Below are 144,179 nucleotides of genomic sequence, written 5' to 3'. Positions count from 1 at the left end.
CTGAGTTTCAGGACGGGCTGGTCACAGACTGTTTTAATATAGCCTCAGCTTACATAGTGAAACCTTGTCTGAAAAAACAGAAAAAAAGTGCAACAATCTATCAATTGAATTATATGAAAATGATAGGTCAGCTGTGCCCACTAATTATAACTGTGCTATGAGACAAAAAGATTTAAAATATATTACCTGAAATTATGAATAATTTTAGCAATGATATTCCTCTAATTCTTCCTACAAAATGATTTCCAAAGTTTCTGTATGCCCATGTATAATATCTTCCTAGTTAGATTGGAGAATGTTTATGTTTCTTATACATTGTTAGAAGGGCAGGTGAGATATCTCAGCTGGTAAATGCTTGAAATGCAACCTTTAGTTCTTGAATTGAACAGCCAGTTTCCCTCCAAAAATCCCATATTTGGGGCCAGTGATATGGTTCAGTGGGTAACTGCAGTTCTTTCCACACCTGAACGCTTTAGTTGGATATTTGGATACCTAGTTTGAATGGAGAGAACCAACTCCTGTGACCTGTCCTGTATTTCACTCTGTGCAGTGTAGGAGGTCATATACTGCCCAACGCCACAGAAATGAAAAAATAAACAGTGAATGTAAGTAAAACGTTGAACATAGTGGTATACATTTGTAGTCTCATAGATGAGAAGGCAGATGACAGAGAATTCCTAAAACTCAGCCAAGCTGGTCTCATCAGTCATCCTCAGGCCGAATGAGAGACATGTCTCACATTGTTCATCTTCAGGGCTGACTTCAAGTCTCCCTGTGTGAGCACATCCACATTTAATCACAGCTCCACAAACGTACACACACACACACACACACACACACACACACACACACACAGAGAGAGAGAGAGAGAGAGAGAGAGAGAGAGAGAGAGAGAGAGAGAAAGAGAATATGAGTGTATGTTATCAGAAAAGGAAATGAAATTCTGTTAAGTATGCAGTATTTAATTCCTTAAATTGAAAATTAGATTGCTATGTAATAAATTGTGACAGTAAAAGGTTTTCTCGAGTACTTTTGTAAAGGGTACTTAATGGACTCTATTTGGGATACAGAAGTAGCATATAAAAAATTCAAAGCAAGAAAAAGCAAAGCAAACAGCCTGCCTGGTTTGGAGGCTCACAGCAGTAAATCGTGGCAGTAGAGGGCAGCAAAGGCAGATCAGGAAACTGAAGGCCAGTCTGGGCTATACAGCCAGACCCTGTCTAAAAACATAACAGTCAAAGATCTTAATATGTTCTAACGTGGAGAGGGCAACTAAAAAGATTATAGCCAGTCTGAGCATGTCAAATATGGCTCTGGCCAGCCTTTCCCTTTTCCCCCTCTGACTCTGGCTTGGTAAAAATCCACTAGATTACATTCATAAAGCTAGCCATCAAGGTCTATTCCCTTATATGACCACTTCCTCCTCCTGAGGCTGACTACCAACTTCCAGCCATCCAAGCATTGAAGTCCAGCCCCCTTTGGATCACCTAATTAACATGCTCCAGTCTAATGAAACACTTTATCCTAACACAGGGTTTCTCCTTTTACATTCATAAACTGCCATTTTTGGCTTGGCCACATCTGTCTCCTCTCTGTCCAGAGGCAGTCCTTTGTCCCACTCCAGAACAAACATTCCTGCCCCTCTCCCTTGATCCCTTCCCCTTCTAACCTGTCCTCTACCTTTACCTGATGTGGAATAATCCTTTTGCACACTGTGAAGATCTGTCATTGTGATTGGTTCAAGAAAGAAGCTGACTGGCCAAATGCCAAAGAGGATAAATTTAGGTGGGAAAGCCAAACTGAGAATACTGGGAAGGAGAAGAGTGGATCCTGGAGATACCAGCCAGCTCTGGAGCAAGCAGGACATGTAGAAATTGAGATAACCAGCCACGAGCGATGTAGCAGAGCATAACTAGAAATATAGGTTAATTTAAATGTAAGAGTTAGCTAATAACAAGCCTTAGCCACTGGCTGAGCATTTGTATTAAATATAACCCTCTGAGTGGTTATTTGAGAGCATCTCCATGACAGAAAAACTCCAATATTTGTCTCTTATGTCCTGACCTCTGTCACTCTGGGGAAAATTAATCTCCTTTGTGCTAAAAACTTGGTCTTCGGGTATCCTGAGCTGATACCATTTCCTTTCAATATTCATCTCCCTTTCTGAGAAATCCTGCTATACACATTTTCAGAAACCTTAGAAGGATGTAAATTGCACATATTTACTCAGAGGTCATTTCATCTCTATCACCATGCTTTTATTAGGGGGCAATCCCTATGGATATGGTTCTGGTTGCTCCCTTTTCCACAGCGTCACTGATGCTTCTGTTGATCCTCTCTTCCTGTTCCTAAGCTCTCTTCTCACCTGCTCATCCACCCTTATCCTTACCACAAGGGTTTGCTGTCCTCCCAAGCTGCCTTCAAACACCTAGGGTCAAGCACTGTGCCTGCCTCAGCATCTCAGTATCTGAGAATGCTATTAAGCCTACTGTGTCCCTTCTAAATTCCCTTCCTTTTTCCACCCCTAGGCAATCTCTAATATCTGACCCAATCCCCCACCTCATTTCATGGGTCCTCTCCATCTAACTAAGTCCAGCCCCTTGTCCAGCTATGTACTCTCATTTTGCTCCTCCCTTCACAACTCTGTGGCTCCACCCATTTTGTAGAACCTGCCTTCCTTGCTCCTATTATTTCCTATTTTGGTACTCTCATTTCTAACCTCTCCACCTGGTCTCTGATTTATACGGTTCCTGGATATCTTACGAGTCCTACATTGTACAGGTTCTAGGTTTAGAGAATAGGGATGGTATGTTGGATGGTAAGGGGGATGTGGACAAAGGAATAATAGGGGGCAACGGTGGGGAGCCATGACAAGGGAGCAAAATAGGCAATGACATGGTCAACAGTTTGTCACTATCACTACAAACATCCACAGAAATCCAACAACCAAATGCCCATTTCCATCTTTCCATTCCAAGATCCCCAGAAAGCTATTTCTGCATTTTAACCCAAAGATCACATGGGTTGAGATTCAGCAAGAGGCTGGATGTTATTTGAAAATAACTGCAGAGCCTGGCCGTGGTGCTGCAGGCCTTTAATCCCACCACTCGGGAGGCAGAGGCAGGAGGATCTCTCTGAGTTCCTGGCCAGCCTGGTCTACAGAGTAAGTTCCAGGAAAGCCAGCACAGTTTCACAGAGAATCCTTGTCTCAAAAAAGCAAAAAGAAAAGCGAAACAAAAAACAAAAAACAAAACAAAACAAACAAAAACCTGCCGTTAAGTCCCTGCCCCTTTCAAAAGTCGTTAATCCTCCCGCCATTTTTAATTTTCCCTTCCGGAAAACAGGAGTGGATGAAGCACAATGGGCCCAAGGACAGACAGGGTGGAAGGATGGTCAGCGGGGAAGAAGATAGGAGAACCGGAGCGCAAAGCCTTTCCCAATGGTCCACACCACCAGGCGCCATTTTACGAAGCCTGTGTGATGCTGAGGCTCCTCCGTCAAGATTCTTCCCGACTAGCGGGGTCCCTGAGGACGGAGAGGGGCCCAGCTGCTACAGGCACAGAGACGTGACTACAAAGAACTGTTAGCCTCACGGTTTGTCGTCATATTGCCACCAGGAGCTGGATTTCAAGCCATCTCAAAGAGGAGGGCGCCCCATACAGACTCTCTTCCTGGACTATCCTGCTGCTCTCAACAGTTGGCTAGTGGAGCCCGCCAATCACTGCCCTTTCCCGCGCTGTTGCCAAGGCTCAAAGGGCAGAGTTTAGTGCGTGCCAATCGGCACCAGGCCTCCAATCAGGAGGGAGGGGAGGGGATTTTTCGAGACAGGGTTTCTCTGAGTAGTCTGCTGTCTGGAAACTCAGAAGGCTGGCCTTCAATTCAGAGGCCTGCCTTTCTCTGCCCAGTGAGTGCCTGCATTAAAGGTGTGTGCCACCACTGCAGGGCCACATATTTTATTTTTTATTTTAATAATTTTTTTTTTAATTTTTACCCAGGCTGTAGTGGCGCAGGATTTTAAACCCAGGACTTGGGAAGCAGAGGCAGGCTGTTCTCTGGGAGTTCCAGTTCCGACTATTCTACAAAACGAGTTCCAGGAAAACTAGGAATTTTTTTTTTTCCAGGCAGAGCTCTCATAGTACTGGCTCTTCAGCAACTCACCATCTATAACAGGCTGGCCTAATACACAGTTATGTGATTGCCTCTGCCTCTGGAATTCACTAGCCAGATTCTGAGAAAGTCAGATGTGCCACATTGAGGAGAGGTAAAGAGCCACATCACAGAACATAGATTAATATAAACAGGTTAATTTCAATTTTAAGGGCTAGTTGGGAACAAGCCTAAGGTAAAGCCAAGGTTTCATAATAAATAAGAAGTTTCTATGTTATTATTTGGGAGCTGGTGGTCCAAATTAATACTGGCTATACTTTTCATGTCTGCTTCTGTGTGGTTTTCAGTTATGTGGAAAGCTTTGTATAATATACCTCTTGAGATGCTAATTATCCAATATATGTCATTTTGATTTTCCAGTTATTTTAGCTGTGTGTTTGTGTAGAATGCTGTGGAGCCCACACATTCTCTTTTTACTACGTGGGGTCTCAGCTTTCAGACTTGTCTCCAGGTACATTGACCACTGGGGTGTCTCACCTGCCCCTCATACTGTTTTACTTTCTACTTGGCACAAAGATATGGCATCACCCTTAGAAAACTTCATATGATGTGGTACTTCTCTCAATAATATGGCGCCCAGACTTCAGTATTTAAAATGTAAACATTAATGAAAATTGAGTAGGAAATAGTAATCTTGAATATACTTCAGATTCAAAGGCGAAGGGAAAAATAGAGGGTGTAAAATGAATCTTTGAAAGATCTTATTAAAAAACACAAACTCCGCCGGGCAGTGGTGGCGCACGCCTTTAATCCCAGCACTCAGGAGGCAGACACAGGCAGATCTCTGTGAGTTCGAGGCCAGCCTGGGCTACCAAGTGAGTTCCAGGAAAGGCACAATGCTACACAGAAAAACCCTGTCTCGAAAAACCAAAATAAATAAATAAATAAACAAACACAAACTCTGAGCCAGGTATTGGGGTGAACCCTGAATGATCAGAAAAACAGAACAAGCCACAGCTATACTCACCTTAATAATTCCTCAACTGATCTTGTTTCCTCAAACTGGAAGCCTCTGAGTCCTCATTGGAATGGATCTCAGCTGAAATGCTGCTAAAACCTATAAGCTTAAAAAGGCCTCTATTTCCTGGTACTCATGTGTTATATACCTTTCTGCTTCCTGCCATCACTTCCTGGGATTAAAGGCATGTGTCACCATGCCTGACTGTTTTCAGTGTGGCTCTGATATCAGAGAGATCTGGATGGATGTCTACCTCCAGAATGCTAACATTAATTCTGTTTGTGCCACTATTTTCTGGTCTGTATGTTTATCTAGTGGCTGTTCTGTTCTCTGACCCCAGATAAGTTTATTAGGGTGCACAATTTATTGGGGGACAGTGGATCATCACAAGGGGGGAGTAAAATTTATATCTGAAGTCTATTTTTTTTTTTGTTTTATTCCAGGCTGTCTTTGAACTCACTGTATAGCTGAGGAGTCCCTGTTACTCTTAATCTTCCTATACCAGCCTCATTTTCTTCATGTGTCACTATGTCTAACTGTATATTAAGGTTTTAAATTTGTTATCTGGGGTTTAAATTCATTGCTTCATGCTTCACAAGCACGCACTGTATTCAGAGCTCAGATTAGCCCACATATATTTAATGTGACATCACGTTACCCTTTCTTTATAACCAAATCAAACAAATGAAAAAAAATGCATGGATGATTGTGGCATGATGAATCTCACTTATAACCTCAGCAGTTATTAGGTCGAAACAGAAGAGTGACTATGGAGACTAGCCCACTCTACATACCGAGTTTCAGGGCCGTCTGGATACATAATGTATAAAGATAGCCTCAGCTACATAGTGAGACCTTGCCTCAAACAGCATAAAATAATAAATGCAACAATCTTTAAATTGCATTATACAAAAATATAGGATAGCTGTGTCCACTAATTATAACTGTGCTATGAGACAAAAGATTTAAAATGTATTACCTAAAATTATGAATAGTTTTAGCAATGATATTCCTCTAATTCTTCCTACAAAAGAATTTCCAAAGTTTCTGTATGCCCATGTATAACATCTTCCTAGTCAGATTGGAGAATGTTTATATTTCTTATACAATGTTAGAAGGGCAGGTAAAATATCTCAGGTGGTAAATGCATCAAATGCAACCTTTAGTTCTTGAATTGAACAGTCAGTTTCCTCTAAAAATCCCATATTTGAGGGCCAGTGATATGGCTCAGTGGATAAATACATTGTTGCCACACCTGAATACTTTAGTTGGATCTTTGAATATCCGGTGTTGAATGAAGAGAACCAACTCCTGTAACTTGTCCTCTAGTACAACTCTGTGCAGTGTGGCAGTTCATATACTGCCCAACCCCACAGAAATGAAAAAATAAACACTGAATGTAAATAAAATTTTGAGCATAGTAGAATATATAAAATATACATACATAACATATACATATATATAATATATACATATACTGTAGTCTTATAGATGAGGAGGCAGATGACAGAGAATTCCTGGAACTCAGCCAACCTAGTCTAATCTGTCATCCTCAGGCCAAATGAGAGGCTTGTCTCTCATTGTTCATCTTCAGGGTTGACTTCCAGTCTCCCTGTGTAAACACAGCTCCACAAATGTGCAACACACACACACACACACACACACACACACACACACAGAGAGAGAGAGAGAGAGAGAGAGAGAGAGAGAGAGAGAGAATATGAGTGTATTTTATCAGAAAAAGAAATGAAATTCTGTTAGATATGCAGTATTTAATTCCTTAAATTGGAAATTAGATTGCTATGTAATAAATTGTGACAGTAAAAGGTTTTCTCAAGTACATTTGTAAAATGTACTTAATGGATTCTATTTGGAGTACAGAAGTAGCACAGAAAAAATTCAAAGCAAGAAAAAGCAAAGCAAACAGCCTGCCTGGTTTGGAGGCTCACAGCAGTAAATCGTGGCAGTAGAGGGCAGCAAAGGCAGATCAGGAAACTGAAGGCCAGTCTGGGCTATACAGCCAGACCCTGTCTAAAAACATAACAGTCAAAGATCTTAATATGTTCTAACGTGGAGAGGGCAACTAAAAAGATTATAGCCAGTCTGAGCATGTCAAATATGGCTCTGGCCAGCCTTTCCCTTTTCCCTCTCAGACTCTGGCTTGCTAAAAATCCACTAGATTACATTCATAAAGCTAGCCATCAAGGTCTATTCCCTTATATGACCACTTCCTCCTCCTGAGGCTGACTACCAACTTCCAGCCATCCAAGCATTGAAGTCCAGCCCCCTTTGGATCACCTAATTAACATGCTCCAGTCTAATGAAACACTTTATCCTAACACAGGGTTTCTCCTTTTACATTCATAAACTGCCATTTTTGGCTGGGCCACATCTGTCTCCTCTCTGTCCAGAGGCAGTCCTTTGTCCCACTCCAGAACAAACATTCCTGCCCCTCTCCCTTGATCCCTTCCCCTTCTAACCTGTCCTCTATCTGTCTTTACCTGATGTGGAATAATCCTTTTGCACACTGTGAAGATCTGTCATTGTGATTGGTTCAAGAAAGAAGCTGACTGGCCAAATTCCATAGAGGATAAATTTAGGGGGGAAAGCCAAACTGAGAATACTGGGAAGGAGAAGAGTGGATCCTGGAGATACCAGCCAGCTATGGAGCAAGCAGGACATGTAGAAATTGAGATAACCAGCCACGAGCGATGTAGCAGAGCATAACTAGAAATATAGGTTAATTTAAATGTAAGAGTTAGCTAATAACAAGCCTTAACCACTGGCTGAGCATTTGTATTAAATATAACCCTCTGAGTGGTTATTTGAGAGCATCTCCATGACAGAAAAACTCCAATATTTGTCTCTTATGTCTGGACCTCTGTCACTCTGGGGAAAATTAATCTCCTTTGTGCTAAAAACTTGGTCATGGGGTGTCCTGAGCCTATGCCATTTCCTTTCAATATTCATCTCCCTTTCTGAGAAATCCTGCTATACACATTTTCAGAAACCTTAGAAGGATGTAAATTGCACATATTTACTCAGAGGTCATTTCATCTCTATCACCATGCTTTTATCAGGAGGCAATCCTTATGGATATGGTTCTGGTTGCTCCCTTTTCCACAGCATCACTGATGCTTCTGTTGATCCTCTCTTCCTGTTCCTAAGCTCTCTTCTCACCTGCTCATCCACCCTTATCCTTACCACAAGGGTTTGCTGTCCTCCCAAGCTGCCTTCAAACACCTAGGGTCAAGCACTGTGCCTGCCTCAGCATCTCAGTATCTGAGAATGCTATTAAGCCTACTGTGTCCCTTCTAAATTCCCTTCCTTTTTCCACCCCTAGGCAATCTCTAATATCTGACCCAATCCCCCACCTCATTTCATGGGTCCTCTCCATCTAACTAAGTCCAGCCCCTTGTCCAGCTATGTACTCTCATTTTGCTCCTCCCTTCACAACTCTGTGGCTCCACCCATTTTGTAGAACCTGCCTTCCTTGCTCCTATTATTTCCTATTTTGGTACTCTCATTTCTAACCTCTCCACCTGGTCTCTGATTTATACGGTTCCTGGATATCTTACGAGTCCTACATTGTACAGGTTCTAGGTTTAGAGAATAGGGATGGTATGTTGGATGGTAAGGGGGATGTGGACAAAGGAATAATAGGGGGCAACGGTGCGGAGCCACGACGAGGGAGCAAAATAAGCAATGACATGGTCAACAGTTTGTCACTATCACTACAAACATCCACCGAAATCCACCAACCAAATGCCCATTTCCATCTTTCCATTCCAAGATCCCCAGAAAGCAATTTCTGCACTTTAACCCGAAGATCACATGGGTCGAGACTCAGCAAGAGGCTGGATGTTATTTGAAAGTAACTGCAGAGCCTGGCCGTGGTGCTGCAGGCCTTTAATCCCACCACTTGGGTGGCGGCAGAGGCAGGACGATCTCTGTGAGTTCCTGGCCAGCCTAGTCTACAGAGAGAGTTCCTGGACAGCCATGACAGTTTCACAGAGAAACCGTGTCTTGAAAAAGCACTAAGGAAAAATGAAAGAGAAAAAAATATCTGCTGGAATTTTTTTTTTTTTTTTTTTTTTTGAGACAGGGTGTCTCATTGTAGCTGGCGAGTTGGCTCAGCCTATAAAGGCTAGGCTCACAACCAAAAATAGCCGCCGTTTTAATACACTCCTTATTTTTAATTTTCCCTTCCGGAAAACAGGAGTGGATGAAGCACAACGGGCCCAAGGACAGACAGGGTGGAAGGATGGTCAGCGGGGAAGAAGATAGGAGAACCGGAGCGCAAAGCCTTTCCCAATGGTCCACACCACCAGGCGCCATTTTACGAAGCCTGTGTGATGCTGAGGCTCCTCCGTCAAGATTCTTCCCGACTAGCGGGGTCCCTGAGGACGGAGAGGGGCCCAGCTGCTACAGGCACAGAGACGTGACTACAAAGAACTGTTAGCCTCACGGTTTGTCGTCATATTGCCACCAGGAGCTGGATTTCAAGCCATCTCAAAGAGGAGGGCGCCCCATACAGACTCTCTTCCTGGACTATCCTGCTGCTCTCAACAGTTGGCTAGTGGAGCCCGCCAATCACTGCCCTTTCCCGCGCTGTTGCTAAGGCTCAAAGGGCAGAGTTTAGTGCGTGCCAATCAGCACCAGGCCTCCAATCAGGAGGGAGGGGAGGGGATTTTTCGAGACAGGGTTTCTCTGAGTAGTCTGCTGTCTGGAAACTCAGAAGGCTGGCCTTGAACTCAGAGATTGGCCTTACTCTGCCTCCCGAGTTCCTGTATTAAAGACATGAGCCATCACTTCAGGGCCACAAATCTTATTTTTTATTTTAATCAAAATAATTTTTTTTTTAGCCAGGTTGTTGTGGTGCAGGATTTTAATCCCAGGAATTGGGTCGCAGATGCAGGCTGATCTCTGGAAGTTTGAGGTCAGCCTGGTCTACAAAGTCAATTCCAGTACATCTAGGAATGTTACACAGAGAAACTCTTCGTGGGAAAAGAAATTTTTTTCAGGCAGATGTCTCATAGTACTGGCTCTTCAGGATCTCACCATGTATACCAGGCTGGCCTCTGATATAGTTATCTGACTGCCTCTGCCTCTGGAGTGCCTGTATTAATGTCATGTATCCCTCTTCCTAGCCAGTTTTCACAAATCTTGGTAGTTAGGACCCATGTAAGAATGAATACTCCCTCAAGAGTTTTTAATCAGTTTCTTAAAGTTTATACCCAGTATTTATGAGGAAAATTGTGATCACTTCCATTTGGGCTTAAATTCTATCCAGTTAAATCTTTCTTTTACTTTTTTTTAATTTGTAAATTTTAGTTCAAACATCTGGGCTTCTATGTATGTGTGTGAATGAAGTTTTTGCCTAGTGCCTGAAAAAAAAAAGTATCTAAAGAGATCACAGATGAAAGTGTGACCCAACTTTTATATTTTATATTGTGGGTCAGAATCATCTAGAGGACTTACTAAATCACAGCTTGCCTAGGCAGCATGGACCAAGCTTGAAATCCCAGGTAGGGCGATCAAATTTGAAGCCAGCCTAGTCTACAATAACATCAAAATAATTTTCTAACACCGGATGGCTATAATTTTTTTTATTATGTAGGCATATTAGTTAATGGAAGTAACCAGGGAAGTAAAAGCTACCATTGCTAGAGTGGGAGGGTTGGGAAGCTATGGAGAGGGGAATATCAGGATATAAATGATCTGATCATGGAAATGGAAAAGGAGTCGCATATTAGTGGGAAGGGGGTTAATAAATACAGAAAAATGAGGGTAAATATAACAAGAATTTTGGAAAAAGGTATGAGAAATTACTATTAACTATCCATGTAAAAATTACACACAAATATATATCAATTTCCCATCTGTGCTGAAAATGCTCCCTGTAAGAGCTAAAGGCTATCAAGCAAATAGCCCAACATCCTCCAAGAGACCCCCCTTTTTGAGTCCTTTGTCAGGGTTGTCCAAGAGAGTCCCAAAACATTATAGGCTTTTACTATTGCCCCTAGCTGTCACTCAGAGGTGGAAGATATGTCCATATTGCTAAGAGACCATGTAAACCTCAGTTGCTGTGCTCAAGAGACCTCTGAGCTGGGACTGACCTAAAAGCCTACTCCCTGAGGTGAGTTTTCATGGTACCATAACGACATGCAAGCTTCCAATGGAGGGAGGCAACCAACAGTCTTATCCAGGTATGATACCTATAAACTTCGCCAACCATCATGACATGGTAACACGAAGGGTAAAATTTTAGCACCTATTGCTTGGCAATAACCAACAACTCTCTAACTGGACTCAAGACTCATTCACCAAGTGGAAAATCATGCCTGGGTTCTCAAAACCTAGTCAGTTATCCAGGGCTAGTGATGTAAAAAGTTGTGAAGAGGAAACTGCAACTATATTATTACTTAAACAGACTAATCTCTAATTTATTTCTAACTGCTTATTTTTATAACTCCAGATAAATGTAGTCCTACGTTCTCATCTAGAAAATTTCTCCTTGTAACAGATGGAGATCATTACAAAATAACACAACCCATCAAAACGTGTAGTTTTGCATCTGTGCTGGTTAGTCTTATGTCAATTTGACTCAAGCTAGAGTCATCTAAAAGGAAGGAACTCAGTTGAAAATAAAAAATGTCTCCATACGATCCAGCTATAAGCATTTTCTTACTTAGTGATTGATGGGGAAGGGCCATGCCCACTATTGGTGGTGCCATTCCTGGGCTGGTGATCCTGTTTTCTATAAGAAAGCAGGCTGAGTAAGCCGTCAGGAGCAAGCCAGTAAGCAGCACCCTTCAATGGCCTTTGAATCAGCTCCTGCCTCCAGGTTCCTACTCTGTTTTAGTTCCTGTCCTGACTTATTCAATAATGAATAGCAATATGGAAATGTAAGCCAAATAAACCCTTCCCTCCCCAACATGCTTTTGCTCGTGGTGTTTTGTTGCAGTAATAAAAACCTTGACTAAGCCAGGATACCAGTCACAGTGGCTACACCAACAAACCTACTCTCACATCTAAATTTTATGGAACATTAGGGAAGAGAGGATAAAAGATTTTAAGAGCCAGAGGAATGGGGAATTTGCTATGAGATTGTGTATCCCTGTGATGTCAGAAGCTAAACACATAAATTCTCACCAACCGGACTGCCTTAAATGAGACCTGAACAAGGAAGTCATCATATACGTGTATGTATGTGTGTGACACACAGAGAGATATACATGCATGTATATATATGCACAGACCTACACCTGTGTACATAACAACTATTCCGGAGGGAAAAAAATGATATTTTTGAAAAGAGTAAGGAGAAGTATATGGGATGTTTTGGAGGGAGGAAAGGGAAGGGAAAATGGATCGATTATGTTATAGTGTCAAAAAATTAAAACAAAGGACTTGGAAGAAATATCAATCAAAAACAAATTTAAAAACTAAATTTATGGATGATTTTGGCATTATGGTTTTTATGTATAATCTCAGCACTCAGAAATGTGAGGCAGGTGGCCTGCCTTTTAAAGCCAGTGTGGGCTGCATAATGTGTCTCAGGTGAGTCTCAATTACATAATGAGAGGTCTACAAAAAACTAAAAGAAAGCCAGGTGCCAGTGGAGCACGCCTTTAATCCCAGCACTTTGGGGGCAGTGCCAGGCGGATCTCTGTGAGTTTGAGGCTAGTCTGGTCTACGGAGTGAGATCCAGGACAGGCACCAAAAGTACACGGAGAAACCCTGTCTCGAAAAACCACAGGGGAAAAAAAAATGAAAGAAAAATAAATGAATAAATCCATCAAGATTTAAATTGACATGTAATAAAATGTTATTAATAAAGGAAATCTATGCTCCCAAATTCGAAATATAGTGTGAGACTAAAGGAAAATATCAATAATTTTAACAGTGACATGTCTTTAAGTGTTTTAAAAAAATGGTTCCTTGAGTCTCTGTGTGCCAAGCAACATTGTAACATATATTGTTATAACTCTCATAACATTTGAAAAGTGAAGGGGAAATCTTTCTGTTTCTTAGCCACTCTGCTAGGACTGCTCGAGAGATATCATTGTAGGAAAATTCCTACTACACAAGCTTTAGGGCCTGAACTCTATCTTCAGGACCTACATAACAGTCTCTCATGTGCAGGCCAGCCAGATGGCTCAGTGGTTTCCGGCACTTGTTGTCATGCCTGACCACCTAAGTTGGATCCCTGGGACCACCATCGTGAGAGGGGAGGATCAACAACTGCAACTTGTTCCCTGACCTCCCAACGTACACTATAGCAGGTCACACAAGCCCCGAACCCACATAAATTCAATAAACAGTAAATTCAAAAATTGTTTGAGCCATAAGGGTATATACGTATTGTAATTGGTTGTTTTTGTTCTTTTGAGGGACCTGCCACCAAGCTCACAAATAAATCACTCACAGAGCCTTATTCTTAATTATAAGTGCCCAGCCTTAGCTTGGGTTGTTTCTAACCAGCTTTTCTGAACTTAAATTAACCCATCTATCTTTTGCCTCTGGGCTTTTTCCTTTTCTTACTTCTGTATATCTTACTTTCACTCTTAATCCATGGCTGGCTGGCTGGATGGGTGGCTTGGTGGCTGGCCCCCAGCATCCTCCTCTCTTTCTTCTCTTGCTCTTTCTTCGTTTCCTCCCAGATTTATCCTTCTATTTATTTTCTCTGCCTGCCAGCCCTTCCTATCCTTTCTCCTGCCTCACTATTGGGTTCAGCTCTTTATTAGACCATCAGGTGTTTTAGACAGACACAGCTTCTCAGAGTTAAACAAATGTAACATAAAATAATGCAACACAGCTTTGCATCATTAAACAAATGCTCCACAGCATAAACAAATGTAACATCTCTTAAAATGATATTCTAACACAACTATAACCCTAGTGTCAAGGATGATAAAAAGAATTCCTGGGACTCACTGACCAGCCCACCTAGCCTAATGATTAAAACCCAGGTCCTGGTGAGAGACTTGTTTTTAAAAAATGTGGATTGGTCCTGTGGAACTATACTCAAGGTTAGCCTCCAGGTTGTGCACAAACATGTACAAGAATGCTCACATGTATAAGTGCTACTGTGTACACACAAACATGCTCACCCACCTATACAGACAGACCTGTACTCACATAAATTCTCTTAGGACAAAAGTAAAAGAAAATGTCTCAGGTACACAGTGAGTATTTAATTACTACACTAAATTAAATTGCTATGTAATAATTTTCTTACAGTAAAAGGTTTTCTCAATTGTCTCCATGTGGCCTGTCACAAGCACTCGCTGGATTCTATTTGTGGCCCAGGAACAGCACTCAAACCATTTCATACAGGAAAACAAAGTAAAAGCATCAAGTAACCCTGCCAGGTTTGGAGGCTCACAATAATAAATCCTGGCACCAGAGGGCAGTAAAGGCAGACTAGGAAACTGAAGGGCTGCCTGTGCTATACAGCCAAACCCTGCCTAAAATCATGAGAACAGTCAAAGATCTACATTTGTAAAGAGTTGCTCGGAAGTGGGCAGGGCAAGTTAGTAGGCAGAATGCTTGACCAGAGTCCATGCATAAAGCCCCCAGTTTGATCCGCAGCACAGCAGTCCATTGGAAGAGAGAGCACTGCCTTGGATCCCAGTCATTCTGGCTGCATCACCCAATGGTGCACAGATTCGGGTTGGCGAGACGCTGTCTCCAAACCGTATCATGTTCACTTAAAAAAAATATTAAAAAGTTTTTGCATGTTGTTTTTGACACAAGGTTTCACCTTGTTGCTGATACTTCCCTCAAAAGAAATATAACCCTGCTGTACTTGTTCCTTCCTCTGGATACAGGTGTGAGCTACAATTCAGAGCCTCCTATGAAGAACCGAAGCAAAATTTGTCTGTTTATCTGAGTTATCAAACCCAGGATCTTATGAATACAAAACAGTTTCTGTTGCATTGGGGCATACATGCTCAGGTTCCAGTATTAGAAGGCAAGTTATACCACCTCATCCAGTTTATACGCTTCTGGGAATCAAAGCCAGGGCTTTATCTGTGGTAGGCAAGTAAACTATCAATTGAACTACAGTTTCAGTTCTGTGCTCTCTTTTTATAAAGGAAAAATCCAATACAAATTTTATCCAAGTCCCAAGAACAGAAATATTAGAAGGAGTAATTTATTTCCCATATACATTATGTTAATATTTTTATCTGAAAGCATTTCTTGTAATATTATTTTCTAGCTAAAAAATTAAGACAAGTTTTATACACACTGAATCACAACTCTAAAAGTATTTTAAATAGGAGACACCTCAAAGAATGTGAGTGGGAAGCCTTGGGTGTCATTACCGACAGTGGGTCAGTTAACTGACATGTTTTTCGCACTTTCTAGGAGATTCCAGCTATACACACTTACAGAAGCCATAAAACAATGGGAAATGTACACATTTGCTTCATGGCCTAATAAGCTAGATTATTGGAAATTTGAGAAGAGGCCATTGTTTATTTATTAGAGTACCAAATGCCACATTCTTAGTGCACACTCCCTCAATACTTGTGTGTCTACACTCGAGCACATCTGCCAGACTTTTTTTTTTTTTTAAAAAAAAAAAAAAACAACTGTCTTCCTTAGGGTTTCTATTACTGAAATGAAATAATCATGACCAAATTAATTTGGGGAGGAAAGGGTTTGTATGGTGCAGTTCCACAGCACTGTTTATCACTGGAGGAAGCTAGGGCAGGAATCCAAGCAGAGAAGAAACCTGGAGATAGGAGCTAATGCAGAGGCCATGGAGGGGTGCTGCTTACTGGCTTGCTCATCATGGCTTGCTCAGCCTGTTTTCTTATGGAATCCAGGACCACCAGCCCAGGGCAGGCATCACCTGCGATGGGCTGAGTCCTCCCTATCAATCACTAATTAAGAAAATACCCTACAGATTGATCTTAAGGAGGCATTTTCTCATTTGAGGATCCAGCTTCTCTGATGACTCTAACTTGTGTCAAGCTGATATAAAAACTAGCCAATACAACTGACCCCTTCAATCCTGGGCCTTCAACTGCCACTGAGGCTGTACCTTCACCAATGGCCTCTCCTGGTCTCTTACAGTGTCATGCCTCAGCTGCTCTCTGTGACCCCTTCATGATTTCAAAACCAGTACCACCTGGGTGACTCTTAAACTACCATGTTCAGCTGCTAGCACAAGGTACAATCTTGGCAACCACTAGAGCACAGCTTCTCTGTGCTCTCAGGAAACACTTCCCAGAAGATTGAATCTTAACAAAGTTGGTCTCATCTTAATCGCCGGTAATTTCTCAGCTGCAGCTGACCAGCATTGAATATCCCAGGAAAGCAAAGGTTTCACTTTAGTAGTTCTGGGATCTTGTTAATCACAGATGATTCTTCAGCTCCAGCTCACCAGAACCACAGAATCTAAATAACAAACGGCTCAGATAGTCTTTAAACTTCCCTCTGAAACTTCACATGCCTGGCCTTTATCTTCTGCATTGCCATCAACATTCTTATCTTCCAAACTCCCACAGAACAGCTCACTAAGCATTAAATAATCAATGGCTTTTCTTGCTCAGAGTTCCAAAGTCCTTCCATAATCCTCCCCCAAACAGCACTGGTCAGATCTCTCACAGCAACACCTCACAAGAGTCCAGGGATCAAGGGGTAAAAAAAAGGTGAATAGTTCCACTCATTATCACCCCTAGTGCTTTCTGTTCATGGGACTTTAAATTCTGCTGGCCTAGAAGTTCTGGTTCCAGAGAGGAGAGCACTCCGTCCAGGAGCTACAATAACTATTCCATTGAACTGGAAGCATTAGAAGCCGTTGTGGCTCAACAGCACAAAAGTATTCTTTGTAAACTTTTAAAACATAGTTTTAACCAATTGAGCATTTTTACTTGGATATCTGACAAATATTACAAAATTCACATATAACTCAAGAATCAGATAACTTTCACTGCCCTTCTCCTGTGCCTACCTTCTCTCCGGATTAGGTCCTGTCTCCTATCTTATGTAACATGGACTATTCAAGACGTCTCCTATGCCTCTGACTCTAGATTGTTCCCACTCCAAATCTTCAATTACATTCCTTTCAAAGCTTGTATTGAGTCACACAAAGCTGCCACTTTTCAGGTAAAAATTTACTATCAGGAATTAAATGTTGTTCAACACACACAAACATGCAAGTATACAACTTAAAAGAATACAACTATGAGAAATTCTGAGTTGGGCATGGTGGCACACTCCTGTGATCTCAGGATTCAGGAAGTATAAGGCAGGAGCAACAGATGTTCAAAGTTTGAAAGAATTCAGAAGGTGGTATATGAAATATAACAAGGGCTCAAGGAGAATGTGGGCAGACTTCTCTGGGTTTGTCTCCCAGGTCTGTAACTTCTAGATTATATCATTTTCTCCAATCTAAACATAAATAGTTTTTGTAGGGGCTTTGTTTTCTTATTTTTGAAGGCTCTTGACCCTTCTGTCCTTAAATCTGTCTACTAGAGGAGTGTGATGCTTCTGCTAGAGATCAACAGTATTGCAACTTTCTTCTACTATTTGACTGGGTCACTGGCCCTTTGCTGAGCCGAGTGGCTATGCTTCCTGTCATAGATCTCACACCCAGCATAGCTGTACTTTATTTTTTCCTCTAATCAAATCTAGTAATAACAAAATTCTAGAAATTTTGACAGTCTGCAAAAACATCTGCAAAAACAGTCTGCAAAAACATGTTTGACAGGGTAAAACATCTGTATTTCATTGTATAGAATGAAGGTTTTTGTCAAAATGAAAAATATAACAAATACCACATTCAAAATATTTATTACTTAGCAATTTCATTTATTCTCAAGGATTTTTTTTAACACACAGGAATTTCCATTTACTGTTTTCTTTGGTTAAATGTAAACATATATCTAAGTTTGACACAGAAAAACAGATTTTTGTTACAAATAATGTATGAGGAATTAAGATGATTTTAAGAAAATGAAGTTACAAAACAGTACTTGAATACAAGTTTACCAAATGTGATCTTTGTAGATCAGATATAATTTTGTCATGTAATACAATTATATTAGTACTGTTTGTGAAATATAATTTTCTTGGTCAACATATTTAACACCACTTTTTGGCCTTACTAAAATAATTTGTTAAATGGACCTGATGTTTTTCCTGTGTGCAGAATGGCTAATACAAGATTTATAGGTTATGATTTCTTTTACTTTGTTTAATCTGAGTTAAAAACCGTATATTTTAAAGCATAACTTTTAGATAATAATATTCCTTATGATAAGTCCGGAGATAAATTAAGTGCTGGGGAGATGGATAATTGAATGATTGGAAGTCATGATGACTGAATTCAGATTCCTAGCACCCATGAAAAGAGCTAGGCATGGCAGCACTTGACTACAAACTCAGGCCCAGGAAGTAGTAGAGACAGGATCAACCTGTGGGTTTCCTGGCCAGATTGTCTAGCAAACCTATGACCTCCATTTTCTATGTGAGGGTCTGTCTCAAAAACTAAAGTGGAGATATGGAAGAAATTAGTTATTCATTGTCAACTTCTGGCCTCCATACATGTACACATGTATAAACTTAACACACTAGTGATAAATTCAGTAACCAATAATGTGTCACTGTCACATTAAGGAAAGAAATCAAAGCAATTCGCCTTGATGTCATTTAACCAAGACTGAGCTGAGATTTGAATTACCTACTTCACATTCCCAGTACCCTCTTCTGTCCTGTGTCCATCTGTTGTCTGTGCCTGCCTGAAGGCTGTCTCATGAATCTGTCCCTGTGCTTTTATCTGTGTCTGTCTGTTTCATTTCCTGGCAAAGGGCTTTGCTCTGTCATTATTGAGTAACACAGAAAGCATCATTGGAGAAGGAATGAGGGATACTTTACAGAAACCTTTAACAGAGTTTCAACAAGGGATTAAGCCACTGACTCCAACTGACCCCAATTGACCAAATAACATACAGTATTGCAAACATCATTTATCAAGCAATATCCAAATGATGTGTTCAACAAATACAGTGGATATGCATGCTACAATATTGCTTTCAACCTCTGTATTTGCTGTTTTTAGCAAATGATACACACATGTAACTCCGAGTCAGAGGCACAGAAGAGTACATAACTTAAGATTACAGTTAAGCATTAGCTTAAATTGTAAAATTTGAATACATAGAAAATCAAAGGCAAATGAAATTAACTTACAGTGCTCTCTTAAAGACAGGTTTAAACAAACAGGCTGAATACATGGTAGGATAGCAGTCTGAAGTCTGAAGTGACTTTAAGATCACATGTGAGGTCTAGCAAAATTTCCATTCTCTTAGAAGGTAAAAATTTTTTTATATCATTGTAGCATATACACAAACACAAGAAATTCATTAGTCTCAAAGACAGTTTTGAAATCAGTTGTTAGTTTTCTTCTTTTATCTCTTCTTTTCCTTCCTTCCCTTCTCCTCCTCCTCCTTCTTCTCTCTCTCTCTCTCCTCCTCCTTCTCTCTCTCTCCCTCCCTCCCTCCCTCCTCCTCCTCCTCCTCCTCCTCTTCCTCCTCCTCCTCTTCCTCCTCCTCCTCCTCCTCCTCCTCCTCCTCCTCCTCCTCCTCCTTCTTCTTCTTCTTCTTCTTCTTCTCTCTCTCTCTCTCTCTCTCTCTCTCTCTCTCTCTCTCTCTCTCTCTCTCTCTCTCTCTTCTTTTAACAGGGGCTCATGTAGCCCAGAGAGGCTTCACTCACATTTGCTGCACAGGCAAATCTGGCTTTGAATTCCCAGTCTTCTGGCCTCTAGCTTCCAAATGCTGGTAATAGAAGTGTGAGCTACATTACCTTGTTTGTGCAGTGCTGAGGACAGAACCCAGGGCTTCATGCATGTTATGCAGATACTCTTCTAACTGAGCTATACCCCTAACCTGGCAATGAAGCATCAATTTCTAAAATGAAATTAAAATTAAAATGTTAGGCATAGTGGTACACACCTGTTCACCTAGAACTCAGGATACTAAGTGGGTTTGTTTGAAAGAAAATGATCCCCAAAGGGAATGGCACTACTAAAATGTGTGGCCTTGTTGGAGAAAGTGTGTCACTGTGGATGCAGGTTTTGAGATTTCATATATGCTCAAGCCACATCCAGTGTCTCAGTCCACTTCTTATTGCCTGTGAATCAAGATATAAGAACTCTCAGCTCCACCTCCAGCACCATGTCTGCCTGCATATTGCCTTGCTTCCTGCCATCATGATAATAGACTAAACCTCATAAGTGTAAGTGAGCCACCACAATTAAATGTTTTCCTTTATAAGAGTTGTTGTGGTCATGCTGTCTCTTTACAGCAATAGAAACTCTAAGATAGTGTAGAAACCCTAAGGTAGGAAGATAAGTAGCCTGAAGGTCAGTTTGGGTTATATAGCAATTTTTAGGATATATCCATCCCCATACTGTCTCAAACAAACAAAACTCCAAAGAAAGCAAATAGAAAGAAATAAACACATCAATACAATTGGATAATTTTTAAAAAGTCATCAATCTGGCTTTAGACATCATCTTGGAGGAGATAGGTCGGTGGTGGCACATGCCTTTAATCCCAGCACTCGGGAGGCAGAGGCAGGCAGATCTCTGTGAGTTCGAGGCCAGCCTGGTCTACAAAGTGAGTTCCAGGAAAGGCGCAATGCTACACAGAGAAACCCTGTCTCAAAAAAACCAAAAAAAAAAAAAAAAAGTCATCAATCTGGCTTTAGACATCATCTTGGATTTAACACTTGAGACACTGAAAAATATACAGTGCATTAATACATAAGCATCATAATTGAACAATACACACAACTTTAGGCCTTTGCTGGAAACCTGGAGTAGGAATTCTGCATTGAATATGGCTACAAATTAACATGCAGTTTGCCTTCTAAGTGAATTTGATTGTCTTTCTCTTTTGCATACGTGATAGGCAGTCCAAGGTCCTGTGGCTACATGTAGAAACATCTCAACATCCTAAGTATATTTAAATGTTGTTTTATTCTTTCAAAAGAAGTGAACTCTTAGAAAAATATTGTAATTTAAATTCCTTCCAAATAGAGTTGTACTGAATGTTGTTTTAATTACATTACAAAATAATAGAATTATACACAACAATGTGAGACTTAAGAAACTATGTCTTTAAATTTATGTGCATTTGGACAACTCAAGTCTACAAATTTGCATTGTTCACTAAAATTAATTTTGGTTTTTAAATCCCCCTTTCTTTCAATTCTATTTTGTTCTATGTGAAGTAGACTTTACTTATAAATAAAAATAATAATTATAAAATGGTACAAAATTTTACCATGGAAAAAGAACATAAACACAGTTCAATCCAACTCTGCCACTTTAGGAATACAAAATGTGACTCCAGATCTAAATTGGAAGTTTCTTTGCTATCTACATATTGGTAGAAAGGTCAGGAAGGCAGCTGGGCCTTTGCAGGCATGGTCCTCAAGGGGCTTTAGCTTCTACATTATCTATTGAGCTGAAACAATAACTTATACAGTTTTGGTTTTATACAGTTTTTCCTTGAGAGGAATGCAATAATTTCACGATATTTCAGACATAAATGGGAAAACACAAATTAGCTAGTATCCAAGAAATGTCTAAGAATGATATATACCCACATTATGATCGTGATTACCCCTAAGTCGAAAGGGAAGGATGTAATGAGAAAGGGATACACAGGTGCCTTTAAATGTGCTGATAACATTTAATTTCTTTAGTTTTGATTTGACGTTTCTTTATCTCCTCTTCCCCATCTCCTCTCCTCTCCTCTCTCTTTTTTTAAAAATCTTTTCCTTTTCCTTCCACTTCCTCTTCCTTTTCCCCTTTCCTTCTTATTACTTTCTGAATAGAGTTTTACTACCCCAAATAGGCTAGATTCAAAATTACTGTGTGAACCTAAAAATGAAATAAAAGGAGGAGGGCCTGACTATTCCTTGAGTATGGAGAAGATTTTTTATTGTAGATGTAAGGGAGAAAAGAGGTAGAGGTCCAGGCTGAACATGGCCAGGTGACTAAACAAAGCTATGAGAGGAGAGAGGGACAGGGAGACCAAGAGAGTAGCTGTTCCCCAAAACCGCCAGGGCCAAGAGATGAGCACAGCCAAAATGGCTGAGTTATATAGGCATCAGGCTGGGAGAAAGGAAGTACAAACCCAGCCCCTTGAAGGGAGAGGTTTAGGGTAGGGGGCAAGGTGAGGTGAGAAGTGCTGGGAGGAGCCACAAGCACAAACTGATGCTAGGAGTACTGGGAAGAGCCACTGGTACTGAGTCTGTGATGCTGAGAGAGCTGGCCTGCTCTTCTTTGATATGTTAGATAGTCATCTCAGCTATTTGCCTCTGCTTTCTGAGGCCTAACACTGTGTATTCCAGACTATCCTTGAAACTCCTATGATTCACCTGCCTCGGTTTTGCCAGCGCTGCGATTTACAAGCCACTCTTCCCTAGTTTACCCATTTTCCTTAACATGTTGTTCGTGTGCCTGGCTCAATACAAAGCAAATATTTTTTTTTCTTTTAAAAAAGTGAGCAAAGGAAAGTCAAAGAAACAATCCCAAATTAGATAGCCATTTGCCCTAAAACATTCAACTAGGAATGAGTAGAGTAAGACAAGAGAACTGATTTCCTGAGTCACATCAAATTACCTTTCAAAGAATCCTTGGGATTGATGATGGGATTGGCTATTTTAACTTTTTAATTTAATTAACATTTTAAAGCTTATTTCGAGCATCTTAAAATTTATAAAATATTATCTAAGGAGTTTCACATTGGAGTGAGAATTTCATGATGATTTTGGACTATGTACCCTGAAATAAGTGAGAGTGGACACAAGTGTATAAAAACATGAAATAGGGCAAACAGCCACTTACAATTTTTTATTACATTTTATGTTGATTCTGGACATGAAAATACACACATCTAAGACTTGGCCTAAAGTTATCATGGGCAACATGCTTTACATGTTCTTCTTCTTCTTCTTCTTCTTCTTCTTCTTCTTCTTCTTCTTATTATTATTATTATTATTATTATTATTATTATTATTCTCTCATATATTACATCCTGACCCGTTTCCCCTTCCTCCCCTCCCCCGAACCTCTACCCCTCACCTTCCCTGTGCCCTAGATCCACCCCTATCTGCCTCCTCTCAGAAAAGAGCAGGCCTCCCAGGGATATCAACCAAACACAGCATAGCAAACTACAAGACCAGGCACATACTATCACATCAAGGCTGGACAAGACAACCCAGTAGGAGGAAAAGGGTCACACAAGTAGGCAAAAGAGTCAGAGACAGCCCCGGCTCCCACTGTTAGGAGTCCCACAAGAACACCAAGCTACTCAGCCATAATATATATATATATATATATCACCTAGGTCAGAACCATGCAGGCTCCCTGATCTCTGCAAGCACCATGAGTCCCAGTCAGTTGATTCTGTGGGTCATGTTCTCTTGTTGTTCCTGACCCCTCAGGTTCCTCCGATCCTTCCTCCACATGACTCCTTGAGCTCAGTCTAATGTGTGGCTGCATCTGCTCTCATCAGTTGCTGGATGAAGTCTCTCTGGTCTTTAATGATGATTCTGTTAGGCTCTGGTCCCAGAACACTGTAGGCAGGACACGCTGTAGGCTGAAGGTTTGGTGGCTGGGTTGGTGTCCCAATCCCTCCACTTGAGGCCTTGCCTGGTTACAGAAAATGACTGGTTCAGGCTCCATGTCCCCCATTATTCTTTTGAGGGTCATCCTCTTAGATTCCATGGAGTTTTCATTGCACTAGGTCTCCATATCATCGCTGTAATGCCTCCAAATTCCAGTCGTTTCTCCCAGTATTCCCCTGGCTCCAATCCCTCCTCTTGCCAATCCCACACATGTTCTTATCAGTTTCCAGCTATTGTCTTTGAGTCTTTTCTGTTTCCACTACGTTGGACATAGTGCTCTGACACTTCACTGTCTCCCCCAACCCCTCAGGACTTTTCTTTTCCTTTTTTCTTTTTTCTCATTAGGGTTGCCAGTTTAATGCATTCCCTTACCTAAGCTTATACAGAGAAAACAGATATAATTGAGGTCCTTTTTAAAGAGTGGTCCTTCACCTTTTTCATGAAATGAGTAAGAACAGCTTGTGGCAGATCTCACTGTGTTCATACCCTCTCTGATACACAGCTGGTGAATTGTTTAGCTCTCAGCTTGTAGCCTGGCGTGCATAAACAGGTCTGCCATACAGGTTCTATTATAGCTGTGAACAGAAAACTCACACAGCTCAAAATGCTTTAATATGACATATGACATATCCTAATTTTTAGGAATTCCTTACTAGATTACTTTATTTGTGGGAAATATTACATTCCAATTATCTACTTAACTCCAACTGCTGTTTCATTAATCAGTTAGTGAATTCAATTTATCTACTTGGAAGAGAATGTAAAATATCACAGTAAACTTATTTTTGAACTTTTTAAAAACCTGCTGGCAACACTATCAAACATCTACATATTTTTTCATCTTCTATAAAAATGCTACTGGAGGGGTTTGTTGAACATGATACCATGTTCATATGTCAAGAAAGCTTAAATTTTGGTACACACATTAATCCAACAAAGAAGAATAATATTCTTTAAAATATTTTTATTTAATAAAAACTTGAGCAAAAGTAATTTAGCACAGTCTAAATTTAATCAGAAAATCTGTTTGGTTAAGCATCTTATTCCCTGAGTGTTTTGCAATATATTGTTTATCCTCAAATTCTCATTAGATGTGTTATCTAAACAATTTCATTTGTGTTAAATTGAAGAACCATTTTTGAATAGTAAAGTTAATGTTTAGTTTCATCATATTTTTCTATTGTGATATCAAGCACCCCGTGTTTAATGGGTTGAAAATAAGCACACATCCAGTTAGAGAACTACAGATCTCATAACTGTGACCACTCCATTATCTGGGTTGTCTATTTCTCTTATAGACAGATATTCAAGTAAATTTTCTACTTTCCCTCAACAAGGCCTTAACATCTGTATATTTAGACATATTCAGGAACTGACGTTTTCTTAACAATATATGAGCTCTAAACTTATTAAGACACTTCTGCAAAAAACCAAGAGGGAACACTTTGTGGTTTCTGTGCTATTGTATGAAGAATATAATAATAATAATAATAATAATAATAATAATAATAATAATAATAATATTTCCTTCTTTCATTAAACATCTCACTAAAAATCCATTCATGCTCAAGTGCTTTTGTTAAGTAACCATTTGTCCTGATTTTTGGTACAAGGGTTTTGCCAATAATTGCAGTCTTATATATTGAACTGATTTTTTTTCAATAGACACAGCATCTACTGATTATTTTATTTCAGAACCACAGAAAGAAGTAAAAATAAACAAAGCATGTTTGCATGTTTAAAATATAGCAAATACACGCCTTTACCTTTAGCTTTTGAATTTAATATTCAGGTCCCTTGGTTTTATCCTTTCCTTTTGAATGGACTGGTGCTTGCTCCCACATGTTGTCATCTCTCCAGGTTTGTGAGTCAGTAATTGTGTAGTATTGTGTGTATTGCTCTCCAGGTATAGACTTCAGTAATGTTACCTGGAAATTTTTATGCATGTTTCCCTTTCTCCCTAACCTGATAAAGTGTTTATATCTACCTCAGCTGATTTTGTCCAGAAGTTAGGGAGTATATTTAACTCTATATGAGTTTGATTTCTCTATGAATCATATGCTCAACTTGACATTGATTGTCCCTTTTGTGTGCAAATAAAATGTCTCTGCCATGTATACACATGCACCACCTCTATGTAATCAAGTTTTTCAGTGAAAATAAAATAGTGACAGAACTGTATACTGCATGAAAAGATGTTGGGCTTTCTGGTTGTTGGATTTTTCATCACAGTGTCAAAATACTCAATGTAAACTACTTCAGAGGATGAATTCTATAGTCACTTGGTCCACGGGCTTTGACAGATTATTATGTTGCTGGAAGGATGTAGTGGCGGATCTTCATCATCTCATGGTGGGAAAGATACAGAAAAAAGGGCAAGATACAGAAAAAAGGAGTTCCCTTTCTCTGGAGCTTTCCCCCTTTTCCCATAGGTACCCAGTTTGTGAGATGGTTCTACCCACATTCATGGTGAGTCCTACCCCTTAGTTAATCTTCCCTAGAAACGCCCTCATTGACACAATCAGAAGTATGCTTTATTAGCCTCCTAGAAATTCCTCAAACCAATCAGTGACAGTTAGGATTAAGCATCACAAGCTCTCAGTCATAACAATGACTTCATCATTACTCCAAATCATAGAGACAATAGAGGAAGGTTCTCAGATTGTGGACACTTAGGGATAAGAAAGTAGCATTGACCTACATTCTCCTGAAGGTTCAGGTGCAAATGTATAATTATACTTTTGCAAAAAATATAATTATGCAATTTATTTAATCTGTTATTACTATAGAAAGGTAAAATACATATTCATTTAGTTTAGCATAGATGAAAGCATGCAGATTTCCACCAGGAGCAAATGTATGAACTGAGTGACCACTGTATTTAGTGTCTAATTATAATTCCAATTTTTGTGCTGCAATTGTTGCAAATGTCTGGGTCATTTTCAGGGATATGTTTAAAAACAATGCTTGACTCCTAGTCAAGTGAGAAAGAAAGAAAGAGAGGGACATGAGGCCAGAATTTTTTTCTTTTATTTATTTTATTTTACAATACTATTCAGTTCTACAAAACAGCCACAGATTCCCTTGTTCTCCCCCTTCCTGTCCCCCTCCCCTTCCCCTCAGCCCAACCCCGATTCCCACCACCTCCAGATCAAGGCCACCCCCGAGGACTGAGATCGACCTGATAGACTCAGTCCAGGCAGGTCCGGTCCCCTTCTCCCAGATTGAGCCAAGCGTCCCTGTATAAGTCCCAGGTTTCAACACAGCTATCTCATGCAGCGAGCCCAGGACCTGGTACCACTGCCTAGATGCCTCCAAAACAGATCAAGCCAATCAACTGTCTCACCTATTCAAAGGGCCTGATCCAGTTGGGGGTCCCTCAGCCTTTGGTTCATAGTTCATGTGTTTCCATTCATTTGGCTATTTGTCCCTGTGCTTTATCCAACCTTGGTTTCAACAATTCTCGCTCATATAAACCCTCCTCTTTCTCTCTAATTAGACTCCCAGCGCTCCACCTGGGGGCTAGCCGTGGATGTCTGCATCCAGATTCCTCAGTACTTGGATGGGGTTTCTGGCACAACTATTAGGGTGTTTGGCCATCCCATCACCAGAGTAGGTCAGTCCCGGCTGTCTCTTGGCCATTGCCAGCAGTCTTTTGTGGGGGTATCTTTGTGGATTTCTGTGGGCCTCTTTAGCACTTTGTTTCTTCCTTTTCTCATGTGGTCTTCATTTACCATGGTCTCCTATTCCTTGTTCTCCCTCTCTGTTCTTGATCCAGCTGGGATCTCCTGCTCTCTTTCCCTCAACCCTCGCTGTTTATTGCTCTCACTCATGACCAGGCTGTTCATGTATATCTCATCCATTTCTCTGTCATTGGGTGATCCCCGTGTCTTTCTTGGGGTCCTGTTTTCCAGGTAGCCTCACTGGTGATGTGAATAGCAGTTCAGTCATCCTTGTTCCACATCTAGTATCCTCCTATGAGTGAGTACATACCATATTTGTCTTTCTGAGTCTGGGTTACCTCACTCAGGATGATTTTCTCTAGATCCATCCATTTGCCTGCAAACCTCATGATGTCATTGTTTTTCTCTGCTGAGTAGTACTCCATTGTGTATATGTGCCACAATTTATTTATCCATTTTTCAGTTGAAAGGCATCTAGGTTATTTCCAGGTTTTAGCTATTACAAACAATGCTGATATAAACATACCTGAGCAAGTGCTCTTGTGGTATGATTGAGCATTTCTTGGGTATATGCCCAAGAGTGGTATAGCTGGATCTTGGGGGAGACTGATTCCCAATTTTCTAAGAAAGTGCATGAGGCCAGAATTTTAAGCAGGAAAAGAAAAATATGTTGGGATTGTCATAAGGTTTAAAATATTTCAAAACTCTTTTTATTCATGAATTTATTCATTAATTCATTGTGTATAAGGAATGAGTGCTGTGGGTTGTTCTGTATGCTGTGAAGTATTGTTCTGATTGGTTGATAAATAAAACGCTGATTGGCCAGTAGCCAGGCAGAAGTATAGGTGGAACAAGCAGAGAAGAGAATTCTGGGAAGTGGAAGGCTGAGTTAGGAGACACTGTCAGCTGCTACCACCATGAGAAGCAACATGTAAGGTACCAATAAGCCACAAGCCATGTGGAAACTCATAGATTAATAGAAATGGGTTAATTTAAGATGTAAGAACTAGATAGCAAGAAGCCTGAGCCATTAGGCCAGTTTAGAGAATATAAGCATCAGTGTGTTTATTTGGGTCTGAGGGGCTGCGGATCTGAGCGGGACTGGAGAAAACTCCAACTACAAATGAATGCATGGAACAGCATGCCCGTGGAGGTTAGAGGATAACCTGTGGGAATCATTCTCTATTTCCAACATATGGGTCTTTGAGGATCAAACTCAAATTGTCAAGCTTGGTGGCAATACCATTACATGATGAGTCATCATGGCAGCCCCATCAAAAAGTACAAACAGAGAAGTGACACGATTTAACTTCTTTTGTTTAGTTAGTCATTTTCTGACACAGGATCTCAGTATCTTGCCCAGGCATGGACCACTGAGCTCACACTATCCATCTGCCACAGTTTCCTGTGTTGCTGAGGATACACATGAGTGGTACCACGCTTGACTTAGACTTGTGTTGTATTTTATTATTTAATTTAGCTTTACCATGCTGAGGGGAGAATCCAGGCCTTTGTGCATACTAGGAAGGCTCTCTATCATTGAGCCACACACTTAGCCTTATGTCTTAAGTGGTTATTCTGACAGAAGTGTTGAGAACAAAGTGTAGCAGGCAAAAGTAGACATACAATGGTCAGTTATGCACCATTTCAATCTGCAGGCAAGAGATGATGGTAATTTGGAAACAATGAGAAGTGGTTCGACATGGAATATTTTGAAGAAGCACATTGGATATAGAGCTTCACAAAAACACATCTCAGATGGAAGAATACTTAGAGAAGGCTCTGAAATTAACAGAGGCCTCTATCTAATCATTCTAGAACTGCTGAACGCACAGGAGTTTGTGTGTGTGTGTGTGTGTGTGTGTGTGTGTGTGTGTGTGTGTGTGTGTGTATTTGTGTACTCCGGGGATTACTTTGCCCAGTACTGTGAGAAGACATAAACAGTGACTCAGAGGCACAGTATGTAACAGTTATGGTGGTCAGCTCTGGGATGTAGGGGAAGCACGGGTTGGCATGTAGGGGAAGCCTTACAGGGCTCCATCGTTCAGCTCCAGCTCAGGTGAGCACAAGGTTTGGAGTGTTGCATCCTGTGTGTGTTTTGGGGTTCAGGGCCGAGCAGGTGCATGGTGGATGAGAGAATTGTGTAGGAACCATCGGGAAGGTGGCAAGACTGTCCTTTGAAGTGGCCTGCCAGGCAGGTCTAGGAGGTCAAGGCCTCCACCCCCAACCCAAGCACTAGGAAGCTCCCTTTTTAGCCTCAGCAAATGTCTCCAGGAAGCTTTGTAGAGAGGAAGATTTGGAAGAGCATAGACAGGCTTGTCTCCAGGTGGCAGGGAGAGTGATTTTTTTTGTAGGCTCCATATGGAAGATGTCAGCAGTGTGGAGGTGGGCCTTTGTAGGCTTTCAGTGCTCATTGAAGCAAGGCTTCCTGTTGGGGAGTGCAAAGCATTTCCCGACTGAACATGGCCTAGCTACCCTGGAGACCAGGATTAGAGTGTACATAGGAAGGAGGGATAGAGAAAGACAGAGATAGAGGTGGAATTGGAGGTAGAGGAGGATAGACAGATGGTTGGGGGGACAGGGAGACAGAGGGTAGCTGAGAAATTGAGAATCTGCATGTGGGATGTTGGGTGTTTTCGTGTTTGTTAGTGTTTTTCTATGCAGGCTGGTAGGCAGACCCATTCTGTCTATGGACACTTGTTTCTCTTCCATGGGTCTGGGCCACTGGAGGGAATTTTGTGTGAGGATGCCTGGAATAGGGGTGGTTGTGTGCTGCAGGAATCCTGGTGTTTGTGTTAAGAGTCCCTCAGCTTCTATGTTGCCTGTCCTAGGTCCACTTGAATGTCTTGAAGAGCTGAGTGAGTCCTGTGTGTGCCTAGGCCCTGCCACAGGTAGGTGGGTGTCCACAGAGGATACAGAGAGTTCCACGCCTTACAGGGTCTTGGGGATGTTAGAGAATGGAAAGAGACATTTCCCGATGGTGCCTGGTAATTGGTATAGGGTAGGGTCGGGTGGGAGGAGATGAGGGGTGGGAGATGGAGGACTTTCCAGAGGAGAGGGATTGTGACAGAGCTGGAGGTAGGTCAGAATGGTTGCCTGGTGTTGCCTAGGAGACGGGTAAGGTGGGGTCTGCGCCCAGGTGTTGGTAGACTAGAGGGCAGGTGGGTGCAATGTTTCTTCTTTTGATGTGTGCTTGTCTCTAGCTCAGGGACCTGGAGGGCCTGCCCTGAGGGGAGGTTGTGGATGTCCCCGGCCCCTAGTGATCCCTGCTTCGGGTGATATGGGGCAGCATCCACCTGAATGGACTTCACCAAGGAGGCCAAGGTTTTGGAAGGAAGCCCTTCTCCTCTCCCATCTCAATATCAGACCATCGGACCATGGAACATGGGGCTCAGGCCCCCGACGCTGGAGTCCTGACCAGTGCACACAGCTGCCTGCCCTTTTCCTTTGTGTCCATCCCAGAGCGGCCTTCTGCCAGGTGGGAAGCCCGTGCTGGGCCTAGGGTCACATTGAGATTAACAAATATGTTTTATATTTATCCATCCATCTGTCTACCTATATCTTATTTTTAATTGTGTGTATGTGTCTGTTTGTGGTTGTGTGAATGTGATTGTAGGTGCCCTAGGAGGCCAGAAGAGGGCGTCAGATTCCCTGGAGATGGATCTACAGGTCAGTGTAAGTTGTTCAATGAGTTGGTCCTGAGAGACAAACCTATGTCCTTTGCAAGAGAATTACACACTCTTAACTTCCGAACTGTGTCTCCAACTCATCCTGTTATAATTTTAAGGTTATTCTTTAAGGATTTGAAACATTTTAAAAAAACTTTTAACTGGTTCAAACTTAAAACTTACCAAAGTAATTTGTTATTTAAGAGAAACACAGTGAATCCATCCATACAAAGGTTTAAAAATAATGTGTCTACTCTCTGATTCCTGTGTTCTCTGTGTTAATTTTTATACATTACAGAGTTTTCTAAAGGAGAACATGTCTATTTTTGCATAAAATCTTCTCTATTTCTGCACTAATTTTTGTAAAGAAAAAAATCTCTTTTTTTTAGAGAGAGAGACTATCATTGTTGCCAGCTGTCTCAGACTGGCCTTGAATTCACAGTCCTCTTGCTTCAGGCTTTTGAATAGTTGGGATTATAGGTATACACAACACTGTGATACCAGGGTAGAAGCATTTTTGAGAATGGATTCATAGAAGTCTATAATTGGTAGTAGTGTAGCACTTAAAATATATTTATATTTTATGTAAAATGGCATTCTAAGAGCCTGGCTGGCTGTGTATGCTGAAACTTGTGGGAAATTAGTCACAAAACACACAAAGTGTATTCATCAGAGATTTTGGTATCAATGCTCACTGTAGATGTAACCAACCATCTTATTAAATATGAAACACAGAACCAATGCAAAAAAGAAGGCCAAGAGGTCAGAGCTAAGAGCTAAAACCGGTGGTCCTACCTCTCCGAACCAGAGCTACTTCCTGTGTGTCTGGTTTTTTTTTTTTTTATAGTGTTTCTGTTCTGCCTTCTCACTGGTTGTAAACCCAACCACATGATCGCCTTGTCACAGCCTGTCTGTATAGACCTCCAGGTTTCCTATGATTGGTACTGAGATTAAAGGCATGTTTATCCAATACTGGCTGTATCCCTGAACACACAGAGACTTACCTAGCTCTGCCTACCAAGTGCTGCCATTACAAGCTTATGCCACCACTGCCCTGCTTTCCTATGGCTTGCTAATAGCTCTGATCCCCAGGCAACTTTATTTATTAACATACAAATAACATTTTAATACAAATAAAATATCACCATATTTCCCCTTTTCTATTTTAATAAAAAGAAAAAAGGAAAAAGCTTATAACTAACATAAGAAAACTATATACAAAAGTACAATAACTATATACAATATATACAAGTAATAAATACCTAAACAATGTCTAGTTCATTTGTATTTGACAAATTCAGAGAAAATAATTCCATTATCTATCCTATTGTATCTAATTCACTTTCTATCCTAATTAATCTTCAACTATAACTAACTAATCTTCAACTCCCTCAGAGACACAAGAAGGAAATAATATTACCTAACAAAAATAAAAACAGGAAGCACATGCAAGCAACTTCCAAAAAATTGTGAGTTGACAGAAACAGCCAGTTGCTTGGACAGTCATCTGAGGTTTCTCCGCAGTGTTGGGGCATCATCTTTAGCCTATAGGCTTAGCGTATCTGACAGACTCATTTGTGAAGTAGGATGTACACAATGTCAACAGTTCAACCTCACATTGGGTGAGAGCAGTCTATATACCAGAAACACCTGAATTCCACTAGTGTCATGATTCAGGATTTTAAATTCTGGAAATTGTTGATGTTCTTTTAATTCAGCTGTCCATTCTTCTTGGCTATGTGTGTATGTGGCTTCATCCCAGCAGCTCACAGTGAAAAATATCACTGGTAGGGGAAAAAGCCTCCCTTACTATAGAGACAGGACAGTGAATTACATGATTTTAATGGGCTGGTGCAATCCATTTATAATTAGATGCATCCACTGCCTCTGATGGAGCTGCCAGGAACAGAATCCTTTCTTTTGCATGCCACTGGAGAAGATGGACAAATTGTTACTCTCAGTCTCTTTAAAACAGCTCTTAATCAGTCATCAAAACTAATTTTTCCATTTCAATTTCCATAATTTATGTTGATTATAGACCATTGATATAGTTAAAATTGATACATTCTTTTTAAGGCAGTGCTTCTGACCTAAGGAATCCATAGTTCAGTGACAGCCTACTTGGAAATCATGCCTTACATTGGCTGTTTTCCATGGAATATTTGGACAGAGGATTAATTTTCTTTGTCTTGTCTTTTTTTTTTTTTCATACAGAACCTCATGTATCTCAATCTGGCCTCGAGCTTGCTTTGAAGCTTGCTGAGTATCATCTTGAATTTCAGATCCTCCTACCTCTACCTTCTGGTATAGGCTTCATGTATGCTAGGCAAGCACTACACCAACAGAACTATTATATACTCCCAGCCCTCCATTTGTGTTTGGTTCTATTTTCAAGTTTAGACGGTGATATTTTCTGACTCCATTTAAACATTATGAGGATATATTGTATTTTGAGGCTATGGTTCTGACTGAGTAGAGTTTACATGGAGACATCTATTCTTTCAAAAATCTATGTAAAATTCATTTGAAACCACTAAAAGATTAAGAACTAAATGCATCTTGAATTTCTGCCAGGTCTCACTCACATGAAGGTATATTCAAAAGCTGTTCATCTGGGATTAGTCTCATCTCACTGACTCACTTACTGATTAACAAATGTGTAAGGGCTAGTTGCTTTCAGGCAACCAATCAGGTCTTTCCATGCATTTAACCCATTTCTCAAATCGTTAATATGAAATCTGCCAAAAAAGGATTATAAACAGGGACCAAGATAGATTTCTTTGCTTCCAATCTGCAAAATTAAATCTTATCATACCTCAGTCTAGCCAGTTTTTTAATGCTGGAAGGATAACCAAAAATATGTTGGCAAAATGCATGTAAAAATACAGCAATACTGTTACTCGAATACATCAGCAATTCTTTCCCCCTTTTCTTTATTCATATTTTTATGGTTACAATTTGAGATATACTGATATGTTTGTGAGCATTTTGCAAGTGCTTCCATGCTCTTCATTTTGTGCTATAATTACTTTGTAGTGCCTGAATAATTATATAGCTGTGGATTAACTTATTTTGGCTAGCTTATATGTATAAAAGTTCTCTGACAATATGTTGCTAAAGTGTAAATTGGTTTAAACTCGTTTAGCAGTTCAGAAACCTAGCATTGCCTAAGTACTGTGGCTGGTCCCCCATTATATTTTAATGTACAAGCCTTTTAATGGTGAATCTCCTAGCCACTCTATGGGAGTTACCATGGACACTAAGAGGCACTCTACAGCCAAATCAGGTGGAGAGAAAAACATGGTCCTTTTCATATATTTCAGGTATCTGCAGACTTTCAGAACTGATTCTATTACTAAATACATGGCATTTAGCTTTAATTTATCACAGATATTTCTGACGGTATTTCAGCTACAGGTTTTTATTTTATTCTCTTCTGTCCTCGACTGCATTTCATCTATGTGAAAGACCTTACAGGGCAGAAACCTGATAATTTTCTAGGTGTTAGTTAGCTCTGGCAGTAGAGCTTGTATTGGACTTATTGGCCTGGCACATAAGGAGAGATTTGTGTAGAATATCTTCTCCTCAGCAAGATCCGTTAAGTCTAGAGGACAAAGACTTATTTCTGTCTACACCTTTTCATTTGGTAAGTATAATCTTGCTTCTGTTTTTCTTGTTTTGTGGTGAAGCTCTACATACTTAAAACCAGTTATTGGGAGGATCTTCTTTTGTATGGATTTATTGTACTCCTGCTGATAGACTTGTGAGGGCTGTTTTTTTATGAGAAGTTTAATGTACTGGGGGACAGGATTATGTATTTCCTATAACATGTATTTTTATCCTCTAAAATCTGTTAATTAAAGGTTATTGTGAGTCCAGTTTTAAGGAGAGGGCAAAGTTAGGGCTAGTGCTTTATAATTATATAATAATTTCATATCTTCTTGTATTTCTCAAATATCTATGTAAATTTGTCCCTTGTATTATAATTTTGCATATTTAATAGACCTTTACAGTTGCTCTATGGCAGTACCTAATCAAGATATTGTAAAAAAATGAAAAAAATTAAAATACATCTTTTTGTAATTCTAGGCATATATATCTGTACCTTTGAGCGAATTAGAAATTTTGCCACCAGAAGGCTTACACACATTTAAGCCCCTTTCACACAACTTTCTCTATGTCTTTCTACAGTTTGTCATTAAATATACATAACCAGCAACATGTCGTATGATACTATCCTAGTCTTATTATATTAATTACCTTTATTAAAGCCAGTTGTTCATAATTCTACCGACATTGGCAAGATTATTATTTGTTTTCATCTCTAGAGCAAATGCCCAACAGATACATTAGGAAAATAGGTAGACAGCTGGTGAGCAGACTGGTTCTCTGCTGCAGGGCTTGCAAAGCAGTTCACCAAATCCATCTTTCCTTCATTCATTTCCTACCATTCGAATTTGTAAATCGGCTGCTTTTGACTTCTAAGTGCTTGAATGTCTCAAGTGTCGAAAAGAAGATGGATGAAACCGAATTTGCTCTTCATCAGCTTTGGCATTAGTTAACAGATTTTCTTTTACTGCGTTCTGTAGCACTAATTCTTTTTAAATTGTTGAATTGGAAAATTGTAACTGACAAAAGTTTTAAGTTTATGGAGTACAATATAATGATATTTTCATTTTATGTATATATTTTGGTATGTCTGAACCATGTTAATAGTATATCTATTACCTAATTCTTACATTTTTGTAGTGAGATCCCTGAAAAACCACTAAAATTTGATTGGTTTGCCTTTTACTTTTAATTTTAATGATATCATTTTGAAAGACTACTGTATTTGCTAGCATACTGAATTATTATTTTCAGTGTAATTTTGGAATTTTCGCAATGATTTTTCTGGGTCTTCCTCCATTGGATCCCTCCCATTTTTGGAGTTCATTCTCAATTTTCCATAATAAATCTATATTTATTCTTCTAAAATGATATTTCTATTATTATTATTATTATCATTATTATTATTACTGGTTTGGGATAAAACATAATCATAGTTATAGAAACACAGGCAGCGTTAAAAATGTTTTCAAATATTGAGTCAAAAGATAATTTCTTTATATAAAGGAGAAAGCCAGCCAGAGCCAGCCAGGGCAAGCCATGTCCATGCAGAACTGTAAACTAGAAAACTATTCATATTTGGAGATAAGGTGATATTCTTGAACCAAAAAATATAATACAAAATGATGATTAAGATGGCCACTGTTTGTTGGCCCTCATTGTGTTCTAGGCACTATATATGGGGAGTAAACTGGATTCCAAGGCACTGCTGGAATACATAGGTTTTAGAATTTGAAAATTTGATCATTATTTTTTTTTACAAACCTTCAGTGAAAGCCAGGCATGGTGTTACATGTGTACTATACCAGCACATGGGAGGTTGAGGTAGAAAGAACAGGAGCTTAAGACTGGCCTTTGTACATAGGGTTTTGGAGGTCGGAGACCCTGCCTCCAAAAAATCCAGTAAAACACCCCCAAAACATTTAGTGGAACCAAATGTGGTGACATACACATGTAATGCTAATATGTGGAAGGTTAAGGCAGGAGGATAGTGAGTTCCAGGGGCAGCCTGGCATAAATAATCTCTCTCTCTCTCTCTCTCTCTCTCTCTCTCTCTCTCTCTCTCTCTCTCTCTCTCTCTCTCTCTCACACACACACACACACACACACACACACACACACACACACACACACACACACACACACAAATAAATAAACCAAAACCCATTGATGGCTGGATATTTCCCTTGATAACACATTCAAAGTTTTTATTTTGGTGTCTGTGGCTAAGGGAGATTTTTCACACTGTTTATTTATTTTTTTATGATTTTGTACCTCCCAGCACTTTCCTTCTGGCTATTCATCATGAGCTTCATTCATTTATTTGAATGAGTGTGGTGGTCTGGAGCCTTTGCTCAAGTGCCTCATTCTTTTTGTCTTGCTAGCATTTGCTAATTCTCTAGTTCTCTGTATAGATAATTCCTTTCTCAAGAGCTTTCTCTGACTCCAAATCTAGTTAGGTTAGCTCCTCTCTGTATTCCCTTATATTTTTCTGAACAAATCCTGGCATTCTAAATTGTACTCAGCCCATTTCCCCCACTACAATATGAATTCTCTGATGCCAGGAACACTGTTGTTGCCTGCTGATCATTGCTTCTCGACGATTTTTCAGAGTTCAGCACACCCTAGTTGCTTACAAATGTGTGTGTCAATTCAAGGAAAGATTGAAGAGACAAGGATATAAGTTTTGCAAGTCATGGAATGATTTATCAATGTGAAATCTGAGGGATAAATTAGCCAGATATGGGGACTTCAAGAAGCCAGTTGGATCAGCCTCCCATATCATATTAGAATCCCTGGTGTATCTCTCCCCATGAAGCCCTTTATGTTCTCTTTATGAAAACTTCTAGGGGTTGGGTATTTAGCTCAGTGGTAGAGCGCTCTGGGTTCAGTCCTCAGCTCTGGAAAAAAAAAAAAAAAAAAGAAAACTTCCAGGGCACACTTTTGAAGACCTTTGGGATGTCTCAATATAATTACTATTTATTTATTTTTGTGCTGTAGTTAAATCTTGGATCTTGTGTTTGTTGAATCTGTGTTTGACCACTGGGTAGTATCTCATGCTGCTATACATAAATATATTAATATATCATATATATATATATATGAAAATGATTTCATTGCATTTGAACCAGTTACTTTTGTAACTTTCACCCACTTTTTTTTACTGTCTTTCATCCAAGCTTGGCCTTCTTGAGCAAGACAAAACCAATGCTTTCCCCTTTCCAGAAAAGCATACCCCCAAGGTGGAAGGGTATCATCAAGTACTTCCTAAATAGTGGTTCTGAAGTTTTAATATGCAACAGAAGGTTTTTTTGTTTTGTTTTTGATTTTTTTGTTTTGTTTTTCAAGATAGGGTTTCTCTGTGTAGCTTTGTGTCTTTCCTGGATCTCCTTCTGTAGACCAGGCTGGCCTCAAAGTCACAGAGATCCGCCTGGCTCTGCCTCCTGAGTGCTGGGATTAAAGGCCTGCGCTGCCGCCGCCGCCGCCGCCGCCGCCGCCGCCGCCACCACCCCCCCCATCCCCCTCACTCCCTACCCCCCCCCCCGACGCAACAGAAGTTTTTAAGGAATATGTACATGTAGACATCCTATTCTCATCCCCCAAGACTCTGATCCATAGTTGTGGGGTTGACTATATGGATCAGAATTGTTAACAGGAACCCCAGAGAATTTTGTTGCAATAATCCGTGGATTGCTTGTTAGAAAAAAAATGCTAGACAAAAATAGTGTTAAATTACTCAGTTAATGGTATTTATAAAATCTAACTCTCAGAGTTCAGAGTTCTGTGGTTTCTTTACTGTAGTCCTTGCAATGGAATGCAATATTCAGGGTTTTTCCGCTGTTACGGCTTGTTTTCTGAACAGTCTCATGCAGCCAATGCTGGCTTTGGATTCAGCTGAGCCTAGATTTGAACTCCTGATTCTTTTGTTTTTAATCTCCCAAGAGCTGGAATTACAGGTGTGTGTAACTAGAGTTTTCCTGCCTTGCCCACAGTCAGGACAAATCTCTGTGACCCACCAGTCCCACAGCTGCTCAGACCCAACCAAGTAAACACAGAGACTTTTATTGCTTACAAACTATATGGCCGTGGCAGGCTTCTTGCTAACTGTTCTTATAGCTTAAATTAATCCATTTCCACAAATCTGTACCTTGCCACGTGGCTTGTGGCTTACTGGCATCTTCACATGCTTCTTGTCATGGCGGCAGCTGGCAGTGACTCCTTCTGCCTTCCTGTTCTTTCTTTTCTCCTCTCTGTTAGTCCCGCCTATACTTCCTGCCTAGCCACTGGCTAATCAGTGTTTTATTTATTGACCAATCAGAGCAATTTGACATACAGACCATCCCACAGCAGGTGTGGGCCAACCTGTCTAGCTTCAGTAACATTTTCAATAATGTAAAGTAGAATTATGCTATGTCATTTAGCCTTATTTATGTTCCACTGACATTTTCCATAATTGTTTCTCCAGTTTTTAGGAGGCATAAAACATTACTGTCTCTCTCTCTCTCTCTCTCTCTCTCTCTCTCTCTCTCTCTCTCTCTCTCTCTCTCTGTGTGTGTGTGTGTGTGTGTGTGTGTGTGTGTGTGTGTGTGTGTGTGTGTGTTTTGGCATTCAGGATTGAACCCAGGGCTTCAGACAGCTATAACTCCAGCCCTTATGATTGTGTTTTTAAGTAAAACCTGTTAGAGCAAGTATAAATGATGGAGAAGCCATGAGCCCAAGCTTACAGATAAGCAAGCAAGTGGGATGAGATAACAGTACATGAAGGCATATTCTCAAATGGAGTAACAATGTGTCCCAGACCTACAATGCAACCTTTTCAATATCTTTTTCCCTGTCTCACAACCAAACAGTATTTCCCCACTATTACTCATTTGGGAGAACTGCAGCTCACTGTCACCTATTGATCTTCTCTCTGAAGTAGAAAAACTATCCACTTCATCCCTTATTAGGAACTTGTAGACCTGCTGTCTGTCCCCTTAACTCACAATAAAAATCAGCATTCTGTAACCAGCCTTCCCTACTTCAGCTGATGGAACCCTGGTATCCTTCTTTGAAAATGTTTTTGTTCTTCAACAGATAATTGAGGGTAATCTCAAACTCTGAAAATAGTTACTAGCACAGTCCTTCCACATGCATACAATTTGAATAGGTCTGGCAAGATGCATTTAAGCTCATAAAAGTGTCACTGAGTGTTATGAATTGGCTTTACATGCCTCAGTACAGCCAGTGTACAGATTAGCACTTTCTATTATGACACCCGGACTCTGTCCTTGACTACAAACAGCAGGAAAAATTTATGAGCCAGAAAACCTTTCTTAGATTTTGCCTTAGGGAAGGAAAGAATGAAATTAATTCTCTCATAGGATGGGAGTATGAACCTCTGAGGAATCAGGGGTGGGGAATGTGGCAGTCACACTGAGTGAAAATACAGTTGATGTAATTGGTTCTTAGTATCTTTAGATGAAATTACCAGTCTTAAGAAGAGAATCAACGTTGTAAATAAAACTTTGAAACAGAGCAGCTTTATATTCAATTAAAGGATGGAGGGATGGTCTCAGCTATGATATGAACAGGGGATAGTTTAGAATGTGGGACTAAGAAAGAAGGGATCATACTTTGGTTCACTGTAGAATTAAATGATTACAGTTCTTACATGTACACATATGTGAGTCAAACTCAATTCTAGGAAAAAAATACAGAAGGCAGCAACTCTGGGCCTTAGTCACCATTGCATTTCTGTTTAACAGAACTATGGTTGTCAGTATCTTATATGTACCAAAACATAAAAATAAATTTGCTGTTGTCTTTGCCTTTAATGGTTCCTACTCAAGTGAGAGCAAACAAAACAAAAAGAAGGTGGTAACAGCAGGGCCTGGGGGCACTCATTGTAAAGCTGGCACTTTGGAGGCAGAATCAAGAGAGTCACAAATTTGTGGGCAGGTATGCTACACAGCGTGACCATGTCTCAACAAAACTAAAAAGGATAGTGATAGAATCTGGTAGAGATAGGCATAGAGTATTTTTAAGAACTCACTGAGGGGAGCCAACTGATGAGAATTTCATGAAAGGCCATTTTTTTGGGATAATGACACATGACTTCAATCTTTTTTGTTTGTTTGTTTTTTGTTTTTGTTTTTCGAGACAGGGTTTCTCTGTGTAGCTTTGTGCCTTTTTCCTGGAACTCACTTGGTAGCCCAGGCTGGCCTCGAACTCCTGCCTCCACCTGCCTCTGCCTCCACCTGCCTCTGCCATGACTTCAGTCTTGAAGGACCCTAATGGAAAGAACCTAGGGAGGTCATTTGGATTGAGAGGAGTAGTAGGGCATGTCATTAGTGTGGTATGGTGCTACCTGGAAGGAGAAACAAAGCAGATGTGTAGTCGATGAGAAGTGGGAAATGGGCCTCAACAGCATAGTAAAAGGCCAACATGCCCTGTTAAGGTAGCCAGACTCTCTGAGCAGTAGGAGGGAGAATAAGTCACCATTTGTGTAAGTCACTTGGCAGCAGCATGGAGAGTGGAAGCAGATACTACCAAAAGGGACTAGTTAAAAGCTCTTTAAAAACTCGGGAGAGAGATTAAAAAGTTCTCAATGAAGGTAGTAGAAGGAACGTGGCAGCAGAGGATAGATTTGAGAATACAAAGGAACACTTCTTTTCATCATTACTTTGCATTGTTTTAACTCAAAGTTTATTTTCCCAGGAACTCTAAATGGTTAATATGATAGCATCTGAAATAGGGGAATGAAAAAAGCTTGGAATGGTTGTGTGCAACCTAATTCCTGCTCTTGGGGGACTAAAGAAAGAAACTGTAAGTGTGGAGTCAACTTGAGATACATAGTGAATTTTAGGCAAGAATGAGCTACACTGTGAGATTGTTTTTAAAGCATACACAGTAAAATTTCATTCAGTTATAAGGAGCAATGAAATTTGCACAAAAATGGATGGATCTAGAAATTACAATATTACATGAGGTAACCTAGACTTAGAAGGACAATACTGCAGGTTCTCAACCATAAGCAGATCCTAGTACGCATGTGTGTGTGAGAGACAGAGACAGAGGGAAAGAGAGATAACACATTGTGTACGTGTACTAGATATTGTTCCAGATGTGGTTCTTATATTAACTCATATAGATCTTCCCAATATTCCTCTAAGAAGAAATAATATTTATTTGTTCATGTATGTGAATGTATGCACACATGCATGTGTGTTTGCGTGTGTGTGTGTGTGTGTGTGTGTGTGTGTGTGTGTGTGTGTATGCAAAGGTCAGGAGAGGTCATGAGATGTCTTCCTCTGTCACACAGAGATTTTTCCTTTGAGGCCAGGCTTCTCCCTGAACCTGTGGTTCTTGTTTTGTTTTCTTGGTTGGTCTGGAAGACCAGCAATGTTCCCTTGCCTCCCCCCAAAAAATAAATGATAAGAAGTGTCTGAGAACACACAGGTCAAGCAGTATATGGTCATGTGACTTATTATATACTATATGTGGCTTTGATATCAGTAAAGTATATGTAACAATTAAGATGAGTATTCTTAGTATGCTATTGTAAAATAAGTATGAATATATTAAATGAAATTAATGAATAAATCAAAACTTCATGTCGCTTGGAAAACCTGAGAGTAACTATATAAAATATTACAGGCAAGTACTTGCCCGTGATTGTAACTGAGAAAAGATTATAGAGAAGTCTTCAACAAATGAAAAAAAATCTTTATAGACAGTAAGCTGTTGCTATGTATGAAGAGATCATGGGCCCTCAGCCTTTTTTTTTTAGCATCTATAGGCAGTTAATTGTTCCTAAACAAAGAGACGTTTTCTTCAGAGGTAGTCATTATTAATTTTATCCATGTTCTTTTTGAAAATTTTTGAGATTATAATTGTATCCTTTCCTGTTTTACATTCTTCTCCCCAAACCCTTCCATAGACCTTCTCCATACTCTTTCTACGTATCTAAAGTAAACCACATACCATGTTGCTAGTGGCCACCACATTATTTGGGCATAGCTTGGAGAGAGTTAGGTGAACAACTAAGGAAATTTGGATGGAGAAAAGCCAGTAATGTAGATAGGTCATGCCAAGAGTTATAGTGTTTAGAGACTGGGGTTAGGAGTTAGAAATGCTTCTGATTAAACTTTCTCTTTGCCATTTCTCAGCTGAGACCTTAGACATGTTACCTAACTTAGATGAAAGCTAATTTTTGGACTTTTAAAACTGTCTTACAAATAATATCCTCCTTACAGGTCTTTTATGAAATTATGAGATAATTTACCTTTTGATGTGGACTGTTTTTAGCAAGTAAATAATGACCGCAATACTAGATACCCTCCCAGATATTGTTCTTATATTAATTTGAATCTTCCCAATATTATGATTCATATTTTACAGATAAGGAAATAGAGGCACAGAGGAGATAGTAACTTGGTCAAGGCCACATAGTTATTACATGGCAGAGGAATAAAAGCAAAGGGGCCTAATATACGAGGATACTAAGGAAATTCTAAGAAAGCAGTCACTTGAACAAAGGTTGTGATAGTGGAGGAATTAGTGTGTAGAGCATTTATTTACATCCTTAGCTTCACAAACCTATGACAAGACTATCACTTTTGATCAGTAGACAGTAGCAGCTATTAAGACAAAAAAAAAAAACCCTTCTCTGTAAACTTGTATACATGTCACCAAATAATCTTTTTGCATCAACAAATAGCATTTAAGCCAACAGTTTCATTAAGGAGCATTTAAGAGAAACAGAAAAGAAATGGACGTGTGAGTGGAGCCTTTAATTGGCCTGAAAAAAATGTCTCAACAGCAAATATCATGTGAAACCCTAGGTTTAACCTAAGCATTCATTCAAGAAGGGCCGGGTGTCTAGTTGTAAGCCTAGTACTTCAGAATTATCTAATCCATTATTCAATCTCAGCATCAGCTCTTTTCATAGAGTCTTAACAAAATAAAAACCAGAACAGAGAGGAAAGTCTGCTGTTTTCCACATTAATTATACCTTTGAGAGTCTGGTAGTGTGAAACATGAGGTCATCACAACCAATCCTTATTCCCTTGCTTTGTGGATTCATGCCATAATTGTAGGCAAACTACTGAAGCTTAAATAAATGTCCTCATGATGTTTATCTTAGCCCATACCTTATGGTGTATTTGAGAGCTGAGATTTCCAACTGCCTAAGCAAAACAAACACTTCTAGAATATTCCAAAACACTGACTTCCAAACACTCTTGCTTAACAGCCAGACCTTTGATACTTCCTTTCTGATGCCCTACTAATAGGCTTAATATTGTGATCATAAATTCCATGATTACAAAATACAAGACTTGCAGCTATGAGATAAACTGTATTTTAAGGTCCTGTGCGGCCCTTTAGGTTCAAAGCTTTTAGATTTACATACTCAGTCTTTAAAAGAAGTTTCAGCACAAGGTACTCGGGAGGCTGAGGCAGAAGAATTACAGTTTCAAAGTTTGAAACAAGTTTTAAAGTAAAAATGCATTTAAATAAGTTTTAGTGCTGGATCAATCAGCATTAATTTCATATACTGATTTTTGTCTCAAATATTTATATATCTTGTTTTAGTTAATAAAATATAGACTCCAAACCCTTTTGGAACATGTATTTCTCCTAAGGTTTTAATATAGCTTGATATTATAATTCCTTTTATATGCTTTATTGAGATTCTACTAACCTCTTTTTTCTGTCTCACAGATATAACTTGTTTAGAGGTAACATAATAATTTTCTCTTAATTCCATACTATTAGGAATTAAGATTTTCCATGAAAGACTCGATTTTATCATTCAGTCTCTTATTGTAAGAGAGGAAAAATAAGAGTTAAACTTGTCCTAAAAGGCATTTTATAAAGATGAATCATTCCAAGGGAGTCTTAAAGAACACTAAAAATCTTCCTTACTCATCTATTTCCTAATCCACCCCTGCAGGTTAAGAATGGTTTTTCACAATATCTGTCTCTCTTTCTTTTTTTGAGAAAGCAAAATTGACAAAAATCAATGTGATATTTGGGGTATAGCTCAATTTAGGAGTACATGCCCAGCATTTTCAAAGCCCTGGCTTAGCTCCCCACCACATCTTTATACAGATTACAATAAAATAACCTTCCAGCAGCTGCCATCTCTCTCTCTCTCTCTTTTTCTCTCTCTCTCTTTTGTTCTTTTCATTTGGTCTCATATATCCCAGGTTGACCTCAAAGTCACTATAGCTATAAGATAACCTTAATTTCCTGATCCAACTGCCTCTACCTCCAAAATGTTGGGTCTACAGGCAATTATTACTTGTCCAATTTAATAATTTGCATGTTTTACTTACTACTTTGCTAAGAAACTTTTTCAGAATTTGTGACAGACTCACGTTAACTCACAGAAAAACAGACATTTCAGATGTATTTTTATGTGTTTCACATGTTATTCTGTATATAGTTATATAGACATACTTGTGTGTGAGATAGACTGAGAATCAAACCTAGAGTATCAAGTGTCAAAAAAGTGCACTATCTCTAAACTACATCTCTAGCCCAAGATATATGTGTATATTTATATTATGTATATGAATACTCTATCTGCATGTAAAAATTTATTTCTGAAGAGAGTATCAGATCCCAAAGAGGTGGTTGTGAGCCACCATGTGGCTGCTGAGAATTGAACTCAGGACTTCTGTAAGGGCTCCCAGTGCTCTTAACTGCTATACCATCTCTCCAACCCTGTCATTTTTTTTTTTTTTGAAAATGAATTTATAACCATGTTAAAAACTAATAAATGCATATAAAATTATTTAAAAACATGCCACCTAGAGTCTGATTACCATTAATAACATGTCTATCCTTTTTTTTGTTTGTTTTTTTAAAGGGTGAATTTGGAACAGATTTTTAAATGATTTTGTTTTTTTAATCTAATTAATTAATTTATTTTCATTATCTCCTTCCATTCCCTGTCCCCACCTCCCATTTTCCATCAATTTACTCCTCCTCTGTTTCTGTTCAGAAAGGGGCAGGCCTCCCATAGGTATCAACAAAGCATGGCATAGCAAGCTGCAGTAAGACTAAACTCCTCCTCTTGTGTTTAAATGATTTCTTGATATCAAATTAACATCCTAGAAAGTCAGAGATCAATATCTGGGATTGCACTGGAGGCAGAAAGCAGAAATTTATGTCAGGTTCCCTGTTGGTACAGAAAACATATTGAATAAAAAACAAAACAGAACAGAACAAAAACCAAAACAAAACAGGAGGAGGAACAACAAATGTGCTACCTCAACAGCGACATTGGGAATGGTGCTATGAGTACTGGGGACATAATAGTTCTTCCTTTTAGCTCAGTGTTCTTGTGGGCCAAATGTACCCAGGACAAATGATACAAATAATCGTAACAAATTAAGTAGTATCATTTCATTATCTTCACTACCATCATTTATAATATCTAATAATATTATGATCTCTGATTTATAGATGAGGAATGCGCCCTTTTGAGAGCTTAAAAGATTCAGCTAAGTTCTGACAGAAGACAGATTCTAACTCTAATCAAATGTAATAGTGCTGACTGATAGCAGCAATAAAGATGAGGAATGTAAAAGTTTCCTTCTGGTGGTCACTATTGATTCATTTCTCCAAATCACATTTGAGTCCACCAATGTTTACATCAGAATGAATGACTTTCCTGTTTATAGCAGTGTAAGTAAGGGCTTTAGCAAACGCAGAGCCAAAGAGGTGAATGACAATCAGGGATAGTGTGTATGGCATGCTACTAATAAACTAAAATAGATCAAAACAATTCTATGAGATCCTCATGCAGGAAAAGGGTGCCTTTTAATTTTCATCTATAAATATTTTGCTATGCATATTTATTAAAGAACCCTTAAAGACTGGGGCTATACCACAGTAATTGAGTGCTTGCTTAGCAACATGCAAGGCCCAGTTTTCAAACCCCAGCATTGCTAGAAATAAAAATCCCAGCTCCAAATTCACCCTTTGCTTCAGTATGGTAACTTATGTTTGTAACCCTTGTACTCAGAAGGCAGAAGTTTGAGGACTATCAAAGTTTACAATCAATCTGTGCTACATAGCGAAATCCTGTTTCAAAACCAAATACACACACACACACACACACACACACACACACACACACGCACACTTAAAATAACTGCATCAAACTAAACAAAACAATTCCTTAGCAACTATAATAAGCTCTATTTGATTGTCCATGCCTGTAATCCTAGGACTTTGGAGACTTGACACAGTTGGATTATGATTTTGAGACTAGCTCTTCTTCAGCAAGCCCTTCCCCCAAACAAGAGGAAAACAAGGGCTGGCAAGATGGCTCAGGGAATAAAGCTCTTGATATGCAAAGCTGACAACTTGAGTTTAATCCCTAGGACCAAAGTGACAGTGGAGGGAGAGCACAGACTTCACAAAGGTGTCCCTTGACCTCTGCATGCACAGTGTGTCATGCACATGGCCCATGCTTACCTCTGTCTCTTTCTTTTTCTCTCTCTTAACACACATGAAATTAAAAAAAGCAACAAAAATAAAAAAAAATTAGAAACACCAAAACCCAAAACAAATCTACTTCAACAAACCTATGATAGTATTAACACATCTGAAAAGTAGCTGATTAATAGCATCAAATCCACTTTTTTATCAATTGTCTGAAGGTCTGTGCCTGCTCAAATCCCATGAGTTCAAATATGAAGCATAGAAGTTCTGAGTGACATGTCTTTTATACTGTTATGTTAAAGTACACTACTATGGATGTATCTCAGGTTCTTCTTTGTCATCTTTAAATAACAAACATCTTTAGGATATTCTATAACTTCTTGGTCACTCTTTAGGAACAGGGCTACTTGGAGGAGACTGACATTCGAATTACTTTATCTAGGTGGACCATGTGAACTTCTTCCTCCCCCAAGTCTCTAATTATGCACTTCTCAGAGATTTCTCTAATTCTGGATTGGTACTGAGACTGGAGTGGTCAGAATTGTTCATAATGTTTCAGTTACTGGTGCAAAATATTTCAGTACAGGTTAATTAATATGTTCTTTTCAGTTCCTGATACATAACTTAATGATACCCAGCATTTCACTGGCTCAAACTCAGGGTCTCATATATTAGGCAAGTGCTCTACTACTGAGCTATACCCCTAGTTTTTTTCTCTTAATTTAGAATTTGTGCTGATGTTTTTGAGAAATAGACTAGTGATTTCTGTTTCTCTCCTTGAATATGATTAGGATTTTTAAATTTTTCATATTATGCTTTGAACTTTTAGTTTCTTGCTTTGTTCTACATCCTATATCAAAACTTACTTTTTTAAAAATTTACACATTAATAAGAAAATTCTATATTGTAGCTCACTTATCTTCATCTTTAATAGCAAATTTCTAGCTGTGGAGAAAAAATGTTTCTTTCCTCCTCTGTATTATTTATAACTGCTGAATAACTACTAATTTGGAAGAGTGATAAGTATAAAGTAGCCTGGTATTGCTAATGTCTTTTGAATAGAAATTGCATTTGCAGTCATCCAGTGCTTAAAGAGTATGTGTTTTCAAAATTCTCTTCTTGTTTTCCTTGCATTATCTTTGACATGTGCCATTCATTTCATAAGTCTGGCTTGAATAATTTTGAGTATTGGCCTTAACTATCCAGTTACCAATGTGTCCTTTCAGGGATAATATCAAACTGTTAAACATTATATTATATCCTATTAAAGACTTGAAATAAAAATTATGTAATGTATTATCATCTCTTTACTCACAATTATCTATGAATTAACTACATTTTCCCCTGATATTTCTACATTTTGTATATTTTGGTTTTCTCATGTCTTTTGAACATTCAGGGTATAGTGAAGACAGTAACATTTATTACATACCTTTAGAATATTTATTGCACAGAATGATTGCTCAATATATATTTATTGAATGAGTGAGTGAATGCTTGGTATTGTGCTTGCATATTTTACATATATGACTTGATTTATTCTGATAAAAAACTAAGCAAAACATGGACTGTTTTCTACAATGTATAAATTATGAGTCATATTATCAGTTTTCTGGGAATTCTAGGAAGATCAAATGATAATTTAGGCAGTTCCTGGATGCTGTGTGCATATTTCCTGGGAATAAATGTAACCCAGCACCTCATCTCAGAGAGGATACCAATGACAGACCAAACTAAGGATTCTATCCAACTATACCTTGGTGAACCAATGAGTTTATTGGGCTTCCTTACAGATCACAAATGAGGGGTTACTTGTTGGAGTGTGGGGCACCCCCCCAATAGCCACATAACTAAATGCCTCACCACAGAGTTGATGCCTTTCCCACAGTTATGTAGATGGTTTTTTCCCCTTTAATCAACCTTCGACCTTCTATACATAGTGGGCTAGCTCCTTTCTGAGACCATGTGCAGCTTGGGGAGAATTGCATACAACTAGAAACGAGACATGAGATAGAGTGGTAGGAATCTCAGTGAGGATCTGATGATGCTTCTCACCCCTTCCTTTATATGAGGGAACATCAACAGGCTGGGTCTTGGGGGTTTTTTGTGGGTAACTCTAGTTACTCTGATTAAAATGGTAATGGCTAGTATGATCAGAGAACAATATTCCATAACAGTGACAAATACTATTTAATTCTTGTTATAGGGTATTATTTTTATCTAATATTATGTGTAGACACTGAAGCACAGAGATTTCATTTTCCAAGTATACGGGAAGATTGGATCAATTTTCTGAACTTCATAATTGCTGTTCTAAATCTGTTAACTTCCTTTGAAACGTGGTGTTCTTGTCAAAAAGCTTTACAAACGTTATTGTACCTAGTATTCATGTATATTTAGAGAACTTTGAATGTTTCACATGTTTCTTACTTAGACTGTCTTTTTATTCTTTGGAAGATTATTTTCCTTCTTAAACTTGGTTGTTCACGGTCCTTTACAGTTAACAAGTATCCTTATCCTCCGGACATTTTTCTACTGGAGCCTAAGTACTGTTTTAAATAACTTCAAAAATTCTTATTGACTCAGTAACATCTATTTATTTTGTAGTGCTAAGGATTAAACCTGAGGTCTCCCATATGCTAGGGAAGCACTCTACCACTGAGTCAGCCCCTGGGTAATTCTTAAAATATTTCCTTTTCTAATTTTTTCTTACTAAGGAATTTAGTGTTTCTTTCTCCATCCTTCTTAATTATGGAAATCCTCAATTAATATTTGGTTTGATTTGAAATAGAAGGGATGAGATGTATAAGATGTAATATTTGTTTGTGATAGCAGTTCCATTTATTTATTTATTTATTTTGGAAGAAAACCGGTTTACTGAGTACACTTCTTGGGATGGCAGTCTGGGCAGTGACAAAATACAAATTGCAGTTTTAAAAGTGGAAGGGATAGTTTGGGGGTCTTTTTTGTCTAGTATTGGTGACCAATTCCAGGTCCTTACACTAGGCAAGTGCTCTATATTGAGTTAAATCTCCACCTTTTACCATTGTGTTTAATAAGTCATTTTTACTTGCTAATTTCTCAGTATAAAGTTCAGTTTAAGCCCTGATCTTTCTGCGATTCATGTACAGGATGAGTGTAATTTCTCTTAGCATAATCGTTTAAATTAACCCTCTATGGCCACACAGGCACCCCGAGGAACTGCATTTCTTCCCTGTGTTGTTTTTCAAAGTATAGCCTATGGCAGATCAATTTTCTGATGGCAGAGAATTCTCTGAGACTGTGTGGTACATTGTTCAAATTCACAAAGATGTGACTAATGCTCACAAAATGTTGAAAGTGATGATAAGGGGACATGCCAAAGCATTCTGGTTCATTTCTCCAGTAACTTCATTGAGTATTAGTAAAAGGATTCGAATGCCTCTTTGGGAGAGGAACAGATCGTGGAAATTGTAGCAGCAGTTTAAAGGGCTCACTACCTATCTGCCTAAATAGATTGGGTTAGATTATGGAGGCCCCAAGATACCTCGTAAATGACTTTCAGCTTTCCTTGGCCTCTACATTAAACATCTCTCTAAGTTGTAAGAAGAAATTCCTAAACTCCATGATTGACTGGCTTCAAATTCCCAGCATTAAATCGTCAGAATTCCATTTAAACCTAAACCTGTATTTCAAAAAATACTTTATAAGATTGTTTGATGATCAAAGCGTTTTTATCATCCAATACTGACGTGATGAGAAGAAACTGGACATATTTTGGAGTTCTTGGAACAACTTCAAAGAGTAATAGAACAGACTGTGGCGAGCTCTTCTTCCATGTTTGGAAGGCAGCACATTGGCTGAGATTTGCTGTAAGGAGAAGCTCCCTTGAAAACATCTAAGGTTTTTTCCTACTTTGGGATTCTAAAGGTTAGCAGAATTCATGTCTGCCTCACTCCCACTACTGTACTCATTTTCTCCCCAATGTTTCTATTAGTATACTAGCATGGAAAGATGATTCCGGAGGCATTTGTAGTAAGTTTCTCAGTCACTTGCCTTCTAATCCTCCCAAGAGCTGTTTCTGTTCATCTTGAAAGGAGCCCTTTCATCCCCATCTCACATTTTTTTGTTTGTTTTTGTTTTGCAGACCGAGAAGACGAAGCAATCTGAGAGATTTGGGGGCAGGGGGAGGAGGCACAGAGCCCAAGCAACCTCCAGTTAGCCTGATACCTCTTCGCTAAGATTTTGGTACCCAAAGCAGCGGACCCTGGATTTAGCATCCTTCCTTGGATCCTTGGTTTTCTTTAAACAAACGTTGAACACGTTCCAACGTCCTCTGTGTGCGCGCGACACCTCCTAGCCACTGGCCCGGGGTTCCTCCCCACCATCTCTCTCGGCCCCCCTCCCACCCCCAGCCTGCGCATGCGTCCTAAGAACCCCCTCCACTCGCGGCCCAGACTCCGAGTATTGTCGGGGGCTATTCTCTCTCCCAGGAACATGGCGGCGAGTCAGGGAGGCGGTGGGAACAGTGGGGGCGGCAGTTGTGGTGGAGGTGGAAGTGGCGGTGGCGGTGGCGCCGCTGGAGGAGGAGGTGGTGGTGGAGGAGGAGGTGGCGGGGCCGGGGCGGGAGGAGGTGGCGGCTGTGGCGGGACCGTGGCGGTGCCCATCCCGGTCCCGACTCTTTTCGGTCAGCCGTTCCCCAATGGGCCGCAGTGGCACCCGGGGAGCTTGCAGCCTCAGCACACGGTGAGGAGCCTGGACCGGGCCCTAGAGGAGGCGGGGAACTCTGGCATCTTGAGCCTCAGTGGCAGGAAACTCAGAGACTTCCCAGGCAGCGGCTACGACCTGACGGACACCACCCAAGCAGGTGACAGGCTGGGGGGAGGGGAAGCAGGGCCTGCAGGGAGGATGGGGAGTGGGTAGCTGCGTGGCTGCCTTGTTGGACTCTGCTGGGCCGGCGGCGCGCGGAGGCGGCGGGAGTCCCGGAATCCTATCAGCCTCCTCTGACTGTGAGGGGCAATGCAGGCAGCGGAAAAGAGGGGCGCCAGTAGCCCAGGGATGATGGAGAAGCTGGCTGGGATGTTAGGGGCATTATTGTTAAAGAGTGTTGCACCCAGGCAGAAGGGACTTATTGACACCTTTCTTAATGCACTTCTTTCAACTCTTGGTCCTAGCTTTCTCCACCTCAACCGAGAGTAGGTGGGAGGGGGTGAGGGGAGTTGGGAACAGACAATGCAGAAAATCATAATCTCTACGTATTCCTTGAAGGCATCCATGCCTGGAAGAATGGCATAGTCCTTTTTCAGAGTAAGGCTTGCTGTTTGTGTGTGTGTTCCTATGGTGGATTTGTTTAATCATCTTAGGATGTTTTTGTCTCCTTTTTTTTTTCTTGCCTATGCCTTACAGAGTGTGTTTTATTTTATTTTATTTTATTTTCATTTTCCTGGTGTTGAGAAGTGATGGTGGTTAGATTAGTGTTTGTTGCACTAGCAAATTAAAACATCAGTCACTTAAGTGTTTGTTTACTGCATGAAAGGTAGTCCATTTTGGGGTGATGTTAGTTTTGATTTTTATAGCAGAAAACTAAAAAAAAAATGAATGGGGATTTTTGAGAAAAAAATCCATTTCTTATGGAGTTGATGGTTAGTGGATTATCCTGTACTCGGTGTTAGTCTTTGTTGTGGCTGGGCATTTGCTTGTTGTTGCTGTGAATTCCCTCTCCTTCTAATGCAGTGCTGCTCATTTTTAGCTTTGTGAAGGTTTGCTGAAAGTTTTATTTTCTTTTCACAATCTTTTTTTTGTTGTTGATGTGTTCCATCTACTCTGCTGAAATAAATTATGCACCAAAAATATTTGAATCGATGTAGTGATTTTGAAGCAACATAGTAAATTCACACATAGTGAGAAGTAGTAAACAACCTTATTTATAAAGAAGACAATTTTAGTGCTTTTAGTTTCTAGACACCGAATCAAGATATGTGTACTGGCAAAGGATGGCAAAAAGAGGAAAAAATTAAAATTGAAGCTTCCTATTCAGTAGTTGTCTTAGGCAGTATCCAAAGAACTATGAATGCATAATCAATACCTGATTTTATATTGTGGGAAACAGGTTTGAATGTTTACACCTTTACTCAGAACAGATTTCCCAAACACTCTATTCACAGACTCCTGGCTAGATATTGGCAAGATATGCTCCTTGGTGTGTGCTTGAAAAGCTTCAAGAAAAAATGGCTTCAGGATGCATCATTGTAGGGATTTTTTTTTTCACGTACTGTTCTTTATAACCTGTACCTGCAAGACAAACTTTAAGGATCTTAGCTAGACATTTCAGACTGTTACTATCTGGCCCCAGGTTAATTATTGCAACCTTATCTCCACAAACGTTCCTACCTTCTCTTCCAATTAGGTCAGCTTCCAGCCCCTCAAATATATATTTTGTGTAATTCTGCCTCATCATTGTATGAGGCTATCTTCATGTCTGAGACTTTCCAAGAATCTTTTTCCATAATCCATAGCAGTCTTCAGTTTCTTTGAATTCCCAGGGTACTTATTGGCTTTACTACTTATGTGACAGTGCTGGCTTTATTTTCCTTTTATGTTTTGCCTGACTCTCCCTGAGGATATGAAGAGCAACTTTAAAGGCATATACTTGTTCACTGTTCCCGTTCTATATTGCTTTTTCTGTATAACGACGTTTATCACAAACATGACCATCATTTTTTGCAGGTATAGCCATTTGCTTTTAAGCCTTCCTTCAGTTGTTTTCCTGAGGCAAGCTTCAGCACAACACAGAGCCTTGTTTGTTCTTGGTAAATAGTTAACTCACCAAAATCTTTTTATTGGTGGTGGTGCAGTGTTTTGCACATGCGATTCAAGAACTCTAAATACCCAGATCCCTCCCATGTTAATCTTTACTAGTGTCTATATTGTTTATTGTTTGGAGTGTATACTTGTGTGTGTGCCACTGCACACATGTGTGAGGGTGCATATGTAAATGTATACATGAGTGTGGAGGCCAGAGGTCAACCTAAGGTGCAGTTCTTTTTTTTTTTCTCACTGCTCTGGAGTTGTTAAGTAGGCTAGGCTGGCCAGTTTGAGAACACTGAGAATTCATCTCCAGCACTGGGGTTACAAATAAACAACTGTGCCCAGCTTTTTACTTTTTTATGTGGATTCTGGGGATTAAACTTAAGATACTCATTCTTGCCTCACAAACACATTACCTACCAAGGAAGGTGTGTTTTTGTTTGTGTGTTTTCTTCCTTTTCTTTTTCATTCTCTCCCTGCTTTCTCCTTTGTGTGTGATACCCATTTGCACAAACATGCACATATGAATGCAAGCACATGGGTGCCATGGCCAGTGTGTGGTCATCTGAGAAGTACTTTGTGTATCAATTCTACCTTAAGATAGGCTCTCCTGGCCTCTGAGCTCCCAGGGACTCTGCTGTCTCTTTCTCCCACCTCCCTAAAGGAGTGCTGGGATTACAAATACCTGAGCTACTCTGTCTGTCCTTTACAAAGGTTCTGGGGGTCTGGACTCCAGTTGTCATGCTGTTGACAAGACTTTACCCACTGTCATTTCTCCTACTCTGTTTTGAGACATAGTCTGTATTTCGGCCTAGCACTCAATTCACTGTGAATCCCAGGTTGGCCTTGAACTTGAGATAATCCTCTTGACTCAATCTCACCTGATTACAGGCGTGAGCAACCACTTGATAGGATTTCTTAAAATAACTCAGCTTTACTATAAGCTAGGATAAACATATAAAGGAGAATACGCAGATTTTCTCTTCCTGAGATTGGGTTATTTTGCTTAATATTATCCTCTCCAAGCCTGTCCATTTGCGTGCAAATTTCATTTTTCTGAATAGCTGAATAACATTCTATTGTGTGTACCACATTTTCATTATCTATTCATTTGTAATTGGACATCTAGGTTAGTTCCTTTTCATTGCTATTGTAAATACAGCAGCTGTAAACATGGACGTGCAACTCCCTACGTGCTCCAGAGTCCTTTGAGTATATATGCGAGGAGTGGTATAGCTGGGTCATGTGGCTATTTGTTTGTTTTGTGTTAATTTTTGAGGAAATTCCAAGCTAATCTCCATGACTGCTATATTAATTTGAATTTTACCAGGAGTGAATAAGAATTACTCTTCCAACCCCCACAACCCTGTCCTCTCCAACATTTGTTGTTAGATTTCTGGATGATAGCCATTCTGACTAGGGTGAGGTGAAGTCTGAAAGTAGTTTTAATTTGCATTTGCCCAATGACTACAGATGTTAAACACTTTGAGAAATACATGTCATTTGTGTTTCTTCTTTTAAAAAAAGTGTCTGTTGATTTTCTTACCCCATATGTTGATTATCAGTTTTATTTCCCAGCCTATAATGTGTATGTGTATATATGTTAACTGATGTAAGTATGCATAGAGTTGTCACATTTAGAAAGGCGACAAAGGCTAGTATTAGGTGATGATGAAGGATGGAATGCAGGTAGAAGAACACATGAGTCGTGAAAGAGCATATAAACACATTTTCCTTTCCTGGCTTCAAGTCCGCCATGGTTTTGTAATTTTTTTTTTGTGGTGGTGGACAAGTGAATAAAAATGTAATTGATAGTAAAAGTATAAAACCCTAAGTGAAGCTCTGTCACATTAGAATGACCAGTTCAACTATATGGCAGTTCACGGAAATGGACAGGGTTTGGGACGGGGCAAATGTTTGAATGGCGTACTTTAACCAGTTGTGTTTATAAAGAATGTTTTTATTTGTGAGTTAATTAGAACAAAGTAGTTTTATTTAAAAGTAGATTTAATAAAATGACAAATTATAAAAGAAAAGGAAAACCAATCACTTATTATTTTTGTCATTCAAATGTATATTCTTTTTGAGACCATAACAAGATCAGGTAGAGTAAATAAATTTTGTGATATTCTCCTTTTCATTTAAATGAGATATCAGTACATGAGTCACTTGTCTTTTGTTTTGACAAAATGTATCCATGAAGTATTTAGAAGCAATATTTTTGAGTACAGATATCATGTTCATTTTATGTAAATGAAAGTGGGCACCTGAGATATGAAGAAAACTGAGCACATTTGGAGGTTATACCTGCTTACATACACATGAATATACATACAGGTACACACTATCTTCTTCAAGATAATTTTGTTTGATGGCATTGTTACACTGTATTTACAGTGAGTCTTAGTGGGTTAATGTTTCAGAACCAAATTGATTATTTAGACAAGCATGAGGTGGTTTATTGGATGGAGAAGAGATTTGAAGAAGGGAAAAAGCAGAGATGCTATTCTGCTAATTAAGCGGTGGTTGGAAAATGAGCTAAAAATAGCAGAGATGATATTCTGCTAATTAAGCGATGGTTGCAAAATGAGCTAAAACAACATTGACCTAAGGGAAATCGACGAGTTTCAAAAGAAGAAGGAAGGGAAGGCTTTCTACATCATTTTACCGTCCCTCCTACATACATAAGATGAAATAGACCAGTGTTTCCTGCCTTGGCTAGACATTTAAATCCCAAGGGAGGATTTTTTTTTTAATTTTTTTTTTTATGCCAAGAACTTACCCCAGACCAATTAAATCAGGGTCTCAGTGCCTAAGAGACTTAAACAAAATCTTCCCAGGTGATTCCAATGTACAGTCAAGGTCATATAAATGTAAATGCTTTCTGTTTGAGTGAATGAAAATACAGACAGAAATTTAGTGATTAACCTAAGGTTCAAAACCCAAACTAGGATGTGTTCAAGATCTAGTGCCGTGTTATTTTGTATCTATTTATCATAGTGTATATGATATGAGCTTACTGGGAACCTACAATTTTCTTGGCTATCCCTGGCTTAGAGCTCATCCAGTTTGTAAACTTTGCACAGTTTCTCCAAAATCTGTAGTCACAAAGCCTTGCTGTCTCTAATAGGTTTGCCAAGAGGGGAAAATGGAGAGAAGAAGACGGCTGTTGGCAGAGTGTATCTTTGGTGTCTTTTTACATTTTTCTGCATTTATGGTGTCTATTCTTTGCTTACCACCTCTGTCCCTTTTCTCAGTTCTCTTTTCAACTTCAGGTTCACTTTCCTCCTTCACTGGGATGGAGCTTAAAGCTATATGATTATGACCACCTCTTGAGAAGATTACCATTTAAGAGGAGTTTGCACCCTTACATGAAATCAGTTGGTTTATCCTGATGATCTTTTTGAGTATATCCACTTTCTCAACTTTTCTTCATAAAAATTCTCACCCACAAAAGGATATAAAAAGAGTGATCCAAAAGTTGTTATCCTGTTTTAGGAAGGCCACTCATTCTCTGTGGAAAGTCTTGTTTCAGGTTCCCTGCTTATAGACGTGATATGAGCTTTTTGGAGACTGTGATAATTTGTTGCCTTAAAATGAATTTCTTGAGCCAGGAAGTGGTGGCACATGCCTTTAAACCCGGCAGAGGCAGACATATTTCTGAGTTCGAGGCCAGCCTGGTCTACAGAGTGAGTTCCAGGACAGCCAGGGCTACACAGGCTCAAAACAAAACAAAACAAAAAAAGAATTTCTTGGTTATTTAAACAAATCTTATTGTTTTCACAGCTTCCTCTGTCACCAGTGCTACAACTGAGGGCATGTGTTTGAGCCTACTTGCAGCTAATTCATCTGATGCATTATACAGTAATTTTGATGTCCATGAGCAGTAGGTCTGTAAAACAGATTTAGGAATTCTTTTGCCAGATTGTGCTGTGTCCTGGATAATCACATGTTTTCCTGTAAACCAGGAATTGACTCTAGGATTTCCTACATGTGTTGGCTCACCTTTTCAACTGTAGGATATGGTACATTGTATTCAGTTGTAAAATGGAGTCGGATAAACACAACATCTGACTTGGTCTCATAGTTGTAGGTCCTGCTAGTGCATTTACTGGAACATGTTTGTGATTTAATTTTTTGACCTGAATCAAGTATCTGCCTTTCTTTATGGAGTGACTTCCTGAAAAATGGAATATGAAGCACATTTTTTAGAGCTGACTCATATTTTAATAGCTGTAGATTATATTTTTGAGTTGTTGGACCTTGAACTGATTTACTCTAGAAGCAATCCTCTAGTGATCCCTTAATTTCTTTCTTTTGCAAGTTTGCAATGTAAAATAAAAAAATTAGCTTGAATTGAAAGGTACAGTCGTTGTTAAAGTAATTCCATTTGTTTAGCTCTTCATATATAATTACTCTATTTTATCTTAGCAAATAATCCTTTGATATTGGTAGAGTACATTGTAGTTGGGTTTTTTTTTCTTAGCTTTACCCTTTACTCTTTGGGGGTCCTGCCACCCAGCTCCCAAATAAATGCACACAGAGAGGCTTATTCTTCTTTATGAATGCCCTGCCTTAGTTGGGCTTGTTTCTTGCCAGATTTTCTTAATTTAAATAATCCCATCTAGTTTTTGCCTCTGGGCTTTTATCTTTCTCTATTCTATATACCTTTCTTTACTTCTTATTCTCTGTCTGGATGTGTGGCTAGGGGGCTGGCTCCTCATGTCCTCCTTTTCTTGTTCCTTGATCTACTCTACCAAGATGTCTCCTATTTGTTCTCCCTGCCTGCCAGCCCTACCTGACCTTTCTGCTGCCTTGCTATTGGCTGATCAGCTCTTTATTTGACCAATCAGGTGTTTTAGATAGGTAAAGTAACTCAACTTCACAGGGTTAAACAAATGCAACATAAAAGAATGCAACACATCTTTGCATCATTAAACAGATGTTCCACTGTATAAACAAATGTAACACATCTTAAAATAATATTCTACAACAGTACATAATACTCCATCTGTTTGAGATGGGTTCAGTGATTGCCAGGAGTGTATAGCAAAGTATTGGTTAGGATACATCATTATTCTAATGTTGTATGCACTGTTAATGGTTTGTCCTTATCATATAATTGTTAATGCAAACATTAAATGAGTTACTTCCTGTGACAGTAAATACTTAATTTCATAGATATCATTGTCTATATCATGCCATGTTTTATTTGCTTGCATAGCTTTTCATGACTTTATATTTGAAAACTTTAGAACAGAATAAAGAAACATTCTTAGAACTCTATCTTTGAAAATATGGCCACTAAACTAGAAAGAGACAAGGCTAGTATGTATGTAGATATACATCTGTAATCCTGTCCTTCTGAAGACTAAGAGAGTAATATATTCTTTCTTCCTCTTTTGAGATTATAATATAATTACATCTCTCCGTTCCCTTTCTTCTCTCTAAACTCTCCTTTCCTTTAAATTCTTGTTTTTTCACTTTTATTATTGCATGTATGTGTACATATGAATATATATGCATATATTCCAAAATATAATCTGTTCAGTCCATATAATGTTACTTGTGTAGCTGAAAACTTCAGCAACATAATTGTATGTGTGTGTCTGTGTGTGTGGGTACTTTTATATGTGAGTGAAGGTGTACCAAAGCCCATAAGAACATGTTGGACCCCCTGGGGCTGGAGTTATAGGCAGTTGTGAACTCCGAAGCACAGGTGCTGGGTAGCAAACTTTGTCCTCTTCTGCAAGGGCAGTAATCACTCTTAACTACCAATCCATCTCTCTACCTCCAGACAGTAATATTTTGAACTTAAGGGTAACCTGAACTACACAAGGGAACAATGTCAAAAGCAAAAACAACAACAACAAACAAATAAACAAAAAACCATCTAGAGATGTAACTCAGTGTTAGATTGCTTGCTTAGGATGCATGAAGCCCTGTGCTTGATTCTAGTACCACAAAACATAAGTGGGCTATGTATTTGTAGTACAACATAAACACACAGAGAAATCAATGGTTGGGATAGCCTATATTTGACTGGAATGTTTTGTGTAAGGTTTAAATTTTTACATTTCAATTTGCATTATCTAAAATCTGTTAGGGTTCTCTAGAGGAAAAGAACTGATAGAACGAATGAATGTATCCATATGGATTATATATAACATATTATATATGATAATCACACATATATATGATTTATTGGAGTGGATTACAGGATATGGTCCAGCTAGTCCAACAATGGCTGTCTACCAACTGAAAGTCCAGGAATCCAGTAGTTGTTCAGTCCATGAGGCAGGATGTCTCAGCTGGTCTTCTCTATGTGCCAGAATCCCCAAAAAGTAGGCTCTAATGCCAGTGAAGGAATTAACTTGCCAGTGAGAATGAGGGCAAGTAGGCAAAGAGCAAGAACTTCCTTCCTCCATGTCTTTCATATAGACTACTGCCAGAAGGTATGGCCTAGATTTAAGGTGGATCTTCCCTCCTGAAAAGATCTGGATTTATGGTGGGTCTTTCCATTTCAAATATTCAATCAAGAAAAATCCCTCACACATGTACTCAGCCACTTGGGTTTTTGTTAATTCCAGATGTAGTTAAGTTGACAACCACAGATAGCCATCACACTTGGAATAGTTCATGTGGCATTAGAAACAGGTCTACTCTACAAGATAATTGGCAACAAAAAGCAGTGTTAAGGATACTTTTCACAAGTACCACTTATTGAGAATTATAGCATACTGACTTACTGAGGTATAGTATTTAAGTTCTGATTCATTCGTAGACAAAAGAATATTCTCCCTCTGGGCGGTGGTGGCGCATGCCTTTAATCCCAGCACTCGGGAGGCAGAGGCAGGAGGATCTTTGTGAGTTAAAGGCCAGCCTGGTCTACAGAGCGAGATCCAGGAAAGGCACAAAGCTACACAGAGAAACCCTGTCTCCAAAAAAAAAAAATTCTCCCTGCTTAGCCCAGCAGCTCACTCTGAATGATTCTTAAACTGAGTGATAACTAACCTTATGTCTTGGAAATTGGTTATCAGCATTGTACAATAGGTGAAATCTTGGCCTTGGAGATGTAACTCAGTTGCTCCAATGCTTGCTTAGCATTCACAAAGTCCTGGGCTCACCCCTTAGCACCACACAAGCCAGGTATTGTGACACATGCTTGAAATCCCAGCATTAATGAGAGGAAGCAGGCGAGTCTCAAGTGCAAAGTCATCACTGTTACAAGAGACCTAGTCTCAAAATCAAAACAAACCAGCAAAGCAAAACAATCAAAACAACAAAGAAGGGGGAATCCTATCCTTTCCTCTTTTTCCCTATACTTGGGTGTTTTTAGGTAATTAATGAAGCATTGCAATCCCCTTGTAAAATTAGTTGTCTAGAAATTTTAGAGATTTATCATCTATATCTCTTTTATAAGATGGAAATCCACAACTTACACTCTGGAGTGCCATTTATTTTATTGAAAGGAAATGGTATGGGGCAATTTTATAATGATTCAACTTTTAGTGTCAATTTCAACTAGTGCACTAAATCTAGTAAACGTCAGACTTTAACTGCTTTTTGTTTGGAATGTTGGGGATTGAACCCTGGGCTTTGTACCATTATGTTTTCCCTTAATCACAAACATTAAGTCTTTATGTTTCATCGGTTTCAAATAGATTTAAATTTATAGAATATCACTAACATAAAACCAGTGTATGGATTATAATAGATAACAATTACATATTTTTTAATGTAATTTGAGGTCATGTAAAAAGTTTTGATATGTGGTTTTTTGTTTGTTTGTTTTTTGAAACAGCGTTTCTCTGTGTAGTCCTGGCTATCCTGGAACTCACTCTGCCTGTAACTCAGAGATTGGCCTGCCTCTGTCTTCTGATATGAGATTTTTAAAAGAATTTTTTTTCTAAACAAGATTTTATGTACTAACAGTTAATGAAAAAAGAGGCTTCCATGAATTTGAAAAAGAGCAAGGAGAGACATATGGAAAAGCATTTGGAGGGAAGAAAGGCAAGAGCAAAATCATGTAATTATATTATAATCTCTAGACAATAAAAGTAATAAAAATAAATCCTTTTATTTATGGGCATTTTTGATTGTGTATACTCCCTTTTTAAAAATTTATGTATATATTTTATGAATGTGAGTGCTCTATCTACATGTATGTGTGCAAGCCAGAAGAGGGCATAGGATCCCATTATAGATGGTTGTGAGTCACCATGTGGTTGGTGGGAATTGAACTTAGGACCTATGGAAGAGCAGCCAGTGCTCTTTCTTACTGAGCTATCTCTCCAGCCCCATGTGTACTCTCTTGTGATTTGTTGCAGAACTGTTCTTACTTTATTTTAAAAATTTTATTTATCAGTGTTTATATATGTATGCATGCACACTCAGGTACATAATGTGTATGTGTAGACATGCATGCCACAGCATGTGTGTGAAGTTTATAGGACAACTTTGTGGAGTTGGTTCTATCCTACCTTTTCATGGGTTTGGGGAATCAAAATGAAGTCTCTAGGCTTGTGACAGGAGCATCTCACCCACTGAGCCACGTCCACTTCACTTGCCCCATTTCTTTATTTTTGATTACTTCAGTCAATTTGAGCATAGTGTCAGTCATTCAAAGTGATGAGAAATGCAACTAAATAATTGTGATAATTTTTTTTATTTGCACTCTAAGAAGACTATACAATTCTAGAACGTTTCTCACTAGATTTTCACACACAAAACAATGACTACATTGATGATTTTGTCCCATAGACACTCTCGAATGTGGAGCCTAGAATATTTCCATTCTTAAAACAAAATATAATACAGCAATCCTTAAAAAAATTTGAGGCGTTACTTGATTGGGGGTTTTTATGTTTGTCTATAATAAATTACATTTACAGATATTTGTGAAATAAAAAATAGTAAATTAGGGGTTGGAGAGATGGCTCAGTAGGGAAGAGCTTGCTTCCCTTCCAGAGGATCTCATTTCTGTTCCCAGTACCTAGGTCATGTGTCTCACAACCATCTGTAACTCCAGAGGTATCTGTTGCCCTCTTTGGGCCTCCTTGGGCACTGGCACTTGACACACACGCGCGCGCGCGCGCGCGCACACACACACACACACAATACACTAATACAAATAAAAATATTAATTTAAATTTAGCAACTTTTTTCCTTCCTTAGTGAGTATGTAGGAAATGATTTGTAAAGATTGTAAACTTGCAGCTTTCAAAGACTTGATCCAATAAACCCACAGAATAGGAACTCACATACATCTTACACAGACTAGATTCTCAATATTGTTCTCAGTGTTTGTGTGGGAGGGGGTGCTAATTTACCTTCATGGCATATTTTGAAGTGCCTGGAAACAGTTTTGATTGTAATAATTTGGAGGGTCACAGGAGGTGGTGATAATGACATTTAGTAACTAGAGATGAGGGATGATGCCAAGCAACTTTAACTGAAAATTACAATCCCCACAATGAAGATTTTTCTATCCTAATACATCAATGGTAACTATCATTTCAGAACCCTAAGTTTGAAGAAGGTAAGTATTGTAAATGAAAACATTGTGGGTTATGATATATTACATGGGAACCTTGAGGGTATCCCACTCGTCCAGGGAACTACGCTGGCATGCTGGGCAGATGCAGTGGCGGGCTAGCGGGTGACTCACTCCATGGGGGCATGGTGGCGGGGTGGCAGGTGAACATTCACAACCCAGATGCTATGTCCGTGCAGAAATGGTTTATTATAATAGCGAGACAATGAGAAGATAGGAAAGAGGGAGGAGGGAGAGAGAGGAGAGAGGGGCAGGGGAGGGAGGAAGGGGCAGAATTTTTCCTTAAAAGAGGCTTTTAAGTCAGGATGCAGGACGGCCCTAAGGGGTGGGATTTTAAGGGGGCAGATCAGAATATTAACATTGTGTATTACATGTTTAGAGGTTAAGATGACATTTGATTGGACTGTTGGAACATCAAAGGGAGCTTTAGAAAGAATATGCAAGTTTGGCTTAGAAATGGATCACACAGCTTTGTGTAGTAGGAGGGAAATCACTGAATATTGAAATCCCAAAATTTCCTCCAACTGAGCTTATGAGATAATTAACTCTTGTTGCTAACTGTGGACCATCTCATCACTCAGCTAAGGATGGCAGGGCTAATTTGCTCTCTTCCCTTTCTCTCAGCCTCTCTACTGGTTGGAAACTGGCGCCTGTTCACCAGAGGGTTCTGAATAGCTTTCAGATGTTTTCCTTCCTGTCTGTCCTCACTGCCATTGTTCTTCAGGTTCCTCTCTTCCTCACCTTCAACTAGACCTTCAACAGTTTCTCACACTTGCTGACCTGTCTGCCCCAGCTTTGCTTCAATTTCAGTTTTTCCTCCACACTAGTTAGAGTGTGCTTTGCATTGTGTAACTATGATTGTCAGTTGTTGCTAAAACACATTCAAGTAGTACACTGTTTCCTAACAAAACATTTCAAAGTCCCATTTTCTTAGTCTTTGTTTCAAAGCTTAAAAAAATTAAACCTAATATTACACTGTTTTCTTTAACTGTAGTAATTTTTATATTTTCTTGCCCTGTATTAAGTTGCTAAAATTCATTCAATTGTGTGTGTGTGTGTGTGTGTGTGTGTGTGTGTGTGTGTAGTTGTAGTTCATTCCTTTGGATAGCTACACTATTAACCACTTTATTTCTTTATTCACGTTCTCTCTGATGACTAATTTATGCTACCCTTTTTTTTCTCTTGTAAACAATATACCTGTAAACATTAAACATATCTCTTGTGTATGTATAAAATATTTTCTTTTTTTTTATTTTTCCGAGACAGGGTTTCTCTATGTAGCTTTGCGCCTTTCCTGGGACTCACTTGGCAGCCCAGGCTGGCCTCGAACTCCCGAGTAGCCTGCCTCTGCCTCCCGAGTGCTGGGATTAAAGGTGTGCGCCACCACCACCCGGCTGTAAAACATTTTCTTTTATATACTTTGAATGGAACTGCTATGTTGTATGTTAACATTCAAATTGGCTTACAGTTTATATTTCCATGGGCGTCGTCTCCTCTGTGTGTGTTTGTGTGTCCATGTCCACTCTGTTCTGAGACATGAAGCTAGATGGATCCCAGGAGCTCACTGTACAGTTGTCCAAGCCTAAATTGTAAGTTTTGGGTCCACCTTCTATGTTAAAATAAAAGGTAGTGAGTGATAGATGAAAATACCTGATAGCTGATAGCCTGTTGTGGCCTCTATATAGACACTCATGGGTGTACATCTGTGCATGTATGTACCTCATATGGAAGTTGGATGACAACTTGCAGAAGTTGATTTTCTCCTTTCATCATTTGAGTCCCAGTGATTAAACTCAGGTCATTGGGTTTGGTGGCAAGTAACTTTATCTTCTTACCTACCTTACACACTTGTGATTTTTTTATTTATTTGAGACAAGGTTTCCTAGGATCACCACAAACTCAGTCTCCTGCTTCTGCCTTGCCAGTGGTTGAGTTACAGAAGTGTGTCACCATTCCTGGTTCATCTAGCACCAGTTTTGAAAAAAGAATTTTTTTCAGCCAGTTGTCTCGTCACTGTTGAAAATCAGTGAAGATGACTATAAAGGTTTTTTTTTTTGACACTTAATTCTATTTTATATGTCCTTACCCAAGTATTATAAGTATCTTGATTTTTGTAGGTATGTAAATCTATGAAATGCTCTGTTACTGGATATTTAGTCTTTCAACACTACTTTTTTTTTTAGATTGTTGTAGTTATTCTACTAAATTTGCATTTAATTTTAGGATCAACTTATCACATCCTGAGAAATTTCAAACTGTGAGTATGATAAAGATTATGTTGATTTGTAGGTCAACTGGAGAGAATTTTCCGTCTTTTTAATAAATTTATTTATTTTTATTTTATGTACATTGGTGTTTTTGCCTACATGTCTGTAAGAGGGAATCGGATCCCCTGGAATAGGAGTTACAGTCAGCTGTGAGCTGCCATGTGGGTGCTGGGAATTGAACCTGGATCCTCTGGAAGAGCAGCCAGTGCTCTTAACTACTGAACCATCTCTCTAGCCCCCAAGAATTTTCCATCTTAACAATGTTAGGTTAGCTAATCCATGAATAGGGGGCATCTTTTTATTTATTTGTATGTTCTTAAATTCTTACAAAACATTCTGCAATTCTGAAAAGAATTTTTTTGAGAATGTTTTAACTAGGGTTTTCCCCCTTAATTTCACTGCTACATTGTTCATTGTCAGTCTGTAGATATAAAATTGATTTTATTACATAGTGATCTGTAACCTTTCTTCTTGTAGAACTAGTTTGTTTGGTTAAAGAATTATTCGCTTATTTGTTTGTCATGCTGGGTATCCAACCCAGTGTACCTTGAGGTAAATGCTGTACTACTGAGCTATGTTCCAGTCATTTGTGATAGTTTTCTAATATAAATAGTTTTCCTTACACAATATCATGTCATCTGCAAGTTGAGATTTTTTTCATATTTCATTCATTTTATTGTTGAGAAAATCATAAATACGTATGATGTGTGTGGGTCAAATCCATAGCCCTCATTCTCTCCTTTGGAAATTGCCCTCTGTCTCCCCCTACCCCCTTTACTTGCTAATTTCATTTACTCTTGTTTTACCTAGAGTCCACTTAGTATATATTTGGGTGTAGGACCATCTACTGAAGCATGGGTGACCTCTCAGAGGCTGCATCCCTGATGAAAACTTACCACTTTTGAATTAGGAAGCCTTTTATTTCTGTTTCTTGCCTAGTTGTCCTAGTACAGTATTTAGTAGACATAGTGGAAAAGGGGCCTTTCTTATCTTGTCTGTGTTTGGGAGGAGAGTACTTTCAGTATTTTATCAGTAGATATGATGTTAACTTTGGTTTCTTGGTATAGCTTTTATCAGGTGTCTTAATTTTCTATTGCTGTGAAGAGACACCATGATTATGCCAACCCCCTTTTTCATTTTTTAAATTTATTTATTAAATTTAATTTTACATATCAGCCACGGATTCCCTTGTTCTCCCCCCTCCCCCGCCCTCCTTCAACTTCCCCCCAGCTCACCCCAAATTCCCATCTCCTCCAGGGCAAAGACTCCCCCGAGGATTGAGTTTAACCTGGTAGATTCAGTCCAGGCAGGTCCAGTCCCCTCCTCCCAGGTCCAAGTGTCCCTGTATAAGCCCCAGATTCCAAACTGCCAGTTCATGCACTGAGGACAGGACCCATTCCCACTGTCTGGATGCCCCCCAAGCAGATCAAGCTAAGCAACTGTCATATTTATCCGGAGGGCCTGATCCAATTGGGGGCTCCTCAGCTATTGGTTCATAGTTCATGTGTTTCCTTTCATTTGTATATTTGTCCCTGTGCTTTTTCCAACCTTGGTCTCAACAATTCTCGCTCATACAAGCCCTCCTCTTTCTCTCCAATTGGACTACTGGAGCTCCATCTGGGGCCTGACCGTGGGTCTCTGTATCCGGTTCCCTCAGTCATTGGATGGGGTTTCTAGCATGACATTTGGGATGTTTGGCCAGGTGGCCTTCGAATACTTCAGAGATCTATTCAGAGGGCCTGATCCAGTTGGGGACCACTCAGCCTATGGTTCATAGTTCATGTGTTTCCATTTGTTTGGCTATTTGTCCCTGTGCTTTATCCAACCTTGGTTTCAACAATTCTTACTCATACAAACCCTCCTCTTTCTGGCTAATTGGACTCCCGGAGCTCCACCGAGGGCCTGGCCGTGGATCTCTGCATCCAGTTCCCACAGTCCTTGGATGGGGTTTCTGTATGTCAACCCCTTTTTGTTGTTGTTTTTTTCAAGCCAGGGTTTCTCTGTGTAGTTTTGGTGCCTGTCCTGGATCTTGTTCTGTAGACCAGGCTGGCCTCAAACTCACAGAGATCCGCCTGGCTCTGTCTTCCAAGTTCTGGGATTAAAGGTGTGTGCCACCACCTTTAATGGGTTTACATCTGTGCTGCTCTTGTGGCATGTGTACACCCATGCCAACTCTTATAAAAGAAAGCATTTAATTGGAGCTGGCTTACAGTTTCAGAGATTGAGTCCATTGTTGTCATGGTGGTGGGGTGGCGGCCTGCAGGAAGACATGGTACTGGACAAGTTGAGAGTTCTACATTGGATTTACAGGCAGCAGGAAGAGAGTGAGTGAGAGGGAGAGGGGGAGGGGGGAGAGAGGAGGAGAGGGGAGAGGGGAGGGGAGAGGGGAGGGAAGAGAGAGGAGAGAGGGGGAGGCGGAGGGGGAGGGAGGTAGGGAGAGAATGCGAGGGGCTGCTTAGCTTGGGCTCTTGAAATCTCAAAGGCCAGCCAGGTGGTGGTGGTGCACTTCTTTAATCCCAGCACTTGGAAGCCAGAGCCAGGTGGATCTCTGTGAGTTCCAGGCCAGCCTGGGCTACAGAGTGAGATCCAGGACAGGCACCAAAACTACACAGAGAAACCCTGTCTCGAAAAACAAAACAAAAACAAAAAAATAAAGAAAAGAAATCTCAAAGACCACCCCTAGTGACACACTTCCTCCAACAAGGCTGAGCCTACTCTAACTAAGCTACATGTCGTAATCATCCTAAGTAGTACTACTCCTTGACAACTAATCATTCAAATGTATGAGCCTATGTGGGCCATTGTTATTCAAACCACCATGTCAGGTTGAAGAAATTACTTTCTATACTTAGTTTTAGAATATTTTAACCATAAAAGGCATTAGATTTTGGCAAATGCTTTTTCTATGCATTGAGAATTTTACATTTTATTTTTGTTCTTTATTGCATTAATATGGCACAATATACTGATTTAGTTTTTACTCACCTTGTGTCCCTGGACTCCCATGCTTTTATTTAGTCTCAGCCTATCAAACTATATTTTGTTTACTGTACATCTTTGTATGTTTCTTTTTCCATATTTCTTTTAGCCATGTTTCTTTTCCTATATTCACTCACCACTAAACCTTCTATCAGACATCGTGGCTTATTTGTTATTTTCCTTTCATTTCATCCTTCACATACAGTGGTTACTTTAGGCTTCTTTTACAGCAGCTGTGATATTTGATTGCAATTAGTAGCTTTCCTCTATTGTACCATTTAATAACTTTATTATTTTGGAGGGCAGGGTCTTGTTATATAGCTCAGACTGATCTGGTACTCACTGTATAGTCCAAGTTGACATTAAACTTCCAGTGAACCTCCTGCTTCCTGAGTGCTAAAATTACAAGTGTGTGCCACCATATTAAGCTCTGTAGTTCTTTTTTCTTTATATTTATTCTTCTCTCATACAAGACCTCCACTCCTCCCAGTACTCCGCCCCCGGCCCCCGGCCGCGGACCCCCCCCCCCCAGATCCATTGCTCCTCTATTTCCCTTCAGAAAAGAGCAGGACTCCCAGTGATATCAACTGATTATAGCATAACAAGGTGCATAAGATAAGGCACAAAGCTTTCTGTCCAGGCTGGACTAGGCAACTCAGAAGGAGGAAAATGGTCCTAAGAGCAGGCAAAGTATTCAGAGACAGTTCCACTCCCATTGTTAGCAGCCTCACAAACACCCCAAGCTAAACAACTACAGCATGTATGCAGAGGACCCAGTGCAGATCCATGCACTGTGACTGCTCCTTTAGCCTCTTCGAGCCCCAAAAGCTGGCTGATCTAGTGCATTGCTGCAGTACTGGATCTCTTAGGTGAGATGGAAGCAGAGACAAGAGAACCCCCAGGAGCTTGCAGGCCAGATAGATACCCTGTAGTAAGCCACAGGAACTACAAGTAATCTTGTCTCAGATAAGGGGAAACATGTGACCTGACACCTGAGGTTGTCCCGTGACCTACACACACATGCACAGTGACACATGTGTGCCTACAACCACATGAAAATGGACAGCACACAAACATGCCCACAATATAAAAGCACAACAAAAATAAAAACAGACAAAAAGGGCTAGAAAAGTCTGCCAGTGGTGGCACACACCTTTAATCCCAGAACTTGAGAGGTAGAGGCAGGTGGATCTCTAGGGCCATACTGGTCTACAGAGTGAGTTCCAAGACAGCCAAGGTTACACAGAGAAACCCTCTCTGGAAAAAAACAAGCAAAGAATACTGAAATATAATTTCCAAGATAAAAGCTAATAACCAGTAATGATCTCAAATTTAACAAAGAAAAACATTACTAGTAATGATTTTATTAAGATAATTTAAATAATATTAATACACTACTTTAATATTATGTTCTTTTTATTTCAAAAATGTTGAATTACAAAGTAATAGTATAAACCCCCACTGGCTTTTAATTAAATTTATATTTAAAAACTATTATCTGAATCTATTCCTGTTTGTTTACTAAAAAGACAGTTAAAATTATAGGAATTATTTTTCTAACTGAATGGAATTAAAACAAAGCATAACAAAGTCAAAGATAAAACTCCAACTATGACATAGACTCTAATTAAGGAAATGTAGTTCTAGGGTGTTCCTACTGTAAATTAGTATAAATAAACCCCCATTTGAAGCATTGGCTGACAGACTAACAATGCTAAAAGAATACTCCAACCACGGAAGGAAGCACAGGAAGTACCACAAAACAATTTATGACTTCATTTTGTGAACTACTTCACACTAACCATGTCCCATTTACCCTGAAAAGAATGAAGATAAACTTACAGAGATGTAATACATAAAACTAAACTGATTTAAAATTTTTATCTTCTGATATATACCTAATAAAAAGAGCTTTATAACATTAAACATTATTTAATCACCATTTACACCCAGGAAACTGGAATAACACAATAATGAACATATGACTCTCAAGAAATATAAAGTTGGTATTTCAAACATAGTTCCAGTAAAACAAATAACAAGTAAACAAGTAAACAAGTAAATAAAGTTTTCACTAAGGCCAGAAAAACAAACAATTAATATATTCCTTACTGAGATTCATTTCACAATGTTTTTAAAACGTACCTCCTCAGAGAACAATAAGGACTTGGGAAAAGACAATTGTAAAAATGTTCACCTTTTCATGATTAAAACTCATCTTTCTATTGTGAACTAAATGGTGGCCCTCACACTTAGTCAGGTCCAGTTACAGAACCTGTGTTACCTTATAAGGCAAATATTTTGCAAATATATTGAAGAATCTTGCCATATGGGCATATCTTGGATCATCCAGGTGAGCCCTGTATACCGTTCCATGTGTCTTTGTAAGAAAATAGAGCATGCAGAGATCAATGGTCCATTGCTGCAGTCCCAGCATTCCAAAGGTTGACATAGAAGGATATCATGTTTGAGAGCAGCCTGAAGTATTGACACTCCATCTCACAGATATGGAAAAGCAGGAGGAAGCTAGACAGATGTGTGAGAGGGAAAGCTGCAGGAAGAGAGAGGGCCTCATTGCAGTAATGTGGGCAGATAGGTTCAGCAGCCACAGGGAAGTTAGAAAAGACAAGACATGGAGTGTCCCCTACAGCCTCCAGAGGGAAAATGGCCTTGATAAAACCTTGATTTTCATCTCATAAAGTTCACTTCTGACTTTTGTGATCTCCAAAGTATGGCAGACTCAGGTTATACTACCGTGAACCATTACATTTATGATAATTTTTATAGAAACCACAGGAAACTAATAGATTCCCACATTAACCATTTACTATTATTATTGGGTAAATGCCTTTAAAATTTTTTTAATACCTGTGTACTGTGGTCTTTGATAGCACATATATTAAAAAAACATAGTTGTGTATTCTTTTTTGCATATCAAGGTGACACTTCATTTAATTAATGTCCTTAGGGACAATCACATTTATAACAACTAGACAGTTTTTCCTTTGTCTCATTTCTAAACATAAATCATATCAACCATTATTGGCCGTGAGTCAGCAGCAGACAGATTGTGGTTTACGGCTTCCTTCCTTTCCTACAAGACAACTCCTCCTAAAATGCTGGCAGCCTTTTAGAGATGTTAATAGACCCTCTGAAATAGTCTGATCGAAATGGTGTTCTGCATTGCTGTTGAGCTTCAAAGAGCAAGGAAACTGGGGAAAGGGAAAGGAGGAGTAAGTCAGATGGAATGGAAGTCTGTTCGCTGCCTTCCAAGCTGCAGCCACAAGCCCCACAGATGGGTCCGTCTGCTGCCCACTGTAATGCCTGGCCCAGCAGCAGCAGTTTTGCCAAAGTACAGAAATAGATCTTCAGAAATGACACTAACATGTACTAATTATACTACTTATATTGTGCTCTTATTCAGTGTGCATAAAAGAGTGATGTTTCTGCTGGAAGGGTAGACAATACAAATTGTCAAACTGCAAACTAGCAGAACTGTCAGCTGTTAGTCTACTGCTATTTAATAATACAGATTACCACAGCTCCTTAGTTTTAAAAATCTATTAATATATGAAGCCCTGATCATTTTGATCTTTAGTAAAATTTCTAATATTTATGTAAATTGTTGGAACTTACCTTCATCATCTACAGATGTAACCATATCATGATAGATTTTCAGCTTACAAGGTGTTTGAGACAAACCCAAACAAAACAATGTGATAAGACAGACAGGAAGAGGAGAGGAGGGTGGAAGAAAGAAAGGAAATAATTTTCTGCTTAGAGGAACATAGATTAATGTATAAATCATTTGAAGTCGGAACTCAAAATTCCTGTCAGTGGGACTGAACATACACACACCATACATTAGATCAGATTCCATTCACTTGCCATAGAGTATTTCTAATCCTTATGTTAGTTTTATGTGGTAGCTACCATTTCTTATTATATATATGAAGCAAAGACTGAATGATATGTCCAATATAGAAAAAAAGAACCTGACAACACTGGGTTTCTGAATTCAAATGGGACTTCAAAGCCCATGCTCTGTGTGTAATTTTCCTCTCCTCTACTAATAGGACCTCGTATCTCACATTTCAAATATTCTTTCCCATTCCAACCACAAACCAGGGTCAGAGAAACAATAACTCTCCTAACCATATACATACCAAAGACTGCTTCTTGTAACAGGAAATTGAACACGAATATAAGTCCCAAATTCAGGCTCAAAAATTAATCAAAAGTATTAAAAAGCTCTCAGCTGTTCCTGATTTTATCAATGCACAATTGTTTGCTCTGAGATAAGATACAGCCTTCTTAACTCTTACAAGCATGGGCCCTTATGAATGTTTCAATATTTTTCATCAATTCATTAAACAAGGATTAAAGAAAACTAAGTAAAGGAGGATTGCACAATAGACAAAACCATTGAGTTTATGTGCAGGACTCCAAGGCATCTGAAACTTTACCCTACTTGTGAGCCTACATATTAGCTTCAAGTTGTTGTGTGGATACTAGCACAAGGAATGAGACTCTTGCATGAAAAATAAAAGACTTTAGAACTCACATCCCACATCATGGAATGAACAGAATATTTGTATTTTTTTTCTACATGCCCCTAAAATCCTACTGGGCCATTGTAGTTGTGTGTATTCAGGTACATCATAAGGGAGGAACCTGAGTGGAGAGAACCTACAATATTCATAGCAGTAAGCATAACTGCCCTTGTATTAAAGAATATGTCCTTATTTTACTGGACAGTAAATTTGGCTGTGCATTGCCCTAAAGATACAACAGTATTCTTCTTCAAAGGATGCAGCCAGTCTGGCCTTTGCTATTATGCTTATCTTGCAAGGCTACTCAACATAGGAACATCTTTGAAAAGAGTATGGAACACTAAACCCTTAGTGCTTCACATGGAAGATGTACAGAAACATAAAAACCTACAGAGAACTGTCTCCAAATATCTTTCCACATTCCAGCAAGGTTTAGAAGTTGCAGCCCATAAATTGAGAATGTAGATCTAGGGCAGAACAATTATCTAATATGTATGAACCCCTAGGTTCCATCCCAATTACAAAGGGAAAAATGGTTGAACTAACCACAACAATTGTGCAAATTAATATCTAAATATTGTAAACATCAAGTTCTCTGTAACGGTATACGAAGATTCTGATAATCACCTTCCAAGACTTATTCTCCTATTTTCCAGGTACCATCTTAATTGACTCTCATTCATGTAACTGACTTCATTAAACACTAGGAATGAGGAACTAAGTGTTAAGGTAAATAACAAAACTCAGACACAAACTATAGGCAATACCAATTCTTGTCCAACTCCAACATCAAATAATGTCAGCTTAGATAGTACCAGCACCATTTTGGTGAACGGGGTAATACAGAAAGAATCGCCTTCATTTATTTCAAGTAAAATTGTTAACTTTTATAAAGATCTTCTGACTGAACCATATGCTATCATTCTTAGGGTATGCTTTTATGCTATTGGAGAGTACATAAAATTGAAGAAGTTTCTTACTTTCTAACATGAAAAGTAAAATTACATTTTTACTAATTTTTAGAAACTGCCACTACTCACATGCGAGTACAGTTGCATTGTGTAAGATCTGGCCCATATGCTCCCACATTTTAATACTTCCTTATCAATTTTTCCATCTAAAAGAACTGTCTGAACTAGAAATGAAACCCAACAAGAAAACAGGAGGAAGCACAGCTGTCTATCGCTGCGAGATTGGAGAGTGTCTTTGAAGTATGAGAGACTGATGCTGGAGCCTGATGGGAACTGACAACTCCTTGGCTCTGGCATCTGTTTCCAACACATGCCCTCTCCAAAGACAGGTGATTTCTTGATTCACAAGTCTCTAGAAGGCTGTCGGGCTGCCATTCAGGACAAGATAATAAACAGTTTACAAGGCCTTAGCTTTGTTGAATGAGCAGGAGGCATGAGTCACAGAACTTCTAATCTATCCCACAAGTAAATAAAATGTGAACCATAGTGTAGTGGAGGGAAAGCAGTAACTTGACAAAAATGAAGAAAAACTGCTTTAAAGCCAACAATTAGCAGAATTAATATGAAGCATCTAGATTCACGGAAGAAGGAGAAGCAGTGGTGGTAGATTCATTCTGCCACAGGCATGGTGAGAAGCAAGGGTGCAAACAAAAGCAGATGCTGCAAGAAGAAACTGCAGCTGCTAACCAGAGGGCCAGATTACATGCATGCTCTGTGAGGAAAAGACTCTGAGTCATGCACCAGTTAAGTCACGTGGAAGGACAAGGTTTTATTAAAAGTGAGGAGGGGGGTTCCACACAGAACCGTCTGTAAGAATATTAGCAATGGTTTTCAGTTTCACCAAGAAGTAACGCCTAATGCGTCAGAGTAATGGCATCAAGCATCAACGTGATGTTTAAGAATGGCACTAACCTTCAACCCATATAAACTATATAGATGGTGAATTTGGCACTTTGAACTAGTGTATTATTTATGAAGTGGATGTTGAACTAACGTTTTATTTTTAAAAGACCTTCTTCACATAACTTCTAAAGTCACATGAAAAGGAAAGATCAAAATGAAAAACACTCTGGAATTTTAGAACAGGGAAAGGCTTTCGAAGCATCACATAAAGAAATAAATTGCTAATAAGTGATTTCTAGGTTCAGACCCATCTGAAGGAAAGTATCAGTCTATTAAGAAACAATAACTAACATACACCAATAAAAATAACACCATGACTCCATTGATTATATCACAAAATCAGAAATAAAATTTATCAATAATCAATATTCACATAACAACATAAAGAGGTTAAACTGAGGTGTCCTGCTCGAGTGGATAATGCAGCTCCCAAAAGACATAGGTTATTAAATAAAAACTCAAGTTCCAGTATGGGATGCCTCCCTAAAAAGTTGTTGTACCAGGAGACCCCAAAAGTTCCCTCCGGGGAAAAAAAAAACGCCATAAAAAACACCATAAATAATGAAATTGTTCTTTGGTAACCCACCATAACTAGTTGGCAAGACCTCACTGCTGAATACACTACACACTTGGGTTGCAAAATATATAGAAAATAAGCTGGATCTGAGCTGGAACTTTGCTCCTTGTGGTCAGATTTCATAGTGTGGGAAGGTTCTGTGTAGGCTTATGAGAAAAGAAAAGCCATTAATGGTCTTAGTCAACTGTGAACCCTGCAAACTCAATACCAATATGCCAAGCAAGATGTGTTCCATTGTACAATGATGACAAGTCTGTTATTGGGTAACAAATTGCTTTCTGATTAGGGTTGAGGCCCAGTCAATGCACAGGAGAGGAATTCATGCCTGGTATTGTATACCTAGTCAAAAGCCTATAGCTGGCTATGTCATAGGCTCTGGTATGGAATTGTCTACTGCTGTTTTGCTAAATGGACATAGTGTGAAATTGCCACCTAAATATTTATGTTTATATCCATAGAATAGTGCTACTCTTAATCTTGGTCAGAGAAGCTTCTGCTTGCAGTGGTCACCAGTTAATGCAGAGATTCATAAATGGTCAAAATATAGAGAATAAATGGTGGGATGATTGTTGTGGAATACTACTTTAACTATGCAAAGATGTGTTACATTTGTTATGTTATAGAATATTACTTTAACTAGAGAAAGATGTGTTACATTTCTTTATGCTGCATCTGTTTAATTATGTAAAGATATGTTGCTGTTTCACCTTGCCTGCCTAAGGCATCTGATTGGTCAAATAAAAAGCTGAATGGCCAATAGCTAGACAGTAGAAGCATAGGCAGGGCTGGCAGTCAGAGAGAATAAGTAGGAGGAGAGAAGAGTAGAGAGAGAACAAGAGGAGAAACAAGGGAGAAAAAGGAGGAGGATGCCTAAGGCCAGGTAGGCAGGCAGCCACCAGCCAAGTAGAAGAAGAATACATACAGAAGGAAAGGTAAAAACCCCTGAGGCAAAATGTGGACGAAGAGAAACAGGTTAAGTTATAAGAGCTGGCAAGAAACAAGCATAAGATAAGTCTGAGCATTAATAACTAATAACAGGTCTCTGTGTCATGATTTGGAACCTGGCTGGTGGCCCAAAAGAAAGCTGGCTTCAGATGATCAATCAGATTTTTTTGGAAAGAAAGAAAAGACTTCATACTGTTTCAGATGAAACAATTTCCTTTCATTTCTCATTCAGCAAAAATCCTAGCGCGAGTTTGCCCAATCTTTCAATGAATTAACCATCAGGGACACAGGCTTAGTGTTCATGGAAGGAGTCTTTACACTCCCCTTCAAACTTACTCCAAAAGACTGGGGATGCTATTCTGTAGTCTGCTATAATCTAGGACCTAGGTGTTCTGTTGCAGTGTGACCTAGCCTTTATTCAAGCTGGATGACTAGCAAGTCTGGCCTGAAAATGGTTCTTTTTTTATTTTATAATTTGATTTAATTTTACATATCAGCCACGGATTCCCCTGTCCTCCCTCCCCCCCCCCCCGTCCCCAACCCACCCCCCATTCCCATCTCCTCCAGGGCAAGGACGCCCCTGGGAATTCAGCTCAATCTGGTAGATTCAGTCCAGGCAGGCTGTTTGGAACCTGGGGCCTATGCAGGGACACTTTGCTCAGCCTGGGAGGAGGGGACTGGACCTGCCTGAAAAATGGTTCTTTTAATCACAAGGTCTTCTTCCATCTCCATCTTTACTACCACCTATGCGGAAACTAGTCTTATGTTCCCTTATTCCAGCCTTCTTCAAACTTGCCCACTATGTTAGTAATTGCTCCACTTGCAGGCATGCCCCTTCTTTGACCTCAGTTCATCTCCCCTCCCCATTCAACTCCTATTGACCTAAACTCTCACTCTGATTATGCTGATCAGGTGCCTCCTCTGCATTCCAATCCTGAACCCCTTCTTACCCCTAATCTAGAGATTATTCGGCCTCCTCGCTCCCCCTTTACCATACCCACTCCTTTCACCACTTCCACGCTACTGATTTTGGAACCACCTGCTGCTCTAAGGTACCAGGAGCCAAGGGTATTGTCCACATCTGTGTATCTTTTTCCATATCTGTTCTTTGTCAAATAGAAAGCAAATTAAGTGTCAACCTCTACAATTCCTTCACAATTTATAAAAGAATTTGAGTTCTTACTAATTTCTTATGATATAACTTGGAGACATATATATCACATTTGGGTTAAGTAGCAGAATATTCCAATAACTTAAACTTCAGGCAGGTAGGCCACTATATTACTGGAGAAACTGTGATTGAAAAGGATGACCTGACATGGAACTATCAGCCCACTTTCCCAAATCATACTAAAAGGGACTATATGCCTTCCTCCCTGATAGAAGATAGGATGTATCCCAACCAATTAACAATGATCAAAATCAGAGAAGTCCTCCATCAGCCAAATGAAAACCTTGCCCTTTTTCTTACCCACCCCTCATCAACTTGAAAAATACACCAATCTTCATCTAGACTTAGCATATGCCAATTCTAGTGATGCACTTCATCCCTCAGTCAGCAACAGATATTAGAAATAATTATAAAATACGGGAAAGTCTGCACAAAATAAAGTCTTAGATATAGTCTTTGGGAGATTTACCAATAAGCATGTACAGGAGAGGGAAGCTAAAAGATCAAGTCCACAAGAAGACCCAAGATGAAAAACAAGCTTATCAACCCCTTGCCTCTATTATTAGTGGGGCACTTGGTAGATGTCTCTTAGTTCCTGTTTTAGGTTTAGTCAGCCTGGCCATTGAGTAAAAATGGCCGCCACCTAGTCTATCTTGACAAGCCTGTAAAAAGGTCAGACATAAGAAGAATAATTATCTCCCCCTCAAATGAAGTGGGGTCAAACTTACCCAAATCTGACTAAGGCTCAAGGGGGTGGACATTTCTACAATGATGGATCTTCTGGGCTTCCTGCAGGAGACTGACTGACATAAGCCAGGTCCCAAACAGACCCCAGTTTTGACTATCCAGTTGCCTAAGCTCATTGTATCTTTCACCATTCACCATTCAAATAAGGATATAATTTTTTTCTTGGATAAAGACCCTGAATTTTCAAGCCCTGTCTTTCTGGTTTCTATCTTGATGGGTGGAGTCAATGGCATTTTTTCTTTCTTTTCTTTCTTTTCTTTTTTTTTTTTTTTTTTTTTTTTTGGTTTTTCAAGACAGGTTTCCTCTGTGTAGCTTTCCACCTTTCCTGGAACTCACTCTGTAGCCCAGGCTGGCTTCGAACTCACAGAGATCCACCTGGCTCTGCCTCCCGAGTGCTGGGATTAAAGGCATGCACACCGTCCAGCAATGATTTATTTTTATTTTAGGTATTTGTATTTTCCCGCAGGAATGTCTATGTGAGTGTCAGATCCACTGGAGATGGGGTTACAGGCAGTTGTAAACTACCATTTAGGTGCTGGTCTCCTGGAAGAACAGCCAGTGTTCTTAACCTCTGAGCCATCTCTCCAGCCCTTCAATGGCATTTTTTTCAACCAATGGTCATTCCTCTTTTGTCCTGTTTTCTTTTTTAACTTTATTTTTTTTAATTTATTCTTTGTGTCTTTCACATCATGCAACCCATTCCCACCCATCTCCCATTTCCTTGAATCCACCCTCTACCCCTGCAACTCCCCCCCCCTCAAAAAAACAATTTAATATAAAAAAGGGGAAAAACCCACTTCACCCTGGTTCTGGGCTGCATAGTTGCAGGGTTGGCCAGCCTACCAGCTCTCCCTTCTCTTCACCTGGGTGAGTACTCCAGCATTGCCCTGACTAGTTCATCCCTTGCAGTGATCAGCAAGGAGTGGGGTCAGTTCTCCCATTTTCACATCTTTGGAGTTGGTTCTCTCACACCTACATCTTCAGAGTCAACTCTACTGTGTTGCCAGTCGAGGTGTAGGGGGCACTCTCCAGAGTGCTGGAGCCGATGAGGGACAAGGACAGCTCTACTTTTCTTATGACCTCAGGGCCAGTTCTCCCACCTGAGACTGGGGCAGGGATCTCTCCCCTGTCCATGCTGCTACATGCCAAATGAGTACTGGGGACAGCTCTCCCACCTGCCTCATGGCAGATTAGTGATGGGGACTACTCTCTCATGCACACAACTTCAGGTCTGGCTCACCCATACCTCTGCCAACAGGGCTGGCTCTGTTGTGCTGCCCAGGGGAAGTGTAGGATCTGCTCTCCTGAGTGTTGTAGTTGGTGGAGGGGTAGGAGCAGCTCTCCTGTTCTTATGACCTCAGTTCTTCCACCTGCCTCAGGCTTTGATGGGGGCGGGCACCTCTTTCCTGTCCATGTTGCCATGTGGCAGCTAAGGGATGGGACCAGGTCTCCCACACTCACATTCTCGGGCTGGCTCACCTGTACCCTCATCAAAAGGGTCACTGCTCTGCTGTGCTGCCCAGAAGAGGTGCATGGCCTGCTTTCCTGAATTTTACTGAATAAAGGGATCAGCTTCCTTACCAGCTGGAGGCAGTAGGGTAAGAGGGGAAGGCATCTTTCTTTCGCCCGCCGCCCCCCCCCCCCCCCCCCCCCCCCCCCCCCGCAGACAAGGGATGCCATAACACATAGGCGTCCCTGTCTACACGGTTAACTCTACTGTGCTGCCCAGGTGAGGAGCAGGGCCCATTCTTCCAAGTGCTGCAGCTGCTGAGGATCTGGGTCAGGTTCCCCATCTGCTGCAGGTATTGAGGGGTGAGGGGAGGAGGTCATCTTTCCCTCACTCATGCAACCACATGGCAAATGAGAGGAGGTGCAACCTGCTCTCTCACTCTCATGCCTTCAGGGCCAGCTCACCCATGCCCCTGCAAACAGTGTCAGCTCTACTAAGCTGCCCAGGTTAGGTGTAGGGACCTCTCTTCTGAGTGCTTCAGCTAGTGAGATATTTTCCTAGTGTTGAAGCCATTGCGGGCCAGGAGCAACTCTGTACAACTCTATTCTCTTTGCCTTTGATGGTATCAGGGACATTGGACATCAACACACTATGGCTGCATCAGGGCCATGAACCTAGGCATGGATGGGTCCTAGCAACAGCTCAGGCCCAGACATCACTGTGTCACTGAGTGGCAATCAAGCCACCCACCTCAGCCTCGTTCACTTCTTCAGATATGCCTCTGTCCACAGGAAATGAACCTCTCCCTCTCTCCTATAACATACCATACATTTGCTCACCATAACAGTACCTCATCTGAGTGGGCCCATATTTTCTTCTCAAAGACCGGGGTAGGCCTGCGTATGGGTCTCTTTGCCCCGCTCAATCCATCATGGTGCTAGGCCTGTCCTGTTTACTTGGAGATTGGTTCTATAGCCATGACTTCCTAATCTTGTCCTCCTGACCAATTATTTTATTAGAAAGAAATGTTATGTAAAAGCTGGAGACGAAACTACATCTGTACCCTATTTAACCTTAAACACAGTTCCCTAACCAATGGAAGTTCACCAGGACTATCCATCTTCTCTGCTCCTCAATATCTTCAACTTAAAAACCAGTCAGGTTTCCTCTTTGCTTGGGACACATCAAACCCAGGCAACGTCTCTTATTTTCCTTCCATTTTCATCAAATTTAAACACCTGTCCTATTCCCCATATAAGTGTCAAAGCTTTTAAAGCACTCTAACACATTATTACACGTTCCTGAATGTTCGTATCTTTAGCCCCATTCCCTCTCCTTATAAAATTTCTATTCTCCTTATCTCAGTGCCAGATGGCTCTTACCATAATATAATTTAAGATCTTAGAGTTATTGATGAGTTTGCTGTTACCCTACACCTTATCACCAACCCACACACTCTCCTCAGTCCTATTATTCATAACACCCAATCAACATTTCACTATTTTTGATATTAACTATGTTTTCTTCAATACCCCACTGCCACCTGAGTTTCAAGACCTTTTTGCTTTCACCTAAACTAACCCTGACAGCCATCATTACCAACTCACTTGTTTTTGTTTTTCTTCTTTTTCATGGATTCTAAAACAGCCTAAACTTATTTGGGCAAGCCTTTGCTTAAGATATTCCTTTTTTTTCCATTGTGTTGGCATCTATCTCCAATATGTGGATAACCTAGTCATTTGTAGTTTTCCCACAAAACATCATTCCAGGATACCATCACCCTCCTAAATTTTCTCAGCTGAGGCCCAACTCAGTTAATAATCTGTTACTTAGTTAATTCAGATGGGCAAAAGCAGACAGGAGTGGGCAACTCATCTGTGTGACTGAAAACTGGAAGAGCTGTTCCCTTGTCCTGAAATGCTCTGAACATGGATGGAACTGTCAAACACGCAGCACCTCTTATGGAAACCATTGACATAACAAGTGCTCGAACATTTCATTGAAACCTTCAGGAAACTAACCTATCACTGCACAGAACATTAGTAACTTACAACTGCTGCCTCAGGAGCCTTTGCTACTGTCACAGCCTCCCCAGGAAACTGTCACAAACCTTGGAAGACTCTCCTCCACACAGTACACACCTGGTTGCACTCTTGATGCCCCTGTTCCTGTTCGTACTGCTCTGATTTTCACTTTGACTCTACCAGCGATGCCCATCTTGTGAATCAGCAAAAAGATTCTGTTACTCCCAATACTGAGGCTTGTGATTGGTCTTTATGTAGCTTAAGAATTTTAAACTGAGCCAGGTGGTGCTGGTACTCGCCTTTAATCTCAGCACTTGGGAGGCAGAGGCAGGTGGATCTTTGCGAGTTTAAGAGTGTGAGGCCAGCTTGGTCTAAGGAGTGAGTTCCAGGACAGCCAGGACTGCTTCAGAGAAACCCTGTCTCAAAAAAAAAAAAAAAAGAAAGAAAGAAAGAAAGAAAGAAAAGAAAAGAAAAGAAAAAGAAAAAAGAATTGTAGCTTATGGAATTACAATGGAACATAAGGCTTGAATGGATGAGTATGCCTCATCCATGTCCTAGTTAACATAAGCAGGCTGTTTTTTATTCTTGTTGGGCTAGGCTCAAGGCTTTTCCTGTGATATACCCCATTCAAGCCTCAGCTGAGACCATAAAAAATATTTCCCTGAAATATTCTTTTTCCCACAAATAGTCCTTATCATGGGCAAAACAGTCTGAGCTGGATGTGTTACAGTTCAAAGAAACAACACTAGGAGACAGCTGCAGAATTCTAGAAAGAAACTTGCAAAGAGCTAAGAAGAATAATGCAAGTATTGAGAAGGTAAAAGATCACGAAGATGCAGAGGCAGAAAAGCTGAGTGGATGAAAGAGTAGAAGCTATGAAGAACCAAAGATAGGAGATGAATGTAGCTAGGATGTTCTTTATGTCAAATCTGTTGCTCTGATTGGTCAATAAATAAAACACTGATTGGCCCGTGGCTAGGCAGGAAATATAGGCAGGACTAACAGAGAGGAGAAAAGAAAGAACAGGAAGGCAGAAGGAGACACTGCCAGCCGCCACCAGGACAAGCAGCATGTGAAGATGCCGGTAAGCCACGAGTCACATGGCAAGGTATAGATTTATGGAAATGGATTAATTTAAGATATAAGAACAGTTAGAAAGAAGCCTGCCACGGCCATACAGTTTGTAAGCAATATAAGTCTCTGTGTTTACTTGGTTGGGTCTGAGCGGCTGTGGGACTGGTGGGTGACAAAGATTTGTCCTGACTGTGGGCAAGGCAGGAAAACTCTAGCTACAGATGAATTTCAAGAACTGAAAGCCCTGGTTGCAAGAAGAGTTTGAGAAAGCCAGTGAGGAGTTAAAGCCCAAGCTTTCTGATACCCAAACTCCAAATCTGTAACTTTCACCCCTGGTTTTGGTTCTATGCACTGGGCAATAAGCTTATGCCTCCAACACTGACAGCAATACGCTTCAGGCTTCGACACTGTGAAGCCATAAGCCTCTAACTCTCAGTGATTAAGAGTTAAATAAGATGCAGAGTTTGAAAGTCCAGACTGTGTCCAACTCGTGGCTGCCAATATGAAGGAAACTTCTCTGTTGTTTTTGCCTTGATCCTATGTGGATAAAAGTAAAAGAACCCTGAGTTATAACACTAAAATTAAACAAATAAAAGTGAGAAAACCTCAGTCATCAGGTTTTGATGAACCTGGAAGGGAAAAGCAATGAACATGGAGAGCTGTTGTTTGAGAGAGCCTAAACTCTCTGATCTACCTATAAATGATAACTCTTCATAGCTTAGAGATCATAGATCTTAACGGAGTTCCTGGCAAAGGGAGGAGAGCAGACCAAAGCAGGAGATGGTTAGAGCATGGCATGCTACAACACAACTGGAAATAATTCTAAACCAAATCACAAGTGTGCATTTGTCTCTCAGTTACTCCTGGTCATCACCTCTATGTAATTATAACTTTCAAGACTGAGTTTGTGACCCAGACAATCTCGGTGGCTCATAATTGTAATCCTTGCATTTGTGAGGAGGAGGTAGAAGAATTATCATGCAGTTGAGGCAAGCATGTACCACAGCCTGCTGCAGGGCAGCTTAGGCCATAACATAAGACTCCAACTCATCAAATAAAAAATAAAAAAGATTAAATTTTTAAAGAATATTAGTATTAATATTAAAAATATTCTATACTTTACAAATTTAAAAACCATACTTATTATTTAATGTCATGAACATATTTAAATAAATTATATTGAATAATTAACCTAAATATTTTAAATAATATTATTCCTTTTTAAAAATCCCCTTGTATAATATAAGAATATGTAAAAACCAAAAAAGAAAATGTAAAAAAAACAACTTATTTCCAACCTGTTAAAATTTAATTTAATGATATTTCTATAATGAAGAAATAATGTTATTTTTCCTTCCTAGCACTTTTTTTTTGTTTTTTTTGATACAGGGTTTCTCTATGTAGCCTTGGCTGTCTTGGAACACACTCTGTAGACCAGTATGGCCTTAGAGATCCACCTGCCTCTACCTCCCAAGTTCTGGGATTAAAGGTGTTTGCCACCACTGGCAGACTTTTCTAGCCCTTTTTGTCTGTTTTTTTTTGTTGTGCTTTTATATTGTGGGCATGTTTGTGTGCTGTCCATTTTCATGTGGTTGTAGGCACACATGTGTCACTGTGCACGTGTGTGTAGGTCACGGGACAACCTCAGGTGTCAGGTCACATGTTTCCCCTTATCTGAGACAAGATTACTTGTAGTTCCTGTGGCTTACTACAGGGTATCTATCTGGCCTGCAAGCTCCTGGGGGTTCTCTTGTCTCTGCTTCCATCTCACCTAAGAGATCCAGTACTGCAGCAATGCACTAGATCAGCCAGCTTTTGGGGCTCGAAGAGGCTAAAGGAGCAGTCACAGTGCATGGATCTGCACTGGGTCCTCTGCATACATGCTGTAGTTGTTTAGCTTGGGGTGTTTGTGAGGCTGCTAACAATGGGAGTGGAACTGTCTCTGAATACTTTGCCTGCTCTTAGGACCATTTTCCTCCTTCTGAGTTGCCTAGTCCAGCCTTGATATAAAGGTCTGTGTCTAATTTTATGCATCCTGTCATAAGACTTGTCATGCCATTCTATGCCATACTCGGATTAAATGTGTGCACCCCTAGTGCCTAGCTGACAGCCAGTCTTGATCTCTCTTAGTACTCTGATGTTAAGTGACATTTTTTTGGTTCTATGTTTTTGTGGCATTAACGATATTCCTATAACTTCTAATTTTATTTATTCATCGGAGACATCATGTTTGAGATTAATAGTCAGATGATGTTCATTTTATATTTTCTTCAAAAAGAAAAAGATCCTACCTGTAGCAGTAGCAACAAAAATCTGGTTCCACTTCCACTGATGTTGGGTAATACGAATAAAAGGCTAGGCTAGAATCCTCTGGCTATCTCTGATTCTTAATTCTTCTAGTCCACATTACTCATTCCTTATCCTTCCCCATTATGTGCCAGTGCTAAATAGATTACAAATTCTATCCATTTTCTCTTTTTAGGTTTGCTGTCTTGTTTCAAAATACCTTTACTTCTCTCTGGGACCGTTGAATTATTTATTAGTAATTCATATGAGATGTTGTACAGAGGAATCTACTGAGCATAATTCTATCATTAGAATGTCAAATTAATTGTAAAGTATAACTTTAACTTCTAAGATTCTGAAGTTACAAGAGTAAGAGGAGCCAGGTGTGCTGGCACACACCTTTAATCTCAGCACTGGGGAGGCAGAGAAGGGAGTATCTCTGTGAGTTCAAAGCCATCCTGGTCTTTAAAGCCAGTTCCAGGACAACTAGGACTTTTAGACAGAGAAAAATCTGTCTCAAAAAAAAAAGAGTAAGAGGGAAATCCATATATATAAAGTATGATGACTTCATTTTCCCTCTTTGCTTCATACTTTGGTATCCAGATAGTGTTCAGATTTTGCTTTGTAGTAATTCTATAATTTCTTTAAGTTATTAAGAATCTTATAGAGAGATTAAATAATTTTTCATATTATATAGTTAGAAATTAATAGTTCAAGATTCCTTAGTTAATGATAAAATTTTATACTAGATGGTAATGTGAATCAGCTCTTTACCTCTGCCTCCACTTTCTTTATCCATTTGTGTTAATACGTACATATTAATGTTCTGAGGAGGGAACTCACTGTTGTTGAATAAACAGGTTTTTTTCCCTCACAGTGAAGATGTTGAGCAATATTGATAGGAGATTGTTTTCTTGCTGAGGACATTACAAATGGTGGGCCTCGCTGGACTGTAAATGTTCTCCTGATACAGATAATCCTTTTCTGAAGATTCTTATCTTAAACAGATTTTTTTCCCCCTCACAGTGAAGATGTTGAGCAATATTGATAGGAGATTGTTTTCTTGCTGAGGACATTACAAATGGTGGGCCTGGCTGGACTGTAAAAGTTCTCCTGATATAGATAATCCTTTTCTGAAGATTCTTATCTTTGAAGCCAATTAAGTATAATAAACTAGAACAAACAGCCAGGTGGCGGTGGCGGCGGCACTCGCCTTTAATCTCAGCACTCGGGAGGCAGAGGCAGGCAGATCTCTGTGAGTTCAAAGCCAGCCTGGTCTCCAAAGCGAGTTCCAGGAAAGGCACAAAGCTACACAGAGAAACCCTGTCTCAAAAAAAAAAAAACAAAAAAACAAAAAAACAAAAAAACAAAAAAACAAAAAAAAAAAACACGGACAAACAATGTTATTTCCATAAGGCAACTGATTTGATAATTATCTAGGTAGTTGAGAACCACTTGTATTTTATGTTTTGTTGTTGTTTGTTTGTTTGTTTGTTTGGCAGTCAGGGCTAGAGTGTGGATAGGCTGCTATTATAGTGCTCAACATAATCTCCAACAACAAGTATTTATCCAAAATAATCTATTGTATTGATGTGGAGAAAGGAAATCTTTCTGGTTATTTTTTCAGTCTATCAATGTGGTGTCCTTGTTTTTTTCAATTTTTTTTTCTTTTTTATGTGGTATGTGTGTGTTTATGTACTGCAGGGAATAGAGCTTATGGCCTTGTGCATACTAGTCAAGTATTCTACCACTGAACTAAAACTCCCACTATTGCTTTATTTAAAGATGAATATCAAAATTTGCATTCTCAATAGATTTAGAAGCAGATTTAAAAAATGATTTTAAAGTACATTTATTGATAAACATTTTAAACCACTATATTAAAATAGTTTTTCTTCAAGATAGTGGTGAATACTATTTTATAATATATTCAATAGTTGCTTGGATTCTGAGTGAAAATAGTTGTCTATTATTGTATATACAGGTGTATACATGTCACTCAAAATTGTTTTTGTTTTTCAGATCTTTCCAGAAATCGCTTTACAGAAATTCCTTCAGATGTGTGGTTATTTGCACCACTTGAAACATTAAACCTATATCATAATTGTATCAAAACCATTCCTGAAGCCATTAAGAATTTGCAGATGTTAACATACCTTAACATTAGGTAAGCAAACAATTTTTTAAAAATAAATAATTTCAGGTCTAGAAAGATGGCTCAGCAGTTAATAGAATAGGCTGCTGTTTTCAGAGGACCAGGGTTTGGTTCCCAGCACCCTCGTATTGGCTCATAACCACATTTACCTAGTTTCCCAGAATTCAATCACATCTCCTGACCTACTCAGGCATCAACAATACACATGATGCACATATATGCGTGCAGGTAAACACTCATCAAGATGAATAATAATAATAATAATAATAATAATAATAATAATATAAGTCTTTAATAATTTTTTTAGTCTTTAATCACTTTTAATAGTAAAGGAATATATTTTGTTTATGCTCAAACTGTTTTATAGGCTTTTGGTCTTGTTCTTTAAGTCAATGTTTCTCAATGTTTTGTACACAAGAATTGTCTGGGGATCCTGTTAGGTCTACCGAGGGACCTACATTTTCTAAAAGGTCTCTTGGTAATTCACCTGCATGTGTGCTGGTCATTAGATCTCACTTTGAGAGGAAGGCTTTAGAACATAAATATTTTCATTTGTTGCCCAATTGTCTGAATTCACTTATATGGCACTCTAGTTACAGTCAAATATTATAATGAAACGCATTTTAAGTAAAGTTTTATCACTTGTGATGTTGCCAGTTTAATAATGGGCAAATTGGGATGGGAGGTTGAAAGTTTGCAAGTGGATGAGATGACAGAACATCTTTATGCTTAACATGTTTTTTTTTCTTTCAGTGATAGGATCAACCCAGGGTGATGTGCATGCTAGGCAAGCATTTTATCACTGGATGACAGCCCTAGCCATTTTATGCTTAATATGCGTTTATTATGTACTAGGCATCATTGCAAGTGTTTGACCCATATTACCTCATTTAATATTCCAACATCATTAAGAGATAGGTCATATTATTTCTCTATTCCATATGAGAAAACTGGGTTAAGCTGTTTGCAAAAAGCCATATATTCATACAGATGTTCTTCTGTATCGTGGGAGAATAACATTCTCAAAAATACTAAAGTCCACCAATATTCAATCAATACTCAATTTCCTTACATAAAAAGGTATAGTGTATTGAGAATTGTAACTGGAACATAGGATGTTAGACATTTCAGAAGTCCTTTGAGGATTACTAATTAAAGAGCATTGTTCTTTGCTTTTGTTACACACACACACACACACACACACACACACACACACACACACACACACACACAGAGAGAGAACCCCAAAAACAAACAAACAAACAAACAAAAAAACCTTTAAAGTCAGCCTAGTATTTCTGGAAATTCTCTGCAGAGATAAGATGGGGTGAAGGATCTTGTCTCACCTCCCCATTCTTGCTTAAATAACACAGAGCTTTTGTCCCTGTACACATTATATAAAACGCTAGGTACAGGTCTCTAAATGCTAATTTGCAAAATAGGGAAACAATGATAGCTTATTGCTTGTCAGTGCTTGCTAGTATATAATTGGAATGTTGTCTTTTCTATATTTTTGGTTTTGTCATATTTTGGATCAGTCTGTCTGAATTTGACATTTGAGTATAAAACATGAAGGGTAAGGATACCAAAACCTGATTGACCAGTTATCAACCCAGGCTCTCCTTATCAACTGTGTAACTTTGGAATGTTTTACTTACTCTCATTGTAATTTATTTTCCTTTTTAAAACGGGGCTCGTGATGAGTATTTTCCTAAAGTAGGTTGATGTGATGGACAGTTGAGTTTTGAATTAACTTGTTAATTCATTAACAAGTTAATTAATTAGTTTGTTATTCTGAACATTTATTGGCATATAGTAAGTACTCAATAAAATGTTAGTTGATGCTATATTTAAATATACTCTAGGGAATTATTCATTAATGTTAGGCTGTTGTGGTGCAAACTATCTAAAAACCACTGGTGTTTTTAAAGATTAATTTTATTTTAATTACATGTATGCGTGTGTCTGTGTGGGTGTGCATATAAGTGCTCGTGGAGGCCAGAAGATGATATCAGATTCCCTGGAGCTGGAATTAACAGGAGATGGTTTACTGTCCCATGCAGGTGCTGGGAATGAAGTTTGGGTACTCTGCAACATCAGTCTACACCCCTAAGTGCTGAGCCATCTCTCCATGCTCCAAGCTACTGAGATTTTAAAAGATAGATTTCTTCCATCATTTTTAGCACGTCAGCAAATTCACCTCAAAACCTTTTCATGATTAGACTTATGAAGGTATTGAGTGGGCTAAAATTATGACCCAGAAGAAGATTTCTGGCATTCTCTAGCTCAGAAAAATCCTGAGTTATTGCATGGGTGACATGTGTGAGCAGTACCGTATGTAATAACAGAATCTTTGCTATCAAACTTGTGTTTGAATCCCTGCTACAATGGGCAAGTCACTTAGTGAGCTTTACCCTTTATTTTTCATATTTGTATATCGAAGCTAGTATTATCTATCTTGGATTAATGAGAAGATTAGACACTGCACAACAGGAAACACTCAATAGATGGTACTTGTTAGTGAATGCTTATGATTAACTGTTGAGATGGTTTGTACTTTTTATCCCAACATCAAGATTCAGACATACTTTTCACAACGAGACTTCCTTAATTTTTTTTCAGTCGAAATCTTTTATCAACATTGCCAAAATACCTATTTGACCTTCCCCTTAAAGTGTTGGTTGTGAGCAATAATAAACTGGTATCCATTCCAGAAGAAATTGGAAAATTAAAAGATTTGATGGAGCTGGTGAGTAAAATATTGCATAAAATTATATATGCTGCATATAATATGTACCTTTTCATTTTGGAATTGTACTCATTACTTTGTGGAATTTCACTGTAAGTAAGAAAAAGAGATAACTTGGTATATGTGTAAATTTTGTTGGGTCACAATTTCAGGTGCATTTATTTATGTCTGACTTTAGCTCCCAGCTAAGAACAACAGAAGTGTGATAATTCCTCAGTCGTAGATGCTTTAGGAAGCTCGGTTATGAGCTCTCAGTAACATGATTCAAGTGAATTAATATTTATTCACTTATAGTGTGGACAGAGAAATTCTTAAGGAAATGAATTTTTTCTAATGTTTTATGGAGCTGATGAAGACAGTTAGAATGTGGTGGTAAAGTAGAGAATGCAGCTGTGTGTGCTGGTGGTGCATGCCATGATCTTCAGCTACTCAAGGGGAGGGAGGATAATCATTCAAGCTTAGGAGTTTTCACATCAAGCCAGGTAACATATTGAGACCCCATTTCACCAAAACAAATAAACAAATGAACAAATAATCAGTTTCTAAAAGGTAAAGCATAGGGTGCTCACAAACAGAAGTAGAATTAACAAAATAACTTTCTTCAATTAATATGCTCACATGACTTTATAACACTTTTAGGACCAAAGAAAATATAAAGAGGCAATTATATACAATTGATTATGGAAATTAATATAACACCTCTGAATATTAACGTTTTAGATTTTTAAAGGACATTGAACCTCCAGAGCAAAACAGAGTGCTCAAGCATTGAACTCTTTTCATGTATTGTATTACTTCAATTTTACCCTGTGCCATGCTGTTTATTTTTATTTTCTGTTTTGTATTAAGGTAAAGCTTTCCCAATAAATAGGTACTTTAGGATTTTTCTTAAGTAGGACTTTATTATTTCTCAAGGACCAGAAATTTTCTTTTAAAACTTATTTACAATTTTATAATGGAAACATATTGTTATAACAATGTATATTAATCAGAAATGTCAGGATTGTGTGCTAAGGAATTACTTCATGTCCAGTTTCTCTTTACTCTTTGGAGACATAGACGTTTGCGGTTAGAAAAGATCTTAGAAATGACCAAATAGAGTCACTTCCTAATGCTACCTGTGTGTTTCCAAGAAGGACAGTTCTCTGGGTATATTTGAACCTCCCCTGGTTCTCTTTTTTAGAATTCTATTTGTTAGTAATTTTTATTGTTTTTCAACCAAAATAATGCTTCCGTTAGCTTTTTCTATTGACCTTGGCCACTGTGTGAAGAAATGTACAACTTCTCTTCCCTCAAATACTTGTATTCTACTGAAATTTTAAGGCCTGTTTTTTTTAAAAGATAAAACATCCTTATTAACTTTATTTGTTTCAATGAATCTCTTTTTTGCGTGTTCCATTTATTTAATTTGAATTATGTTGGTTTACTAATGCAATTAAATATTAGATTTTGAGAACCAAATTTTAGCAGGTGCCTCATTATTTGCATAACTTTCTTTTGAAATCATATTTATCAGTACTTTGAAAATTTCATATAATTTATTTTGATAATATTCACCGCTTTCCCCAACTCTCCCCGGCCCCCCAAATCTACCCAGCTTCCCTACCCACTGAACATTGTATACGATTTAAAAAAATGTAAAAACGCATCCAGTTCAGTTTGTGCTGCATATATATTCTTGGGTGAGTGGCCTTCCGCTGCAGCACAGTCGACCACAGTCTTTAAAACAAACAACACAAAAACTTTTAGTAAATATACTCAAGTAAGGAAGTTCCCGTGTAATAGAAATGAAAAACATTGGGAGTCCATATACAATAGAAAATGGCTATAATTAGCTAACCCTATGGAAATTTTCAATTAAACCTTAATACAAATACATTCATCTTTTTTTCTATATGTAAGAATAACTCATAGGTACACAACATGAGGAATTTAGAAAATTAAAGGATACTAAAAAGTTTTCAAATTTAATAAATGGTACAGAATAGGATTCAACAACATTGTGCATGAATGTATACCCCTGGTTTAATTCCATGATTTTTGTCATGCCAGAAGTTTGGTTTCTTTTAATTTTTTACATTGACTTATTAATAGATAAGGCATTTTATATACAGTATCAGTGTGGAAAAAAATAAATATTGATCATATACTATGATACTTTAAACTTTCAGTATTTCTAATATAAGACAATAACTGTATAGTAATAAGTATCTCTTTATAAACAAAATAAAAATTAATGGTAACTGGATTTGTAGTTTCTACTAATAAGTTTTGTCTCATTTGTTGCATACTATAAATCGTGTAGTTATGCAGGGTTTCATTAATACCCAGTAGTTCATAAACAATGTTACAAAACAGCCATATGCATTCTTCATGCCACAAGGTAAACAGTGTTCATAGTGCACTTTCATCTTATTTAAGTTGAAGCTGTTCTTTTGGATATTTTCCTACTTTGATGTGAAGCTGATTGTTAGGATTTCTTTAAGTGGTTTTCTTATGTGGCTTTTAAAAATTGACTACAGTGGCTTAATTTCATTCACAGTTCATAGTTCTCAGGAGATAGCTACTTTTGGACATCATATAATCCAGGATGTTTTGAATAACTCAAAACTCTTAGTGTAATTATGATAAACAAGCATCCACATCCATATATTCTGGATGATACGCTCTAAGTAAACTAACATGGTTTCCAAGAACTCCTCAGCTAAGGGTGGGACTTCCTGCTCATTTCTCCTCTCCATTCTGGCATCTGTCTTGCTTGAGCTTGCACAGGTCTTGTGAACACTGTCAAATTGTCATGGGGTCACATGTGAAACTTCTCTTCTGTACTAGAAAACAGTGTTTTCTTGTGCTCATCTTTAATCATTCCACACCATCTTCCACAACGATCTCTGAGCCTTGGAAGTAGAGGGTGTGGTATATGTTCACTTTAGGGCAGATCACTCCACAGCTTCTTATTCTCTGTACCCTTAGTAGTTATAGGACCCTGTGTTAATAGTCTACTGTTAACAGAAGCTTTTCTGAGGGTTGAAAAATGCAATAATCTATGTGTATAATAATAAATCTTAAGGAGTCAGTGTGGTAATATTGTATTCCCCAATATATCATGCACCCTTGTGGGGCATTTACCCACCAACCCCACAGCACCCCAGAGTTTTCTTGAGTGGAGCAGCAGGAAATATTAGATAGAAAGATTTATATTGTGGAGAATCCTGCGGAGATAAACAGATAGAAAATAAAGGATAGCCTTGAGAGGGCCTGGAACCTATTCCAACTTGCCTGACTGTTTCTGCCCCAGGGTTTTTATAGAGACGCCAAGGGGTGGAGCAAAAGACCTCCTCCCCCAGACAGCCAATTGTAGACCATCTCAGACACCTGCACTCAGGCCTGTGGTCCTAATCATCCTCTATGCGGACCTGCTGGGTAAAGCCATGAGGAACCTGAGAATGGGCTGCCACACACCCTAATAAATAAATTTATCTGGGGTCAGAGAACAGAACAGCCAGTAGATATAGAGCCCAGAAAATGGTGGCACACATGCCTTTTGTAATATCACTTGGGAGGCAGAGATCCATCTGGATCTCTGTGAGTTCAAGGCCACACTGAAAACAGCCAGGCAGGTGACTCATGCCTTTAATTCTAGGAAGTGATGGCAGAAAGCAGAAAGGTATATAAGGTGTGGAAACCAGGAACTAGAGCTGATTAAGCTTTTAGGCTTTTAGCAGCAGTTCAGCTGAGATTCATTCTGGATGAGGACTCAGAGGCTTCCCAGTCTGAGGAAACAGGATCAGCCGAGGAAGTGGCAAGGTGAGGTGGCTGTGGCTGGTTCTGTCTCTCTGATCTTCCAGCATTCACCCCAATACCTGGCTCTGGGTTTGATTTTATTTATAAGACCTTTTAAGATTCACACTACAAGTCAGTTTAATGCTGTGTTCATCTAGCAGAATAGTTGTAGGTTGTCTCCTAGGAGCTATGACCTGCCTAGCCACAAGTTATTGGTCTGATAGTAGTGCCAGGTATGGGTTTCATATTGTGGAGCACGAAGTTGTTGTTTTAGCCCCACTGTTGCACCAATGGCAGTCCAGTCATTATGGTAGTTCACAGGGTTTATAGCTGGGTAATATTGATACTTACTTCTCTGGTAGCATGCATAGGACCTTTTAGAACTATGAAAGCTAGCTAGTAGGGATGAAGCTTCCAGGTGAGTACCAGCTTGATTCTCCGTGTCCTGTGTCTCAAGTAGTTGGTATCTTCAGCAAAAAGTCTTTCTGTCAGCGTTTGAGGGTAGCCAATGGCAACAGCAAGAGCCTGTAATATTTGTGGTTCTTTAAACCCTCATTGGCCAAAAATTCTCAGAGAAGTAGCCTATTCCTGGTACTGGCCTTTATTTGATAATGTATGGAGTCTGAAAGGAGCATTGTTGACCTATTATTGGGTGACTTCATTTTAACTCTTTATGTATACATGTGAATTTATCTGTATTTAAAGAAGCTTATATAGTAGTAGATTTCCATATGATCTTTTTTCCAAAAGTCCTTTAAATGAGTGAGCATTAAATCAGGGTTATATTTTTATAACCTTGAAAGACTTCAGATTCTAATTCCTTTGTATACCTTTGAGTGGGACAGGACTACAAAATATGTGCTTGTAACTGTTTTATATTATTATCTCTTTTGTAGAGAGTAATTTATTTAAACTTATCATGACTATGGTGTCTGGTTCTCTAATTCACATCTCTAAATCCTTGACTTTTTTGAGGCATTTATTCTCCTAAATAATCTGAAATGAACTATAATAATTGGCAGATTATTTAAGTTGGTTGATAGTTATCCATAGTGTTTTATCTCTGCTTGAACATTTGACTCATTATTCTAATTTCAATGGACAAAGTTGTTCTTTAGTTCAGAGTTTTGCTTATGTACTTATTAAAACTAATCTCAAATTTTTGTGTAGAAATTTTTTTATTGACTGTGGTGTATTGACTTATGATCTAATACAAATAAAGCACTGCTAGTAAAGGACATTAGAAGTAAGTTTGCTACTTTAAAATTTTAAATTTTAAAATTGAAAGTATATTTGTATTTTTAAATTTGATATCACTTTACTTTCTTGTTTTCCTTAGGACATTAGCTGCAATGAAATTCAGGTTCTTCCCCAACAAATGGGAAAATTACATTCCCTTAAAGAGTTAAATATAAGAAGAAATAATCTTCATGTTTTGCCAGATGGTAAGATATTCACTATTTACACTTACTTGAGTAAGAGAGTGACCATACAACATTTAACTTTTTTTTTCATTTCTGAACAGAATTAGGAGATCTCCCCTTAGTCAAGTTGGATTTCTCCTGTAATAAAGTGACTGAAATTCCTATTTGCTATAGGAAGCTGCATCATTTGCAAGTAATAATTTTGGATAACAATCCATTGCAAGTACCACCAGCACAGGTTTGTAATAAGCATATGATACTTCTTTCTTTTCAGTTTTATCATGATTTCATGTTTATTAAATTTAAAAGCAGTATCATATGAGTCAATGCTGTCTTTTACATGGCACTATGTAGAGTTTTTCTGAGAACTGACTATTGGCATTTTTGTTTGGTTTGGTTTTAAGATGATTGCTGTGGGATGGTCTGTATGTTAAATTGCTCTGATTGATCAATAAATAAAACACTGATTGGCCAGTGGCTAGGCAGAAAGCATAGGCGGGACTAACAGAGAGGAGAAAAGAAAGAACAGGAAGGCAGAAGGAGTCACTGCCAGCCACCACCATGACAAGCAGCATGTGAAGATGCTGGTAAGCCACGAGCCACGTGGCAAGGTATAGATTTGTGGAAATGGATTAATTTAAGCTATAAGAACAGTTAGCAAGAAGCCTGCCACGGCCATACAGTTTGTAAGCAATATAAGTCTCTGTGTTTACTTGGTTGGGTCTGAGTGGCTGTGGGACTGGTGGGTAACAAAGATTTGTCCTGACTGTGGGCAAGGCAGGAAAACTCTAGTTACAGATGATGTCATGTATCTTTATGCTGGTGTCAATCTTTCTGTGTGGTGTATGGTTATGAATGTTTTTTTTTTTAATTTTTTGAGAGAACGGTTTCTTTGTGTAGCCCTGGCTGTCCTGGAACTCACTCAGTAGTCCAGGCTGGCCTTAAGCTCATGGATATTCACCTGACTCTGACTCTGAAGTGGTGGGATTAAAGGCATGCACCATAGATGGCTATGCATTTGGATCCTCCTCCTGCCTCTATCTATCAAATGATGGACTTGGAAATCTATGCTACCATGCCCTGTTAGAGACTTTTTTTTACTTAGATAATAGCTTTAGTGTAGGTTATAGAAAAGCATTTGGAAAACGTAGAATCACCCTTTTTCTCTGTGAATTTGTAGTTCTGATTGTAAATGTTATTTTAAAAAGAAAGATTCTGAACTCTCTCAGGTATACATTTTCTTGGTATTTGTTGTTGGACTATTGGTATAATGGGTATTGATATGTGGGTTAGAATTAGAGTTCTTCTAGGAAAATTCCATGCTGGGCGTTAAGGTAGGCAGTCTGCAGGACCAAGAGTGCTTTGCTTGAGGAAACATATCTCACATAAGGAAGACTAGCTACATAACCCTTCCAGGATATTTTTGTCACTGAGATAGAATTATGACAGATAAAAAGATACAAATGGAAAAGATTAATTTTAGCTTTTAATATAATGAGTATTAAAGCCACAAGTAATCCACTAAAACAATAAAGAATAACATAAGATATAAACCTAGGAGAACAAAGAGAATCATGAGAAGCAGACAGTAGAATTTTGAAAATGGTAAAATAGCTGGAATATGAGGCACAGATTTGCCTGAGGAGCACAACAATTCCTACTACCTCCAAGTTTTGGTCATTGGCATGCTAAGAAGTGCCTTTTTTCTTTTAACAATGATACATTGCATTCGTTACAAAGAGAATAAATATTTTTCTTTTTTATATACTTATTATTTTTTAGGAAATTTCATACAATGTGTCTTCATCATATTCACATTCAACCCCACTTCTCCTTCTCCCTCCTCCAAGATCCACTTACTCCCCATCATGTCTTCTTTGTGTTTTTGCTTTCTTTTTTATCAGAAGAGACTATCTCCCAGCAGCTATCTAGGTCCTCTGCCTCTTACAACCTTTGATTCTCCTGTTCTGTGATGTTTTTGAGCTTTAAGTGTAGGAGCTATGCTGCATATGTATCTGTTGGGGCTGGGCATCCAATAGTCAGATGGTCTTTGCATTTTGACCAGTTGTGGCTTTCTTTTTCCTTCCATTTTATTGCAAATAGATTTTTTAATTCAATATATTCTGATGGTTCTCCCTTCCCCAACTCCCAGGTCCTCCTCACCTTTCCATACATTCAAATCTACATCCGTTCTTGCTGTCTCTCATTAGAAAACAAACAGGCATCTAAAAATAATAAAGTAAGTTAAAATAAAAATAAACAAACCTGAATAGGACCAAACAAGCAAGCAAATAAACAGAAAAGTAGAGTCAAAGAAAAAGCATAAGACACACATATATATGTAGAGACATGCATGCATACACACATACACACACACACACACACACACACATACATACGCACGCACGCACGCACGCATGCGCGTGCGTGCGCTGAAATCCCCTAGAAACAAAAAATTACAAATCATAATAAATAAATAATGGGCCTGTATGGTAAGAAAAGAAAATAAAAGGAAAGAAAATGCCCAGACAAAGCATTATGAGAAAAAAGAAAAGAAAACTTCCAAAAAATTTCATTGAGTTTATTTCGAGTTGGTGTCTACTTCTGGGCCTGGGGCCTGGCCTTCAAAGTGATTTATATGCCCAGTCAGACGCCAATTAGAGAAACTAATTCGTTTGCAAGTAGTTATCAATTGGAGACAGCTTCTGGGTTAGGGATTGGGGTTGTGTCAGCACTGGACTCTGTCTGCCTTAGACCTGTGCAGGCACAGTCTCTGTGAGTTCATATGTGCATTGGTTCTGCTGTGTTTAGAGGGCCTTGTTTCCTTGGTGTCTCCCATCCCTTCTGGCTCTTACAATCTTCCTACTCCTCTTCCACAGGGTTCCCTGTAGTTGTGGCTTTCTTTAATGATCTCTATCAACTGCAAAAATAAGGCCTTTAATGAGGGCTGGGAGCTACACTTATTTGTGGTTGTAAGGATAAATACTTGTAATGCAGTAGAGATTATACTGGTTTAGGTCATGTGCAGCAGTTGGCTCTCTTCTATTTTCCATGGGCTCCTCAGTCATGGATAATTGGTTAAATTTACACTGCCAAGCAAGAATTCCCCTCTATTGAGCGAGTCTTTTTTTCTTTTTTTTTAATTAAGGAATTTTGTATTCATTTTACATACCAACCACAGGTCCCCCTCTCATCCCTCCTTTCACTCCATCCCCTAGCCTTCCCCCAGCCCATCCCCCATCCCCTCCTCTGAAAAGGAAAGGCCCAATATGGGGAGTTAGCAAAGCCTGGTACATTCAGTTGAGGCAGGTCCAAGCCCCTCTCCCCTTCATCAAGGCTGAGCAAGGTGTCCCACCATATGTAATGGGCTCCAAAAAGCCGGCTCATTCACTAGGGATAGATACTATTCCCACTGAGTCTTAAGTCGTTTGAACTGACTTGGTTACCCCCAAGATATTAGTGCCATTGTTGTATCTTTAAGAATATCTTGTTATACTGGTCAATATTATAGTTCATTGATATTACAGCTGTGTTCCTACTTGTGTTCCTATTGTTTGTTTTGATTTGTTGGCAGATTGCATTTGTGGTTCCTTCTGAAACTACAACTGCTAGTTTTCAGTTCAAGAAGGGTTCCTTACAAAAAGCTGGTTGTGGTGGAGCATACTGGTAGGATTTGCTGAAGGAGGCAGAGGCAGGAGGATCACAAGTTTGAGGCCAGCCTGGGCTATATATTTTAAAAACCCAGCTAGCTCAGTCGGTAGAGCATGGGACTCTTAATCCCAGGGTCGTGGGTTCGTGTCCCACATTGGGTGCTGGATATTGTGGATATTGTGGGATTTATTAAGGCAGCACCACATAGTTAAAAAGGAGGTTTATTTTGGGAGGTAACTTACAGCTAGTAAAGGTGTTGGTTACAGTTCCTACAAGTAAACTGTATTCTGTCTTCAGCGATTGAATCTTACCTTCTTTTTCTAGAATCCATGAAGGCCATTGATATAGCATATATTGTTTTGGGGGTCCCTTTGATGCCCTTAATCAGAAAATTGTAAGGAAGTTTCCCATGCCTGGCACTGGGTTTTTGTTAGATAGTAGAGGCTTCATAAGAATGTGAGGAACTTGTTAAAATCTAATGTTGAGGCCTGCTGACAGTCACCTAGGTAACTGGGTAGAGGTGTGTGGATTTGTAGAGACAATAAAGAAGACAGAAAACAGTTGAGAGGACTGCCAGTCTATTCCAGACAGTCCCGAGTTTATGTCACAGCCAGCTTATATACAGTCTTGAAGGACAGAGGTAGAGCAATGCACAGCACAGGCATTCAACCACTTTCAATCCTGTCTGCATCAAGGAGCAAGCAGTTTCTTTTTCTTTTTTTTCCAGAGCTGTGGACTGAACCCAGGGCCTTATGCTTGCTAGGCAAGTGCTCTGCCACAGAGCTAAACCCCCAATCTGGTGTCAGCAGCCTGCATCTAGCTAGATAGTGTGTTTCTTCTTCCTTGGCTAATCAGAACATTCTCAAGCCCTTCAGTGAGACTCTGCAGGCTAATCAGGACTTCCTCACAGCCCTGGAGCAAGCAAGCTGGAACTCTATTGACTCAGAATAGACTTCAGGTTCAAACTGGGAAACTGAATCAGTTGTGGGCTCCCACAATCTTACATTCTCTTCTAATAATGTATTTTTGTGAAACCATATATATATATATATTATATATATAAAATTGGGGAATGAAAGTAAACACAGAATTTTCACAAAAAGAAATACAAATAGCTGACAAATACTTTCAGAAAGTTCAACATCCTCAGCTATCATGGAAATGGAAAATTAAAACTGCTTTGGTATTTTATCTTATTCAAGTGAGAATGGCTATTAAAAAACAAAACAAAACAAAACCTCAACAACAAATGACCACAAATGCTGGCAAGGATGTTGATAAAGGACAATTCACTTACACTGTAGTGCAAGTACACAGTGATGCCACCACTATGGAAATTTGTGTGGCAGTTCCTCAAAAAAGCTAGAATTAGATATGCTATATGACTTAGTTATAGCACTCCTGGGCATATTCCCAAAGGACTCTGTATCCTACTACATGGATACTTGGTCATCCATGTTCACAGTTGCTATAGTTGAGATGTCCATCAACTGATGAATGGATAATTCAAGTGTGGTACATATCCATGATGAAAATTCACCTATATTCTTATAAAAATTGTTGGAGCTGGAAATAATTATCCTTGCTGAGGTAGTCCAGACCCAGAAAAGGAAATGCCATGTGTTTTCTCTCACATGTGAATATTAGTATTGCATTTTTAATGTGTGTGTTCTAATTGTAGTACCCAGAGAAGTCAGGAAACTAGTAAGGGACAATAGGAAGATATTTCAAAGGAGTAGGGTTAGAAGACAAATGGGATGAAAAAGGGAAGAAGAGTCATGGAATAAAGGTTAAATGGGGTGAGGAATGGAAGGGTATGATGTTATCGTTTCTTTAGTGTGTTTTGCTACCTTCTTTTTTAAAAGTCTGGTAGTTATATGTGCGTCTTCTAGTCTGTTGTTCAGTATGTCTGTTTCTGTGCAAGTATGATGCTGTTTTATTACTATAATTCTGTAGTATAACTTGATATCGGGGATAGTGATTTCTAGCACTGTTTTCATTGTTAAGGATTGTTTTGGCTGTCTTGGCTCTTTTGTTTTGTGCTTATTACTTTATAATAGTTCTTAATCTCTTTTTAAAAAAATCTGTGTATGAATGAGTGTGGTGGTATTGTGTTCCCCAAAATATTGTGCACTCTAATAAACTTAACTGGGGTCAGAGAACAGAACAGCCACATTATTAAACAGAGCTTAGGCAGTGGTAGCACATGCCTTTAATCCTAGCATTCCAGAGGCAGAGATCCACCTGGCTCTCTGTGAGTTCAAGGCCACATTGGAAACAGCCAAGCATGGTGACTCATGTCTTTAATACCAAGAAGTAAAGGCAGGAGGAAAAACGGTATTTAAGGCATGAGAATGAAGAACTATAGCCTGGTTAAGCTTTTAGGCTTTTGAGCAGCACAGTTCAGCTGAGAGGCATCTAGTCTGAGGAAACAGGATCAGCTGAGGAATTGGCAAGTTGAGGTAGCTGTGGCTTGTTCTGTTTCTATGATCATTCAGCGTTAACCCAATACCTGGCTCTGAGTTTGTTCTTATTAATATGACCATTTAAGATTCGTGTTACATATGAGTATGTGTTGTGTATGCATGTGCTCGTGTGTGTGTGTGTGTGTGTGTGTGTGTGTGTGTGTGTGTGTGTGTAAGTGTGGGTGTGCACATACCACAGTACATATGTGGAGGTCAGAGGACAATCCCATGTGTTAGTACTTCCACCTTGTTTAAAAAATGATCTCTTGTTTTGTCTCTGCATATGCTGGGCTAGCTCATTGCCAGTTTTAAGGGATGTTCTTGTCTTCATAGTCTATCATGCTGTAAGAGCGTTGGGATTAGAAACTTGTTCTACTATATTTGTTTTTGTTTTTTTAATGTGGATTTTAGGGATTCAAACTTAGGTCCTCATGATGTTGTGGCAAGTGTTTTACCCCATGAGTCATCTCTTCATCCACCATCCCTTTTTCTGTCTAGTGGTTACTTCTTACCATTGCTTTTCTGTATGTTCAGGGAAATATTTTCTCAGGGTGTTTTCCTGGTTGAACTTCATTTCAACTGCCTTGCAATTATTATGCTTCTTAACTGATCTATTCTCTATATGTTTGTTATTTTTATTAGTCTTTTTTTACATTTTATATCAACATTTTCTGGACTTGGTGAGATTACATATTGTTGTTCCAATATTAGATGGTCTTTCAATAAAAAACCCAGAGCCAGATATTTGAATAAAAGCTGAAAGATCAGAGAAACAGAACAAGCCACAGCCAACCTCACCTTGCCAACTCCTTAGCTGATCCTGTTTCCTCAGACTGAAAGCCTCTGAGTCTTCACCCAGAAGGGTCTCAGCTGAATTGCCTTAGTTCCTGTTTCCTCGGGCCTTATATACCTTTCTCTGCTCTGCTGCCACTTCCTGGGATTAAAGGCCTGTGTGCTTCCCAGTACTGCCTGGCTGTTTCCAGTGTGGCCTTGAACTCAGAGATCTAGATGGATCTCTCTGCCTGCTGAATGCTAGGATTAAGGAAGTGTTCCACTACTGCCTAACCTCTATGTCTAATCTAATGGCTGGCTCTGGCCTCTGATCTTCATGCAAACTTTATTAGGGTACGCAATATATCACAACAACATATATTGTTTTTTTTCTATTTTCACTAATATAGTGAATGGTATATTTCTTATTTTTCTAATAGAAGTATCGTTCATGACATAGATTTTATAGTTTTTAGTAGTTTGTATATTTGCTTTTAACAAGAAAATGTGAGTGAAATATAAAAAAAAAAATAGGGGCTTGGGATATGATGGCTCAACAGTTAAGAGCAATTTCAGAGGACTCAGGTTCAGTTTCCAGTGTGTGAATGGTGACTCCAGTTGCAGCATCTGCCTTCCATGGTCACTAGGCACACATGTGGTACATTTACATACACACAGGCAAACGCACATATACATAAAGTAAAAATGAACCTTTTAAAGAATAAGTGATTTATTTTAAAAAGAAATATACACAGGGATTGCACAGGTCTAAGCGAGATAGGGTCCCATCACTGAGAGGGGAAGTAAATATAAGCCCTCATCCCTAACCTAAAAGCTATCTTCAATTCACAACTGCTTGCAAAGGACAAATTAGTTTTCTCCCTTGGTATACCAAACACACTTAAGGACAGTCCTCATGCCCAGCAGTGGATGGCCAAAACAAAATGAAATCAATGGTATTTTTGAAGGTTTTTTTCTTCTTTTTCTTTTTTTCTTTTGTGTGTGTTGTGTGTGTGTGTGTGTGTGTGTGTGTGTGTGTGTGTGTATGGGAGAGGGTTTTTTCACAATGCTTTGTCTGGGCCCTTTTTTTAAATCTTACAGATCTTTTGGAAATATATAATAGTTTCCAATTTTGTTTTTATAGCTTTTCTCTGTGTGTGAATGAATGTGTGTATCTCAGTGTCTGTATGTGTTTTCTGTGTATTTTCTTTGTTTTGTTCTATTTAGGTTTGTTATTATTTTATTTTGTCTTTTAATAATTAATAATAATATAATAATGATAGATAGATTGGTTTTTGGATGGGTGTGGAAGTGTAGAGGATCTAGGATGAGTTAGGGAAGGGAAAATCATAATCAGAAGGTACTGTGTGAAAAAAATCTATTTTCACTTAAAGAAAGAAAAGGGGCTGGAGAGATGGCTCAGTGGTTAACAGCACTGGCTGCTCTTCCAGAGGTCCTGAGTTCAATTCCCAGCAACCACATGGTGGCTCACAACCATCTGTAATGAGATCTGGTGCCCTCTTCTGGCATGCAGTCATACATGCTGTATACATAATAAATAAATAAATTTTTTTTAAAAAAAAGAAAGAAAAGAACAAAAACTTCATTCTTAACAAAGAAAAAAGTAAAAAGAAATATAAAATACGTTTCTGATAAAAAGGTGATAGAATATTTTTATTCGTTATCAGTATTGTCACATTTTTCTTCCTTGCACCACATATATAATTCATTAAAATATACAAAGTAACAAGATTGTGATATCTCAGCCTAATTTGAGTTCATATATATACACATATATAAAACTTGATAGTGTTCCTTTCTGTTTGCAATTAGGTGGCAGAGAGATGGCTCAGCAGTTAAGTGCACTCTCTGTTCTTGGAGAGGACCTGAGTTTGTTTCCCAGCACCCACAAGGTGGCTCATAATCATCTATAACTCTGTTACCAGGGATTCCCATATCTTCTTCTGGCCTCTGCTATATGGCATGCAGAAGGTGCACATACCTACAAACAAAACACTCATATAGGTAAAAAATTATATTTGGAGTTATTACTAAATCTACTTCATTTTTTGTTTACAGATATGCTTAAAGGGTAAAGTACACATATTTAAGTACTTAAATATACAAGCCTGTTGTAGAATGGATAAGAAACCAGATTCCCTGGATCTTCCATCGCTGAGTAAAAGAATGCCTTCTCAGCCTCTCACAGACAGGTAATGTGAATAGCCTTGATAGTCTTACAGTTTCACTTGATGATTGTCCTCAGTTATTAGAAAAGAAATTTATCACTCTTGGGTATACTGAATGTATTTAGTCTGATAAAACCAGTGTTTACAAAATGTATTTGGCTGACCATCATCATTGGTCAATGAATAACTTCTGGGATACTGAATTGAATATGAGAATTTATTTTCAGATAGCATTATTTTGGCACAGAAAATGTATAAGTTTGACAGTATAAATAGAAGCATTGATTTCCTGACTGTTATATCTGGTAGCCTACATTTTTATTAAGGAATTTTTTATTCATTTTACATACCAATCACAAACCCCCTCTCCTCCCCCTTCCTGCCCCTCCCGCCTTCCCCCCCAACCCACCCCTCATTCCCTCCCCCAAGAAGGCAAGGTCTTTTTGATCACTGCTTTAATCCTTGTAATAGCAAGTAGAATTTGACTTTGAACTGAAGTTGATGGAAAAGGAAGATATTTTAGAGGTGCCTTTTTCCCTTTTCGTAATGTTCTTTTCTTTTTCCTGTGTTGAGTATTCAATCTAAGCAAGTGCTCTGTCACTAAACTGTAACCGCAGCCCTTTGTGTATGTGCGTGACCTTTTATTTTTTACCGTGCTGGGAGTTGAATGCAATGCTCTAACATTCAGCTATAACTCTTTATCTCCTGGTCCAAAATAATGTATCCTTGATATTCTTTGTCTGCACTTATCCTCGTTATGACCTTTTGATATGGTGGATATGTTATTCTTTTTAATTCATACCTTCAAGATGTAGATTGCTCTGAAAGGCTTTTTGAAAATATAATTCCATCAAGAAATATGGAAAATAACTTGGAATGGGGTAAGACTACAGAAAGGGAGACTATGACCACCTAAAAGATTTAAAGGTTTGTCATTGATTTATATGATGTATTTAGATTGTATTTAGAATGTGGTTGTAGTAAGTACTAACAATGAAGTCTTGAGTTCCCAAACAGAACTTGCTCATGAATTTTTTGCTTGTTTTCATAAGATATTTAAGTATTATATTCAGTTTCTAAAATGTATTTTGTTTAATAGTAGTAGTAGAACAACATTAAATTTCTATTAAAATTAGAATTAACATCTATGGTAATTTCTACTAATATGCTTCCTACTTTTTACAAGTGAGATTATTTTAGTAATGGTGTTCTTTTTTCAGTAGCTTTTTGTTATAATAGCTGTTGAATACCTGCTGTTAGATTCAGGGCATATTTTGTTGAAAGCTGTACATGCTTGTTTTGGCAACTACTGGAATTTCCATTCTACGTGGGACACAGATCCATATAAATAAGAGTTCTGTCCATTTTATACTGCTTTAAAAGAATACCTGAAACCACATAATTTTAAAGAATAGAAATTTTTTTGACTTATAGTTTTGGAAACTGATTATGTTCAAGATATGGGGGGCATATTCAGTGAGGGCCCTGTTACTGCACCACAGCATGTCAAAAGGCAACAGACAAGAATAAGAAAGTGAGAGATGTGAGCAGGGTGTCAAATTTACTCCTGTAACAAATCTATTTCCAGGACAAAACTAGCTCCTACAATAGAGGTTAATCTCTTCTTATGACCCAAACGCCTGCCAGACCTCACATGCCAGTGTTTTTGCATTGGGAGTGAAATTTACAACACATTCAAACCATAGCATTCACACACACACACACACACACACACACACACACACACACACACACACACACACGCACAGAGTCACACATGATGCACTATATGCACTCAATGGAAACCATACTTCAGTTTTGAATTTTCATCTTTTCCGGGATGCCAGTATATAGTATGAGCATATCCTTGTGATGCTGGGCACTGAGAACAAGCTGTTGCTGGACCACAAAGGTAGAAAAGCAATACTCTACAGTGGACTGTGTGTTGCTAAAGTATGATGGTCAAGATGCATGGTAAATGCATTTTTATTTGAAATATTTTTCAACTTACAGTGAGTTTATTGGACCCTTTTTAGATGTATTAAAATTTGAAATTGTGACACACATTTTGAAAGAAATATTTCTTGTCATATGGAATATATCTTTGGGAAGTTGAAGACTTTTAGCATTTTGTTTTATCTATCTATCTATCTATCTATCTATCTATCTATCTATCTATCTATCATCTATCTATTTATTTATTTATTTGTTGTTTTTTTCAAGACAATGTTTCTCTGTATAGTTTTGGTGCCTGTCCTAGATCTCGCTCTGTAGACCAGACTGGACTTGAACTCACAGAGATCTGCCTGGCTCTGCCTCCCAAGTGCTGGGATTAAAGGTGTGCCCCACCACTGCCCGGCTTGTTTTGTTATTTTTGAGACAAGGTCTCACTGTGGAGTTCTGTCTGGCCTGGAATTCATTATATAGACAATTATGGTCTGGTACTTCTGAGGATCTCCCTGCTTATGTCTTCCAAGTTACAGGCTTGGGCCACCAGGTCTGCCACCATGTATTATAGAAAGGTGAAATTTTAATTCAAGAACCAAACTAAAATAAATCCAGTTGTATAAACAGTGGGGGTGGGGTGGGAAGAATGTCAGGAAGAATCAAGTGCTGGTGGCACATGCCTGTAATTCCAGAACTAAGGAGGCTGAAGCAGGAGGGATGGAAATTTTCAGGTAAGCTTGGGTACATCATAGCAAGTTCCAGGCAGCTAGGGCTAAGGTGACACCCTGTCTCACAAAAAAGAAATAAAGAGAAAAAAAGCGCCTCAGGTTTATAACTTGTGGAGTTATAGCATAGTGCTAAAATCAAGGACTGTCAGGACAGATAAAATCTGAGGACCATATTTACAATAACATTTGCAAAGTATATAGAGCTACATTGCCATATTTTCCTGCCTGTAAAATAGAAGAACACCAACCATTTTCTTAGGGCTTTGAATGAGCTAGATACGGCATTGTCTTGAAAGCACTTATCTCAGTACCTGCTACATACTAGATGGTTATTGCACAGTGTGCAATAAACACTTTGTTCTCTGTGTTGCATAATATGCAAGTTACAAATTTGTTAGGACAGCTCTAGTCTCACACAAAAAACAGTTCCTTATTCAGCACTTTGTTGACTGTGTGTATGAGTATGTTCCCTTTTCTTAATTATTACATGGACTAGTGGTTTTAGTCTTCACTCTGGAAGTGATAATGGAAAGAAGCAATTGTCTACAACAGAAGTGAATCTTTTCTCTTGCTGTGTGGTTTTACCATTTAATAGCGCTTTGAATGGAGGCCCTTCTACACATTTGACATTATACACATTATTTATACAACTAATACTTGTTTTAACAGCCAACAAGAGGGAAATTGTGTAAAGTTAAAAAATGCCAAAATCACTGAATAAATGTCTTTATCAAAATGATTTTCTGGCAGGGCAGTCTATTTTTTTTTTCTTTTTTCTTTTTGGAATCTCTCAAGAGAATTACTCTTATCAACTACTACATTACAGAGAACATAGAAAAAAATATTGCTTAAATGACATGAGTAAAATATGTTATAGGAAAATTTCTGGTATTTCCTCCTTCAAGAATGTTAGATATCAAAAGTATGCATTTTGCATTGTCTAGGGTGTTTTAGCTCAAGTGTGCATTGTGGATTTAAGAACAAAATTCTAACTGCTCTTAGGATTTCTCTTTCTGTAGTATGGAAGATTTTTATCCAAATAAAAATCATGGCCCTGACTCTGGAATTGGAAGTGATAATGGAGAGAAGCGATTGTCTACAACGGAAGTGAGTTTTTTTTCTATTGTTGATCCATGCTGTTTTACTATTTCTTAGAGCTTGTCAAAAAAGGCACTTGACCACATAGGTTTTTAATTTTACATGCAGCTATAATTTTTCTTATGCTTCTTGACTTCAAAAGAAGGAGTGCCTAGAAGCAGAACATTCATCGTAACATGGATTTTTGGTTGGAAATATGGAGATGGAAATCAGATCTTTTGTAATTCCTGTTTGATCAAAGAGGTATAAACTTTGTCATGTTTTGAATGCCTCACTTATACTGTATGCTTGTTCCTTTCAGCCATCAGATGATGATACAATCAGCCTTCACTCTCAAATTTCAGAATCGAATAGAGAGCAAACATCCAGAAATGACAGTCATGTAATAGGAAACAAGCCTGATTCTCAGAAAGGTAATTCAGGTGATATCTGCTAGTTTTATTTTACATAGCCCATATTAAAACTGAGATTTTTATTTAAAATAGACTTTGAAAATTTATAGGATTTAAAGATATATCTTATATTGAGAAAACTGAACTTTTATCTTAAGCACTAAAGTATTAGAACATTTATTATATTTTATAATATTAATCTGAACCTAGACCAGGAAGTGTATGATTTTATTGATCCCAACACAGAAGATGTAGCAGTTCCTGAACAAGGAGATACACATATTGGATCATTTGTCTCTTTCCTTAAGGTAAACAAAATTGAACAAACATTAATAATATTCACTTCTTCCTGATCATACAAAAGATACCATACAATTTAAAATGATAACTTTCCTTTTTATAAGGGGAAAGAAAAGTGCTCCGAAAAGTCTCAGAAAAATGAAGAACTGGGAAATGAAAAAAAGTAAGTATATACTAATTCTCAAAACATTACTTATGAATTCTTGGACTATTCATTGTGTATTCCTACTTGAGAGCACTTGAAAGAATTTGTTTCATACATCATATCCCCCCCCGTCATGTTTAGATAGTTAACTTTCATGTACTTTGAATTCCTTAATTAAATTCATAATTATAATAGACATTTACTTTCCTCTCTGCAGTAGATAATAATCATGTGCATTATCTTGTTACCAAAGAGGACTGTGTCTTCACAAATATTGCTTCATTTGAGTTCTTTAACAACCATGTCATAGAAATGCCATCAGCATCATTTTATCAATAAGGAAGCTGAGACCTAGAGTTCTGAATTTCTGCAACTTGGGCTTTGTGTCTTCTTGATTTAACATACTTTGCACTTTGTCGGCTGATTATGGAAATGTTAAGGTAGTAATTTCCATAGTTTATTACATTAATTGAAATTTGTATCTTTTCTTTGTATTTCATCTCATAAAATGATGGAGTTATCCCTTTAGGTTGCTTGATAGCTTTACTAACCACATACTAGGAGCAGCACTGTGTGAGTTTCCATGTTTCTCATTTAATCTTACTAAAGTCCTGCATTGGAGAAATTGACTCCATATCTATACAAATGGGATGTGCAATTCAGAGAATTTTATATTTCCTGCTAAAAGACTTTATATATGTATTAACAGTGCTTAGCTAATGCCACTAGTGTCTGAACTGAGTTTTCTCCCAATTTCCCTAGTTTTCTCTGCACATCATGCTTTCTTCAAGTGAATTTATTGATAATTTTGTTTAATGCTAGGGATTGAACTCAATGCCTCATGCCTGCTAAGCATACATATTCTCTAAACTTCATATCTATAAATTTACTTGGTAATTTTCTAAGCAGTTGTTAGTTAATTATCTCTACTTTCCAATGAGGAAGTACATTGCTTTGTCTTGTAGTCTTTTCTTTTAATATGGAAGATTGACTGTAGGAGCTTTCAGCATGCTATAGCCTAGGTCCTACTTTGTAAATTAATGAGTTTTGAGACAATTTCACCCATGTACACAACACATTCTAGTCATTCTCATCCCCCTTCTCACTTCTACCCCTGTTATCTCCATAGTTCTTTCTCTCATGTTGTTCATGTCTTTTCATGTTGTTTTGGGGCCCACTGATATTAACCAGGGCTGTCTGTGTCAACCATGGTTTACAAATAACTGTGGGAACCTCCTGGCTCAGCAGTGGATACACTACTAAACATGGTGATTCAACCTCTCCCGAGTCTATCAATAGCCAATAGTTTAGAAGTGATAGGTAGAGCTTCATGAGGTCCCCATTCCCTTGACTTACTGTTGATAGACCTTGTCTTGTGTGGGCCCAAATGAAGTTTTTTTTTTTTTTTTAAAGTAACTATTGGGAGTTGTTATACGGTGTTTAGAGAAGGGGTTCTCAAATTATGGGTCACGACCCCTTTACCCGCCCTCTTTCTCCAAATATTTACATTACAGTTCATAACAGTAGCAAAATTACAGCTATGAAGTAGCAACGAAATATTTTTATGGTTGGAGTCACCACAACATGAGGAACTGTATTAAAGGGTAACACCATTAGGAAGGCTGAAAATCAGTGGTCTAGAGAATGACATTTCACAGCACTTCACCCAACCTTTTAATACTTACTTTCCTATGTATCTTCTATAATGTTCTCAGAGCCTTAGAAGGGGTGATAAAAACGCCCTGTTTATGGCTTCAACCCTCTTTTTACTTCATATTTTGTACAGGGTTTGGTTCCATTGACAAGGCTAGCCTTGAGCTCATTCTGTAGCACTAGAGGTGTGATCCTCTAGCCTTAGGCTTCAATGTAGCTAAGATTACAGAATTGTGACACCATTTTGCTGTACTCTTTAGATTTAATTTTTCTATTAATTTCTTACCTCATCAAATGAGAAGTGTTGCGTAAGTTTGAACACCACTAGTGTCTGTAAGATTTGATAACAATGCAATATTTTTATTGTCATTATTGTTATTTATGGTTCTTGTTATTAAATGAAGTGGTTTTGATATAAAATAGAGTTTGAAAAATAACTTTAATTTGGTTTTTAATGTTAAAATTATATATTTTAATAATTTCTGGACATTTTGAAAATCTCATTTGAACCGATTTAACATTTCCCCATTTAAACTATTCTTTTTGTTTTACATAGAGATTTTAAAAACCAAAACAAGTAAACTTATAGAAGCAGTGTGGCAAAATGAAAAATTTTGATACTAGTTTTTCTTTATTTTTAAAAGCAGGCCATGTGGAGCTTTGTAGTCCTTTTTATACTCAAGGCTGGGCAGTGTGTATTGTTAACTTGTGAGCATTATATATTTTTTAAATTTTTAAATGATCTATACTTCAGCATCATTGCTAGCTATAGTTATATTAAGTAGGGAATGCAGATTTATTTTCCTAAACATTCCTTATTTTCTACTTTAGCATTTTGCATATAAAGGCATAAGGATTTCAGCTCACATGGAATTAAAAATTAGAACAGTTTCCATATCTAGATATTAACAAAGCACAGTTGGCTTTACTTTTTGAATAACTGTGTCTGTTTCAGACTTGACAAAGAACAGTTACATCCGGAAGAAGATGATGATGATTTGAAAGAAGTAACTGATTTGAGGAAGATAGCTGCTCAGTTATTGAAGCAAGAACAGAAGAACAGGTATTCTTTTCAGTAATGAGATTTGAACAGGCAAATTTTATTATCAATAAAAGATTATCAACTTAAGGAAACGAAGTTGCAAGTAAACAATAGGGATCTTTAAATATACGTGTTCAAGAGGTTAGTTGCTAAGAGACAGGAAATACTTAGAAGAGAAATATGAAATCACACATATATAACTAACAGAATGTACACAAATTGGCTCTATCTATTTTTGTGGTGCTGGTGATCAAACTCTGGGCATCACCCATGCTAGGCATGACCTCAGCCCTTGTTCTACACACCAGCCTTAGACAATGAGCGGAACAATTTTACTTCTCTGCTAAACCATAGTAACTGATTTATTTGACCATATTAATTTTTAGCTCACAGTAGAATTTGCAGTGTAAGCACTTAGGAGTATGTACTATACTGGTAAAGTTTATTTATTAGATTTTTTAGCAGATGCTCAATTATTTGGGATATAGTTTCCCCAGAATTGAGGTGAATCATATGGTTGTTTCTAAATCAGTGTGAAGATTTGAGTATCCCATGTTCACAGGTGTCTGGTTCAGCTTTCTCCAAATGCATGTCTTTGCCAACATGGCCTGAGCATGAGTATAGAGTCAAGTTAAGTTCATTTAAACATTTTTGTGTGTAGAGTGTAAAAATGTGTGTGTGCACAGCCATGTGTGCACCCACGGAGGTCACAGGTCTCCATCTGGTGTCTTCCTCATTTGCTTTTCACATTGTACTTTGAGACAGTCTCCCACTAAGCCTAGAACTCACTGATTGGATGAGTTGCCGACTGTTGAGTCTCCAGAAACCACTGCCTTCGCAAAGATCGGGCTTGCAGATGCATACAGCCATCTCTGGATTTTTATGTGGGTGCTTAAAATCTGTATGCAAGCCCTTATGCTTGCATAGCAGCCACTTTGCTCATTGAGCCCAGAGTCCGTTTGACCATGTGCTACTCTCCCTGCCATCTACATTTACTGAGACCCTTACATTTATAGTCTTGAAATAAATAGACTGAAGTTTTTGTTTCTTTTTCATGAGAAAATTAATAGGATAATTTTGGTATATTTAGGGTGGATAAGTAGTATTGCACTTCACTTATTCAAAATAAATGTTTATTGTTAACATGGTGATGATGTCTTGGAAAGTTTAATATTTAATTATATTGGCATTTGTTTTAAAAATATCATTAAAACTTAGCATCTGGCAGCTGCATTGACGGATGATTCACAAGTTAGGAACACATTTTGCCTTTCCAGAGGACTGGAGGTTTTTCCCCAAGATCCAAGTTGGATGACTCTAGTAACTCTACCTCCAGGATCTGACATCTTTCTCTGGCCTCCACAGGAACCCACTCACATGTACACATACACATAATTTTAAAAATACTTCGCATCTGGATATGGTGGTGCATGCCTTTAACCCCATATTTCAGGAGGCTGAGGGTCACGAGATAGTCGGCCTGGGCTGTAAAAAAAAGGACTCATAACACTAAACCAACCCTGAAAAGATCTATTAAATGAGTGCTGGGTGTATAAGGCAGTAATGGAATTATTGCCCAGCATGTCTTGGGGCCCGGGTTGCATTTCCAGTACCACAAAACCAACAAAATAAAGGTAGTGCTGGTGAGATGACTCAGTGCATAACGGTGCTGCAGACAAGTCTGACAGCTTGTGTTTGATCCCTGGAACCCATATGGTAGAAGAAGAGAACCAATTCCCACAGATTGTCTTCTGAGTTTCACACCAAAGCTGAGGCACGCAAATTTTCAAACACACGTGTGCATGCACTAAATAAATACTTATGTAAAGCCAAAAAGACAACATAAGCAAACTTATCAAGTGAGGAGTATAGGATCTTGTTTTAGGGGGAAAAAAAAACAGACCAATGGATAATATGATAAATAGCCATCTAATACCATTTTTTTGCACAGCTACTACAGTTTCTCTTAAAAATGTCATACTAGAAAATATCACTTACCTGTCTTTATCATTTCTTTATCTAATGAATTCTCATTCTGTTTCTTTTTTTGGTGTCACTTCTTTATGTAAATGTCTCCATGTTATTTATCATTTAATATTTTCTAGCAATTCATTTCTAATATGCCCTTTTATAATAACTTGAGATTATAAGGTGATTATATAATTTCTCCCTTTTTCTCCCTCCAAATTATCCTACATATAACTCTCCACTTTACTCTCTTTCAAATTCATGAACTTTAAAAAATTTGTTGTCATGTATATATATATGTGTGTATGTATATGTTTTACATATGTATTATATATAAGTATATATGTAGTTACATACATATATTCCTAATACATAAATACAACTTGCTCAGTCTATATAACTTGTATGTATGTTTTTAGGGCTGACCATTTGATATTGAATAACCAGTTGGTGTGCTCTAATATGTCTTTTTCAAACTGGTTATAGTAAGGTTATATGTAGCCTAAATGTTTATCACCTATGTGGTTTGACTTAATGATGCATACTGACACCATCTCTTGGAAGCTACAAAATGCTTGAGTTTATGTTTCATTTATTTAACAAAGCTACATTTATTTTTCATTATGAGAAGAGAATAGTGATATTTTACGACTCTACAATAATATCCATTTACTATTTGAGAGTTTAGTTTTAGACTCAACCTTGCCATTCATAGTTTTTTCTATATTTTTATCTCTGCTATTATTATTTTCATCTATATTTCTTAAATTTTTCTCTGTAGTTTAGGTTAAGGGTCATCTGAGTAGGCCATCTATTGTAGGGTTTGTGTTGGCAATACCTTTGTAACTAGTACAAAATGGTGCCTAGCATTGTGTTTTCTACATAGTAACATAGAGGACCCAGTGTTATGTTATTGTTTGTTAACTGAATTCTCAAAACTTGTCAAATTTTAAGTAATGAAAGTCATCAGTTCTGCTGAAATATTTATATTCTCCAGAAATTCCCTTTTATTCTTCAAGGTATATATACACTAATTTTTGTCTTTATCTGATTTTTTCTTCTTCATTTTTTATGCGTTTCAAGATAATAACATAAGAACTAATAAGGTTTTGTATTACTATGTACTGTATTGTTTAATTTTTGAAAGCATTAACTATGTTTGAGGCACCTTTTCTTTTATTCTTCACTATATGAAAAATAACCAGCATTATAGTCTTTAAAAAAAGGTAATCTTTTCCCACATGCTAAATGTAGCTCTTATCTACTAGTTAAAGGAGAAATAAATTTGCTTTTTAAAAGTTCCACAGAGAAGATGTAGAATCTCTGTGTTAGGTTTTAATACAATTAATATAGTTTTATGTGTTTCTTTTGTTTATTGCTATTCCTATTTAAAAGTAATTAATATAGTATAAGATTAACCCCAATCATCAGAAAATGCCCCCCAGGACTCCTACCTTGACTATATACTGAAGTGTTCCTTTGCTTACCGTTGTTTGAAAATAATCATAGTTTTAGGTCTAGGCTAAAAGAAACGATGGTTATCCTCTCAAACTAGGGTTGACTGGAGCAATGCCCATGTTGAAGTTCAGTGATAAGTTCATCATAGCTATTTTGCCACTTGTTAGTAAGAATCTTTGATTGGTTAAGGAAGTGTGTATTTTTATTTGGTGAATGATGTTGTCCTAGGAAATTAACAGAAGAGTCCAGAAGACATATTATTGATCAAAACCAGTGGGGAAAGTGGTCAGTGAATAGATCACTGTGTAGCTAACTCACAGGCTTCAGATTATGAAGACAGGTTGCTTATGAAGCAGCCCTTATTTTTCTGATTTACAGAATATGCTTCTATGAAGCTAACACGGTACCATATGTCTGTTTTCTAACTCCCTGAGAGGAGAAATTGGAGGATTTCTTGAGCGTAGGGGTTGTGGAACGTATCCCTATGGAGAATGTGATTGAAAGGATAGAAACCGGCACTCCCCAAGGGAAAAATTCAAATGAAAAGAATATTTTTAAAATTCAATATCAAAAATAATTTTGTGAGATGAATAAATTGTAGATGTCTGCTTATAACATTGTGCCTATATTTAACCATGCACTTCACACTTAATGAGTCCAGAGTAGATCTCATGTTAATTTTCAATGTTGTATTATATACTGGGGATCAATGTCAGACCTCATGCATTCAAGATAATGAAACACAATGAAATCCAATTTAGAAAAACGGTATGTTTTACTGAATTAGGAAGAAAATTGAAAAGGGAGCTGAGAATAAAGTGCCAGTATTATTTTCTGCATGTGTATGTATGACTTATAATAAAAAAAGATTATTCTTAATAATGACTTGAGAATAAAATGAAGGAAATTCTGCTAAAAACTTTAATGGTGCTCTATAAATTATTGATCCATTTCCCCACATTTTAAGTCAGTCCTACTTATATATGTTAGTATTAGAGAAATGATTTCTATGATTTGCCTTATACTGATTTTATGTGTCATGGTAAGTGGGTGCCTAGCTAGCTTCTTAATATTTGGTTATTATCCTAAAGTATAGATTATTGTATATGTAGACTTTACAATAGTTTCAGTTAAGTGATTTCCTTTATGTATTTACTCTTCTAACTTATTCTATACTATTTTGATATGCTTTACATTTTTCATAACTGTTTTATATGCTTTTAGGTGTCCTGAGAGCTTTTTTTTATTATGGAAGAATGTACTTCTGAATACTTTGTAATGTAGCTAGATAACAAAAAAGCAATTGTTAAAAATTAAATAACTGAAGTATATGCTATTATAAATTAAAAGTACATTTTGAGAAATTTAGGGCTTGGGTTTAGAATTATAAAACGTATTATGACATGTTTCTCATAATTTTTACCTGATTAACCAGCATTTCACTTTGAGGAGCATTGTGTTAACCTCTAGTTTGTTATAACTACTTGGATAGTTCTCTTAACCCTTGAAACCTAGCCATTCTTTCTTTTCTGTTTCCTTTACTAATGACTTCCTTGTCTTCTCCAAACAATCTCTCTTCTACCATCTTTTGATTTGGTTGATATATGTGAAATGTGAATATAGATGGAGGCCTTTAAGTTATAGAACATCATTCAGTGACAAACTCTTCCAGAGGACCAGAGCAGCAGGACGGAAATCAAGGTATCTAGAGTTGGTGGAAGCCATAAATATTAAGGGGCCAGGCTTATGTAGCTCAACTGTTACCATTTTGTTTGGTTAAAATAAATACTGGGAACTGTGTTAGGGAAGCATAGTAATCTCAAACAGACATTTAGACAAAGAAGATGTTTAGTTTTTCTTTATCAAAGAGTAAAAAAAAAAAAATCAATGTATATTCCAGAGTTCTATATAGTTGAATTTTCAAATACATAATACATATTTTACATGTAAGTTGGCCTCAACTCTTTTTTTCTACTACAGTATGATATATGAATCATACTAGTAAGTGTGGTGTGGAGAGGCATCATTTTTATCATGGTGAAGGTCATAACAGCTTGACAAGTTCCCCCTAACAATAATTCTGACTTTCCTTCCCGAATAGTACTTATTGTCATTTCTCTCTCTTTTATTTATTTATTTTTTAAATAAAATCTATTTTCCTTTGATATTTCATTACCATAATTCTGCATTTTGGGATCTAAGGAAATTTTAGCACATGTACATAGGAAAATTTTTTTTAAAGTGTGCCTAATTCTGTGATTGTTGGCCCAGAAATAGAGTGGCTTGTATGAATCCTTTACCTTTTGACATGATTGCATCTACTTAGTGAGGCTATGCTCAGAGCCAAGTTAGTGAGGAAGAGACCTGGCACTAACTGACTGCTCTCTAGTCACCTAGAGCTGTAATTACCAATGTGTGTTTAGTTCATATACAATTCATTTAAATTCTTTTCTATAGTCTGTAGATTGTTGATGTCTAAAGGATTCTTTTGTAAAATTAAGTTACATTTATATGCATAATAAGAATATTTGAATATGTACAATTATTTATTTTAGTGAAAGTCAGTTACTAATTTACCACTTTTGACAATGAGATTAATACTTAGAATTAGATAAAGCCATGAACAAATACTTTTCTTTTATAGGGAATTATTTTTTGTTTATTTTTGTTCTAATACTCTTTCCTATTGAAGGTTTAAGAATTTTGTGATTTTTTTTAAAAAAAGAATTGACCTTTAATATTGATTTTTGCATTTGCAATTAAACTTTATTATTTGGCTGTTGTGAAAATAGTTATGAAGTACCGACATAACTCCTGTCATTTCTGTCCTGGGACAAAGGAAATGACTCAAAATGGTACCTAAAATATTTCATTATGTTCTATGTAATTCAGAATAAGATACACACAGAGTAATCATGCAATGGCAGGAAAATATCCACACTTAGAGAATGATTTCAATAACAAGATGCAAGACAGATTTTCAGAACTTCATTCATAAATGATGTGCTGATGGGCATCTAAATCTAAATAGTACTGAAATACGATTTTCTAGGAAAGATCTTGACCTAGATGCAGTTTATTTAGGACATAGATATCATATATATGCAATGTTCTTTTCAGTATAGTGTGTAATTAATGTGTTGATTTACTTCTAGGATTCTTAATCATTCAACTTCTGTCATGAGAAATAAGCTGAAACAAACTGTGGAATGTGAAAAGAGGTATAAACATATCATAGTCCTTATATTTGGTATTTTAAAATGAGACTTCATACTCTTTAGTAATTTTCCTCAAAAGGTGTTAACTGGATATATGATACAGATGTCATATAAGTAAATAATTTAATCATCAAATATGTCACAACATGAGTTCAATTGAGTTTTATATAAACACCTGGATTCTGAATCTTTTTCTTTATACTTGCAGTTTGTCTTGATTCATTCACAATTGTTTATTCTATTGAGATTACCACCAGGAACAATGTATTTCTTCATCACTGGTTATGGTTATTCTTTGTTATTGTTTGCATTTTAATTGGGTTTTACTAAACTATTTGTTTAATGATCTAAGTTTACAGATAAAAATTTCAGAGAATTAGAAGATCTGAAATATTTATTGCTCTTTGTGGTTTCAAATTTGTTTTACCGAACTCCTGGGTCAACCTTTGGTTAGTATAAATTTTCAAAGATAGGGGTACAGAGGTACACATTGAATGATCATTTGTTGGATGCTGGATATAGATGCACTGTTCTTAGCCCTGTAAATGACTGTCGGATTCAATCATCACAATAAATTGGTGACATTGTTACTGTCGCTATCCTCATTTTACACATGAGCGAACTGAAACTCAGAAATAATCATAGCTAGCTCAAGATCACATTGTAAGTTGGAGAGTCAGGATTCAAACTCAGATTTGTCTTATCGCAGTACCTGAAGTTTTAATTTACAGTAAAAATTTACTTCAAATCCATGCATCTCACTGGATATATTTCTGTAGAGAGTGCAGATTTCCCAATGCACGTCTTCTCCTGTATCATCTGCCCCAGTGAATGTGCAAGTACTTGTGTAGTCCCCCCAAGTCAGCAACTCTGGAACCACCTCACTGTTATGCCTTCCTCCTAATATGGTCAGTCATTCAAAATTAATACGGCCTTAATCCTCTTTCCATCTTCTTCATTACCAATTTAACTGTGTTGGTTCAGCTCCCATTGTTGTCCATGTAAGTGACTGGGACGGTCTCCACACATAACTGCTTTCTTTTCTGTATTATTAAAGAAGAGAGGTTGTAAAACTGAAATATGACAATGCAACCCCTGTTTCTTATTTTCTATTGGGTATTAGTACCTTTTATGATAAAGGTTAAAATGTTGAGATTAACTTTAAAGTTGAAATGGACTTCTATTTATCTTCAGTCTCAGTTTAGAGCCTCATCTTTGCACTTTCTAGAGTGACAGACTTTCAGTTTAGGAACATAATTCTTTTATTTATTTCAGCTTGATTTCCTATTTCTACATTCTATATTGTGGTCTCCTTTTCATGTTGCCCACGTTTCTTCCTTTCTTTGCACGATCTCTTAGAATTCAGCTCAATTCTGCATGGTAGTGGTGAGGGCTTCATAGTAGACAGCATCACAGTGGTCAAAACATGTATAGAAGAGGTCACATAGTAAGACAGGAAGTCAGAAGGCTTTAATAATTAATTTCACTTTTAGTTTTTTGTGTAATGCAACTTATTCTCATCAGAAGCAACCGGAGTTCCTAGAAAACTACATTAATCCCTTGCAAAGAAAGGTTCCCCAGTGACCATATTGTATTGTACTAAGCTGTACTCGTATAAACTTCACTTACTTCTACACCACCACTCTGAGCTTCAAGCTCTTAATTATTATGAAACTTGTGTGGAAACTTGTGTTTTCAAGGTATAGCATACCCTTCTTCTATATGTGCATTTGTTTATGTGTGCAGATGTGTGCATTGGTACATACAACAGTGTTTATATATGGGAATGTGCATTGATACATACCACAGTGTTTACATACAATTGTACATCAATATATATTATAGTGTTTATATATAAGTTGTATATTACAGTGTTTTTATATAAATTGTGCATTGATATATACCACAGCATGGTGGAATTTGTTATTTACTTACCATTGCCACTTAGATGTATAGTAGAAATGTCTGATTTCCAGAAATCATACTTCTATTCACTTTTGTTGCACACTCAAAAGTGCTTTTTATGGATTTTCCCCATTTCAAGAAGTGCTAACTCCATTCTTATTGTACAAGAGCTGAAAAAGCTTCATCCTGTGTTCCTCATTTTCTCTCAAACCCCTTAGCCAATGCATTACCAAATCGTGTTGACTAGTGAGAATATTTCTAGAATCTGATCACATCTTACCAACTCCACTTCTGCCAACTTTGCTCTTTACAACACCCAACTGTGTACAGGCATAAGGTGGCAAATATGGATTTCCTCCAAGAGTTTACATAGGGAATATTGTTTTGCCTTCCTGTACAGGCACTCAACAATTATTTTAGTTCAGATCAGCCTATACTCCTTTGTTCCTGAAAAAAAAAAAAAACAACTAGGAGTATATTTAATAGAAATTGTCCAAGTTTTGATAGTCGGTAGGAGAGTAGAATGATATTCCAGTGTTCAGAGAGGGTTCTATGGGTAGTCCAATGAGGGTGGGATTATAGATTGTCAGGTGGCTTGTCCAGAGAGGTATGTGTGTGCATAGTATGGTATGGGAAAGTGAAAGAGTTGGACTGGCAAGTACTTTATTAGAAGAGTCGTGCATGCTCTCTCTCTCTCTCTCTCTCTCTCTCTCTCTCTCTCTCTCTCTCTCTCTCTCTCTCTCTCTCTCTCATCTCTCTCCCTCTCCCTCTCCCTCTCCCCACCGTGTGTGTGTGTGTGTGTGTGTGTGTGTGTGTGTGTGTGTGTGTGTGTGTACAACCAAACCAGATAGAGTTCCAGGTTGCTATTCTATGTGTTTACCTGCTTCATTATTATTCTATCCTGCGGACTATATATGCCTTTTTTTCTTTGACTCCTAAATTCTCTTTGACTTCTAAATGTAGGAACTGTCCGGACTCTGCCTTGATTCCCTCTCCCTGGTCTGTGGTGTGGAAATGCTCTCCATGTAGCAACATGGGCCAAGCTTGACATTCATATTTCATTATCCATTTCTAAAATTCTTTATTTACATTTAAAATAAACTTATTTAATTGGTAGATTTTTATTTTTGTTAAGAGGTAGGGAACCTAGGATATTTGTCTTCCTTTCTAGCCTTCCTCCTTTTTCTTACCCATTCCCTTCTGCTGTTTTTTCTTTCTTTCTATATTTTACAAGTAGTCATTCAGTTGTTTGTTTATATATTACTTGTTACATAATTGTAATGTACATCGTCCATACATTTAAATGTCATTTGTACCATAAGTTGCTGTACTAAAAATTTTGTGCTCTATCTTCCACTGGAAAAAAAAATCTTCAAATTCTGGAATTGTGTTACTGTATTTTCATATTGTTATGTATTTTATTACTTACTAGGAATAGAGATGTCTCTTGTACTCTCATAAATTTTTATTATTTTCTCTCTACTCATTCTTCCTCTTCTTACTCTGTGGCCCAGGGTGACCTTTACTTATCAGTGTATTCCAATCAATCTCCATCTCATGGTGATAGCTCAGCCTTGTGAGTGCTGAGACAACCAGTATGAGCCACCATGCTCAGTTTTACCCCCTTCCTCCCAGCTCTCTCGTTTAGATTTTTAAAATTTTTGAGTGTGTTTGGGTTTGTATGTGTGTCTGTGTTTGGGTGCCCACGGATGCCAGAAGAGGATGTTGGATCCTTGGAGCTAGAAGAGGCACATGTCAGTGTTGAACTCAGGTTCTTGGAGCCCGTTATGTCACGACTGAAGCTCAGAATCAGTAATTCAGTAGGAAATATAACATGTTTGTCTTCTGAACTCTTTGGCATTTAGACAAAGGAATTTATGTATGTATTTATTTGTCTGTTTATTATGTGTGTGTGCCATGGCGCAGGTGTGGATGTCAGAGGACAACTTTCAAGGATTCAAGGTTTTGGGTCTCCTCTTCCACTTTGTGAATCCCAGGGATCTAACTCAGGTTGTCAGGCTTGTTGGCAAGCTAGTGCCTTTACATGCTCACTCATCTCACTGATACTATTACTTGATTTTTTAAAAAGAGTAACTTGTTTTCTATAATATTCTGTTTATTCACTGTACATCTGTACATATTATATTCCTACAAAATAGGGTTGGCTTATGCATATGGTTAATATAAAATAAACCCATTTTGGTATTTCTTGTGGAGCAGGCACTCACTATTGGTTGGTTTCATCAGCTTCAATTTATATAATATTAGTAAGCCATGTGGTGGGTGGTTAATACCTGCCATTGTAGTCCGTGGGGGCTGTTTATGGTAGTGAGTACCAGGCCGTCCAGAACTACACAGCACAACCCAGTCTCAGCAGAAAACAACACAAAATAACAGAGCAACACAATCAAATGAAACATGTAGGTATGGCTAGTCTTTACACTGCTTACATTGCTGCCTTCGAACAATGAAAAGACAAATTTGTCATTTTTAAAGTATGTGAAAGGATTTCAAAATACCTTAAGAAATATTAAAGCGTCTTTAATTTTTTAGTGTCTCAGCAGATGAAGGGAATTCACCATTATCACCCCTTGCATGGCAGGTAAGAGAAATAAAATAAAATTAATAACACATGTACTATTTTGTTGTCATTTGTTTAGTAAACTAAACCACTTTTCTTATTAAAGCCATTAGAAAACCAGAAGGATCAAATAGTTGAACAGCAGTGGCCAGAATCTCAGCCTATAATCTGGCAAAATGAAGAAAGGAGACGGAGCAAGCAGATCAGAAAAGAATATTTCAAGGTACCTTATTAAATTTTAAATTTCGTTTTATATTTATTACATTTTATTTATTTATTTAACCGTCTTTGTTTTAAATTAATAAGATATGACTCTCCAGTTAAGTGTCACAACTGTGTTCATGTTGATTGCCCTCCTGTGTAGGATAATGATATGTTATGTAATTTCAGTAATTCAAATTAATTAAGAGTACATCAGTCTACACCATGATTTTTCAGATACTTAAAAGAAAGATGAATGTTTGTGTGTTACATTGCAAATTGTGGCAATTAATTCTGTGGGTCTTTTGTTTTTGTAGCCCAGGTTAGCCTCAAATCACTATCTCCCCCTATACCACTACCTATTCTGTCTCTTATACGCTGAGATTAAAGAAGTGAACAACAGGCCTGGTTCAGAAAAAGATTTTCTTTATTTTTATTTAAAAGTTTTTTTTTCATTTTACATACCACCCACGGTTTCTCCTTCCTCCCCTCTCTCGCTCCCCCTCCACTTCCCTCCTACCCCCCCCTCATCCACTCCTCTGAGAGGGTAAGGCCTCCTATGGGGAATCAACAAAGTCTGGCCTATCAAGTTGAGGCAGGAACAAGCCCCTCTCCCCTTGATCAAGAGTGAGCAAGGTATTCCACCATAGGGAATGGGCTCCAAAAAGCCAGTTCATGCACCAGGGATAAATCCTGGTGCTACTGTCAGTGGCCCTGCAAACAGACCAAGCCACACAACTGTCTATCACATGCAAAGGGCCTAGTTTGGTCCAATGAAGGTTTCCCAGCTGTCAGTTCAGAGTCCATGAGCTCCCACTACCTCAAGTCATCTATCTCTGTGGTTTTTCCCATCATGATCTTGACCCCCCTTTGCTCATATACTCCCTCCTCCCTCTCTTCAACTGGACTCCAGGAGCTCGACCTGGTGCTTGGTTGTTGATCTCTGCATCTGCTTCCATCAGTTACTGGAAGAAGGCTCTATGATGACAGTTAGGGTATTCACCAATCTGATTACAGGGGTAGGCCAGTGCAGGTACCCTCACCACTATCGCTAGTAGTCTAATCTGAGGTCGTTCCTGTGGATCCTTAAGAATTTCCCCTAGCACCAGGTTTCTCCCTGACCCCATAATAGCTCCCTCTATCAAGATATCTCTTACTTTGCTCTCCCTCTCTGTGGCTTCCCCAAGTTGACCATCTAGTTCCCCCATGTTCTCATCCCCTGTACTCCCCACCCCACCCTACCCCTGTACTCCCAGTTTAGTCAGGAGATCTTAACTCTCAGAAAAAGATTTTCATTGGATTTGTTTCAATAAATAGTTCAGAACTATTTTCAGTTAGTGTTTAACCACACATCTATGTAAATAATTAGTTGAAGACTGGTTCATTTTCTTGTTATATTAGTAGAATTTTTTTCCTTTTTGTTTTTTGGGTTTTTTTTCTTTTTTTGAGACAGGGTTTCTCTATGTAGGTCTGGATGTCCTGGAACTCTCTATGTAGACCAGGCTTGCCAACAACTCACAGAGATCTGCCTGCCTCTGAGGTGTGCATCACATGATTCAGTAGATGGTCTTTTAGTAAAGTGAAATTAAAATACTAGAGCATGTGAAATATCCCAAATTTCTATCACATTATTATTTATTTGTATTTCAAGTCTGTTATATTTGCAAGGTAGTGTCACCAAAATTTAGAATAATTTTTAATATTAATCAGCATTTACTCTTGGAATTGATGCAGATGAACAGTACAAACTTGGTCCCTACACCCTGAAGAGTAAACTGTGTTGTCCCACACCTCCCCCAAACCTCTTCTCATTAAATAACAATCATTTTCTCTAAACATGTAGTACTCAGCTATGTTACACATTATTTCAAGTTCATGGCACTAATAAATAGAATTAATTTTTTTTATTATGGGTTTCAGCAGAAGTTGGTTTCTCAATCTATATTTTTCTTTTTCCATATATTGGAAAGCAATGTGTGTTTGAAAGTAGCACATGACCGAAATAAAAATGGTGTATCCCTTAACAAATATGTAATCACCTTAAACTTTAAACAAATAATTACTGATTATTTTTAACCACTGGATTTTGGGTTAATTGGACAATATGAAAAAACCCATAGGAAGGAAAAGGGCAAGGCATTCCAGTGAGAACTCTTTCTTCAGAACCCTTTGCAGCTCGGCAAGTAGGTTTATATCCTGCCATTTATCTTTAGTTTCCCTTAGTTCCATGTAAACTTAAGCCAAAGCACTGAATACAAGTATGTTTATAGGTGAACCTTGATAACTGACTTACAATGTAGTAATTGTAAGCAACAAAAAGGTAGTTGATATTTCTTTGATTTCCTTTATCCCAATATAACATAACCATATTGATTATATTCATCAAAGCACTTGTATTGGAATTATGAAGTGTCAGACACTGTCATAAACCTTTACAGATATGACTAGACCCAGGAACTTTGAGTAACATAAATGCAGTTATATTTTCTGTTTTACAGACAGGGATATTAAGGCCTAGAATGTGGAGTAGTGTGCTAATCATATATTTGAGAATAGAGTTCAGAGCCTTCCCAATGCTGCTACTTTGTGCTGTGAATAGCTTGATATAAACAGACACACACTAACATTAATATAGTTTCATTGTTTTAAAAATATTTTTCCATAATTCAAATGAATGTAATAGAGGTGTTAGTGAGTCTTTATCATGTCAACTGTTCCTTGGTTTAAAAGCATCATTTGTTCATTCAATATTCTAGTTGTTAAGGCTTATATGCTTCTTCAACTGTATCAATTATATTACAAAGTTGCTAAAAGGTAAAATTGGATAGCATATGAAATGACCATTATATAGCCATCATTCAGTAAATGTTCATTTCTTTCATACATGATAAAGTGGGTATAAACGTAATCTTCAGTCACTGAGAAATGTTTTAAGGACATGTGTAGTTCTTCTCAACTGTCAGAAGATGTCAGTGTTAGGACATTGCATAAAAAATTGAGTATCAAATTATTCCTATGATGTCAGGAAAATATAAAATCAGGATGTAGTGTAGCTTGTTCATAATAGCACTTGCTTTGTATGCTTAAGGCTGTTGAGCATCCACACAAAAAGAAAGATATAAAATGGAACTAATGGTACATTAGTCACAGCTAAAAAAAATACAGTAGAGGAACATATGTCTTGTATCTGTAATTCCTAATACAGCTCGGTTTATGACTGAGATGTTAGCTAAGTTATTTCCAAGGGATATGGAAGACAGAGTCACATAAATGGAACAATTAAATAGATCCCTGAATATCAGGCAAAAAAAGTTTGGGACATGATCTGAGAATTAGTAGTTTTTGAAATAGAACTACTATGAACTCCTCATTAGTTCTGCCACTGATATGCAGAAAATTTCAATGCATTTTTTGCAAGGAATCTGAAAATAAGAATTTTAGTGATTGTCACACTATATTCTCTTGATTCTAAGAATTACTCTGTCACATATTCAAATTCTTTATGTTGAACATGTTATCTCTGTATTTCACTATAAAATTGGTGTGAAAGTACTTATACTATTATAAAGAGTAAACTTCTCCATACATATAATGCATTTCAGTCATTACTACTGGATTGTAAGCGATAGTTCTAAATGTTAGCTCTTAGCACTATTACTATTATTGTGTAGTTGGCATATGCATTTAATGTAGTTTTTTAAAGGTTGAAATCAGTAGATTGCTTTGTTGTGGTGCTGAGGATTGAACCCAGAGTTTCATAGGTGGTAGGAAAGCATTCTACCACTGAAACACATCTCCAGTTGTTTTTAAAACAATTGCTACTGTCTTAGTGTAGTGAAATTACCAACCATGTGAACAGTGGTAGGAAACTTGGACAGGTGGTGGTTGTAAGAATTCAGAGGAAGTAAGTGTAATTGAGATTGCCAAAAAAGTGGACTTGATGACTTGTTGAATGCAGTGAACTAACAAAAAGGAGGACTCTAAGACAGTGGTTCTCAACTTTCCTAGTGCTGCGACCCTTTAATACAGTTCATGTTGTGGTGACCACCAACTTTAAAATTATTTTCATGGCTACTTCATAACTGTAATGTCACTACTTCTAGGAATTGCAGTGTAAATATCTGATATGCTGGATATCTGTATATGCAGCCCCTTGTAAATGGGTCGCTTGACCTCAAATGTGTTTCAACCCACAAATTGAGAACCGCTGTTCTTAGACAACCCTCAGATTGCAAACCTGAAAGAATGGGAAATGGGTTTGGCTTAGGAAGGAGATCCTATTTGACATCTTTAGAGGGTTTGGGATCATGTTACTCACAGTATTTTGTTTGTGATTAGGAGGACTGTTTAAACTAACTGCTTACTTAAGTTTAATATCAGATAATTTAATAAAAGTACCAATGTAATAATAAGCCTCGTGTCATTTTGAAGGAAAATTCACGTTTAAGGAAAAATAACGTATGCATTTAAAATGTTTTGCAGTACAAGTCAACAAGGAAGAATTCAAGCGGCAACGAAAATGAGGAGGTGAGACAAAGGGTGATATGGATTTGAATTCTTTACTTTTATATTTAGGTGCGTTAGTAAGAATTAAAGCAGCCCTGCTGTCATTTTCTTTCTAACAGAGCACGAGTTTCCTATGATAATGAAAACTGAGCATTGTCATATAGTTACTAATTTAATCCTTTGTTTTCTAAAACACAATTTCTAGTAGTTGTAGCAGTTTATTATTTGTCTTGGATCTGTAACCCATCAGTTTATATTTGTTATCATTCTCTATTTGCACTTTCCCAAACAGCATGGCAGTCAGTCGAGAGTTTATATTTTTCAAAAATGTATTAACACTGTGTGCATGTGTTGGCCTGATGTGTGTGCCCAGGTGTGAGTGTATGCGTTTCAAGACATGCATGTGGAGGTCAGGGGACAGATTTTAGGAGTCTGTTCTCTCCTTTCACCTTGGATTACAGATACTGAACTTGAAGTCAAGTTGTCAGACTTCGGGGGAAAACACTTTCACTGTTGAGAGATTGTATCCATCTAAGATTTTTAAGGAACACTCTGCACAGATCCTGTTGAGGGTTTTAAATTTAAAATTGTATTTATACAGTTTACATTATTGTAAATGTTTCTGTTGATCCAGGTTAAGCACCCCTCCTGAAACAACATTTCATCACTGCTATCCCCAAATTTTATCTCTATGTGGTTGGGGAAATTGGTCGTTTATTTGATGTCTAGTATTTGGCAGGGCATCTGAAAACAAATGTATTTCTTGGAAATAAAATTACACTGGGCAAAATAAGTATCTATATGAATTACCTTTGCCTACCCCAAATGCAGTTTTCTTTCCATGTCTTATCAAGTAGTATTCATGGGATCCTTTCCCCCGCACTCCCTGCAAAAAGACAGATGTTTCCAAAGCTTCCAATCATTTCATTGTTAGTTTCTGTGGTAAATCGTGAAAGCAGTTTTTGTGTAGGTGTGTGTGTTTGCTAATATTAGCTGTTCATGACTGCAGTCAATTCCTGTGTACCTGCTGCTGGCTTTCCGTTGCACTTTACAATATCTGTTCGACCCTTACATGTTATTCCTCCTTATGTCATAGCCCACTGTATGAACTCTAATGGCCTGGTCAGTGCTCAGACTTTTGGTGACTAATATCAGTATAGCTGATGTTAGCTCCTAGTTTATGTCTCTAGTCCATCCTTTACCATTGAGCCTTAGGCTTTTCTAGTAATGTGTCCTTAGCTGCTTGGAGTCTTTTGATCACCTAGGATTCAACATGTTCACCTTTTTTCCACACTTCAAACATGTTTAATTTTTCAATGCCTTTTTAAACTAGGTTTCATATTGAAGACTCATGATAACTGGATTTTACCTACAGACATTCATATTTAATTGGTGTGTGTGTGTGTGTAAGCATGTGTGTGCATGTGTATATGCTATGACACGTTTTCCGTTTGAGTTTTCCATTTGAGTTTACTGTCTAGGCAAAGCTGGTAACTCCTTTATAAAATCACCATCTCCCTTCTAGACAAAGCAGAGGTTGGCAAAGTGGCCCAGAATGGAACCTGGCCCACTTGCTATGTTTGTAAGTAACCTTTAAATATAGAAGAGTTGCAGGCATTTGCCTGCAGATGCTTTTGCATTCTAATGACAAAGTTATGCAGATACCACTGAGACCACGTGGTCTGTGAAATCTGAAATGTTAACTAGCCTTTAACAGAAAACATTCTTTGAACTTCATGCTAGAGGTTCACCTTGGCTGTTCTTGCTGCCTCCTCATAGTCCATTTCCTCCCACCTATTTCAATGTCCATCAATTATGAAAACCTACTAATCCACTTGTTTCTTTTGCAGCACTGAAATATTTTGTCTACACCACCTTCTTTTCCATCTTTGCTTCCTTGGCATAGGTCTTTAGTCTTTCTTGCTTGGATTGCTACAGTATCTTCCTTGCTTTTCTGTTTTTATATTATCTCTGTCTGACTATTTTATCTATCTTTTTATCATTTATCGATCTATCTATCTACTTATCTATTTATCTACCTATCTATCTACCTGTCTAGTGTGTGTGCCACACATGCATGCATGCTGGTGTACCCTTTGTCAACTTCCAGTGACTTCCTCAGTCCTTTTCAACCTCATTTTTTTGAGACAGGGTCTCTTACTGAATCTGAAGCTCCCAGATTTAGCTAGACTTGTTGATATTTGAGCTCAAAGGATTTACCTCTCTGTGCCTTCTCATTGTTAGGATCTCAGAGACATGCCATCAAGTTTGTCATCGTATGTGGATACTGGCTATCCCAATTCAGGTCCCTATGCTTACACTACAAGCACCTTAGCAACTGAAATGTCTTCCTCACCCCTCTTCTCTCTGTAGCCCATTCTCACACTGCTTTCAGAATACAAGTACAATAAGGCTGTTCCTTTGCTTAGAAACCTTAAGTTTCACCCCATGCCTTAAAAGGTAAATTCTCAGTCCTTTTGGATCAAGGCCCTGGTAACCTATCATAAACTCACAACTTGCCCTCTTTTCACTTTTTTTTTACCCTTTGCAATTCAGAGTTGCTTTATAGTCATCATTTTTTTTTATGCTTCTGTGTCTTTGTCCTTATCTTTTCACTTTACCTGGCTTTTATTGACTTTTTACTTTCTCAAGAAAAAGTTTTTCATCACCCCTTCCTTTCCTCTACAGTTTCTCTGTGATCCCTACTGTACCATACATATACGGGGAATGCTATATTAACTGTGCACGTGAATCTGTCTTCCCTCTAGACTGGGACATTCTTTAAGGATGATATTTCACCAAATTTCCTTATTCTTAGTGTCTAGAATGGTAGCTGACATTGTCGGTGGCCAATAATCATTTGTCAGATGAATACATGTTTTATGTGGTATGCATTTTCTAGGTTAAATATCAGAATTTTTTAATTTGGTTATCATTAGAATATTCATTCATAAACCGTGAACCATTTATTTGTTTTTATTCAATTAAATTTGTAAATATTTCTCTACTTGCACTCATACACATAATCTTCCAGTTAGATTCTTGTTTATCATGATGATCTTTTGCTACTTTTCATTGATGTGTCTTGGGGGTAATACATCTTACCTCTTGTGTCTAGATTGTACTTTTAAGTCTTTAAAATTCTTATAAATCACTAGGAGATCTTACATAGAATCTGAGTCATTGTTAGTTGGGGCCAGGGATTGTGTATGTCTAACAAATTCCAGAGGATGCCTGTACTGGGGTTCACCACCAACATTTATGTGGCAAGGTGCTAGGTTGTACATTGCCAGTTTCTCCTTTGACAGTTGATTAAAACAATTTTCCATTGTCCTTTTGTATGTTAAAATCATCATTGTGTATTTTAATTTCATCTTTCATGTTTTTATTTTTATATTTTAGCAAGAGAGTGATAATGCTCATATGTCACCACAGTCTCCAGTATCATCCGAGGTACAAGTTGTTTTAATGCTTTGTCTCTTTTCTATGTTTTGTAAAGAGTTCTTCCCTGTTCCTTTCTCAAACTTCATCTTTTTTACAAAGTAATTTATTCACTCCTTTTTGAAATCTGTGTTTGATTACTTTGCACAAGTCTTGTCTGTAAAAATAATTATGAATACCATTCCTTTGTATGAATATCTCTAGTAAATTTCACAAACTTGTGGTTTTCTGTGGAACATATTTCCACACCACAGAACATACATCATTTTATGAGGTATATGCTTTCTTATTCCTCTATATTTGAAAATAAGTGGTGGATTTTAACAATAGCTTTGGAATATTAAAAAGTCTTTAAGCATTGTGCAATGGCCTTTGGTTTTCCTTGTAACCAATTAGGTCTGAAAGCAATGCAAGAGAAATGTCCTTTTTCCACGAGAAACAATCCTGCAGTGGGTTGTTCCTATCGACAGGAGGTCACACTTTTCCTGATGTCTTAGACATAAAGCATAATGGGAGAGCGGGCATATGAAAGTCATAATTTCTAAAATTTTGTTCAAGTACTATGGTGGCTTGAATAACTAGTTTGTGTAACTTAATCTGTTCCTTTACCACAAGAATTTTAAACATTTGAAATAGTATCTCATTTAGGTTTGATTACTTTTAGTATTCTAAAGTCCGTTTTCATTAGTAGGAAAATGATCATTCACTTGGTGAATTTACATCTTAAAATGCTTGACTGATCTCAATTTATTGTATAAATTTGATTATATAGTTTTATCTCATTATATGTAAGTGTATTTGTAGAAATCTAAGATTCTTTCTGTATTGCTTTGGGTGATTTGTATTATAAAACTTTCCTATGTCCATGAGCATGAGTTTAATAAAAATGTTTATAAATAATATAGAAAATAAAATGATATAGATGGTGTTAGAGAACAATTTAAATTAGGATATCCCAAAATTAGTCATAGTTGCATGCTTTTGTAAATCCTTTCTTAGTAAGTTAGAACAACTGTAAGGATAGACATGACTTCCACTTGGTTTGCATAGTTGCTTTGTGATTTATGGCCTGTGTCTACCAGGAAGTGTATTAATGTCAATTTTTCAGGTAAGTTATATTGCTTTTATAATTTTTGCTTGTATTTGGATAAGTGGAACTTTGGTTCAGAATTTATAACAATTTAAAGAAACTAACAGAGACAACACATAAGGCTGTATATGAGTAGGAAGGTGAACATGTGTTAACATAGCTCCACTAACATTCACTGGGAGGTGCCCAGTGCATCTAGGGAACATTCAGACACCTTACAGGATTCTGACTGCTTCAGTTTCATGTGAAAAGTCAGTGGTAAAATCTGCTAGTGTACCACATTCACAGAGTTACTCTGCTTCATTGAACATAAATAGAGTCCCATTTTACGTGCCTTTGTCTTTTTGTAGCTGAAAAGACTGGTACCTTTCCTAAAGAGCCTAATTGGTAAATGGTAGAGAAGCAAGTAACTAAAGGTTTGGCTCTTCCTGCTTCCCAGAGTTGTCACCCAGAATCATATGGTGCTGCCATGATTGCATTGTATTTATTTCTTTTTATGAATTATAAAATTTATCAAGCACTTTCAGCTACTTCATTTAATTTTTCCAACAATCTCATTTGAATCGCATGGACTTAATCACATTAAAATGAAACGTTTACACAAATATACTTTAGGCTTTTCACTCCGATCGGGGATTTACTTAATGTTATATGTATCTTTCCATAGCTCACCATGGCTTGCAGAAGCACTTTAAAATATTGTGTGTTCAGATAATCATTTACTCTCATCTGTTATTCTAAAACCCCTGTAATTGTAGATTGGCCTCAAATTTTCCACTGCTAAGTATCAAGTCAGTGGTGCATACAGAGTCCATGTTGGTAAATCTTTTAGTTGATTGTGTTTCATTATTTTAGAGACCTTAACTTGATTCTTCATTAAAAAAAAAAAATCGATCACCTTGAATGAGTCTCCTTGAAAAGTCTTTTCATAAACTGTAAGAAAGTATTCTGGCCTGGCAAGGTTATACTTCATTGGGTAAAGGCTTTTGCCACCAAGCCTGACCAACACAGTTTATTCACAAGGACTCACATGATTGAAGGAGAGAAGTTATTCCCCCAAGTTGTCTTCTGACTTCCACATGTGTGTTATACACACACTCACATTCACACACACACACACACACACACACACACACACACACACACAGAGAGAGAAGAGAGAGAGAGAGAGAGAGAGAGAGAGAGATACGTGTGCACACACAATTTACTTTTTAAAAATGAAATAAAGATTTAAAATCGTATACCCAGGTAAATGAGGAATATTTATTGACTTTTAAAATGTGAAACATATCAACTTGATTTGAAATCTAGGTTGACTTTTCAATATTCAAGTAAACACTGGAAATGAATACTTCTCAAAACTGGAGAGGGTATGAATATGTGCCTTGATGGCTTTGCAACAACAAAGGTCTTGCTTTTTTTTAGGAATATGACAGGACTGATGGCTTTTCACATGGTCCCTTTGGCTTGAAGCCTAGATCAGGTAAATATATAGTTTATTCTTTAAATAATATTGGTTGTCTTTGTTTAATATAGAGTTTCCCAGCTTAAATGGGTTGGAATCCATAATTTTATGTACTCAGAAATTCTTTCCCCTCTTCTAAAAGCAATTTTCTCTTGATCTTATTTGTCTTTATAATTCCCATCATCATTTCTTTCTTTCCCATTCCCTTCAAGCTCCTGGAATTTTTGCCTTAGGTGTCCTGCAGTCTTATTTCTCCTCTGCTGTGACTATTGTTAGAATGAGCCCTCTGCCAGCAGACAAAACTGTTGCAAATGATAGCACTCCTACATTATATTATGGTTTAAAACAGGGATATTTTTGCATTTGGCATGCCCCAGAGAAAATGGATCCATTTTACTTGGCAAGGTATTGAATTATAGTCTTATTCCTGAATAACCACCTTGACCTTCCATAATAATTTCCTTTTTTCTTTAAAGCTAGAAGGCTATCATATGTTCAGTGATAACTTTTAACCTGGGTCATACATTTCTCATAACGTATGGTTAAATAAGAACTTATGTAAGTGGTAGAAATCATTGCCCTTTTATTGCCTGTTGCTTTTCAACTATGTATCTAACGATCATTTACATATAATTAAAAATATTTGGAATGCATTAGTAATAACATCTGTATTTCTCTGATTCTATTTATCATGCCCCTTTCTCTATGAATGGATGTTCTTTGTAAAAAGTTAGGGAATTTCTGTTTCTCTCCAGCCTTTAGTCGTGCATCTCGGCAAGAATATGGGGCTGCGGACCCAGGATTTACAATGAGAAGAAAGATGGAACATTTACGGGAAGAACGCGAACAGATAAGGCAGCTTCGCAATGTAAGTCACATTGACCTTGCACAGCTCCTTTACAGGAATAGGTTTCATTTGGCCAATCTGTATAGTGATTTTCTTTTTAATGCTTTTTCAAATTTTTGATTAAACACTTAGTAATATGAATGCATACCATACATTTAGGTAAGACATCTGCAATCTATCCTCATGTCTTTATAGAATCTTGAATCCAGATTAAAAGTAATTCTGCCTGATGACATAGGAGCTGCACTGATGGATGGGGTTGTTCTTTGCCATTTGGCCAATCACATAAGGCCACGCTCTGTTGCTAGTATTCATGTACCATCACCAGCAGTGGTAAGTAGTATCAAAAGATAACTGTTTCTCCCAAGGAAAATACAAGTTTTAAAAACTGTCTTTAACTAATGCACTTAAGCAAATACAATTTTCAATATCAACTACATTCTGTATAAAAGTGCTTGAAATGTATGTCTTTCTGCTCTTACCTTCCAGCCCAAGCTGAGCATGGCAAAATGTCGAAGAAATGTAGAAAATTTTCTTGATGCTTGCAAAAAGTTGGGTGTTTCCCAGGTAATTATCTGACAGCATTATCATTTAATTATTAATCTGTTACATGGAAAGTAGAATCAGCAAATTATCTTCATAGTGAGGGATGAGTAATGTTTTGTGAACACAAATTTGAGTATCTTTCCCCCTCTCTGTAATTTTCATGTTATATCTAAAAAAGCATTGCCTAATAAAAGGTTGTAATTATTTACTTATACCTATATATTCTTGGAAAATTTTTTGAGTTTCAGGTGTATACTTCATTTTGAATTTCAGGTTCATATATGGGTGTGTGATAAGGTTACAAATCTATTCTCCTGCATACCAGCATCCGCTTTCCCCAGTACCAGTTGTTGTTAAGGCTTATCTTTCTCCACTGAATGTTCTTGAGACTCTTGTACAAAATCTCTTGTTTGTAAATGGAAAGCTTCACTGCTATGCTCCCCGTTTTACACATTGATTTCTTTATGGCAGTAACACCCTGTTGACTATTGCTTGGTGGCACATTTTGAAGATAGTGTGTATGCTGGAGATTTGTTCAATTTTAAGTTTGTTTTGGCTGTAGTGATTCCCTTGCATTTCCATATCAGTATATCAATTTCTGTGTTAGCTTGCCAAGTTCTACAAAATGGCCAGCTTAAATTTTGCTTTAGATTATGCTGGGTTTATAGATTAATTTGCAGATTATTGTTTTCTCTACAGTTTCGTTCGTTTGATCCAGGAACATAAGATGTCTTTTCATCAATTGATACCCTTTAAAATCAATGTAAACAGTGTATTATAGTTTTCAGCATATGAGGACTTTGCCTCTTTGGTTAAATTAAGACTTTGGCATATACAGTTAATTTCTTAATTTAAAATTTTTCCAGATTTTTATTGCTACCATATAGAGATAACCCTGATCTTTTATTCTGTGATCTTGCCAAACTCACTTCTAATAGATATGTTTGTATGACTTAGGATGTTCTCTGCATAAAGTCATATCTGCAAGTAGGATGTAGTTTTGTAACCTAAGTGTAATGTTTGCAGTTTGGGCATTTTTTATTTCTTCTTTTCTGACTGGAGTCCCTCATATGATGAACACTGGTAGTGCCATTGGAAGTCTTTTCTTTCTTTATTTCAGGGAAAGTATTAATTCCTTCATCTTCTAGTATGATATCACTAGGTCTTCCATGGCTGCCCATCCAGTGGCTTGATGCATTTTCCTAAGTTACTTTCTTATAGTTGTGCTGTCTCTTGCATTAAAGTCTGTTTTCCCTGTATTCATCTGCCTTTCTTCTATATCACAGGCTATTTGTGTGTTAGTCTGTGAATCAAATTTTTGTTTTCTTGTTTGGTTTCATTACCCCTTTTTGCTCCATAATTGCCTTGGTAAATCACTGTTGCTCTTCGTTGATTTTGAAACCATGTAATATTAGTTATTCTGAGTTCTTTCAATTTTCATATACTTTTAGAGTAATTTATCAACTTATATAGAAAAAGAAGAAAGTCTGATGAGATTACTATAGAAATTTTGTTAAATTAATAGAACAAAATATGTAGAATTATATCTAATAAAACAGTAGTTTTTCTTAACTTCTCTTAGCTATGTATCTCTTTACTGGAGTCTTCTTGAATTTCATTCACAATTAATTTGGATATTAATTTAATATCTGGTCCTTCATTGTTAACATACATTGATCTATGTATTTACAATCTTGCTAAGTCATTTCTTCACTCCCTTTCTCCAATGATGTTTTCTATGAATAGAAATAACCTCTTCTTCCATTGTGATCTTGTTTTTGTTTTTTCTTTGTTGTCGTTGTTTGTTTTTCGTTTTGTTTTGAAGAGAGAGTTTCTCTGTTTAGCCCTAGCAGTCCTGTATATCACTATACAGACCATGCTGGTCTTGATATCACAGAAATCCACCTGCCTCTGCTTCCCAAGTGCTGGGATTAAAGTTGTGTGCCACCCACCACCTGGTGTGATCTGTTTTTTTTTTTTTTATTTTTATGAATCAGAATTTGGGTTTAATAAAGATACCTTAGTATAGGCTTAAGAATGAGGGATCCAAAAATGGAAGTACTCAGAAGAAAGTAACATACACCAGAGTATGGGTATGAGCTTTTTAAAGAAGAATCTTGGAAAGTAAGACATACCCAAGGGTAGATAGGATTTTTTCAAGGGAAAGTGATCTGTGGTCTATCCGGTATTTCCTTCCATGCTTAAATGTCCTAAATTAATTTCCCAGTACAATCTTGAAGAAAAGTGGCTAGAGTGGACATCCTTGTTTTATTGTACAGTTTTAAAGGAGACTTTAATTTTCTACCTTTGACGTCTGACTTAATCTGTGTGTTTTACATAGATGACCTGTATCAACTGAGGGAGTTCCCATCTATTAGTAACTTTTTATCAGGAATGGGTGATGAATTTAGCAACTGATTTTTCTTTATCAGCTGGTATGATTAAGTTGTTTCATCTTCAGTTTCTTAATAATCTGAGTCACATTGATTAATTTTCTAGATTTTAAATCAACCCTGAACTCCAGGGGAAAATTCCTCCTGATCATGACGTATTTTGTTGTTACTGTTTTTTTTATGTTATTGGACTCTGTTTTTGAAATTTTTGCTTATATTTTTCACATTGATGTTTATGAGGAGGTTGGGTTTTAGTTTACTTTTAATGACTTAGTCTGTTAGACAGTACTGACCTGTCCATTGTATTTGTATCCCTTCCTCTTTTCTCAAACAATTGGACTGAATTTATGTTATTTTTCTGTAAACTATTTCACCAAGTTTATTAATAACCCATCTAGACCAGGGGCTTCTTTCTCCAAATGATTTTAAAACACAATCAATTTATAAAACAAATATAGGCTGTTCTAGCTATTGTCTTTGCATGAGTTTCAGTATGTTTTATCTTTACATCTAGTTTGTGAAACTTATTATCATAATACTGTTTATAATACCACCTTGTTCATTTAGTACTTTTAAAATACCTTGTGATGTTTCTCTTGAAAATGGTAATTTGTATGTTCTCTTTTGCCTACCTAGAGGTGTATGAATTTTTTAAAATTAATTACCTTGCATTTTGTACTTTTTTCCTATCGTTTTCTCAGTTCTTGGCTATTTCCTTCTTCTTTTTTTTTTTAGATAACTTCATTTATTTATTTTACATGCTGGCCACAGTTTCCCCTCCCTTCTCTCCTCCCAGCCCCTCCCCTCCACCCCTTTCTGTTCCCACCCCCTTCCCAATCTACCTCATTACTGTTCAGGAAAGGGCAGATCTCTCATGAGTATCAACAAAACATGGCATATCAAGTTGCAGTAAGACTAAGCACCTCCCCATGTATTAAGGCTGGGCAAGGCAATGCAGTATTGGCAATTGGGTCCCAAAAGCCAGTAAAAGGGTCAGAAACAGCCCTTGTTCCCACTGTTAGGAGTCCCACAAGAGGACCAAGCTACACAACTGTAACATATATGCAGAGTGCCTAGTTGTTTGGCATTGGCTTAATTTATTCTTTTTGTAGTTTCTAAGGAGGGAGCTATTGTCTTTGCTTTGAAACTTGTTTTTATAATAATAATAATTGATTATTTGATTTTTTTGAGTATAATACTAGAAGAACATGAAATGTAGCAGTGAAAATTGAGATGTGAATGTCATTTTCAAGGCTCCTTTAGATATCTTCAGTAGTATTTGGTGAATACTAATTTGGTTATAAAAGAAAGAAGGAGGAGGAGGCTGTTAAACTTTCTGTTTTTGTAACAGTGTATTTTGAAAAATGACTGAGATACAAAAATCCAAAAGATTAATCTCATTTGTTGAAGCAGTTCTGTCATGGACATGTTGATTTTGATGTATCTGTAGGACATATATTTGGTCATGGCTCACTCGCATTTGCTTGATGTACATTTAGTGGGAATAAAGATTTGGAATTCGGGTGGAAACAAGAATTAAAATTATTAGATAGAATACTAAGGAGTGGTGTAGTGAAAATAAGAGCAGGGTGAATATAAAATTCTTGGAAATATGTAGGACATTAGAAGAAGATTGGAAAAGACTACTGTAATTCGAAGCCCAATTGCTGTAGGCAAGTTGAAGAACTCTACAGATTGGTATCATAGAAAACAACAGGGATAAGGTTTCAAGTAAAGCTCTGATTAAAGATTGATGTAACAGAGCAATCAAATATGTATGTGCAACATTTGATATTTAAGAATGTGTTGATGATTTTGAACACAGCAACTTTAGTGAGCGGATACATTAGAGGCAGCTGTAAGATAGCAGAGACTGAGTAATGGTGACATACTCCTCAACAAACTGTTTCTGAGTAGAGATAGATGTATAAGGGTAAAATGATGGCATCAGAGACCAAGCTAATATCTATAATCCCTTTCTTAGAATAAATTGTGAACCAAGCCATATTTTATGTTATAATTAAGAAGAAAATGTTGAATTATTATTTACTTTAAGTTGAAGAGAAAGCATGTTTTCAAAATCTGCTTCTTGGGCTTGGAGAGATGGCTCAGCAGTTACAAGTACCAGCTACTTTTCTAGAGGCCCTGAGTTCAATTTCCAGCACCCTCATGGCATCTCACAACTGTCTATAACTGTATTTCCATGATATCCAATGCCCTCTTCTGGTGTGCAGCTGACAAAACATCTATCTACATAAAAAATAAAGAAAGAAATCATTTTTAGTAATCTGATTCTTTGCATGGGGTTGAAGAGAAGGGATATATGGGCAGGTTTGGAGGATGGAAAAGAGAAGGGGGAAATGAAATGGTGTAATTATAACCTCAAAAAATAAAATAAATAATTTAGTAAATGAATACAATTTTAAAATCTGTCCCAGACTTAAAAATCTCTCTGGCTGCTAAAGAATGGACATTCAAAACTCCTTTTCTCTTTACCCAGGAGAGACTCTGCTTGCCTCACCATATTTTGGAAGAACGAGGTCTTGTGAAAGTCGGTGTTACGGTTCAAGCACTCCTTGAATTGCCTACTACCAAGGCATCGCAGCTTTCTATGGCATGATGTGATGATGAAAAAACTATACGTGTATAATTTCATTTATTTGAAATGATTTCAGAGATCTCAAAATCACGGAGAAGAATGTCCAGTAAAAATAGTTTGCCTTAGGTTGTTTTTTTCAAAATTACATTAAGATCTCAGATTTAAACATTTGAGTTGTCCAAACAATTTTTGGAGGAAAATTGGAATAATTTAATAGGAGTTTTGATAAATTAAAATTTTCCTTTTATTATGTAATTCAAGAACCTTGACTAATTTTCAAAGTGATGATTAATACAAAATTAAAACATGCTTTCAATTTAACAATTACATTAAGTTGAATATTTTTACATCACCATATACTAGTAAACATCTGGGTAAAAGTAACCATATTTTAGTATAGCAGTTCTATATTTGAGTTATTTCATATACTTCTAGTTTGTACACAATCTCTTCAATATTTTGTCTTTGTTTCCTAGGGAAAAAAAATGAATAGAAAAAAAAACCCTGGCATTATTCAATTCTTTTAGTATTATCAGTTGGTGCCAAAATATTTTCATTTATATTGTAGGTTGTTTACATGTGAAGTGCCTGTGTAATTGATGAATCTCAAATAGTCTTAAGCATTTTTGCTATTTCTTTTTATGTATTAATAGAATCAATGGAATTTTTAAATATTTTGGTAGGTTTTGTACGGTCAGTAATACGTGAGGATTCAAATGTGCCTCACATTGGTGGTTTCTTAGTTAACACATTGCAGTTTTCATTAAATTGGTTCTTTCATGTTGTCAAAAAATGTTAATGTGCTTAATTTATGCTATTTAATTTTGCAAAAGCATACTCATCTTTTAAATTGTTTTAGCTGAAGAGTATTTTATTTCTGTGTTGAAAATGTTACACAAAACAGTAAGACTTTGGAGGGCCAGGGAAGTAATAATTGTCAAGGACATTTTGATGTACCTGTCAGTGTTTGGGTTTATATCTTGACTTATCAGAACAATAAGTACATCAGTGCTGCCTTCCATATTCAGAGAGCGGCCATTGAGAAGCAGGGTTTGATTCAAAATTTGGCCATTTCTGGATCATGTACACCTTGTGATCCTCAAGTAACTTTATGTTGAATTAAACAGTCTGTTTCATGAAATAGTATGTTCTGTAAAGTCCTTGCTTGATTTGAAGATGGATAAACTTATGATGGTAGTAGTGCAGGATTTTTTTTCCCAAAACATTACTGTGATAAATAACTCAGTTTACTATAGAAGAGCCTTCATATTCACTTTTGTAGTAGTCAAGCAAGTATCATTTCTTAATTGTGTGATTATTTGCACTTGTTACCTCTTAATATGGATGCAACTTAATAAAAAAAGCGTTGGCCTGGATATTTCAAAGGACATTTATAAAATGTAAAATGTCATGTGCCAAATACTATGGTAAGGATTGGTTTTAGGAATAATTCTACATTTTCTTTTGGTCAGTTGTCAGGAAGCCATATTTTTGAATTTTGGCTTCAGAATATAGATGTGTTCTTTTCATTCCCCATGAGTCAAATTGGAGCTATGGAAGAATAAAAGCTTTTTATTATTGTAAGTTTTAAGAATTAAATTATTAATAATTTATTATTTAAATATTTGATCTAATTAGATATGATAAAATAGTTGGATCTGAAAAATATCCCCATTGACATAATGAATCTCCTTAGTGAAAATTTGGATAATATAGGTAATTTAGTAAATACCTTAGCTGATAAATTTTTAATTTAGACAGTTGACAGCATTACAAATTCAAAAAAAATTAACAACCAAAACAATCATTCATACCTCTCTCATGGTTATTGTGCTTTAGAATTTCTATTAATTAATCTTGTGTTATTTTCCAAGTATTTTGTGCTTTGTTATTATTGAAATAGTTGTGAAACTTCAGGCAATTCTTTTACTACATTTCACTTGTCAGTTAACTATTACCTTATAGAGAAAAGACACCAGAACTTCAGTGCTCATTCTTTTTAAGAGGGGTCCCCTTGAGGTCTGTAACACAGCAGTTCAATTATTACTGTGCCAAAAGGCATTACCAATATCACTTCCAATGCGGTTTTAGCATTAGTCCACAATGACAACATTATACCAAGATCCTCACACTTTTCTGTTAGTAGTTTTTTAGTGTAAATTTATTCTAAATGTTTTCTATGGCTTATCATATACTTACTTCATCAGTTTTTGAATTAATAATGATTATCATTATTTGAATGATTTTGTGATTTGAGGAAAATTGAATAATCAAAGAATATTTTATTGGGCTCAAAATATCATTACATAGCTACTTCTGTTAAATTTTATGACCATATGGCACAAGAAAGAAGTGATGTTGGATACGTTTGAATTGAAATGAGTAAAAATGCATAACCATTTGTTTAATACTTATCTTTATAGAATGCTAGTTTAATGACTTTTCTAACTGAATTTTTTGAAGAATTCAGAAATGTTTGTATTAGTCACAGATTTATCATAATTGATTTTCTGATGCATTTAAAAAATGGAACACTAAATGTATATTACCGATGCAAACTGTGGATAAAATTAAATGAAAAAAATCTAAGCTGGAACTCCCTTTCTTCCTTTCAGTTGTCTCTCTATCAATATGAACACCTTTTTTGGTCAGTATTTGAGAGTTTGTGTCTTTGTTCCCCACTGTGGATGAACATTCAAACCTTGAGTGCTGGCAGTGTTGCTCAGTGAGTGAAAGCGCTTGCAGTGAAGGCTGACAACCCAAGTTTGACTTGATTTGGGGGTACCCATGTTTTTAAGCTCCACAAGTGCACCTTGGCACACTTTTGACCCACACAAAACAAACAAAACCTTTGATAAGATAGATATTCCTAGTGGGCTCTTTTAGTTGGGCATGGTGGTGCACCCAGAATCCTGCCTCCTAGGTGTCTGAAGTGAGAGCATCTCTTGAAACCAGCAATTTAAGGCTAGCTTGACAGACAATGAGAATCTGTCTCAGAAACTAAAGGACAAGAGCAACCAATGCAATGAAAGCTGAAAGCTGAAGTAGATGGTTGTAAGAGTCCTGATGGCTTTTACACCATGTTATTTTCAAGACAGTTTAGTTTAAAATGTATTAAGGTATTAAGCTATCTTTACAATCTAATGTTATCAACCTATGATGTAAGCTCTATATGACAAGAAAATTTTCTTTAAAACAACATATAGGATAGGTCAATATGTGATTGCTTTAAAGAACTTTTTAGTGCTTTATATGCTACTGAATTATAAGAAATTATTCTTTTGCTTTCCATTGTAATTTTTCTAAAAATGTGCATATTTAATTGGGCATTATGGCTCACAAATATAATTCACCCAGGACAGGAGGATTACAGTGAGTTTGGGGACAGCCTTTACTACATAATGAGATGTCTTCTCAAAAAATAAATCCCCGCCGGGCAGTGGTGGCGCACACCTTTAATCCCAGCACTCGGGAGGCAGAGACAGGCGGATCTCTGTGAGTTCGAGGCCAACCTGGGCTACCAAGTGAGTTCCAGGAAAGGCGCAAAGCTACACAAGAGAAACCCTGTCTCGAAAAACCAAAAATAAATAAATAAATAAATAAATAAATGAAAAATAAATCCCCAACGCACATATTTTTTAAAGTAACTATTATTTGTTTATAGTTTTGCTGTGAGATGGTCTGTATGTCAAATTACTCTGATTCGTCAATAAATAAAACACTGATTGGCCAGTGGTTAGGCAGGAAGTATAGGCAGGACTAACAGAGAGGAGAAAAGAAAGAACAGGAAGGCAGAAGGAGTCACTGCCAGTCACTGCCATGACAAGTAGCATGTGAAGATGCCAGTAAGCCACGAGCCATGTGGCAAGGTATAGATTTATGGAAATGGATTAATTTAAGCTATAAGAACAGTTAGCAAGAAGCCTGCCACGGCCATACAGTTTGTAAGCAATATAAGTCTCTGTGTTTACTTGGTTGGGTCTGAGCGGCTGTG

At 37.9% G+C, this 144,179-nt stretch overlaps 1 protein-coding gene and 1 non-coding gene across 4 annotated transcripts; both read left to right on the top strand.

The window, feature by feature from the left end:
* The first annotated feature begins 51,636 nt into the window (after window positions 1–51,636).
* Window positions 51,637–142,781, top strand: Lrch2 (leucine rich repeats and calponin homology domain containing 2). 3 transcript variants are annotated; one of them, XM_028858491.2, is made up of 21 exons: window positions 51,637–52,032; window positions 87,498–87,642; window positions 90,253–90,379; window positions 95,502–95,607; window positions 95,688–95,824; window positions 104,553–104,686; window positions 108,357–108,444; window positions 108,737–108,848; window positions 109,038–109,135; window positions 109,232–109,290; window positions 111,881–111,988; window positions 118,549–118,614; window positions 123,070–123,118; window positions 123,204–123,320; window positions 127,781–127,825; window positions 131,207–131,257; window positions 133,761–133,818; window positions 134,556–134,668; window positions 134,843–134,980; window positions 135,137–135,214; window positions 140,087–142,781. In XM_028858491.2, exons 1-21 carry the CDS (start codon window positions 51,663–51,665, stop codon window positions 140,204–140,206), a joined length of 2,319 nt encoding a protein of 772 aa, XP_028714324.1. In that variant the 5' UTR covers window positions 51,637–51,662; the 3' UTR covers window positions 140,207–142,781. The 3 variants fall into 3 exon arrangements, with proteins under 3 accessions (XP_028714324.1, XP_028714323.1, XP_028714325.1); XM_028858490.2 differs by lacking the exon at window positions 131,207–131,257 and adding an exon at window positions 117,017–117,094; XM_028858492.2 differs by lacking the exon at window positions 131,207–131,257 and having other exon boundaries at window positions 51,648–52,032.
* Window positions 131,599–131,727, top strand: LOC114684063. The gene has a single exon (XR_003733232.1). It is a non-coding gene; the product is annotated as a small nucleolar RNA SNORA35 (small nucleolar RNA).
* Window positions 142,782–144,179: the final 1,398 nt, after the last annotated feature.

The sequence above is a fragment of the Peromyscus leucopus genome, chromosome X (genome assembly GCF_004664715.2).
Source record: "Peromyscus leucopus breed LL Stock chromosome X, UCI_PerLeu_2.1, whole genome shotgun sequence".
NCBI lineage: Eukaryota > Metazoa > Chordata > Mammalia > Rodentia > Cricetidae > Peromyscus > Peromyscus leucopus.
Note: the sequence above shows the minus strand (reverse complement) of the source record. Positions and strands in the feature narration are given on the sequence as shown.

What these genes read in the sequence shown, in the direction of transcription:
- Lrch2 (XM_028858490.2), top strand. Translation starts at nt 51,663, where the DNA reads ATGGCGGCGAGTCAGGGAGGCGGTGGGAACAGTGGGGGCGGCAGTTGT. An exon ending in TTAACATACCTTAACATTAG is followed by an intron (nt 87,643 to 90,252) that starts GTAAGCAAACAA and finishes ATTTTTTTTCAG; the next exon opens with TCGAAATCTTTTATCAACAT. An exon ending in TCTCAGCCTCTCACAGACAG is followed by an intron (nt 104,687 to 108,356) that starts GTAATGTGAATA and finishes CTCTTTCTGTAG; the next exon opens with TATGGAAGATTTTTATCCAA.